This window comes from Narcine bancroftii, chromosome 3 (assembly GCF_036971445.1).
Source record: "Narcine bancroftii isolate sNarBan1 chromosome 3, sNarBan1.hap1, whole genome shotgun sequence".
Classification (NCBI taxonomy): Eukaryota; Metazoa; Chordata; class Chondrichthyes; order Torpediniformes; family Narcinidae; genus Narcine; species Narcine bancroftii.
This window is the reverse complement of record NC_091471.1, coordinates 210,583,726-210,727,904: the sequence shown is the minus strand read 5'-3', so window position 1 is coordinate 210,727,904 and position 144,179 is coordinate 210,583,726. Positions and strand designations below refer to the sequence as shown.

Here is a 144,179-nt window from a genome sequence, read left to right as displayed (position 1 = left end):
AATCTCTCAGCCAGTGCTTTGGCTGTTGTCTTGTAATCTGTATTTAATAGTAAGATGGGTCTGAAAGACACAGGTTTTAACAGATCTTTATTCTTCTTGAGTAACATTACAATTATTGCTGTTAAATCGGTGTCTTTGAGACTCTTGCCTACACTGCTTAATTAACCACACCCATCATAAGTGGCCTCAACAAATCTTTAAATTTTTTGTAAAACTTAGATGGAAAATTGTCCTCCCCCGGAAACGTATTAGCTTGTAACAGTCCAAAGCTTTTTTCAATTTCTTCCCTAGTGAGGGGGGCGTCTAATCTCATCTGGTCCTCTTGGCTCAATTTCGGCAGTCAATTCCATTCAGAAAGTCATCTATTTTTGTTTGATCCTGTGGTGATTCTGATTAATATAATTGTATAGAATTATTTAAAAGTATTGTTAATTATTTTTGGATCATGAGGTATTGTATCTGACTCCAGTTGAACTGCGTTGATTGTCCTCGAGGCTTCTTCTGCCTTTAGCTGCCAAGATAAAATTTTAATGCGCTCTTCCTCCCAATTCGTAATATTTTTGCTTCGATTTCATTTTCTTTTTCCATTTTGTATATTTGTATTGTAGTTAAGTTTTTTTTATTTGTTGAAGTTTGGTATTTGTTCTTTGAGTTAGATTTTTGATATTCCTTCTCTAATGCCATAATTTCTTTTTTCCAGATTGTTAATTTCCACCATATGTTTTTTCTTGACATTTTTAGTGTATGATATTATCTCTCCCCTCAAGTAGGCCTTTAGTGTGTCCATAATCAGGAAACTGTTGTTAGTAGATGGGCAGTTAGTTTCACAAAATATGTTAATTTGTTTCCGTATAAACGTGCAAATGTCCTCTCTTTTCAACAGCAGAGAATTTAGTTGCCACCTATACATTGCTGCCTGTTTTTCTGGTGGTATTATCATCAATGTCAAAGGTGCATGGTCTGATAATAATCTAGCTAAATACTCCAATTCAACCAATCTGCATTCCAACTGTGCAGACATTAGGAAATAGTCAATTTTGTTGAAAGAATCATGGAGTTTTGAGTAAAAGGAGTAGTCTCTAGCTTGGGGGGTAACCGTCTCCAGGAGCCTATTAGGTTTAGATGCTTCATATGTGCTAGTGTGGCTTTAGACACCTTAGTTTTTGTCACTGTCTGTGTGGATTTGTCCAATATAGGATCTAAACAAAAATTGAAATTTCCTCCAATTAAAACATCGTTTTATCCACCAGCTATTTTAAGAAAGACCCTTTGTATAAATAGCTCATCGTCTATGTTTGATGCATAAAGGTTCATAAGTGGCCAAGCCTCTACTACTTCTTTTAGCACCACTGGAACATTTTTATTTATTAAAATGGCTAACACCCTCACCTTGGAATTATACGAAGATGATATTACTTGTCCCACCTAATCTCTTTTTAATTTGGTATGCTCATACTCTGTGAGGTGTGTTTCCTGTACGAACGCTATATCTATCCATAATTTTTTGAGGTGTGCCAAAGCTTGCTTTCTTTTGATATTTCCGTTCAATCCATTTAAATTACAGGTAAACAATCCTTTATCCGGACATCTAAAATCCAGAAAGCTCCAAAATCTGGAAAGTGGAAAGAGAGATGGCTGTGCGAGTTGGGCAGATGAGGGGGAGAGACTGGCAGTGCGAGATGGGCGGGCAGACTGGCAGCGTGAGTCGGGCAAGGAGACTGGCAGCACGAGTCGAGTGGGAGATAGCAGCACGATTGGAAGGAGGTGGGGGTGGATACAGCAGCACAATTCAGGTGGGCTTAAATCTGGCTTTCCGAAATACGGAAAAATCTGAAATTCGGAACACACTGGATTGTGTACCTATAATACTCTCAAATTTTATGCTTATCTGTCAGACAGCCCACGTATGTTCTACAGCTGTGTGCATGCCTCACTTCAAGTATTTCTTTCCTTCACACTGGCGGTCCCACTGAAACAAAAACATAAAAAAAACAAGTCCCTTCTTTATATATACTAAATTTTCTCCCTTTTATTTTGGTGCCAATAGCTAATCCCTTGGTGCTATTGTTCCCCTTCAAGCCAGGTCCATCTGCTGCTCTCATTGTAGCTTTAAACCTTCTATTCAGTTCTCTTTCCCACTCCTCATTTTATATATATATATTTACATTATTTATATCAACTCTCCTTGTCTCCTATTATTAGTACATCCCTTAAATTATATATTGTTTTGTTATCCATCTTTGGATTATACAAAAACTGTCAAGAAAAAGGATATCTCATTATTTTCCTTATCCCTTATGCCCTTTATCCTTTAGTCTATTTTCCTTGCTCTTCCATCTCCCCATCAAGTTTTCCTTTCATTTTCCATGCCAGCTCCATTGCCTCTCAGGATCTTTTAAATATTTTATTTCACCTTCGATATGTCAATTTGTAATGTCACTAGGTACAATAGGGCATATCCTTCACATTTTTTGTAGGTAGGATTCTTTTATTGGTGTTGAATTCCTTCCTCTTCTTGACCAGCGCTGCATTCAAATCAGAGAAAAAACTGATCCTCACCCCTTCGTCTATCAATGGCCCATCATATTCCCAGGATTTTCAGGATCCATTTCCCAAAAAAAACACCGATTCTTGTCCCTCCTCCCCTTCCCTTGGCCCCACAATCTTTACATTCTGACACCTGTTATAATTTTCTAGTGAATCCAGTTTCTCCAGCTGTCTCTTTCAACTTTCCAGGAGTCTGTATTGTTTTCAATTTTCTCCAGTCTGTCTTCCATTTTGTCTTTGGTGGCTGCCATGCGGTTGGTTAGTGTGGTGAGTGCAATCTTCACTTTGTGCACTCCTTCCATTATCTTTTGGACCCTCCCATCTAGAGACTTAATTTTATTAGCCAGTGATTGCACAATGCCCATCATGTCATCAGTTGTTGACACTGGTCTGCTGCTTGCCAGCTCCAGGCCCTCCACCTTCATGTCGGGCTCTTCCTGCATCCTGTCTCTCATGTGGAGGCTCTAATGGCATTTGTCGCCACTGTCAGTCTCCTCTGTTTCCATGAGGGCTTCTCTATTCTTCTGACCCATACTGTGGTGATTTTTGGGCTTTTTCCAGCGTTTTTCAGTTGATTTACAGGATTGTGTTAAGCTCTTGTGGGGTCCATCTGTTCAACTCCTCCACATCACATGACACTATAAGATGTTTTTTTTTAAACACAACTTTTACTTAGTCACATTGTAAACATTCTTCACAGTCGTCCTCTTTGATATTAGCCTTTTCATGAACCTCACAGTAAGTCTTCCACTCGTTCTTAATCTTAAAAAAATCGTTGATGACCTTCTGCTACTTTGACCCTCAGAGTCATGGGGCTTATCATTGAATATTTCAAGTTTTTGGAATGCAATTGTCTTTTTACATCATCTAACTCCTTCCTTTACTTAATCAAAGCAGTACTAAAATCTTGAAAAAATAGCACTTTTTCACAGTTAATCTTGGGCATACTATTATCTTGCTTTGACAATTCAAATGCTGCTCCCAGAATTGTCTCCTGTTCTCGGTAACTCAAAATTCCAACCAAGACCATCGTTGTTGCTGACCGCCAGCTCTCTTGGGTCTGAGGGTCTGTCCGATGAGCCCTTTCAATATACAGTTTTTCTCTAAAGTTGTCCCAGCACTTGCGGGATCCATGATTCAAAGAAGTTCACCGGCTCTCTTCTCTCGTTCCCTTCTTTCAGTCTGATAATTCAGACATTATTTCATCTGCTTAAGTTCTCCATGTGGTCAATCTTGTCCAGTTGACCTTGTCTGCCTGACTTCCACTGCTTTGCATCTTTCTCCAAAGCTTTTAGCTTATTTTGTGTTTTTTACCAAGTCTGTTTCTGCTTGGGTCATTCTTTCCATTAAATCTTCAATGATTTCTTTAATTTCAGACATCCTTTCAGTCATGTCTCACATTTTCAATGCCAACAAATCAGTTTTCCATTTTCTCCAGGATAATATTTAGTTCTTGTCCCCGACTCCCCAGCTCTGCCAAGGTCTGCTGGTCCCGAGGCTACTTTTACGTTGCTCTCTTTCAGGCTTTTGCTCGATGTTCCTGGAGGAGTAGAAACTCCTTCATTTTTTGTTCACGGCTGCCTTGGTTTCTTCGTAGTTGTATTGTCCATTTTTTTTAGTTAAAAAAAATTCTTAATTTTAAAGTTTTAAGTCTTTTTAATACACTTCGCGGAGAGCTCAGTCAAAACATGTCTGTCTAAGTCCTTTTCATCGCCACACCCCCATCGTTTCTTAGTCTTGTCCAGGGAATCACCAGTAGACATCAATAATAACTCAGAGAACTGATAACAACTTTTTAGTATTAGGTTTAAGATTATAAATCTTCTCTATCATCTTCAATTCCAACTCTTGTGGGAGTTTTAATACCAAGGAATTTAAAAAGCTCCTAATCTGAAAATATCTAAAAAAAATGTTTAGTTATTTTAAATTTAGAAAAGGCCAATAAAGAGATCTTGGGAAAATTGCATTCCAAACTCTGACCATTGACAAAAAACAAAAAATAAAAGAGGGCTGATTAATAAAAATCTATAGCATCCAAAATGTTTTCTAAATTGAAACCAAATCCTCAACATATGGCATATTCTGATGGAATTGGGACAAACCCTGATAGGAAACCTCCGTATAGCCAGAACTTGAACATTTTCTTTACATTCTCCCTAACAGATGGAGACGGATGACCCATATCAGCATGGTATTATGGTTTTTCTTCTCTGCAATATGTCAATTATCCACATCTTCCTGAAAGTTCTATTGTGCTTTCCAAGGTTGATTGGTTTTTGTCCACAGTTAAGGGGGTGGTGATGGTGATGCATGCTGATCCCAGGAAGAAATTATTACAGTTGTGGGTTACTTGTGTAGAACCGTGGAATTGCAGCAATCTTTAATGAAGGGCATGTGTTGGCATTCAGTGACAAGCAACTGAGAGAGTCAGACTGTATGCTTTAATAACCAAGCCAAAGAGTTGATGGCCCAATTTGCCATTTTCAACAATGAAGCTTCTGAGTTACTCGTGGAAAACATCAGCAGTAGGAATGTGAAGACTTCCCTCAACAAGCCCAGGAATATTTTGACTGATCAAAATCTTCAAGGTCAAAAAGACAGAAGATTCTACTACTAGCAGATGTTAAAGGACTAAATATCACAGGTTTAAAACTGAGGAGCAAAAGTTGCAGAATTAATGCAAGGAAGCATTGTAGCATAATTATCAAGTGGATATAAGATAGATATTGCATGGAATTAAATTTACAAAACATGAGGAATGGTTCCGCCTAGATTGCTCTAGATTTAATCTGGAGTTAGCCAAAATATCTCTCTCTGATGATGCTAAAGTAATAACACCAACCAATGACCAAACTGAATTTTTTTTTTGGTGTACATGTCTTCTTTGGCTTGGCTTCGCGGACGAAGATTTATGGAGGGGTAAAAAAGTCCACGTCAGCTGCAGGCTCGTTTGTGGCTGACAAGTCCGATGCGGGACAGGCAGACACGATTGCAGCGGTTGCAAGGGAAAATTGGTTGGTTGGGGTTGGGTGTTGGGTTTTTCCTCCTTTGCCTTTTGTCAGTGAGGTGGGCTCTGCGGTCTTCTTCAAAGGAGGTTGCTGCCAGCCAAACTGTGAGGCGCCAAGATGAACGGTTTGAGGCGTTATCAGCCCACTGGCGGTGGTCAATGTGGCAGGCACCAAGAGATTTCTTTAGGCAGTCCTTGTACCTTTTCTTTGGTGCACCTCTGTCACGGTGGCCAGTGGAGAGCTCGCCATATAACACGATCTTGGGAAGGCGATGGTCCTCCATTCTGGAGACATGACCCATCCAGCGCAGCTGGATCTTCAGCAGCGTGGACTCGATGCTGTCGACCTCTGCCATCTCGAGTACTTCGACGTTAGGGGTGTAAGCGCTCCAATGGATGTTGAGGATGGAGCGGAGACAACGCTGGTGGAAGCGTTCTAGGAGCCGTAGGTGGTGCCGGTAGAGGACCCATGATTCGGAGCCGAACAGGAGTGTGGGAACAGGAACATGTATCAACTAGTTATTTATATATTAAGCCATAAGAAGACACCACAGCATTTTCAAATTATTTTGTGTGTGTCATGATCATTGGCGTGTTCACTTTCAATCAAAATGTTATATTTCTGATGTGCAACCACAGTGCGGGATTCTCTGTCTTGGAGTAAAGTAAGACTCCAATAATTCAACACTATGGAAGTGATCTAATTGCCTACTCCGCTTAAACTCATGCCAGACTATGTCAGACCCACGCCACTCCCTCCTGTGTCAGAAGCGTCTATGTTTATACACGCTAGCAACTCTTCACCTACCCCTCCCCCCCCACCAGCCATGCCATTAGTGCGCGTCAAACATCAGTATGGTCTAGTGACACGACGTGATTTAAAAAAAGCATCATCGTGCCCCACATTGAAGGGACGGATGGTGTTAATGACAGGAAGGCTCCTCCTAGCACACACACTTCCCCCCCCCCCCCAATTGACAGATAGGTCCCAGCTAGCAGCCCCCCTCTAAATCATTAATGCCCCCCCCCCCAACATGCATTCTGGCGCTGACCCTGGGATAATTGGAGTCTTCCTCCTCACCATCACCATGATCTACTGGGATCGTTGCCTGAAGGGAGCTCACAAAATTGTTAAGGACCTCTACCACCCTGCTCATAGCATCTTTAAGCTGCTCCTCTTGGGAAAGAGATTCATGAATATCAGAGCTAGTGCCCCCGAGCTTCTTCCCACACGCAGTGAGACTGGTGAATGACCAAAGGAACTGCTCACACTAACCATCTGAGAGACACTCATATGTATGAAACAATGTTTATTTCTTTATTTGTATATACGAATACTTGTCTTGAATATGTATTGTTTGTCTGCATGTGTGTTATGTCTGATTGTGTGTCTGCATGTTTTGTACCGAGGATCGGAGAACGCAGTTTTGTCGGGTTGCTCTTGTTCAATCAGATGATAATAAATTTGTTTAATGAGTGAGCCAGTTGCCAAATTATGAAGATTTCTGAGAATCATATACTGGATCATTGGAGTTTTGCTATACTTGATTGTGTGTGTACGTCAGTAAATCATCCACTTTGAAATGTTAGAACCTGGATATTTTCTGTTAACTGTGAAATATGGGTTTATTCAGCACCATTTAACCACTTTGAATATTGTTTTAAAAAGATCAAGAACAGCCAGCTTTAATGCCTATCAAAGAGAACATTTTGACAATGGTACTTAAGACATGGTTGGTGGCCTAATATGGGCTAAGATGAATCTCTTAAGATGTCTAGAACATAGATGTGTATAGCAGAGAACACAACGTTGTGCCAACTGATTAGATTGATCATGGAGTAGGTTTATAATCCTTCCCTCTCCAAATTTTTTTGTATCCATTTGTCTTTTAAATGTCCCTATCATTATCAGTCTCAACCACAGTACCTTCCGGGTACCCACCAATCTGTTTTTAAAAAAAAAAAATCAAAAAAAACTCCTCTTGCATCTTCCCTAAAATTTTCTCCACTCATCTTAAATATATGTCCTCTGGTATTGGCCATTGCCGCCCTGGGAAAAGGTGCTGCCAGTCCACCTTATCCATACCCCTCATCTCTATTAAGTCACCACTTTTCTCATAGACATGTTCTGTAATCCAGGCAGTATTCTCGTAAATCTCAAAGTGTAGTCTCACCAGAATGTTATAGAGCTGCAACATTACCTCCCAGATCTTGAATTCAATCCCCCCAATAATAAAGGCCAACATATAATATGCATATATCCATACCAAATTGCACAACAACTTTTAGGGATCTGTGGACTTGGACCCCAAAGTCCCTCTATTCCTACGCACTGCTAAGAATCCTGTCATTAACCTTGTACTCCACTTTCAGGGTCAATATTTCAAACTGTTCTGGATTGAATGCTATCTGCCATATCTCTACCCAAGTGCAACCTATCAACATACCGTGGTAGCCGACAACAACCCTATATACTATCTCAACACCTCCAAACTTTGTGTCATCTTCAAACTGACCAACCCACTTTTCCACTTCCTCATTCAAGACATTTATAAAGATCACAAAGAGCAGGGGGCCAAGAACAGAGATACAAATCACCGACCTCCATTCCGAATCTGCACCCTCTGCCTTCTGTAGGTAAGCCACTTTCTAATAAATGCAGCCATGTTTCAGTAGAACCCATGCCTCATGACTTTCTGGATAAGCTGCCATGGGGAACTTTGTCAAGCACCTTACTAAAATCCATATACACTACATCATTCATCAATCTGTTTTGTCACCCCCAAGTAAAACTCAATTAAGTTCATGAGGCATGACCTAACCCTCCCAAAGCCATGTTTACTGTCCCTAATAAGACTATGTTTCTCCAAAGCTTGTAACTTCTGTTTGCCTACCACTAATATAAGACTCGCTGGTCTATAATTCCTAGGATTTTCCTAATTACTTTTCTTCAACAATTGAACAACATTTGCCATACTCCAATCCTTTGGTTCCACTCCTGTGGCAAGGGAGAATACAAAGATATTAGTCAGCACCCGAGCAATCTCTTATCCTGCTTCCCATAGTAACTAGGGGAATATCCCAAGAGGCCCTGGGAACTTATTCTCATATTTATCAGAAGCTCAAACACTAACTCATTCTTAACCTTAACATGCTCCAGCACATTAGTCTGGTTAACAATTACCTCACATTCATCAAGGTCTCTCCATGGGGAACACAGAAGCAAAGTATTAATTTAAAATAGTGATTCCCAAAGTGGGCGCTGCCACCACACAATGGGCAATGGGAAGATCCAAGGAGGCAATGAGGGAAAAGGGGGCATCCAATCCTTCAGTCTTGTTATTGTTCAGTTTGCTGCAAAGTTTAATGAAGAATCCAGTGCAGTAATTTTCTGGCCAGAATCTGGGTGGCCATAGTGAGCAAAATAAATGGCGACAAGGCATTCTCTTGAGAACTGGTCTCAGTGGCCGCCATGTTGTATTAGTGTCACTACTGCCTTCTCAGCCCTGTCACTTCCCCCCCCCCCTCGGTCCCGCCACTATTCTCCCCCCCCCCACCCCAGTGCTGTTGTATGGGGGGGGGGGGCACTTAGGATGTGGCCTGGAGGCCAAGGGGTAGCAGCCTGAAAATGTTTGGGAACCACTGATTTAAGACTTATCGTGTAATAAGTAAAGAAAATTAAACACTACAGCACGGGCATTTAGCCCATGTGTCTGTGCCAAATATGAGGTGTAAATTAAACTAAAACTCTGCTCCTTGCACTTAATTTATCCTCTGTCTCCAGGTGCATTTTCCCCTTTGTTCCTGACCAGTCCTACCCTCACTGTAGTCAACCTCACTTTGGAATACCTGGGCTTTTTCTTTATCCTATTAGCTAAGGCCTCTTCATGTCTCCTTCTAACTCTCCTCAGTCATTCTTAAGTTCTTTCCTGGCTACCTTGTGATTCTCATGAAAGGGGTGGCATGGTTGCTGTAGCAGTTAACGCAATGCCGTAACAGCACCAGCGATCAGGACCGGGATTCGAATTGTGCCCTGTCTGTAAGAATTTGTACTCTCCCCGTGTTTGTGTAGGTTTTCCCCAGGGCTCCGGTTTCCTCCCATCGTTCGAAATGTACCGGGAATTGTAGGTTAATTGGGAGGCATAGACACGTGGGCCAAAGTGTCCTGTTACTGTGCTGTATGTCTGAATTTAAATTTAAAGTTGGCTGCATTTTTGTTTCCTAAACCTTGTGTTTGCTTCCCTTCTTCCTCTTTGTTCAAATTTATAAACTTAAATAGTTTTATCAATTTAAGTAGCTCCTTGGATTTGTAGATTTAGATTCAGAAGGAAAATTTCCTTGTCATCTAATGAAAAATTAAAAGATTTGAGACCAGGTTTGACATGCATGATGTAAGCAATTATTGCCACAGCTTTGACCTTCATTGCCATCTGTAGTTTTTAGTGCACAACTACAACTGATACAAGGATTAATTAGCAAGCAACATCCAAAGCAGATGTTCATATTTTTCTGGAAAAAAAAGTTGTGTATTTTTCATATCTCTGCAAACGCAAGGGAAACAGACAAACCTTTCTGTATGAGTGGCATTCATTGGGTGATGGAATATGACTAAGTGGCAGACAGGAGTAATATTCTATCAAATCGTACCCATGAACCTGTTGAGAACAGCTGATCTAACACAAAATGCTATGTGTCAATGTACAAGAGTTATTTGATTGAAGAATGTCATCAGAACACATTTTGTGAGTGTCAGATATGCCTACTTCCAATCAAAACTCATTTATTCTTTTCCAATTGTCTAGTAGATTCTGAAAAAAAAAATCACTGGATCTGTCAGACCAGGATAATGTAAGAACTATGTCTAATAATCAGTGCCTTTTTTCGAGTGCCAGAGACTAGATAGACTATAATCCTATTTTAATGTGGAAACACATAAGCAGAACACAATGGCTGCTTATGTAGAAAACTTCTTAATGAATAAGATACTTGAAGATCAAAACCTCTGGTGTAGCACAAAGCTCAAAATCTCTGGGCCGTAGTGATCCCTTCCCTCCTATATATTTCCGAGATCTGGACTACCTCAGCACTGGAGAAAGACAAGAAAGTCTAGCTTTTAAAAAAAAAAGATAAGCAACCCAATGTCACCATCCTTATCTAAGCCAATGTGCCCTGCACTGATACCCTAGTTGCACAGGTCTGACTCCTGAGACCAACACACTTGTGCCAGGACATTACTGGGCATCAGAAAAAATAGTTCAAGGATGTTCTCAAAGCTTTCAGAGAATCTCTAGCCCCTGGCGATTCAAAATGAAGGAGGAGCATTCAGGATGGTATGTAGAACCACAAGGCCATAAAAGGCAATTTTTCACCAACTACTATCTGCCTATCCTGTCAATCCACACCCACCCCCATAATGTCCCATTTGCATTAAAGTCTATGGTTCCTCATTGGCCACTCGCAAATTTAGAGTGGAAGCAAGTCATCCTCAATCCCAAGGGATTAAGGGGTCATCTGAAGAGGGCATACAAAATCATTGAGGACTCTTTCCACCCCACGCACTGCATCTTTCAGCTGCTCCCATCGGGAAAGAGATACAGGAGTATCAGAGCCAGCACCACCAGGCTGAGAAACAGCTCTTCCCATGGGCAGTGAGAATCCTGAACAACCAAAAGAACTGCTCACACTTACCATCCGAGACTTATTTGTAGAAAGCAATATTTATTTATTTATATAGGTGGAATACTTGTCCTGCATATGTATTGTTTGTCTGTATGTGTGTTATGTCTGGTTGTGTGTTTGCGTGTTTTCCATAAAGGACCAGAGAACACTGTTTCGTCCGGTTATACTGCAATCGGTTGTCAATAAACTTGACTTGATGAATCTATATTATAAATGGCACAAACTGCTACAGTATAGTAATGACAGATTTATCGAACAATTCCCTAGAAATTTAGCCAACCAGTGCCAGCCAGTCTAACATAACTCACTACAACAGGCACAAAGAGGCTTTAAGTTTTGAGTTGGAAATGTGCCACCTACCTGAATGGCTAAACTAAATGTGCAGGATCAGTCATCCATGCCATTAACATAATTAAATCAGGCTCACATAGTGCGATGTCCATACCTTGTAATAAGTGTATTAAATTTGACATGGTCCCATCCCTGGTCATGATATCTTCTCTAATTGTTTTCATCCTCCACTTAAATATCAGAGCCCAAGATTTTTCTGTTGGTGTACTTGTTTTGGTTGTTTGCAAGTTGTTTGTCTGCTGCACAGGGTGGACTGACAAGGCTGCCTTTAATATTGGAAGCCAAGCAGTAGTAAAATGGAAATAGGAACCAAAGGGATAAGGGAAGCTGTAAGTGACTGGGAAAGTGATAATATTCATAGCAGACATTCAGGGAGTAACCTTCTCCTATCTCAGCTTGGGAGTAATGTCTCAGGTGTCTTCATTGCCAGTAAAATTGTTTCCATAGACTAGTTTTTTCAAAGATCACATGAAAGACAAAGGGCAGAACATGCTCTCTGATCTAAATTGTTAGAAATTCTGTCTGAGGTAGATAGAGAACTGCAGGGCTTTTCAATCCATGGTGAACTGTGACAAGGAAGACACTTATTATCATCTGTTGCAATTTGAAGGGAATCCACAGACAAACTGAACATGTATAGACCATAAAATCATAAGGACATAGGAGCAGAAATAGGCTATTCAGCCCATTGTCTGCCCCATGACCTTATCCATTTCCCCACTCAGCCCCACTGCCCCCTTCACCCCATAATCTTTGAAGCCCTAGCCAATCAAGATTAAATACATACAATGACCTGGCCTCCACAAGTGTCTGTGACAACGAATTCCACAGATTCACCACCCTCTGGCTAAAGAAATTCTTCTCTATCTCTAAGTGGACCCCCTTCAATCCTGAAGTTGTGCTTCTTGCCTTAGACTCCCACATCTACTCTGTCCATGCCTTTCAACATTCTATATGTTTCATTAGATTCCCCTCCCCCTCCTCATTCTCCTAATTTCCAATGTATAGGCTAAGAGCTGTCAAACAGTCCTCATTTGACAACCTTTTCCCAAAATCATCCTTGTGAATCTCCTCTGAACACTCTCTACCATCAGCACATCTTTTTCTTTCAACTGAGGAATCCAGAACTGCTCACAATGCAGGAAGCTATCAAAATCATAGTGCAATACACAAATATACTGGAGATGCACAGGAGGTCACACAGCAACCATAGGAAATAAAGGGTAATCAACATTTTGGGTCTTGGCCCTTCGTCAAGTATTTCCTTTACTTCCTATTATACTGCATGATCTGCTGAGTTTCTCCAGCACATTTGTCTATTGCACTTGGCCTCAGCATCTGCAGATTTTCTTGTTTAACGACAATATTCCAGTTTTATTCGACCTTAATGCAGCATCTGCCAATTCACAGTACACTGAGGTATTAAGGCCAGTGAACCCCTCTTCACTCCTTACCCTGACGCTAAAGGAGTATTATGCAATAATTTGCACAAAAGGATGGCATTCACCATACTTCCATTCCTCTAATTTCCCGTTATCACCATAAATTTATTATCTTCAATTAATGTTCAATTTCCTTTGAAAATTATTACTGAACCTGCTTCATGCATTCCAAATGATGGCAATTGTCAGAATATTTTAAAAAAAGCAAAACCTCATGTTTTTGTTTTGCCAAGTATTTGTTTTTCCCAATCAATGATTAACAGATCCTCTTTTAACATAACCAGCTATTTTCCAGTTAGAAATATTTATGCTTGATAATTCCAATCATTCTAACCAGATATTATTGTTATTCCCAAATCCATCACTGTGATCCACTTGCGACCTTTTATTCACCTTAATTAGCTCCACGTTGCATCTTTCTACTCTATGCTAGAAATGCCCTGTTCATAAAATCCTTCGGGCCCACAACCCCACATTGCCCATGTGACCAATTGACCTTCCAACCCAGTACATCTTTGAAATGTGGGAAATGGAGAGAACATACAAACTCCTTACAGACTGGTGGATTCGAACCTTATGTTAACCACCATGCTAACCATGTGGCCCTATCTTTGTTCAAATTTTGAAAATTTTTCCTCTTATCTCGTTCCACTCTTTGTTCGGAGAATATTTGGAAGAAAACACCTTGTAGCAATAATATTAAGATCCTAATCTCTCCTCTTTGTTAATGTCATTACACCCGTTTAACAGGGCAACTTGTGCCAGCAGACGTCCAGACAACAGCTCTCTGTTTGCATCATTACATGTAGCCAAGATTCCTTTATTGTCATGTAATACAGAATATTTATTATTACATGAAATTGCCTCCTGCCTGTCGCAAAGAGTTACCATTAGTGATGCCCGGCTTCCCTTACAGTAAGAAAGAAAGAGAAGCAAAAGAAATTCTCTTCAGAAACACTGAGTCAGACTGCCTTGTATTTGCTTGCTGCCTGACCCTCTGTGATATAAACTATTCTCTAATCTCTAATTTGTCTTTCCCAGTCCTCTGTTCATCTTTGTCTCATCAAATATTTGATGCTATTACTCCTACTCCTCCTTCTTAAACTTTTTTTGAATATTTTATTTATGATTTTCCAAACTTAGTTATCAATTTTATCGATATTAATGTTGACAATATCAATATTGATTACAATGATCAATTCTATACAAGATTCTCTGTGGAGTTCAAATTTTTTCTATCCCCTTCCCTTTACCGTACCCCCCCCCCCCCCCCACATTTAACACTTAATATTTAATCAACTGCAGTGATCATACTAGCAGAGTGAATAATGAGACCAGCAGTCGACGGGTTTGTTCCAAAGCTCACTGCTTTATTACTTGGTTCGCCGAGGCTTTTTAAAGACGCAACCTGTTCCCGCCTTTGGGAACCGGAAGCTGTGTCGCTGACTAGCAGCTATTTCGATTTTGTGTATACGGGTTCTTTCCTTGTGGGAAAGGGGAAGATGCTTGATGCCATCTTTGGTGCAGGCTGCTACGAATGCCTGCACATTACAATCTGAGCCGGGTTGCCTGTACACCAACTGCATTGGTCGCCACATGACCATAGTTACAGACAACATTCAGGGCATTCATAACAAAGGTGTGAATCATAGATTTATGGGTTTGTCACGTCACGGCAGACAGTGCTCAGGCTGTTGTTTTTTTTTCTTGACATTTTCCTGGTTGGGATTTCCTCCCCCCCCCCCCTCCCAAACCCCGCAGGTTCAATGGTCCACACTAAAATTGTGCTCCAATGGAATTTAGATATAATGTCACCAAATTTTCAAAAAAGTGTTATACTTTTTCTTTAAGTTGTAAGTAATTTTCTCCAGGGGAACACAGCCTTGCGTTTCTGTGTTCCAGCGAGTAATGCTCAAGCAGGAGTCGGACTTCCAGGTAACTGCTATGTGATCGCTAAGAATTGGATTTGAAATCTGGACAGGTTCGTTGTAAGTCTTATGTCCATTATGTTTCCCAACAGGAACAACACTGGGTCCTGTGGGAATTCTTTACCTATAATTGATACATGTCCTCAAAGGTTCCTGTTGATGCCACACCTGAAGCATTGGTCTGATAATTCTGATTTAAACCTGTTCAATTTTTGCAGCATCAGGTACAGCTGGTGCAGAAAATTGTATTGAACCAGCCAGTACTGCAGATTAATAATTGCAGTCATGCTGGTCCAAGACAGGTCACACCAGCACCGCTCATCAATTGATATTCCTAAGTCAGACTCCCACCTCTGTCTTTATTTGTGAAGGCCTGATTTAGGTCATTCTGCTTGGAGCAAGAAATACATTGCCGAGATGAACTTCCGTGTTTCCCCTTCAAATCAAGGTCTCCATGTCACTGCATGCTGGCAGGGCTGTAGTTAGACTTAATTTGTCCTATTGAAAAGACCTTATCTGAAGGTAGCAGTGGAATGTCTTTTTTAATAAATCATACTTATTCCTAAGTAGTTCAAATGACATTAGCCGTCCCCACTCGTAACAGTCCTCTCTGCACCTGATTCCATTACGATGCTAGGTGTCCAGGATCTTGTTACCCACCATCAATGGTATTAATCTATTTGGAGTCAGAAGTGTTTTTAGGGACATCCCCACTTTAATTCCTATGATTTGATTAATTTTATTCCAAATGGAGATTATTTGTTTTAGTATAGGGCTGCCTGTTTTCCCAGATAACAATTTGGCATCCCACTTATAAATAAGGTAATCTGCTACCTTCTCACCTAACACTTGCAGGTCAATTTGTGCCCAGGAAGGTATACCTTGACTGAACTCCCCAATAATATTTCTTGAAGTCTAGCATTCATAATCGGCCCAGACTGTAATCCCAGGTCAATTTTTCCATGAAGACCCTGGCTACCTTTCTGTTCCATAGAAATGGCCTTATTCGTGAAAAAAAAAATTTGGAAGAATCCCCAGGGTAACACTACAGGCAATGTCTGGAAGAGGTATTGAAGTCTCGGCAACACATCGATTTTAACATAGTTGACCCTTCCCACTGCAGTTATGGGCAGGGACATCCACTAATTTAGGACCTCCTCAGTTCTCCCAAGCAAGGGGGTATAATTTAGTTTATATAAATTATTCAAGTTATTGTCTATTCTGACTCCTAGATATTTGATCCCATTTTGTAGCCACTTTAGATGACTATTTTCTTGATATTAACTATAATTCTCTTTAGTAAGGGGCATGGTTTTGGTCTTGTCCCAATTCACCTTATACCTAGAGATCTCCGCGTAGTCCTCCAGAGTAGAGTGGAGCTTGGACAATGAGTTTGTTGGGTCTGTCAGATATATCAGTATGTTGTTGGCAAATAAATTGGTTTTATGTTCTTCCTGGTCTATTCTAAAACCCTTGATGTATGGATCCTGGCAAATGGCTTCGGCCAGTGGCTCCATGGCTAGTATGAACTGGGCTGAAGATAGTGGGCACCCTTGTCTGCTTGATAATGTCAGTGGGAAACCTGGAGAAATTTGTCCATTGGTCACAACTTTAGCCTTGGGCAAGTGGTACAGCACCCTTATCCAATTTATAAAGGTGGCCCCCAGCCCCAACTTTTCCAGCATACTCCTAAAACTTCCCTGCCATGCCAGTTGACTGCCACCTGAGGATATTGCTCTGTGCTCTATAGAATTACCATCTGTCGAACTGGAAATGAGACTAATCCTTTCCCACCACTGATCCCAATACTCAGGATTATGAAGTTCATTGCCTGAACCTTTTAACATTTTTTTTTACTCCAGCTTTCAGATGTACGTCAGATTTTGCCATGGCACAATAAGCAGTGCCTATAGTATCTTGTGTTTTCTCCATTATCAGCCTGACGTCACACAGATTCTGCTTCCTCTATGTGCAGATGTTTGTGACTGCAGAGACTCCTACTGCGGGCCTATGCCTACCATTTCGACAGCATAAATAACCCATTCATCCTGAACCAGGCCTCTGTATCACATTAACTCTAATAAGCCTGCTAAATTATTTTCAAGGAATATTTTGTTCTTTGTACTAGGCCAGAGAGTTGTGTCACCTGTGCCTTATAAAGGATGCTTTGGGCTCAGGAGAATACAAAGAAAATTTACTGGAATAATACCTGGACCCAGGAGTTAAATTACAACAAGAGATTTTCATAATCTAGGGATGCATTGTTTGGAATTTAAAAGGGAAGTGCTCCTTGTGTCAAAATATTAAGAGGCCCTGATGAGGTAGATAAACAGCAATTATTACCATTAATAAAAACAGAAAGTGCAGGAAATATTGAACAGGCTAGGCAGTATCTGTGGAGAAACAGAGTTAATGCTTTATGACAATAATCTCTATTGGTTGAAAAGATTTAGGACGAAGAGGCATAGTCTCAAAATTAGAACCAAGGATTCTCGAAGTGAATTGTGAAAATTTTTCTACATGCAGTTCATGGGTCATTAATGGTTAATTTAAAATCTAAGAATGAATGATTTTTTTATATAATCAAAGGTACTAGGAGATATAGAGAAAAGATTAATATTTCCAGTTACTTTACATATCAGAATGGCAGAAGAGGCCACGAGCAGAACATTCCCTCATAGGAATCTTGTCTGTTGCAGTCCATTATAAACTGAATGTGTTCTCATGAGACCTAACCCAGTGCTGGGCAGCAACAAATGGAGGAGGAAGGATAGAACAGGCCTGTGGCCCTGCCTGTTGAAACTCAGAGACCAGGGCATCAAGGAGTTCTTGAACTAAATCATCTTTCTGGGCCAAAACAGTCCCACAATCATTACTGTCATGAGCTTAATCCATCCTAAGCTTATTTTCCTTAATTTCACAGATCAACATCAAATCCAGGACAAGAAAATAAAGTTAAGATGACTTTTTTATTTGGAACCGACCAGAAGTAATTAAAATTATTTTTAAACCAGGATTCTTGGAACTTCTGATCTGTTTTACATGCTCATTCACTATTCTGCTGCTCAAGAGGTGTTCCATTGGCACCCAGAATCAAGCGATGGAAGGATGGAAGTATTTAGACCATCATCTTTGTTTTCCTTGAAGGAATTACCCAAAAAGGAAAGAAGCTGTTATGCATATTTTGTCCAATTTTTTACCTTTATTCTGACTGATGTCCAGGATACATAATGGTGAGTTAAAAGGTTCTTTTTCAAGCAGCTGGGAAAAATAAAGGTGAACTGAATGACAAACATGGTCAGAGAATCGACCTTGGTTCTGAGGAATGTAGAGGATTATACTAGGAACATGGTTGTTGTAGAGGCATGACATTGTGTTAATTGAAAATAGAAGCCCCTTTCACACTTGCAAGTCATCCCAGGAATTAACCGCCAATCAGCCGTTAAAGTGTCTAGTGTGAAAGTAAAATCGGCACAATGCGTCAGATGACATCATCTCATACCAGGGATTGACGACCTCGACCCCTGGTACAATCCCTGGTGTCTGCAGATGCCGGCGTTGCAATCAGGCAAGTGTGAAACAGGTAATTGCATTGTGGGATTGAAATGACCCAAGTTTTTGTGTGAATGCAGGAACGTGAAGGAAGAAAAGATTAAAATTAAGGTATAAACTTTGCCATGGGAAAGTTGCAGTGGGATAGAGAGAAGAAATAAATAGCAATAGTGGACAATTTTTAAACAGCGTGGGAAAATTGGTAACACAATAGAGCACAATTTATAAAGACGGGGGGGGGGAGGATCAATGGCAGACCTGACTTCCCAGAATGCTGTGCAACAGAGAACCCTCTCTATGAATGCTCAATGCATGCAGCTGAGCATACATCCCTTTCTCTGCCGCATGGAATTCTGGGAGGGCAGGACAGCTATCGCTTTTTCCCACGGTGTTTATAAATTGTACACGATAGAGCTACCACCCTGTTTAAAAATTGCCTACTATTGCTATTACTTTCCCACAGTCCCTTATAAAGGTTTATATAGTCGGCACAACAGGGGCTGATGTGCTCATTCTGTGCTGTACATAGTTTAATATGTTATAATTAGGCATGATTAATTTTGTTCAAATAAAAGATCATAATACATTGATTAGGATTTGGGCAGGTCGATGTGACATTATATCACTGGTAGAAGGTAGAACAGTCCTAACCCCAGGGACAGCTCCTTGCAAGTGTGAAAGCGTTCAGTGTCGTTTAATATGTTATAATTAGGCATGATTAATTTTGTTCAAATATAAGATCATAATACATTGATTAGGATTTGGGCAGGTCGATGCGACGTTATATCACCGCTAGAAGGTAGAACAGTCCTAACCCCGGGTACAGCTCCTTGCAAGTGTGAAAGCATTCAGTGTCCCATTTAGGAGTGGTCAAGTGTGAAAAGCCAAACTGCCCCCCCATTCCTAGCCCGGGACACTGAATGGCCAATTTTAGTGGGATGCAAGTTGTGAAAGGGGCTACTGATGGATAGATTCCCTGAAGGAGTCAACGGATATTGAGATTGTGTTGGACAATAGCGTGGAGGTAGAAGATTTGAGATAGAAATGGCAGTGCAGAAATAGCACAACAAATATGTGAAAATGTGACATTAACTTGAAGAAACGACAGCACAAGACTGTGCTAAATGCTGAAAGCTGCAAGGCTGAAGACCAAAACCAGCAGAGCAGATCGAAACCCTACAATCCTGTCACATAAAAAATCTAACATTGAAATTCCATAAACATCCTTGTCTTCACAACAATGGAGCCCAACACATGACTGACTGCATAAATCATGGTTGAAATATTTGGACTTTCTTCAGCCTGAAGTGCTGCACAGATTAACCCACTGCAGCTCCTTGAGAGGCCATCAGCATTACAAAAGACAGACTTCAGTCAATTTCCTTCAACCATTGGGAGATGAAGAACCAGTTGGGCTGTGGTGAAGGCAGGGACCCCTACCTTAGCTTGAGTGCTCAAGAACCAGATCTTGATACATAAAACCCCTGGTATCTGGCACCTGTGGGGTTGGTAGATGCCGGATATATGAATCTTACAGTTGCTTGAAATTGCGTGTGGTGTGATTGGCAAACTAACAGTGAGGTGTGCCAATTTTAAACTTCCATTTTTTTTTTACCTATATAGACCCCCCCCCAGGCACATACAAAAATAAATAAATAGAATGTGTAGACCCCCACCCCCCCCCCACCAACCCAGCATGTACAAACTAAATAAATAAATAAGGGGGGGGTTTACATGGAAATAAAGCTAAGGTTTTACAAGCAAGCAATTACAATAATGGTTTTAAAAAAAACCTTTGCTTCTGGCTGGGAAGATGCCAAACAGAGCTGGGTCCAAAACTTCAGCATTGGAGATGGTGACTCCATTTTCTACATCGAAGAAGTCACCTCGGGCTCTCACGCTAGAGCAGGAACCTCTGGCTCCGGGGCTGGAGTGGGGACGTCAGGCTCTACAGTCCTTTCGAGCCCACAGTTTAATCAATGTTTATTGACCCCCTTGCATTTTTCAACCCCTTGGATAGACCCATCGATCCCCAGGAGTCGATATTGACCACTTTGGAAACTGAGATGTGGAGCTAAGGGGTACCCTTAGGCTGGCACAATAAGTGGAGCTTTCGGGCAACACTTGCTCCATTTCTTGAACCCAGATCCTATCGTCTCTTTCGTCACCTCCTTTTGGATGTGAAGAAGGCTACTGGCTCCCTCTTTCCTTAGTGCCACAAGCTCTCCACAATCCAGAAATTTCTCTCAGGTAAAATGGATCAGTGGTGCTGCTGGTCACTGATCTTGTCACTATCATAGCAGCACACAACAATATTGATATATTTTTAAAATCCAAGGAAATGTGTTTTACTCCATCTTGCTAACAAATCAGAGTTCTGTGGGTTGATACAGTGTTGGAGTGATGCACAGTGAGAGAAAGGATTAATTGCATGGAACTTATACATCCTTAACCTGTTAAAGATGCTTTGCTTGTTCAATGAGCATCAATAATTTCCAGTCTCATTACAGCCTAGCCAACTCATTCCCCAAAACCTATTCACCACTGGACACTATTCAGGAATGGGATGGAATATCCTCCAGTGGTTGGATGTTAACAATAACACAAACATTGACACAATACGCAATGTGCTGAGTTTCTCCAGCACATTTTTGATTTGTTTTTATCTGCAGACTTTCTTGTTTAACTAGAAAAGTTGACATCTTCTGTGCCTACCTGAATGAAACATGTCCACCCTCTTAAATATGTTCTCCCTCCACCACAGCTTATCAACACTGTTACAGCACCAGCAGCCAGGGTACGAATCCGGCACTGTCTGTAATGAGCTTGTATGTTCTCACCTTGTCTGTGTGGATTTCCTCCAGGTACCCCAGTTTCCTCCCACCATTCAAATTGTATGGGGGCTGTAGATTAATTGGGTAGCATGTGCTTATGGGCTGGAAGGCCTGTTATCGTACTGTATGTCTAAAACAATGCCACTAGAACTACTGTAAAAACTTGCCATATCATTGCTAAGTAGAATCTGTGGAGGAAATATCCTGAATGTTACCATATCCAATGGTTCACATTTGATTTAGTGAAACAATTTTGATCCTACAGCTTAGAGAATTGACATTTGTTGAACATTTCAAGACTAATTGATGCCAATAGTCTTTGTAAAACAATGGAATGGAAGTTTTAAAATATCAGGTTCCTGAAATTCTAACTAAGTCTATGGGTGGCAATGCTGAGCTTAAAGGAGAATTGTAGAGAGAATAAATTCCATTGCTGGGTAAATTGCTTGTTCTGTACTTTGAATTACAAGCACTAAATCTATTCATCTCACCTCAATATTCACAAGATGCAGAAATGTACCAGACCTGCACAATTGAATTTCTCCTGAACCACTTAGGATTCAGATTCAGGCCAATGCTTTTTAACTTTTAAATATAGGTATCCAGGTGTGCATTGTTTATAGATTTTTGAGAGATAACTGCAAAAGATTAATATTCCTCTTCTTCGTGTTAATACTAGTCCTCGTGCTACAAAAGGCTATTGTGATCAAAAATGAATGCAGCCACATGTTGCTATTTAATCATCTTGGAGCTAGGTGAGCTGTTTCTAAATTGTCTAATCCCCTATCTGCTACATAATACCTGCAGATATTATAGTGGTATTACAAGAAGCTTTTGTGACATCCTCTGCTCTCTAACCAGGTGTCCTCATGTTTTGTTGCAATTACTCTGGTTTTTCAAGCTGTTGTGTTCCCATACGATTTCCCTTCCAGTTGTTAAATTCTCTTCTCTGGTGATTTTTATTTTTTTGAGGGCCTTCAAGAAGGAGATAACTCAGGTAAAAGATAAGACGTCCATGAGCAGGAAAGAAATTCCAGACTTAATTGGTAAAAATGAAGTTTACAGAATGAAGGAGATAGTGAATCCTTGAGATAAAATTAACTAAGACAGAAAGCAACCCCAGACTGTCCAACCTTTCCTGATGAGACAATCTGCCTATTCGAGGTCATAGTCTCGTAAATCTCTGAACTGCATTCAATATATGAACATCCTTTCTAAAATAAACAATAGTAACAAAACACCAAATTTAACTGTACTCGGATGTAACCTCACTACTTCTGTATTCAATCCCTTAGCTTGGTACTCGCTCACAAAGAAAATCGGTACATTTTTGCCACATATGGTCAAACTGATATTTCCAATATTTTAGCATCCAACTCAGCAGGTGCTAATTCCCATGCTCTCTTTAGGTTTCTTCAGGTGCATTCTCCGCCAAGAATGCGCCTGCAGAAGCGGATTCAGACCTGTAGAATGGTCATTTAGGTGGCAGCGCTGATAGCATAGCCCTGGCCATCTGAAAGGGACAGCTTCACGGGAAGCGACTCGGAGCACATTCCAATTCCTGCCCCTTTGGGTTGCCAGGGTTGGGATGGCTGGCTGTCAGAGGTGGGACAGACGGCGTAGGCTGTCAGCGCCCTGCTCTCTCCATATCAGTCCCTACACCATGGGGCGGCCAATGCGGGCTGTCAGCGCGGGACGTCCCCACACTGATCCCGGTGCCCTGCTCTCTCCACGCAGCCCTATATCTATCCCCACACCGTGGGGCGGCCAGCGCGGGTTGTCAGTGTGGGGACGTCCTGCCCACAGCCCAATATTACTCCCCACACGTGGGACGGCTGGCGTGACAGCCCGCGCCGGCCGCCCCACGATGTGGGGATTGATGTAGGGCTGTTGGGAGGGAGCAGGGCAGCGGGATCAGTGTGGGGACAGGCAGCTGCATTTATGTGCTGGGGGAGGGGGGGGGGGGGAACCTCAGTGCTCCAGCGACTATCCCTCCCAGAGGAGGGTTACAAAGTTCGCCTCACATGTGCTTCCTGCTCTTTAAAGTGGCCTCCCGGCAGCTGCATGTGGGCATAATATGTGGCTTGACATCAGGGGATTTGGCCACCCGAAAGTGCCTTTTAATTCACTGAAGGCTTGATTCTAGTTCTCCCGTTAATTACCTGGTTCTGCTTCCTATCCTCCCTGGTAATTTTCTGTGCAATATCGAAAAAGAAAATGAATAAAAAGTATGTTGGAATACCAATCAAAGTAACATTCAGTTTCCATGAAAATTTGATGGTATGCACCTGCTTTCTGGGCTAATGGAGTGTATTACTATATTTTACATTTATTAGAGTAAAATCCCTGTTATCTTGAATTCAAGCAACTGGCAGCCTCAAGCAACCAGTAAAAAGACACCGGAAGTAAGGGTAAGATCCACCTGTCAGCTATACACGCCGCGCTGCTTCAAGCGGACGTCTTCGCTTGACGTACCCGTAGATGGTGTCCCCTCTTTCCGCAGCCTGAGCAGCTTGCAACCCTCGTGGGTGCTTTGCTTGCCCGCAGAAAAAGGACTTCGTTCAGTCACCATCATTGGGTCTGTCAGAAATAAAACTTCTCACACATGAGTCTCTTTAAAACTGATGACACGACAAGCTTTATTTACAAGTCCGCAGAGTTGGACTCAACTGGCTTCTCACCAGTTAAGCCCCGATACATACAGTGCATTGATTTTTATACCCTTATTGTTTGCCCTCCCCTTCTTATTAATACTGTTTTAATTGGTTAGTATTGCAAAAGCATCCTAAGTACAACTGCATTTTTAATTATCACGTTCGTTACGTACGCTGCGAACTCTACATACACTAAATTCTGTTTCTCACCCTTCTTATCAATCTTTTGTCTCCTGCATGTCTCTCACTATGATCATGAAAAGATATGTTTAAAAAAAACATATCCATCTGAACTTTTTGTCCTTGGCTGCTAGTAAGCTCCCTGTCCGTTCTGGCTTCCCTTTTTATGATTAATCATCACATTTTAACTTAAGCCATTTTAACCTAAATTCTCTATATATAACAATCCACCCCTTTCTCTCTTTAAAATGTGTATTATATATATATGAATGGGGATTTTAACTAGGGGAAGAGAAACGTCTCATGATAAATTAATCTCGTGCTGAAGTAAAATTCTAACGGGGTCTCCCAGTCCCCCTGGTTGCATAGCCTGTTGGACCATGGAAATCACCAGGCTACGTAGACAGGGAATAATACAGGGCAAAACAAGTAGGAGGAATAAAATACCTCCGATGACCCACAATAAGGTACGCCACCAGGTTCCTCCAAACCATTTGTCCATCCAATTTAATTTTGCAAAAGGATGCCAGGTTTGAACCGGTACATGGGACAAAGTACGAATATTATCAGCGATTTTTCGAATGGCTTGGCCATTATCATCAATCTGTAAGCAGCAGTTAGTCAAATTAAGCTTTCCACATACACCTCCTTCTGTGGCTAGGAGATAGTCTAGGGCCAGACGGTTCTGATATATAGCAGAGCGCATTTGACCTTGCTGGGATGCAAGTAACTGCTGTTTGATTTGTAACAATTTCAAGGACTGCTTGCAAGCGAATAATGCGATTTAACATATAAATAGGAGTACGATAACCCCAGGATCCATCTTGAGCCCATGTAGCGGGACCATAATATTGAATTATGCATTCTGGAGGCCAATCATCTCCCCATTGTCCCAAATGTACCGTGCTAGAGCGGGGCTGACGGTGTAATGTATCAAAAATCTTCACTCCTAATTTATGACCATGATCGTGGGGTAGGAGGAAAAATTCTGGGCGGATTATTCCTAGGAAACAAGTTCCACTCCACTGTAAGGGGAGACGAGTATAAGCTTTATTACCACATACCCAGAATAATCCATCTGGGGATACTCCATATCCCCTTTCCCAAACTCTTTTAAGAACGGGGTTTGATTGGTATGGTCCTGTGATGGTGGAACTGGTACAATTCCAAAGCTGAATACTGCTATTAGACAGGGGTAGGCAATTAGTTTTAAAAACAGTGGATAAGAACCAAGTCAGGGGTTTAGGAAACCAAGTGAAAATACCAGGCGAAATGCGAATCCATACAGCCTTGCAGGGACTTTTTCCTACTGGGTATTTGCCGGTTCGTGAGAGACAATAAAAACCAGAGGGGACGTTAGAGAGAGACCAAGTTTCTCTTGATCTCGTTCGGTTAGTTGTCCATATTCAGGAAATCATGGACAATGAATTGAGGGACTCCCCCCACCAAGGCCATTGCTCTGACATCCGTGGACCCCCGCAGACCCAACAATTGGTTACATTAAAAGTTCCTGCAATTCTAGTTGCAAGATCAACAAAAAGGTTATCTCCCCCAACTGCGTGACCAAAACTTTCATGGTTATTTGGATGGATTCGAACTAAGTCCGGCTGTCTTAAAGGGGCAGGCACTTTCGAGTGTGGAGTGGAACTTCTCATTGGAACAGTACGCTGGTGTATGCAAAACCAGAGTCCATCAGGGCATGGTGGGCCTGAGTCACCCTTCCAACCGTTAAGAGGGAAAGGAGTGGTATTAGGAATCTGTATATAATGACCCATATTATTTCCTTCTTTTTCCACACAAGGGGTATATGGATGTTGGGTGGTATTTTATGCCCAGCATTTCTCAGGAACTGAGGTATGGGAAATAAAATTACCCTCCTTTCTTCCCCAAATGTGGTCCTGAAACAGGACCACTGTGTCTCTGCATTTCTTACATTTCACACCTGATAAAGACATAGGCAAACTAAGAAAAATCAAAGAACATAACAATAACATTGTGAATCAAGTCTTTCTGCGAGATCGCAAGGTAAGAGGTTTTTCTCCAGGAACACAAGTCCAATCTGAGTTCGTATCAGGGTCCTGAGGCGCCTCTACAGGTCCCTTAAATCTGGATGCGTGTGTCCACCCCTTCTCTCTTGTTCGTGCTGCAGCCTCTGTAGTTAAGAGAACTTGGTATGGACCTTCCCACTGGGGCTGGAGTTTTTCAGTTTTCCAGGTCTTGATGAGAATCCAGTCTCCTGGTTCCACTTTGTGTAAAGAAAAGTCTAGAGGCGGTGTTTGTGCCAATAATCCTCTCTTTCGTAAATCTGTAAGAGAGCGTGACAGTGCCTGTAAATAGTTCCTAACAAATATATCCCCTTCCCCCAAGGTGGGACACCCCTCAACTGTACTCCAGAAGGGAAGCCCAAACATCATTTCATAAGGGGACAACCCTACATCTTTTCGTGGGGCAGTACGAATTCTCAATAAAGCCAGGGGCAGACACTTTATCCAAGGCATTTTAGTTTCCACCATTAATTTTGTCAATTGCATTTTTAGGGTTCCATTCATACGTTCAACCCTCCCTGAGCTTTGTGGATGCCAAGGGGTATGCAATTTCCAAGAGACCTGTAATGCATTACAAATCAATTGCTGGATTTTTGAACAAAAATGTGGACCCCTGTCTGAGTCTATAGAATCCATTATACCATATCTGGGGATTATCTGCTCTAGGAGGAGGCGAGCTACTGTAGAGGCTGTAGCATTTACTGTTGGGAAGGCTTCCACCCATCGGGTAAAGTGATCTATTACCACCAACAGATACTTCCATCTTTGGACTTGAGGTAACTCTGTGAAGTCGATCTGGATACTTTGAAAAGGGCGTATGGCTAATGGTTGACCTCCCATGGTCCCTGTCCTCATTATCTTCTTATTAATTTTTGTGCATAGGTGACAGTTCTGCACCTCCTGTTGGGCCAAGGTGTAGATTCCCTTACACACATATTCTCGAAGCACTGTGTCACATAAGGCTTGGGTGCCCCAGTGGCTCTGATGATGCAGGTGTTTTAAAATATTGCGAGTTATTTCTTTATTTAGAACCATTCTTCCATCTGGTGTCTTCCATGTTCCATCAGGCAGCTGGCTTGCGCCCAGCTGAGCCATGTCCTTTTCTTCCTTAGCAGTGAAAATGGGAGCCTTCTTTATGCCTTGTCTTATTGGGATTAAGGTCAGCAAACGGACTTCTTGTTGCATGGCTGCCCTTTTAGCTTCTTCATCAGCCAGTCTGTTTCCAATTGCTGTCGGGGTATCTCCCCTCTGATGGCCTGGTATATAGCCAAACAGGTTCGGAGATTCAGTGAACCATTGGGGCAATACAGTCCACCGAAGCTGTCTCCGTCTACCTGTCCATGGATTTTCCCATTCAAACGCGAACATATCTCTACTTTCCTCTTCTAATGGACACGTCCAGAAGGCATCCTTCAAGTCGATAACACTAAACCACTCATGGTCTGGGGGAATCCGACTCATAATAGTATAGGGATTAGGCACCACTGGGTGGCGGGTCTGAACAATAGCATTCAAACTTCTTAGATCCTGAACTAGGCGATAGGATCCATCTGACTTTTTCACTGGGAGTATAGGGGTGTTATAAGGTGACATGCATTCTTCTAATAGTCCGTCTCGTATTAGAGTCTCAATTACCGGCTGTAGCCCTTTTCTCCCTTCCAAAGAAATAGGATACTGACGTTTCCTTACCGGCTGATGACCTGGTATTAATGTGACATGTAAAGGTGGGATGTCCAGACCTCCTCGATTTCCCTCCTTATACCAGACTCTCTCGTCAATCTGCCGTTCATCCTCTTCCTTTAGAGCACAGAGGTGGACTCGCACTTCTCCGTCCACAGGGAGAGCACCCAAACCTAGGAGAGCCTGTAAGTCCCTTCCTAGGAGGTTAAATCCAGCCGACGGTAACAAGAGGTCTTGTACCCCTTCTCTTTCTTCCAGTTTCACTGTTACTTGGGGAATTATTGATACCATTCTGGGAGCCCCTTCTATCCCAGAAATTTTCAAATTACTTTTTACAGGTTCAGTCTCGATTGGCACAGTTATTACACTACTTCGTTCCGCTCCTGTGTCCACCATAAACACCACCTCTTCTCCCTTGGGACCAATTTTTAGTTTTACCAGGGGTTCCCTCTTATACTTGGTCCCCAACATTTGGAACCCCTGACCCCCCTAATCTTCTTCCATAAGTTCGAGGGCACGCAATTCCCTCTTGTATCGGGGGCATTCCCTCTTAAAGTGTCCTTCCTCATTGCAGTAATAGCACTTAACGAACCTCCGGGGTCGTCCCTCTCTTGGATATCTTGGATTGTTTAGAGGAAAGTTTTGTTTTCTTTCCCCTCTGGATTCGGCATTCATCTGTCGGATAGTCTGTACCATAACCTTTGTCGCCTTCTTTTGATCTTCTTCTTCTCTCTGCACATATACTTTTTGCGCCTTTTTTAACAGGTCGCTTAGGGGTTTTTCGCTCCAGTCCTCCTCCTTTTCTAGTTTCTTTCTAATGTCTTGCCATGATTTGGAAACAAATTCAATTCGAATAAGCTGTTCACCCATTGGTGTACTAGGGTCCATGCCCGCATACTGTTGGACATTCTTTCTCACCCTCTCCAAGAAATCAGTAGGGGACTCGTCTTTCCCCTGGTGGTTCCCAAATGCCTTGGTGAAATTGTGACCCTTTGGCACAGCCTCCCGTATCCCTTTAATTGTCCACTCTCTATATTGTCTCATAGTTGCCAATCCCTCGGGTGTTCGTTTGTCCCACCTGGGTTCATTTAAGGGATATTTTTGTTCATGGGGTCTGGGGTCCCCAGGTTGTTCATATTCCCACATGAGGAGGGCAGCCCGTCGAATCATCTGCCTCTCCTGGGGTGAGAATAATGTTCCCATTATTGCCTGCATCTCTTCCCACGTATATGTGTTTGGTCCCAGGAATTGGTCGAGCTGTTCGGCCAGTCCTATAGGATCTTCCAATAACTTTTTCATTTCTTTCTTAAATCCCCGCACCTCTGTACTAGTTAGGGGAACATTCACATATCCCGTTCCCCCTCCCGGTCCTCCCATAGGAACTTCCCTCAGGGGATTTAGGCTTACTGAAAACTTTGATGGTCCTGGACCAGTCTGGGATCTTGTCCAGGGTCGGTTTACCGGTGGAAGTTTAGGGTCCGACTCCCTTAATTCATTCTTTTTTTCCCGGCCCCTTTCGGGGCAATCAGATTCATCACCTTTCCCCTCCGGTAATGAGCTTTCCTCGGGCGCAGTAGGCACCAGGGGAATATAAGGAGGGGGAAGGTTGTCCAGAGGTTCCCACTTCTTTTCTCCCGCCTCCCTCAATTTAAAACATTTTGTTAAGGATCCTGGCCAGGGAACCCAACAAAATGCATATGCTGACTCTTCTTGATTCACCTTTGGTCTCGAATTTACATATATGTTTAATGCTTGTCTAACCCAATCCTCATCAGATCCAAATTTCGGCCACCAGACCGAGGAACCTTTAATAGGTTGTTTCGACCAAAGGAGACAATATTGAACCATCTTTTTCTTGTTTTTGTCTCGATATCTTTTACTATCCCAATTTTCAAACATTCTCCCCAAAGGGCTGTCAAGGGGAACTCCCAGGAATTGTCCTGAATTTTCAGACGAGCCCTTAGATTTTGATCCTCCCATTTTCCCACCTAGATCCGTTTATCGTTGCTGAGGACCCTCTCGTTCTGGACCCTACTCCCTTCTTCTCAGACGCCTCGTCGGAGGTACTGTCCCTCCTTCGGTTACCGCTGAGGTTTCCCTGGGGTCGACCCCTCTCTTCTCGGCACTTCGTCGGAGGTGCTGTCCCTCCTTCGGTTACCGCCGAGGTTTCCCTGGGGTCTATCCTAGAGTCCCACGACAGGGTCCTCACGCCACGACAAAAGCTCTATACCTGATCTATTACGTTAGGTTTTTTTTATCCAAACAGGTGTATCCCGTTACACCTGTTACCCAATCCCCACACCACAATTGTAAGTCGTCACTTACCGGTGTCTTCTCGGGGATTGAACCGTCACCCTTCTCCTCTCCGTCTTGTCGTGTCACCTTGTCCGGATACCACTCGCTCAAGCCGCCCGAAGCGACGAGCAAGGGACTAGGAGCCGCTGAACTCAGCGGGGTGCACCACCTCCGATGTCCCTCTTCTCGCCTCCCCTCACGGCTGGAGTGTAGATCCCGGACGAGCCCCCATTTGTCAGAAATAAAACTTCTCACACATGAGTCTCTTTAAAACTGATGACACGACAAGCTTTATTTACAAGTCCGCAGAGTTGGACTCAACTGGCTTCTCACCAGTTAAGCCCCGATACATACAGTGCATTGATTTTTATACCCTTATTGTTTGCCCTCCCCTTCTTATTAATACTGTTTTAATTGGTTAGTATTGCAAAAGCATCCTAAGTACAACTGCATTTTTAATTATCACGTTCGTTACGTACGCTGCGAACTCTACATACACTAAATTCTGTTTCTCACCCTTCTTATCAATCTTTTGTCTCCTGCATGTCTCTCACTATGACCATGAAAAGATATGTTTAAAAAAAACATATCCATCTGAACTTTTTGTCCTTGGCTGCTAGTAAGCTCCCTGTCCGTTCTGGCTTCCCTTTTTATGATTAATCATCACATTTTAACTTAAGCCATTTTAACCTAAATTCTCTATATATAACAGGGTCGGCCATCCCCGATGCCATCTCCCAAGATGGCAACATTTTTGGCACGCAAATGGAGGGCCCGCGTTTGATTCTGCATGGCGCTGGGCGGAGTCTAGAGTCCTGATGAACTGTATGGTTCACTTCAGTGACAACTCGTCTTCTTCCAGGAGACGCTGCCGAATGGAGTTGGATCTCAACCCTGACACGCAGACATCCTGGACCAGGTCTTCAACGCACTGGGCCACCGGCACAGGAACCATGGAACTACCCCCACAGTCTTTCCCCAGCATGAGCTGGGCACGAATGAATTCTTCGACCGACTCACCAGGTTGTTGCTTGCGGGAAGCCAGGAGATAACATGAGTAGACGTTGCTGATCCTCGGTTTATAGAGGGCCCAGATCTCAGCCACCGCCTCAGTGTATGTGGCACAGCCCCTGATAGCCTGGAACGCTGTCGGGCCAACTCTTGCTTTCAGTACCTTGAGCTTCTTTTTGTCAAAGTCCACCAGGTCGGCAATGGCCTCGAGGACATTACCAAAGCAGCTGATCCACTGCTCATAGAATTCAGACACTCCTGGGAGTTGGGGGTCCACTTTCAGTCGATCAGGGCTCCATTACTGGAGAGATAATTTGTGTGTATTAAATTGTAGGCCACTACCAGTAACCACAGAGACAAGATGAGGAAACGATAGGCTTGGTGGACCGGATCCCAGAATAGGAATAGCAGCAAGGAAAGGTGACTCGACCTTTATGGCCCAGGACTATGAGGGAGGAGTCATAGGGCATGAGTCATCCTTGGGCGGGCCAGCTCCATATATCCTTCTTTCTTTCTTCTTTGGCTTGGCTTCGCGGACGAAGATTTATGGAGGGGTATGTCCACGTCTGCTGCAGGCTCGTTGGTGACTGACAAGTCCGATGCGGGACAGGCAGGCGCGGTTGCAAGGGAAAATTGGTTGGTTGGGGTTGGGTGTTGGGTTTTTCCTCCTTTGTCTTTTGTCAGTGAGGTGGGCTCTGCAGTCTTCTTCAAAGGAGGTTGCTGCCTGCCGAACTGTGAGGCGCCAAGATGCACGGTTGGAGGCGATATCAGCCACTGGCGGTGGTCAATGTGGCAGGCACCAAGAGATTTCTTTAAGCAGACCTTGTACCATTTCTTTGGTGCACCTCTGTCTCGGTGGCCAGTGGAGAGCTCGCCATAGAACACGATCTTGGGAAGGCGATGGTCCTCCATTCTGGAGACGTGACCCACCCAGTGCAGTTGGGTCTGTTATGTGCAACAGACAATGATAACTATATACAATGGAGGAAACATATCACCACAGTGTGTTTAAAAAAAATAACATGCCAGTCCGACAATAAATTTACAATACCAACAGTGACGTGCTGGTCCGTTACCAAAACTACAATTATTCAAAGCCTTGGTCCAGCAATGAGTTATGACGCTTCTCATTCCCAATGAGAATGGAGTTCCCTCAGCATTCGATTAATCATCCCAACCATTTACTCTCCACTACTCTTGCCTGTTGGATTCGAACGTGCTGAGCAGCACAGAGGAGGAGAGGGACGTTGTTGATTGGCTAGAAGGAAATGCGTGCGTCATTACGCTCGAGAGCGTGCGGACATGGCGAGCTGGTGCTGGAGTGTGCGAGCACTGCGGAGAAGCGGCCCCTTGGTGTTGGCGGCCCGAGCGCGGGGTCCCGGGCCGGGCGGCAGGTGGGCGAGGGGACCCGGCGCTGGTGGAAGGGCCCTCTCCCATGCGGCCTTAGCAGCTCTGACCTCGGCGGACGCTCGGCCGCATTTCTACCCCCGTCCCGCGCGGTGGTTTGCTCTCTCTTGACTTTAGGTCTCACCGACCCCCGGGCCGCTGGTTTCCCCTCATCATTCTCGGAGTCTATCCAGTTCAGCCATCCTCCCTTCTCAGTTTCCACTTCCCCAGCCCAACCTTCGTTGGTTCCCTCGCCCCAGTCATCTCGCCCTTGCTCTCGCTGCTACCTTCTTCATTTCTGTGATCCTGTCATTTTTCATTCAATTTATGTTCCATACTCCTTTATTGAAAGTTAAGCTTTTGGAGTCAGTGGTCTGTTGAAGTTGTTTAATATTGCATCAGCCGAGCTGCTTCTTCATCGTCTCTTCCAATAGTCCACATTTTGCTATACTGATTCAGCATGGGTTTTTTTTAAAGCAAGATAATCGTCTACAAAGTTGGTGCCATCCCATCCGTGATTGTCTGCCATAGAACACTTTTTTTTCCCCGCTCATTGAATGTCTAGTCGTCTCCAATCTATTAAATTGGATTAAACGACCTATTGCAGTTATTTTGCACAAAATTCATTACAAGTTTTAAAACTGTAGACATACAACATGGTAACAGGCCCTTCTGGATCACGATCCTGCGCTGCCCAAATATCCCAATCAGTCGACAACCCTGAAACCAAGAGCATCAGGAAAAACCCATGTGATACGGGGAGACCATCCACTGTCCTTACAGACAGTGTCAGTTTGAACCATGGGCACTCTATCAAACATTGTGGTTACTCGAATGATAATTGCCTATCAGAATGAGTGTTTTTTTTTTAAACTGTTAATTAAATACTCATTTCATTCAATAATATTCAGACTTGCTCTTTTGAAAAGGATCAGGTTAAAATCCGTTCATTAAAGTAAGGTTTGCAAGTTTATGCCATATCTATTCACCAATCTCTGAACAACCCATTTCATGACTGTATGACTGAACAATACATTTTACAAAAATTATCTAAATGATTGTATTGTGATTTTTTTAATGAGTTTATAGAGGAAAAATGAATGTTCAAGTTTAAATTATGGATTAAAAGATATGCATGTTCTAATTTGAGTTGTATTTCATAAAGTGAAATTACTTGAATATGTTCTCCAGGTTATTCTGTACAGCTGCGCAGCAGAAAAATTCTGGACAAAGCTATGAAGATGATCAGAATCATCCTCAGAATGGAGGCAAAGGAGAACCTAGCTTAACGGAGAAAACATTTATAGAAGAAAAGGCAAAGCTCGAGGAACAACTTAAGGAGCTGACAGTAAGCATAAAATAACAGCACATTCAAACCTCTGGGTTTTTTTTAGCAATTCAGCATGGTAACAGGCCCTTCTGGCTGGTGTTGCCCAAATGTAGCCATGTAACCAATTAACCTACTGTATGTCTTTAGAACATGGGAGGAAACCTGAGCACCCAGAGGAAATTCACTCCAAGACAGACAAGGAGAGCATACAAACTCCTTACAGACAGCAACTTGCTTTAAAATCTGCTGCGGTCTGTACAGAGTTTGTACATTTCTAGTAGTGGTATGCAAAGTGGTCATTTTTCCCATGATACAAAACAGACCCCAATTCCTTTGATTATTTGTACCTAATGATAAAGATACAGATAGTATGCTGGGTGAAAAATAGAGAAAGGTGTGGTTTTGCTTGGTCTTTTACTTGCTGTTTCCTGATAAAAATTTAGATTTTTCATAGTAATACAGCATAGCTATAAAGCAGTTTGGCACATCCTGTCCTTGCTAATCATCAAATACCCATCAATATTATTTATGAGCACTTGGTTCATAGTTTTCTATGCATCCATGATTTAATTGTTTGTCTAGATATTTTAATGTGAGATTGCCTGCCTCCACTCCCCTCTCAAACAAAACATTCCAAATTCAACCACCCTCCGGTTGAAGAATATTTCTGAACCTCTTACTCCTTATCTTAAACCTTCTCCCTCTTGTTATACATGCTTCTATAATGGGGGAAAATTTGTGACTTTCTTATGTCTCTCAAAACTTTGTATCCTCATTTGGCCTGCTTTGCTCCAAACCCAGCCCATCAGTCTCCTCATGAGACATTTCATTTCAGGCAACAACCTGGTGAAACTCTTGACCCTCTCTGGAGTAATTATGCTTTCTATACTGAAAGAACCAGTGTTCCAACTGTAGCCTTCCAATGTTTTATCAAGCAGTATCGTTACTTACTAGCTTATTGTGTCCTGGCTTATGAAGCTAACTTCCCATATGATTTCTTTGTACACCATGATTCCTGAATAATACATTTGTCCCTATCATTATTGACTCCCACCCCAAATGCATTGCCTTGCAATTCACAATTCACAGAATTGAATTCCATTTGCCATTGTTCTGTTCAACTAACCAGGTAATCACTACGTTTCCGTTGCCTGAGACTAGCCACAAGAAAACAGGAGTTGTCCATCAGGCCCACCATTTAATGTAATCATGGCTAATCTATGTTGGCCTCAACCCCAGTTCTCAGTCTTTTCTTGATTCCCTTATATTGCTCAAATATTTATCCATCTCCACTGTAAAGGCCTCTAATAATCCATCTTCCATCACCTAATAAATTGGAGAATTCAAGGTATTCACCATCATTTGCGTGCAAAAATTAAGTTTCTTGGTTTTAAATGACCTGTCCTTTTTCTTTTAGTTTTGCCCCCTTGTTTGAGGGACTTAGAGTTATCAAAACATCCCAATATCAACCTGTCAAGTATCTTGATGTAATGTCACCCCCTCATTTTAAGCCAACAGAATATAAGACCAAACCTTTAAGTCTTGGTAGGACAATCCACCCTACCTGGTGAATCTCCTTTGCACTACCTCTGATGTTTCTTTTTTTTTAAACGTAAGGTGAACAAAGCTATACAGTATTCCAGTTGAGGCCTCGCTAACAACTTGTGCAATTATAATAGAACCTACTTATTTTTAAACTCTAATCTCTTTGCAATGAAGGCCAAATGCAATTTGTCTTTATAACCAGTTGATGGACCTGCTTTGTTATTCATGTAATAGAATGCCTTGATCCCTCTTCACTTATTTGCAATTATTTTCTATTGAGGTAATCTGCCTTCTACCAAGTGCATGACCTAGCATTTTCACATGTTAATCTCCATTTGCTAGTTTTATACCCCTGCAATCTATCTACATCCTGTTGCAGATTTGCAGAATATTTATTGTAATATGCCCTTTGAATTATTTTGATACAATCATTAAACTTGGAAATCTTGCATGCATTAATGATCTGGAGGATTAAACAGTAAATGGTGAAGATTTGTAAAACAATATGTAATCCCTGTGGTTCTCCACTAATTAATTTTTCTTTTTAATTTCCTGCTATTTCATTCAAAAATAGTTTCTAATGAGGCTTGTGTTCTTTATAAATGTTGCTAAATTGTGTTTTTTCTAAATTCCTTTTTTTTTACATGTTCACGTGCAACACATATGCATCTACAGAATATTGTCTGAAGTTTGAAAAATGAGTGGAAAGTGTTTTAAGGCTCAACTGTTTGCTGGAATATGTTTCCCCTCATATTTTTTTGTACTCCAGTAACTTGTCCAGCTGGCTCTTCTCCAGATGTCTGCTGTTATGGGCCCAGAGAACCCCAAAACACAGCAGCATTAGAAACCTAGACTTTTGGTTACTTAAACAAAAGTTGTTTTTAATTTTCGTTAAACATAAAAACAGGATCAAACTTTAACTTATTACTATTAACTTAACCCCCTTCTAATTCTAAGTGTACATTTGTGTAATGTGTATAAGTTCAGAAAAGTTCTTTGATTCACAGTCCAATCTCACTTCATTCTTCCAAGTTCACCAGTATCAGGCAATTCTTATACTGTGCACAGAATTTAACATTTTTGAATTTTCACCAAGCTCTGGTGTTTAAAGGTAATTGGTTACTGTCCTAGAAGGTTTTTGTTCGTTTCAGAGAGAGATTTGTTGCTCGTTGGACTCAAACTGATTCCCTCCAATTAGCCACTTCAGTGTCTTGCTGAAGAAACTTGCCCCATCAGAGCTTTTCAAATGATAACTTCCTCTGCAGGTCACCACAGAGCTCCTTTTGCTTCCCTTATTTCAGGTGAAGCACTCTAGCCAGCCATTTCCTCTTGTATGGTCCACAGAAGTTTTCAACAGGCTGAACTCAGAACTCACAACCCATCTTCAAAATGGGGTTTAAACAAGCTGCCAGCTTGTTGTTGCAGCCTCCAAAAGCCATTACAGAAACCAGTCTCTCTCTCTCTCTCTCTCTCTCTCTCTCTCTGCTTGCAAAATCACATGACCTTCTTGCAGTGCTCCAAACCCACTTTTTAAAAAAAATCTTTATTAGCATGTGGGCCCTTTTAAGTTCTTTCCCAAAGCAGTTTTTATTGTCTTTGCAAAGGCATTCAGAGCCTCGACTGTTTGGCTTGAGCAAAGCTCTTGCATTTTAAATGAGATCTGTTTTGTGAAGTGTTTGTTTGTGACCTACACTAAACCCCACCCCCCACTGCCCCCCCTCCCCCCATCTTATCTCCTTTAAAAACATATTTTTCAGCCAATTTGTTACCAGCCAAATCCAATTCTATTTGCATGTGTTCTTCAAACACCTATGGTCAGAACAGTAGTCAAGAACAGGAACTTTTCTCTTTTCCAACCCAAGCAGGTTGAAACCATATCATCTGTCTGATTGTAAAACATGAAAAAATGTAGACACAGTGGTTGAAGTAAAAACACAAAATGCTGAAGAAACTCAGCAGGTCAAACAGTAGGTAAAAATACATAAAAATACAAAGGTAAAAATACATAACCAATGATTGTCCAAATATTGTTCCAATTTAGACAATTGTTGACTTGAAAATTGTGCAATGGTAAATTTTTAGATTAAATATTATAGGAATTAGTTTTACTGATGTATAACAATTGCAAATGTGACTGAGGTTCAAAGTGTATGGAAACTTAATTTTTCAGGACAAATATAAAAGAGCACTAGCAGATACTGAAAACTTGCGTCAGAGAAGTCAAAAACTGGTTGAAGAAGCTAAGTTATATGGTAAGAGCACCCCAACCTTGGATATTTGCATGTGATACAACCTCTTAGCATTAACTACATAGTCATTTCACTTGTAGATTATTGATGTAAGAGGTTTGGGATGATCATCATTCCATCTATCCTATTGGTGGGCTAGTCAGGCAAGATGCTCAATCGCCTGTACTCCTATAGTGTGCATTAAGAAACCAGTATTTTATTTGCAACAGATGTTGGATATTCTTTTTAATCTCAGTACATGTAACATTGCTGACTATAGCTAATGTATGGAAGTACTGACTTGTCATTAGTAGATCTTCCAAAATTATGTTGCTAGTAAATATAATGCCAATCCAAAATGTGGAGGCAATGCACAGCAGAGGGACTTTGTAAAAAATAATATTGTCAAGGGGTAGGATCAAAACAAGTATCACCATGCTAAAAAGACACTTTGTCAATAATACCAAAAACAGAATGCTTGCTATTAAATTGTTAAGAAATAAATTGTATCCAAAAATTATTGTTGTAAATTTCACAAGTATAGTGTTAATCACTTGATTGAAAAAGTGTGCATTAATTTATACTTGGACTTCTTTCTTGCAGCCATTCTCCATTCAAGAGTATAGGCAGGGGCTGCTCGCAGATTCCCCATTGCAATTCAAGGGGAATTTAGTAAATTCAGATTCTGCTACTGGACTCTTTATGAATTAGTGGGAAGCTGCTTATATGGAGTTTGGCCAACAAGTTCAAGCTTTCACATTTCCTGACATAGGCTAGTGAAAAAAATCAGAAATTTTTAAGTAAAATTATTAAAGAAAATATAATAGATGAATTTGGAATTCAAATCTACATTCCCCTTACAAAGATAATTTAAACTGGAAAAAAAAACTTTTTAATGATCATCTTGAAAATTGCCATTCTTAAAGAATTAAATTTCTTTAAGATGATCAGGTGCAGCTAGCCCAATATTCATGGATTAAACTGATTATTTTAAATTGTGCAAATTGAGCTTTATCATTTGACCCAAGTCGGCATTTATTGCTGAGGTCAGCATTTGTTATTTATCCTACTAAGTTGCCCTTCAAGATATAATGGTGATGTGCCACCTTGAACTACTGTATTCCTGTGATTTGATTTTGAGTTGCAAGATTTTGAAATGGTATTAAGGAATAGCAAAAGGGTAGAATTGTTTTGGTACAGGATTTTGCCATTTGGCTTCTCAAGTCTTGGTAGTGGTAGTTGAAGAAGCTAGTTCTTGTGTGATCTTCATTCTTTTAGTTAGCTTGTACCTTCAAGCTTTGTTTGCTCTTATCATGTCAAATCCTCACCCACCAAGTAATAGAATAAATATTCATTCAGATATCATTGCTTTAGTCCTTCAGCATTATTTAACTTCATCCTTAATGATTTTGGTCTTCATCTGATGTAGTATGCTCACAGTTCATTGCCTTCTCTATCTCTATCTCAGGGGAGATGATCTGACCTGTGTTCATAGAATCTCTTTGGACTTTCTAGTGTTCATGTGATCTTGACTGCCATTTTCTTAAAACTCTGAGCCATATCTGATCACAGCCTCAGACTGCTCTCTTCCTGCTATTCTTCAATGTCCATTTTTTCTTTGGCTTGGCTTCGCGGACGAAGATTTATGGAGGGGGTAAAAAGTCCACGTCAGCTGCAGGCTCGTTTGTGGCTGACCAGTCCGATGCGGGACAGGCAGACACGATTGCAGCGGTTGCAAGGGAAAATTGGTTGGTTGGGGTTGGGTGTTGGGTTTTTCCTCCTTTGCCTTTTGTCAGTGAGGTGGGCTCTGCGGTCTTCTTCAAAGGAGGCTGCTGCCCGCCAAACTGTGAGGCGCCAAGATGCACGGTTTGAGGCGTTATCAGCCCACTGGCGGTGGTCAATGTGGCAGGCACCAAGAGATTTCTTTAGGCAGTCCTTGTACCTTTTCTTTGGTGCACCTCTGTCACGGTGGCCAGTGGAGAGCTCGCCATATAATACGATCTTGGGAAGGCGATGGTCCTCCATTCTGGAGACGTGACCCATCCAGCGCAGCTGGATCTTCAGCAGCGTGGACTCGATGCTGTCGACCTCTGCCATCTCGAGTACCTCGACGTTAGGGGTGTGAGCGCTCCAATGGATGTTGAGGATGGAGCGGAGACAACGCTGGTGGAAGCGTTCTAGGAGCCGTAGGTGGTGCCGGTAGAGGACCCATGATTCGGAGCCGAACAGGAGTGTGGGTATGACAACGGCTCTGTATACGCTTATCTTTGTGAGGTTTTTCAGTTGGTTGTTTTTCCAGACTCTTTTGTGTAGTCTTCCAAAGGCGCTATTTGCCTTGGCGAGTCTGTTGTCTATCTCATTGTCGATCCTTGCATCTGATGAAATGGTGCAGCCGAGATAGGTAAACTGGTTGACCGTTTTGAGTTTTGTGTGCCCGATGGAGATGTGGGGGGGCTAGTAGTCATGGTGGGGAGCTGGCTGATGGAGGACCTCAGTTTTCTTCAGGCTGACTTCCAGGCCAAACATTTTGGCAGTTTCCGCAAAGCAGGACGTCAAGCGCTGAAGAGCTGGCTCTGAATGGGCATTCTAACAATTAAAAACCCTTTCCCAATTCATTTACTTTCACACTTCAGTTCATAATTTCAATCATTCTGCCTTTGTATTTCCTGTCATTATACCTCTGTCCAGCCACGTCCATTTGGTCTCCAATTTTAATTATTCCTAATTTTTAAGTGACAGCATTAAGTGTAAAGGTTGTTTTCTTATTTGACCCAAGTCGGCACTTATTGCTGAGGTCAGCATTTGTTGTTTATCCTACTAAGTTGCCCTTCAAGATACAATGCTGATGTGCCACTTTGAACCACTGTATTCCTATGATTTGATTTTGAGTTGCAAGATTTTTTAAAACCTCCAATCTTATATTAAATTACTATATGGAAATCAACAATAAATACAAAAGATAATAATTAGTTTCTTTTTGTAGTGCAGGAGCAGTTATTAGAGTAAAAATAGGAGATTCAATACCCTGCTAGCCATTTGAGGGGGTGGGAAGGGGGGGGTGGAATCTATACTTGATCCTAGAGGTGTCGGACTTGAAACTTCTGTATCTTCCACCAGGGTGATGGGAGTCCTATTTGATTGCTGAGGCAGTGCCTTGCATAGATATCATTTTGATTTCAGTATGAAATGTCAAGGAATCAACATTTTTTAAAACTGAACATTTTACTCAGCAAGTAAAAATGAAACTGCTGAAAATAATGAATCTCTTGATTTAGACACCAACACCTTTAAAGAATATAAAATGTTACCTTTGTTACTGGCCAGAGTAAACCCAAATAGGATTATTTTAACAATATTCTTAATAGTGTTTTATTGCTTCTATATTTTGACAAGGATATAGTCACGGATTTTATATATTTTTTCCCATTTAAGGTATTCAAGGGTTCTGCAAGGACCTTTTGGAAGTGGCAGATATTCTTGAAAAAGCAACAGAGAGTGTACCAAAGGAGGAGATCACTGAGGCAAACCATCACCTTAAGAATCTCTATGAAGGTCTTATCATGACAGAAGGCCATCTTCAGAAAGTGTTTTCCAAGCATGGTCTTGTTAAACTGAATCCCATTGGGGCCAAGTTTGATCCCTATGAGCATGAAGCTCTTTTCCACAGTCCTGTGGAAGGGAAGGAGCCAGGCTCTGTGTCACTTGTCTCCAAGATTGGCTACAAACTCCATGGACGTACTCTTCGACCAGCATTAGTTGGAGTTGTCAAAGGAGCAGAATAATGATTAGGACTAATTCAGAATAGTTCAAGAAAAACAATAATAGTTCACATTCTGTGGCAAGTGGAATTTGTCTTGCTGTTTATGAAATATTGAAGATATTACTTACGTTTGCAACAAATAATGGTCTGCATAATGGAAAATTTCCCTATTAAAAATTTGACTGTTTAAACAAGCTTTATTTTTTTGGTCACCAATAAATATTCAGATTTTCAGCCTCCCACTGAGACTTTTTCCTGAATTTAAAATGTTTCTTTTCTTTTTACTTTTTAAAATATTTTTATTGAGTTTAACATAATAAATATAAATATTATGTAATGAATCAATTGTATATAAGCAAATATATTCCAAAGGGAGAGAGAAAAAATAAGTAATAAAATCTGGATATCTATATTAATAGTTACTTGTAATAACTCAATCTTGTTTGGGCTACTTTTGTGATTGTAATTGTATGACGACACGTGGCTAATACTCTTCCCAGCCAATTCCAGATAGACAATTGATTGTTCTAACGACCAAATTGTTCTTTAGTTCAAAATGGGAAGAAAAATAATCCATTCTTTAAAGTATCCACTCGTTTTATTTTACATCAGTGTCAGTTTCTTGGATTTCAATATTAAATTTGACCAATTAAAAGTTTGAAATTATTCTAAATTGTGGGTTAAATTAGCATTGCAAGGTTGAAGTAATAACTTGAAAAGAATATCTGTGCATGAAAATTTTTTATGCTAGTTTTCATTTTTAATGCACTAACATTTTCCTTATCGAGTTTCTAAGACTATCAGTCTCCAAGTCTGACTTTTTAAAATTTTCAATGAAAACTAATAGATCTTAGATGTGGAGATTTGTACAATTCCTAATTACATATCACCAAAAAACAAAATTGCAGATGATGGAATCTAAGATAAGGATGGTTCAGCAGCCTGAGAACTGGTAAATTGATATCTGAAATCAATGCATATAAGTGACTAGCTCTTTTCATGGTTGACTGATCTTTCCTCCCATCCCCCCAGCACTCTCCTTGTGGTAATTATGCTATTTCCATAGTTCCCATGAGCTAATCACCAGAAAACTGGTGAGTCCTTCAACAGCAAGTTACCTGCAGACTGTGAGTTCTTCATCCGCTGAGCCCCTCTCTGATTCGCTGCGGTGGTCAGCTTCCTGAAGGTCATCAACCATTTCTGGTGCCTTGCGCTGATCAAATTCTCCCCCCACCCCCCACCCCTCCTGTGGCCTGCTATCCCAGAGGGGCACTGCCTCTGTGATTACAGGATATTTTTTAAAAATACTATTGGCTCCTCACAGGCTGTCGGCATTAGGATCAGGAAGTGGTACGCTGCAGAGTATCACTGCATCTGGTCTCCCAAATGTCATTACAACAGCTCTGGCAACACCACCTTTTCGATTTGCAATCCTTGTAGTTCATACCCTTCTAATCCAGGCAGCATCCTGATCATGTATGCTAAATATAATTTTAAGTATGGATTGTTTTCAGAATTTCATTTCGGTGAACTCTGGCACCGCATAACTTGTAATGGTCTTGGTTGTAAACAACCTGTTATGTCCATGAAAGAAAGGACAAATTGTAGAAATGCTTGAAGCAAGGTCATAATTTTGAATTTAAAATATCACAGGTTTTCACATCTAATTACACAGTCGGCAAAGTGGTTGGCGCAACACCTTTATAGTGCCAGCAATTGGGTCCAGACCTGGGTTCGAATCTCACACTAAGGAGTTTGTACGTTCTCCCAGTGTCTGCATGGATTTTCTCCAGTTTCCTCCACCCTTCAAAAACGTACCAGGGTGTAGGTTGATAGGGTGTAAATTGAGCAGCAGCCTCTAACTGGCCTGTTAGTGCTGTATGTATATTTTTTTTTAAAATAAGCCTTTGAAGTGTATTTCAAGGCCAATACACCAATATATGAAAAATCAATAGCAACAACAATAAGCTAGTAAGTAGTCTTGGTCAGAACACCAGAAAATGTTTGGTCTTTGCTGGACCATCTTGTCCACAGCAGGATACAACTTTATTTTGAGGCTAAAAATGGATATCCTCAACCACCAGAAACCAAAATCAGATGTTGGTTCTGCTGTACAAATCACACATGCATTAGAGATTAAAGTCTAGAATTTTGTTGTAGCAATGAGCCCTCTAACAATGGAGTATTCCTATTCCCATGGTTGCTGTTGGAGATTCCAATATTCTCTGGTGTTTCCTGTGAATTTCTCCTTCTCAAGGCTGGTAATTTCCAGTTGTTGAAATTTGGCATCAATTTTTCAATTGCCAGTACAGTTGATGCTTTTGCCATACTGCTATTTGCTTCATTAAGTTTACTGTTCTTCCCATTGGATATCAAACTGCTATCCAGTTTAATAGGTTGTCAGAATCAGAATTATTGTCAATGTGTAGGGTTGGTTCAAGTTAAAAGCAGCAACTGTCCTTGTTTTATTTTATTTTAATCAAGAAAATCATCCTGCACCCGGTCCTTTGAAAACATAATTCAAAACAATCCATTCCATGTAATGAAAGTCCAGTCTTACTTTATAGTGTCACCTTGTTTGTTTCACTGACAGCCATATCAAAACCTAAATCCCTGTCCTGCCAACAATACTGACAAATTGCTGCATCTCCATGTCCTCTTTTGCAAAATTAAATGGTATCAAGCATTTTGTCATTTTACATTGAATTTGAAGTAGATGGCAATATTTGTTGAAAGGAAAAATTAAGAGTTGTGGGAAAAAAGTTTGATGTTACACAACCTGAACAAAATTAACTCAGTAATTTCGAGCTCTGGCCAGGGACTCTTACTTGATGGCTTGTGTGAACCATTGGACCAAGAATGGCTTGTACTGTAATATTTTCCCCCCCCCTCCTCAGTTGCACCCATAAAATGGGGCTACTTTTAAATTTATAAGTCACTATGCAACTCTCATTACCTTGTAGCTTTTAATGCAAAGCAAAAGGACAGGAGATGAGCCCTAAAGCAGTATAACACACACAGCAGTACATCTTGGTTTTATTTTTCTAAAGACAAATTTAATCCTTTCAAGTAGGCAGCCAGGTGTTTCATAAATTCATTCCGACCCTCTACAACTGTTGCTGTATGTACTTTGCCAGGGAGAAGAATATAAACAAGGACAAATATTTGGTTACAACCAATTCAATGATAAATGAAATTTAACAATTTGTACAGGTGTAGAAAATAAAAATTATTTAGATTAAAGTAGTTCCTTTAAAATTAAATACAGAATAATAGAAATCTGAGTAAGCCATCTAATGGCATGCATACTAAGGTTAAAAAAAGCAGACATGGTATCTCCATGTCATATTACCTTAATATCCAAAAATCTTATTCTCAGAATACATTTGATGTCAAATGGACTTCTATATTGGCTGAACAATTTCCCCTCTAAGCCAGAAATACCACCCTGCCCGAACATACTAGTAATCATTTACAGTAGCTGATTAACCTACCAACATTTTTGAAGCACTTTAATTAAATCCTTGCATTCTTTGAAACTTGACGGTATAGTGCATGTCCATTTAATCTCAGGATAATTCCCACACCATCTCTCCATGCAAGAAATTGGTTTGACAAAAATCAAATACTATCAACAAAATCCCTTTGTTAGTTTCTCCTTTAAATGATTAAGATGCTGTATAATTCTAGTAGTCAAAAGATGCAAGGGCTTCAGATGATATAATCTATTTCATTGTATGATGGCAGATTTTAGGTAACAGCTTCCAATAAACAAAGGTTCTTTTTTATATATAATATATATATATATTAAAAAAAAGTAATTTGACATCATAAGATTTTTGTTGCAGATGGGGTATTGATATGGAAAAAAATAACAAAACTTTTTTTTATATTTAAAAGCATTGGAATGCTGTCCTGAAACATTAAATTCCAGTAGAACTACTAACTCATCTCCTGTGGCCTAATCTAGAACTCCAGTACTATCTGTAATTTACACATTCTCCCTGTGATCATTTGGGTTTCCTCTGGATGGTTCAGTTTCATAAATCCCATTGGTGGGTTGAATGGCCACTAAATTTATCCACTCCAAGTGGCACAATCTAGAGGGATTGATGGGAAAATTAAAAGAATAAATTCGAGTGCAACCAGGTGACAAATAGCCTGCATTCATGCTATTTCACCCTTTCACTGCCTTTTGATGATTCTTAGTTTTTAATGAGCTATACTGTCACCACCATTTCCTTTTCCCCCCTCTCACCAGATCGAACTCAACATCACTTCTTCTGCAGTAAAGATATTCAGTAAGTTTTATGTAGTTCTTTACCAGGAAAACATGCTATTGGCAATAATAAACAAAATCACAGGGTCAGGAAGACCTAGGAGTGATAAAGAAGACCCAATGCAGTCTTGTTAGAAAGAGTCAACACATTAGGTTTGCATAATACAAGCAAAATATGCAATTTATGTTTAGAATGCATTCACGAGCTTATATTTTAATAGTAGTCATGAACAAGGTGAACAGAAGCAAGGAGCAATACTAAACAAGATGAAAGTATTATAAACATCAAGCAACCAGTTTTGATTTGTAATGTCTTACTCTAGACATTATTTTTCAAATTGCTGTTACCATATATTAATTCACTCCAAATATATCAACCACTACGGGAAGTATGTTTCAAAATTTAAAAATTATGAACATACTCAAACCAATGAACGCAAGCATCCTGCAATATTATGCAAGTGTCTAATCTATCGTTTGAATGTCTAGAAATATAAACTTTACAAAAATAATCAATTTTTCTAAATGTTGCATGGACAATTTTGAAAGTCGTTTTCAATCAACCTAAGAACTTAAAAATCTTCCCTCTATTCCCAACTACATCAGAATTTTTCAACTTTCAGAATTAAGCACAAAAATTGCTGCTCACCACCAAAATTCCAGAAGGTCACAACAACCTATTTAATATTGATTTCTTGCTTGTATTTACAAAATATATAAATAGCAAAACAAATAAAGATTGGGAATAAAAAACATTATTTGCTCGTGTATAAAGGATTATCCTTGCATTGTGCCCTGCTGAAGAATACCACAGATCTGCATTTGCTTCAAAAAGTAAATGAAATTGTACAAAATGAGAAATATATGCAAAATTCTGAATAATGTTTCTTTGTCACTATACATCTGAACATCACATCTTCACCCTAAATTTAGGGTATTGACTCTCCTAATGAAGCCAGTTACATCCTAAAATATTTTCCCCATCAACAATTAAATCTGAAAGCCATCATTTAAAACAAGCAAAAATTTAGTTAAAAATACTGATGTACAAAATACTGACAAATAGAAAAAGATGGATAAAAATATTTACATCTGAAACATGTTTACATGATTTTAGTTGGGCTTATTTTGTCCTGTTGGAACATTTAATGGCACAAGATTTATTTCATTTTCTCAAAGTTCTTCCCTCCCTCTGATGGTACTCTGTTGAGTGTTTCATGGTACTTAATATTCATGAAGTCCAAGCCAGCAGAAAAGTGACTACCTTTCAAGTAATAAAAAAGCTACATCTGAGATGTATAAGCACCAAATTAGGTGCTTTGCCACTTGTCCAGACACTTGGAATTTCAGTACATGAATAAACACGTACAATTATTCATTTATAATAGTCATTCACAGCCAACTTTCCAAAAAAATCTTAAAACATGATGCACATCTCTAAAGTCAACATCATTACAATCTTTCATCCAAACTAAGCTATCTGCTACTACGAAAAATCAATTGCACTACAGCAGTGGTTCTCAACCTTTTTTAATCATCCTCTCAAGACCTCATGTAGTCTTCGACACTGCAAACTACCTGTAATAATCTCATTGACTGCCTGTGTGGGGGTGGGGGCTAGTGAGCATGAGCCCCTTTCCTGAACAAGTTTTGGTGGTAAAGTTTGAGAATTTTAATTTTATTGTCAAATTTATAACTTTGTTTTACATATTCATTATATCAATGATTATTGGGGCAGCATGGTTAGCATAGGGGCAGCAACAGATAGCATAAAGATGTTACAGTGCCAGCGATTAGGATCGGGGTTCAAATCCCACATTCTCCCCATTTCTGTGTGGATTTTCACCGGGCCCCCAGTTTCCTCCCACTGTTCAAAACATAGCGGGGATGTAGGTCAATTATGTGTAAATTGGGCAGCATGGGCTCGTGAGCCAAAAGGGCATGTTACTGTGCTAAGTTTAAAATTTGTCTTTGTTGCATTGCCACAAACCACATGTTGTGAGTAAAAAGGCAATAATTTCCCAGAACTTTAACTGTGGAATCAAAGAATTAAGAGCTATCAACTGAAGTAACCAGGTTGCAGTTTAAAGATCCCTTCTGCATCAGTATTATTTCAAAAATACCCTCTCCATAATTGGGTAGCGTGGGCTCGTAGACTGAAATGGCCTGTTATCGTGCTGTATGTCTAAATATATAATCTACAGTGAGCAGGGTCAGCATAATAAATTCAAGTGTCATATATGCAATCCAAATCTTGTCATTATGGAGATAAATGAAAAGGATTGGACATTCCAGAAATATTCAAATAACTTGCAAACAATTTCATTATCTCTATTAGTCTTTGCCTCACACTTGTTAAAAGTGAACGGTTGATGTTTATGGAAGGAGATATTCAATCAAATGTGATTTTTAACAAATGTAGTAAATGAAACATATTAAACCCAGAACTTGTTTAGTGGTCAGGCATATTGCATGGTTCTATCAAAAAGATTCATCAATTGTAAGTGTACATGGCACCTCCCCATTCCAATGTTAGATCGCTTCGATTATTGCCAACCATGCTCAATTGTGGATAATTTACTGCAGAGAGAGATAAGGCACAAAAAGTGGGAAGTAGGTGAATCTCTATCTTATTTTGAATTGACAGCAGACACATGTTCCATCAATTTAAATTACAATTCAAGAAAGAATGCAAGTGAAAAGTAACCTGTAACTTGTTCTGCAATAGTAAATGTACAAGTACAGTATAAAGAAGCAATTACTCAATGCATCCAGTGGCCCACTACATGAGACATTCCTATTATTAAATATGCTTCCTAATTATATATAATCTACACACACAATGCCTATTCAGTGTGGATCATGGAATAAAGATCAGGAAATGTGGCCAACATTCCCCTAACAGGACATGAAAAGTCAACTGTGCCACAAACCACCTTGTACCCAAGCCAAGATCAGAAAATTCAGTACAAATGTGGAATTCATCTTGACCTCTAGGTTGGGTATTGTAGGCACTTACATTTTATACAAAAATAACAGCTAGTCAGAAAAGAACTGTAATAAATAACTCCTTGCTGGTTATGAGCTTTGAGTGTACCATTGGCATCAAGTGTGCACAAATCACAAATTGGTTTGTCATTTTGGACTATATTATTAAAAGCCCAGAATTATCAAAGGGGTCAACAAATACGCTCATACATTGAATTAATTTAAAATATTACAGAAGACCCTCTGTCCGATAAACATCAACTGCATGAGTATCTTTCCCTCATCTCAAAGTTCTATAACTCAAATTGTAAAAATATTTAATTTTCTTGCAGAATCCAAGTTTTCAACATTCTCTTGCCACAAACATTTTCTTTTGTTAGTTTCCACCAATAATGGCAATTGTTAAAATATCAACCGATAACTCACAAATACACGAAATGAAAAAATCCACTAAACTATCTTTAAGAAATCTTGTCACATTTTGCCTGCATTAATTCACATTCAAATGGAAATGTTTAAATAATACAATAAAAAATGTTTCTATTTGTTCGCCTGATGGAAGTCAGAAGCCACCTTACACAAATCTGCTGATTGTGCAAGTTCTGATTTTGCGCATTTTAGTCAAATGGTACATTTGCTTCCAGTTCATTTGAATGACAAAAAAAAAATCAGCTCCATGATCAAGATACTAATGGAAGTCTAACAGTTAAGTCATCTTCAAAAGAACTGAAAACTTTCAGAGGAAAGTAAAAATATTGCAATTCAGACTTCTAGTTTAAAAACAGAGGGATATCAATGGTATTGCTCCTTTTTAAAAAAAAAGTTCACGCCAACACCATAGTCCCCTTTCACACAATTTGAAAAGAATGCAACACTGAAGCAGGCAGTAATCAGAAGCATCACTTCAAAATTCTATTCAGATTCTAGTTACAGCTCTTCAATGTTACATGAACATTTTTTGAATAAATGGAATTAAAGTGAACTGAATAATACCAGAAATTCTAAAGCAAGTTAATCATGGTTGAAGTGCAACTTTTAAAAATCTTTTGATAATCATTGCAAAAAAAAGTTTTGTTTTGCTATTTCTAATGTCTTTTACTTAGAGGGAATTGTTAACCTATCTTTCTGAATTCAGAAGTGTAATCTTCAATTTAGTAAAACCCCAGGTATCTGGAATTCAAGCAACCAGCAAAAAAAAGGAAAATATCGCAAGAATAAAATAATAGGTTAAAAAAATGCAGGTTTAAAATTGTAAATCTTCTCTGGAATAACAAACCTTTGCTGAAGATGGGAGCAAATATTCAGCCAGCAGAGTGCATTGGTTGTGCTTTGCTCATATCAGCTGTTTGAATAATGTGTAACGCAATGGCGTCACCTAGGATGAAGAGCTGGTTGATGCCGCTTGCCATTGGAGGGGATGAAATCTGCAGATGCAACGATGGGTAAATATTTTCAAAGAATGTGACTAAAAATAAAGTAAAATGCTTTAAGGCTTATAATATTCATTCAAGTAAAAGTTTGTTCAGTATCATATTTTTGTCTTTTAAACTGTTTACTCTTAATGCAGGTGTATTAGTTGGGATTGTATGTATTAGTTGGGATTGTAAGTTGAGTGTCAAGCAACCGAAAAATACACTTATACAACATTTTCAAATACTTAGATTGCCAGATACCAGGAGTTTTACTGCATATGACAGAAATCATCTAGAAATAATTAGGCTACACTGAGCAATTTTCACAACAGTTTGTGCTTTTTCCACATACTTACCAATGGACATTTTGTACTCAAGACTTACAATGTCCTGCAGTTTCACAAACCAAGGCTAATATTAGCTTTTTTTTAAAAATAATTTTCCCATTATTTTAAGTAACAAATGCTGCAGTTTTCTCATTCTCATTCCAGTAAAGTTTTAAATTATGATTATAGCAATAACACTGAGTTATTACAAGATTGAACTTGGCGATAATAGTAGGTTCCCAACTTCAGTCAGCCCTGCAGAGGATCAAAACAGGGAACAGGTAATTTGCATGGTCATTAAGGAAAGAGGTAATAAACAAAGCTTTTGGGAGGGCAATTATTTAATAAGGCAAAGCAAAAGAAAAATTGATACCCAAAATATCAATTTTGAAAGTGGATTCATAATTATACATAGCAAATGATTAGTTACAAACTGAAATAAAAGCCTCATAAAATGTTAACTTAAAAACAATTTTATACAAATACTTTGTGGCAAAAAATAGGGACAGTGGAAATTTGGAAAAGAAAAATGGAAAAACATTAGCCATTAAAGGCATTTTATAAGAAACTTTTAGCAAGTAGCTGATGAACCAAGTGCATAATATAAAGGACAAGCACAATCGTGTCTCCATCATGCAATTACATCACAGCTAATTATGAATCCCCTTCCATCCAAACTTCTGAAATTCCCACTGAATCTTTTCATGCCTTTCTCTCCATGGATACTTCCTAACCTGTTGGGTTCATCCAGTTTTTCTTTGTTCAATATTCCCGGCAAAAGGCAGTTCTTGTTTATATAATGTAATTTAAGAGTAATTTTATTAATTTCAAAATTCAACAGCCATTCCTGTTGTGAATTGTATAATGCTGTATCTCTGGTAGGTTTTGTCAAACCTTTATAGAGTTCTAGCGTCTCCAGCAGGCAAAACAAAATCAAATAAAAATGCAAACACTTTTGATGAACTCTTATTGAAGTTTGAATAAAGTTTAGAAATGCCCATTAGGTAGTTACTTGCTTACCCTTTACAAGAGCTAACTGGACCTGCTGCTAACCTGCATCACAGGCAACTCTCATCCTCCACAAATGCAATAGAAACAGTTGATCAGAATTCCCTCAGTATATCCATTAAATACAATATACATTCCTGAATCACATACAACCTCAGATCCTTCAGCAGAATAGTTTTGCTGCTCTACAAATGAATTTTTTTTAAATAATTCTGAAAATCGTGAAGTTTCTGATCTGGTCAATTAATAAATAGAAAAAAGAAATTAAGCCATTTTAAATGACACAGTTAATTCATTAGTTAAGTTGCTGAATTAACTGGAGGCCCAAAGGTGGCACCCAGTCATCAATATGCCCATTTTGTCTGGCACCAGCTTTCGTGATTGTAGTGTCCGCTATCGTTTAACGGTTATTTTAAAATCGGATTTATTCAGTATTTCCTATCCCCACCGCAGATGCTTTTTAAAAGCAACCTGTGCGGTTCAATTCCACTTCATGGAAACCTGGCGCTGCCTTCCTGCGAGAGGAAGCTGGCAACTAGACGTTAAACCTTTAAAAACCCCTGCAGACAAACCATTCTTGCATCAAGAAGTATCTCTGGCAATCCATCCACTTTCCGTCAAGAAGTTCAATATCCTCTTCTTCAGGACCTTGTCCAGGTAGCTGGGCAGCCGGCTCTTGGAAGGGATGCCCTGTCTCTTCTGCAGGTAGTCCTTGATGATGATGGTCTTGACGGTGAGGTAGCGGCCAGGGCTCAGGTTCAGCGAGCCGCACAGCACTTTCTCCCGCTCGGACAGCAGGTCGAAGCCGGCCAGGTTCTCCATGGCGCTGCTGAACTCGGCGGGGCCCGTCTCGTCCTTGGGCCGCTTGGCCGCCGCGGAGTTGGCGGCGTTGCCTCCGGCGTTGGCCGTCGCCCCGGCGCCGCCGTTCCCGCGCACCTCCTTGCGCCGCTCGCGCCGGTGACGCGCCGCCTCGTACTCGGCCGACTCCTCCGTCTTGGCGATGCCGTTGCGCCGGTAACGCTGGAGCTCGCGGATCTTGGCGCGCAGCGCGCGCTCCTTGTGCAGGTTGTCAAAGCAGTCATCGAACTCGCGTGCCGACAGGAACTGGCAAATGGGCCTCAGCTTGGCGCGCAGCTCCCGCTCCTCCTTGGTCACCTTGCGCCGCGGCGCGCGCTCCTTTCGCTCGCGACCCAGGAAAGCGGGCACCAGGCTGTAGTCGCGCGCCATGTTCTTACGCCGCTGCCGCTCGCGCAGTTGCCTGACGTACATGTCGACGTGCGCGCGCTTCAGCTCGATGTCCACTTCCTCGTCGTCGTAGTTGAGCGCAAGGCCGCTGATGAGCGTCTCGGCGTCCTGCAGGTATTCGATCTCGTAGTCGTCGCGCAGCGGCATGTAACCCAGCTGTTGCTGCTCGGCCGCGCTGATGTCCAGCGGCGGCAGCGGCGTGGTCAGGCTAGGCGACAGGGGCGCGCCGCTCGGGCACGTGTGGTCAGTGACGCGGTTCGGGATGGAATCCGGGATGCAGGCGCGCCCCAGATTGCCGTGGATGTACATGCTGACGTAATGTTCCATCACTTCCGGCGGCGCGCGCGCTCCCACGTGCGCGGCCATGTCCTCCCAGTTGCCAAAGCCGTATTGCTCGATGGCGTCTAGGAGCAGCTGCTCCTCACGGCTCGTCCAGCCGCCCTCGGCCTCAGGTCCCCACAGCGTGAACCTGCCGCCGTCCACCAGCTGGTAACCGTGCCATCGCCGGTGGTTGCCGATCTCCGCGCCTGCCGAGAAACATTCGGGGCACAACTCGATGTCCTGGCATTCGGTGCAGCGGAGCCGCAAACTGGTCACGTCGGCCAAGCAGTAGACGCAGTACTTCTTGCCCAGTTCCGCCATTGTGTGTCGAGCTTGCGCAGTGCACGCCCGGCCGCGCGCTTGCTCGCTCCTCTCCGCAATGGTTCGAGCATGCGCAGGACAGCGCCGCCTATGGACACTGCAGTGGGCTGTCCGCCAATAAGACGACCTAATTACAAAGTTTTATTTATTAAGTGCAGAATCATTTTACATGCTTGCATTTGAGTTAAGTATAAGAACAAAAAAATAGAAGCGGTAGTAAAACAGGAAAGACTACAGACAGGTTGAAGTAAAAACACAATGCTGGAGAAACTCAGCAGGTTAAACAGTGTCTTCTGTAGCAAACAGAACTAACGTTTCAGGCTTCAGCCCTTCATTAAAGTATGAGCAAAACGTAGACTGGTGCCTGAACAAAATGGGACAAAATAGGAGCAGTAGTTGGCTATTTACATTGCAGAAATTGCTTTATCAATTTGAGTCGATTGTGATTGATCTTCCATTTAATTTCCCTGAAGAATTCACATCCCTGAATCCCTCTAATAAAGAGATCTGTCGATCCCAATTTTTAATGCAATCAATGGCTAAGTCATTGCACCCCTCTGCAGTAGAAAAAAAAACAAGATTTATTATTTTTGTCAAATTTTTCCTTATTTCTGACCAGGGTCAATACCAAGGGGGGCATCTGTGGGCATTGTCTTCCCCCCCCCCCCCAAACTAGGTGCTGAGCCCCCTCCCAAATACAGTCACGGCCATGTCTGGCCGTCAGACCCGCCCAACTCTCTCCTACGTCAGTAGCGTCTAGGTTGACACAAGCTAGTGACTCGCCACCTGCCCTTGGCTGCATCACTAGCTAGTGTGCATCAAGTGTCAGCAGCATCTGGAGGTGCTTGACGCAATAAAAATAGCGTCTTCATGCCCCATGTCGGAGGGGTGGAAGGTGTTATCAATAGGTAGGTCTCTGCTTGCAAACCCCCCGGCTGAATGAGCCCCCCTCAAAATTGCTAATGCCCCTCTCTAACATATATTCTGGCGCTGACCTTGTTTCTGACTAAAATGGCATAGTTTGAGATCATAAACACTTGTTCATGTCTCAGTCAGGGAAAAGCTCCCCGTATTTATCATATTCAAGCCCCATGAGCATTATATTTTTATTAGGTTGCCACTAATGAATACACGTCTATCTATTTTACTTCGTATTTATAGACCAGCAAACAGTCTGATGGATCTTTGCTGCACTTCCTTAATGGAAAGTGTATTTGTTTTTTAGAATGACGATCAAAACTGCATAAGTTCTCGAGAGAGAATCTCATTGAAGCCCTATATATACAACTTTATACTGATGCAGCCACGTTTTCAGCAACTTGTGTACCATGTACTTGTGCTTATCAACAGTTACTAATCCCTAACCACATTGTACTCCACATTTCTATTGTTCCTTCTGAAGTAAATACTTTACAGATTGTATTTTACTTACTATGCACTTGTTCACTTACCAGCACGTATCAAGATGACAATCTCTCAAACAAAGCCAATGAGGCAAAGGAGCTGCCAAAGACTCTGGGGGGTGGGGTGAGGGGGTTGGGGGAAAGGCTAGATCCTACACCCCTCTGCACATCAAAATTGGAAATGTTATGTTTGTTCCCCTCAGCTAAATCATTGACAAATATTATGAATAGTTAAGGCCAAAGCGATTATCCCTATTGATCACAACTAGTCATAGCCTGTCGGTCTGAGAAGGACCTGTTTATTTCTAATTTTTACCTGCTGTCTGATTTTCAACTTTAAATCCATGCTGCAAAGCACAAAAGTGCTAGAGAAACTCAGCAGGTCATGCAGCATCCATAGTGGGTAAATGGTAACCAACATTTTTGGCCTGTGTGGTGCGCTATCAGACAGAAGCAAACACACAAAACATAAAGTCTGTACAACAGGCTGTATTCAATATAAACTTCCACAGAGCCAGCTGTGAGGAGAGCTGCTGTAAACTCTGAGAGTTTCTTCGAAGGGCCGGCTCTGGCTTATATCTCGGAGGGTGATTGACACCCGACTGGATGGGGCTTGGTCCATTCAGGTCGGCTAATTGACAGCCAGCCAGATGTTGTCTTATCCCCATGCTCTTTTGCAGGTACAAAGGTTGCCTCCTGCTGTAGGCCAGTGGTGTATGACCACATTCACCCCCTTCTTTAAAATTGTCCCAGGGAGGGGGGAGGTTGCATTCTGTGGTCGACTCAGAGCCCCAAAACATATATACACAGTATTTACAGATTGAGATGGTCCAGCGGCCTCGGAGTCTCTGCAACCATCGCAAGACTGGCTCCTGGTCACTGATCAGTGAAGGTATGCAGGGGCTGGGGGTGGGGGCCGGAGCGGGTGGCATGATGGTGCAGCACGGAGGAGTGGCCGGGGGGGCCAGGGTTGAGGTGCGTGTGTGTGTCGCGTCAGATGGGCAGGGGACAGGTTCGTCTCTCAAAGTTGTAGTGAGTCCTTGAATGTCCAAGGAGGTTTTGAGTGCCCCATAGCTGTCCGGGGTCAGGGGTGTGTGTCAGGGCAGCGTGGTCCAGTGCTGGAGGATGCTGTGCTGTGGTGGGTGCTCCTGCTGCTGCCAGGTCCATGGTTGAGACGGTGTCCTCCCTGCCACTGCTGAACCTAATGTAGGCGTAGCTGTGTTTCATGTGTAGGAGGAAAACCTGCTCGACCAGAGGTTCAGCCTTGTGGGCCCACACATGTCTTTGCAGGAGCACCGGTCCCGGGGACGCAAGCCACGCTGGGAGACTTTCCCGTTGTTGATTTCCTGAGGAACGAAAACAGGCGTTCATGAGGGGTCTCGTTGGTAGCCGTGCACAGGAGTGACCTAATGACATGGAGTGCCTCGGGAAGAGCATCCTGCCATTATTCTACGGACCACCCCTTTGACTTAAGAGCCAGGAGAACTGCCTTCCAGATCACCCCATTTTTGCATTCCACTTGCCCATTACCTCTCAGGTTGTAACTAGTCGTGCGACTAGTCACAATGCCCCTTGCTGTCAGGTACTGGCGCAGTTCCTCTCTCATGAAGCTAAATCCCTGGTCGCTGTGGATAAATGCGGCGTATCCAAACATGGTGAAGATCTGTGTCAGTGCCCTGATGACAGTGACCGTGGAGGAGTCTGGGCAAGGGATAGCGAAAGGGAAGCGGGAGTACTCGTCTATGACCATGAGGAAATAAACTTTGCGATTTATGGAAAGCAGGGGCCCCTTGAAGTCTATGCTGAGGCGCTCAAAGGGCTAAGTGGCCTTTATGACATGAGCCTGGGGTGCGCGGAAGAAGCGAGGTTTGCATTCCGCGCAGACCCAGCACACTAATAATGGTCCTGACATCCCTGACTGTGTACGGAAGGTTCCAGGATTCGATGAAATGATATAAGCGGGTGACGCCCAGGTGGCAGAAAGACTCGTGCAGTGCCTGCAGCTGGTCATCGTGAAGCGACGCACAGGTCTGGGCGAGGGCATCGGGGGAGTAGTTAAGCTTTCCCGGGCCATACTGTTGTAGCTGTATGTCGCCAGCTTGACTCTCCAGTGGAATATCTTGTCGTTCTTGATCTTGTGAGTGGTGTTGAACATGAATGGCATGGCCCGCTGGTCAGTGAGGAGGGTGAACCTCCTGCCGGCTAGGTAGTGGCGCAAGTGGTGGACCACTTCCATGATCGTCTGGGCCTCCTTTTCAATGGCTGAGTGCCTAGCTCGGAGCCTTGAAGGGTCCTGGAGAAGAAGGTGACCGCCCCCACCCATGCACGGTTGAGGGTAGCAGCAAGGGGTACATCGGAGGCATCGCTCTTCACCTGGAAAGGGGAGTCCTCATCCACATCATGCATTGTGGCATCTGCAATATCGTGCCTGATGCGCGTGAAGGCTGCCTGCACCTCGGGTGGGAGCATGAAAGTTGTGGCTTGGGCCACTGGGCGGACCTTGTCCGAGAAGCGGGGAACGCACTGTGAATAGTAAGAGAATAAGCCAAGGCACCTGCGGAGGGCAGCTCCATTAATGGGCACATCTGTTCTGGATCTGGGCTGATGACACCATGTCACAATATACCCCAGGATGGCAAGGCGGGTGGTGCTGAACATGCACTTCTATTTGTTGTTAGTGAGGTTCAGCTCCTCGGCTATCTGGAGAAATTTCTCCAGGTTGGCATCGTGGTCCTGCTGGTCATGGCCACAGATGGTGACATTATCCAGGTACAGGAAAGTTGCCTTTAGCTTGTGCCGATCTACCATACGATCTATCTCCTGCTGGAAGACGGAGACCCCATTTGTGATCCCAAATGGAACTCAGCAGAACTGGTAGAGACACACGTCTGCCTTGAAGGTCATTTAGGGTGGATGGGGAGTTGGTGATAGGTCAACTTCAGGTCAATTGTGGAGAAGACCTGGTAGTGGGCTATCTTGTTGACCATGTCATCTATCCTCGTTAAGGTATAGGCATCCGGTTGATGGTCTGGCTGTAATCCATGACCATCCTCGGCTTGCTTCCCCCTTTGACCACGAGGACTTGGGCTCTCCACGGGCTGTTTCTGGGTTCTATGACACCTTCTGCCAGAAACCGCTGTACCTCTGCCCTGATGAAGCCTCTATCCATGGCACAATAGTGCCTACTTCTGATGGCTTTCAGTTTGCAGTCTGGCATGAGGTGTGAGAAGAACGCGGGGGGGGTGATGCGCAGCGTGGAGAGGCGGCAGGTTGGCTGGGGCTGGTTGGACGGTGCGCTGTGGAGCATGAGTGGAAGGCGAGGGTGACGCTCTGCAGGTGGCATTGGAAGTCTAAGCCCAGGAGAACTGGGGAGCAGAGTTTGGGCATGACCAGGAGCCTGAACCCAGCGTATGTCTCCCTCCCCACATTCAGATTGGCCGAGCAGCGCCCGAGGGTATTGCTAGTCTGGTCCTTGGGGGCGAAGGCAATAGAGAAGGTGGTGGGGTGGATTTTTAGCTTTAGGAAGTGGACAACGCTCGGGTGAATGAAACTCTCAGTGCTGCCACTGTCGATTAGGCACTTTGTTGCCTGCCCGTTGATTTTTACGTCCATCATGGAGCGCCCGAGGTCGTGGGGAACATTCTTGGTCAGGGTGGTGGCTGCTAGGATCATCTCGGTGTCCAAGTTGTCATTCCCTGACGGTGGAGACAAGTTGTAGTCGTCGGTATCCTCTGCCGACATCGGGAGAGGTGAGTGTCGACTGGTGGTGCTCTCCATAGTTGTGGAGTGCGGTGTGCGGTGGTTAGCGGCGTCCGGAGGCGAGGGGTATGTCAGTGGGTGGCCTGGTCAGCGCCCATGTTGACCACGTTTTCATCATTGGAGGCCTGGGAGGGCCTCAGTGATGGTGGCACCCGCGCCTGACCAGCCCATGGCTGGCCTTCTTCCCCGGCTGTGCTAGTTGCAGCGGGGAAGTGACATCACGCCATCGGCTGTCGATGAGGGTGACATCATTGCAGGCGGCAGAAGTGATGTCATTTTGTAGACCAGAGGTTGCATCGTTGTAGTCTTTGGGAGGCGGCACTGGTGAGAGTGAGGGCTGGTCTGGGCGCATGGCGCACACTTGGCAATCGTTGCCGGCGAGGCCGGAAGTTGGGACGCCAGGGATGGGGAGGCCAGAAGTGGCTGCGGGGGCAATGGCGTCACCCAGCAATCATGCGTGATGGGGGGGGGGGGGGCGGGGAAGGTTATAGAGGGCTGCTGAGCTGCCGGCTGGCTTTGAGAGGCATACTTTGGCGAAGTGGCCTTCCTTGCCACATCTCGAACAGTACTTGTTTTTGCCCAGGCAGTTTTGGTGTGATCGACAATCAGATCCACTCCGGGACCCACAGTACTTAGAAGGGCGCTGAATGCCCACAGCAGACATGTTAATGCCCACAGCAGACATGTTTTCTCCCCCAGCTTGATCTATGGCCACAGCAGCCGAATGTGCTGACCACGCAGAGGCCTAAGGAAGCCTCGAGTCAAAGGCTTCAGTGTACAGGGCTGCTGCCTCCAGGGTTCAGATGACCTCCACTGTTTTGGCCAGGGAGTAGATATTGTCCTCGCGTGTAGCCTTCAGATGTTGGCGTCTCTGATCAGCCTCTCGACCTCCCTTTCATTTACCCCGGGTTCAGCCAGACAAGGTCGGGCTAACTCACACAGGGCTCCCAGGTAGGACTTGACCATCTCCCGGGCAGCTGGGCATGGATACTCAGGAGGTACCTTGCAAAGACCACATTCATGGGAGGTTTATACATGGTCTCGAGGGTGTTCATCGCTTCCGAGTACCCGGTGCAGTCTTTAAGTGCCTGGAAAGCTCATGGGCCCAGCTTTGATCGGAGTAAGACGAGCCTATTTCGATCGGAGTCCAGGATGTCGTCAGCGTGTGCCTCGAAGATTACTTTGACCGTGTGCTTCCAGATCTCGAAGCATGTTTGTGCTTCCGGGTGGCGTGGGTCAATCTCGAGGCTCCCGACGCTCAGGAGCTTTTCCATAGCAGCTTTAAGATTTTATGTCGAATAAATTGTGGTGCACTATCGGACAGAAGCAAACACACAAAACATAAAGTCTGTACAACAGGCTTTATTCGAAGTAAACTTCCACAGAGCCAGCTATGAGACTGTGCTGCTGTAAACCCTGAGATTGTCTTCGAAGGGCCGGCTCAGACTTATAACCCAGAGGGTGATTGACACCCAACCGGGTGGGGCTTGGTCTATTCAGGTCAGCTGATTGACAGCCGGCCAGGTGTTGTCTTGTCCCCATGCTCTTCTGCAGGTACAGAGGTTGCCCCCTGCAGCAGGCCAATAATGTACCACCACAGCTTGGGCTGAATTTTTCCAGCAAATAAAATTCACGAGCAAAAGAGACAAAGATGACCAGATTTTAGAAGCACCATGAGTATCAGGGCACTTTACCTGAATACCCATAGTATTCAAAACATGGTCAGTGAACGTGACACAAATCAGTACAAAGGGGAATGATTTAGTGGCCATTACAGAGTGAAGAGGACTGGGAAATAAATATCCAAGGATATCAGGTAATAAGGAAGGGCAGACAGGAAGGTAAGGGAGGTGGAGTACCACTCTTAGTTGAGATCAGGGTAATAATGATATATGATGGAAGCACTAAGGAGCAAAATGTTGAATCCATCAAGGTAGAGATTAGAATTAATAAAAGGGAAAAAAAATCACTAGTGGGAGTTTTCTATAGGCCACCCAATAATAACATTACAGTGACACAGGCAATAAACCAAGCAATATTGAAGGCCTGTAAGGATGGAGCAGCAGTTATCAGGGCAACTGTATCACCCACATCAAATAGGTGAATCAGGTAGGTCAAGGCAATCTTGAAGAGGATTTCATAGAGTACATCTGTGACAGCTTTCTTGAACAATTTGTTACTGAACCTCCATGGGAACATGTTATCTTAGCACATATCCTGTGCAATGAGACAGGTAAAATTAATGATCTTGTAATTAGGGATCATTTTGGAAAGAGTGATCATATTATCATTGATTTTCTCATTCAAATGGAGGGTACAATAGTTGTTCCAAAGTCAGTGGATTATGTCTAAACAAGGGAAACTACAAGGAGATGAGGTTGGAGTTGGTCAGTGTGGACTGGGAACACAGACTGTATGGAGGGATGGATGAGAAACAGCAGAGGACTTTCGAAGAGATTTTTCACAATGTTCAACAAAAGTATATTCCAGTTAAAAGCAAGGACAGTAAAGGTGGGGACAGCTTAGTGGATAACTAAGGGAATAAAGGAAGGTGTCAAACTAAAAGCTTGTACGTACAAAGTCACCAAGAGCAGTGGGAAACTAGAAGATTGGGAAAACTTTAAAAAGCAGCAAAGAATCATGAAGCGAGAAATAAAGAGAGAGAAGGTAGATTATGAATATAAAGGTTAGCACAAGTATACGGATAGTAATTTTTTTATAATTATATAAAGTGGAAAAGGGTGGCTAAAGTGAAGGTTGGTCCCTTGGAGGATGAGAAGGGGGAATTGCTATTAGATAATGAGGAAATGGCTGAGGTTTTGAATGACTGTTTTGTGTCGGTATTCACAATAGAGGTCACGTTAAACATGCCAAAGACAAATGTTATGGATATGATGGGAGATGAGGGCCTGGATGTAATAGCTATCACTAAAAAAATACTCAGAAAACTTGAGGGTTTAAAGATAGATAAGTCCCCTGGTCCTAATGGAATGCATCCCAGGGTACGGAAAGAAATGGCAGAAGTTATAGTTGAGGCTTTAATGATAAGTTACCACAATTCCCTGGACTCTGGGCAAGTCCTGGTGGATTGGAAGATGGTGATTGTCACATCAATATTTCAAGAAGGATGTAGGCAAAAGACAGGGAACGATAGGCCAGTTTAACATCTGTAGTTGGGAAAATGCTTGAAGTTAACCCTAAAGAAGATATAGTGAGGCATCTGGCGCAAAATGGATCCACCAGGCAGACACAGCATGGATTTAGCAAAGGCAGGTCCTATTTGATGAACTTACTGGAGTTCCTTGAAGATATAATAAGCATGGTAGATAGAGGGGAGCAGATGGACATTGTTTACCTGGATTTCCAGAAGATGTTCAATAAGGTGCTGGATAAAGATAAAGATGCAAAGGTTTGGAGGTAAAGATAAAGGTTTCCTTATTGTCATGTAATACATTTAGAATATAATATACACGAAATTCTTTAACTTTTATCAACTGTAAGACAGACAGAAAGTTGCCACTTTGTCCAGCGCCCTCACAAGTACCGACCAGTCCTGTGCCTGCTTAGCTTCTGAGATCAGACAATCCCAGGCGTATTCAGGCTATTGGGTGCTGTAGTGATGTATTAGCATGGATCGGTTATCCAATAGAAAGCAGACAATTGGGATATTGGGGTGTTTTTCTGATTGGCAATTCATGGTGAGTGGGGTGCTGCAGGGGTGGGTGCTGGGCCCACAACTATTCACAATATATATGAATGATTTGGAAGAGGAGAGGAGTATCCAAGTTTGCTGTTGAGTGGAAAAGCAAACTGCAGAGGATAATGAGAGACTGCAGAGAGAGAGAGATAGGTTAAATGAGTGGGCAAGGGACTGGCAGATGGAGTAAAATGTTGATAAATGTGAGGTTATCCACTTTAGAAGGAAAATTGAAAGATCAGATTATTATTTAAATGCAAAGTGATTGCAGCATGTTGCCATGCAGAAATGAGGACTTGGGGGGTGTTTGTGCATGAATCACAAAAGGTTAATTTGCAGGTTCAGCAGGCTATCAAAAGAGAAATGGAATGTTGGCCTTCATTGCTAGAAAGATTTAGTTTAGGAGCAGAGAAGTGATGCTGCAACTGTACAAGGTACAAGTGAGGCCGCATCTGGAGTAATGCGTGCATTTCTGGCCTTCTTGAGGAAGGATGTACTGGCTTTGGAGGTAGTACAGAGAAGGTTCACCAGGTTGATCCCAGATTTGAGGGGGTTGGCCTATGAGGAGAGATTGAGTCATCTGGAACATACTCGCTGGAATTTAGAAGAATGAGAGGGGATTTTATTGAAATATAAAATTATGAAAGGCATAGATAAGTGAGAGGTAGCTAGGTTGTTCCCATTAGTGGGGGAGAGTAGAACTAGGAGGCATAGCCTCAAGATTCAGGGTAGTAGATTTAGGTGGAGATGAGGAGAAACTGCTTTTCCCAGGAAGTGGTAAATTGTGGGAATTCTTTGCCCATTGAAGGAGTGGAGGCTATCTCAGTAAATATATTGATGACAAGGTTGGATAGATTTTTACATTGTTGGAGATTTAAGGGATATGGGAAAAGGAAGATAGATGGAGATGAGCCAATCATCAGATCAGCCATGATTGAGGGCTCAGTAGTGGAGAAGGTCAAGAACTTCAAATTCCTGGATCTCTACATCTCCGAGGATCTGTCCTGGAGCCTCCTTGTCGATGCAATCATGAAGAAGGCTCGCCAGCAGCTATACTTTGAGAGGAATTTGAGGAGATTTGGTATGTCAATGAAGACTCTCTTCCAGATCATTAATGCATATCATAAACATTTGCGAGCCCAGCACCAATCCCTGTGGCACACCGCTCACCACTGATTGCCAACCAGAAAAACACCCCTGTACCCTCACTCTCTGCTTTCTGTTGGTTAACCAATACTTGCTAAGACATCATCCCCAACTCTGTGCATCCTTATGTGTTTTATGTGGCACCAAATTTAACGCTTTCTGGAAATCCAGGTAAATAATAATGCCCACCTGCTCCCCTCTATCTACGGTGCTAGTTATGTCTTCAAAGAACTCCAGTAAGTTTGTCAGACAGGACCTGCCTTTGCTGTATCCACGCTGTGTCTGTCTGATGGATCCATTTTGCTCCAGATGCCTCGCTATTTCTTCTTTACTGATAACTTCAAGTATTTTCCCAACTACAAATGCTAAACTAACTGGCCTATAGTTCTCTGACTTTTGCTTACATCCTTTTTTAAATAGTGGGGTGACAATATGCCAGGACCTGCCCAGAAATTTAGTAAATAATCATCAAAGCCTCGACTAACTTCTGCCTTTTCTTTCATTACCCTGAGATGCATTGTTAAAGTCAAACACCTGTCAAGATACAAAAAGTACAACCAAGCCACACAGTACAATTTAAACAGACTTTATTCTAATAATGCTAGCAGGAATGAGCAGTCTGTAGTGTTGGGTAGACAAGGACACCTCACTAAGACTGGTTTCATTCAAAGAACACAGTCGCAGGGTACAATATTTAAGGCATTTTCCTGCATACAAATTGGATAACATTTCTTTGAAGGTATTGCTTCAACTTATGTTTTACATTTTGCATATCCTCTTCCAAAAGATATGTAAATGATTTGTTGTTGGTCATTTAATCTCATGTGCATGAGATTTAATTAAGAACATCCTTCTGGTATACAAAAATGCAACAGAGGTCTGGAAGGGTTGCTCACAGTACATATCAGTATCTATTCTCTGCCTGCCTGATTTCTGGTCTCCAATTTACACATGTAAATGGATAGTTTCATAGTAATCTTAGATTCTTGAAGTTGGCGAGATGGCGTAGGAAGAAGATGTGCAATTCCACCTCTCCCCAGTTGAACTATTTAATGCCTGAATTGAAAAGTCTGAAAAGTTTTTAAAAAGTTTTTGAAGGTGTCTGAAAACTGAAGATAGACAATGGCTACAAATGTGAAGAAACCAAAAGCTCAATTGCAAAAGAAATTACCTTATAAAAGTGCTGAAGAATTGAGGCATACTTACCAGAGTGAAGCAATGGAGTCGACTGATCCAGCTTCTAAAACTCAACGAACACCTGGAAGGATAAGTAACATGCATCCTGCAACCGCAAGACGGCGCCAGCACTGTTACCCACCCAGCTGACTCTGAAATGCGCGGCCAGTGAGGCAGCAGAATGGTGTCTCCTGCTATTATGCCCAGCGGCCCTGAGACACGCAGTGGTGTGTCGGAAGATGCACCTGCACGGTCGATGGCACAGCCGGGCTTGCACGGAGGGATGCGGGTGCGCGAACTGTTGGAGAGGGTCTGGGCAGCAGGGGGACCCGACCGACACCGAACTGAAGAAGTTGGCCCAGTCGAGCGACCCAACCTGCAGCAAGTGCAGGTGAAGAGGAGGAAGGAAGGAAGGAAGCCCTGCCTTGTTAGAGACACAGAAATATGAAGAAGGACATGCCTGTTGTTAAGATTGATGTTAATAAATGTCTGAAAGCAGTGGATACAGTACAAGATAATTTTTTTAAAATTGAAGAGGCATTTCATGAATGTAGAGATCAAGTGGAGCAGAATAGAGAAAAATAGAAAAAGTGGAAGATTCATTTGTTGGATGGGAGATTCAGAAGAAAGAGTTGTTGAAAAAGATTGATTCTTTGGAAAATCAAGGTCGACGGAATAATGTGAAAATAGTAGGACTTCCGAAAGACATTGAAGGCTCAGATCCGGTGAAGTTTTTCAAAAATGGATTCCAGATGTGTTGAGTATTGAATACTTTCCAGATGCCTTGGAATTGGACAGAGCACATAGGACGTTGAGGAGGAAACCTTACCCGGGTTAGCCGCCTCGAGCAGTTTTAATTCAGTGTTTGAGATATCAGGACAGAGAGATGATTCTGCGGATTACTGTCCAGAAAGCTCAACAAAATCAAACTCCAATGATGGTTTAGATTAGTAGGGTGTTCTTTTATGCTGACCTGAGTCAGGAGATTATCAAGAGGTGTAAGATAAAGAGTTGTTGTGGAGAAAGGGGTATAAGTTTACTTTTTGATATCCTGCCATGTTGAAAGTTTTCTCTGGGAATTATCAATCTGAGTTTTTTGAGAGTAATCATGATGCATTAATTTTTGCTAATTCTTTGCCAGACATGTGGGGATCTGATTGACCACAGTCACCCAAGAGGAGACCATTTGATAAGAGGAATGGGATTGGGAATGGAAAGAAGGGAGAACTCATATGAAGTTTGCTTGATATTGAGGATCTGAAACAATCTTTTGGACTGGAATCAGAGGGATGATTTGATTGAGATGAATAATTGTTGAGAAGTTCAACTGGGGGGGTAATGGATGACTCTGAAACTTTCAAAATTCATCTGCCACTAGAGGGTTTATCTACACCCAGTTAATCGGGGAATTACTACATTGGTGTAGTTTTGGGGGAATTTTTTTTGTGTATTTTTTGAAGAGTTTTTTTTTAATTTTATCTAAGGGAATATTTTTATTGTTTAAGCAAGGGGAGTTTTTTTTATATATAATTGTTAACTGTGTGGGTAGTAGAAGATTTTTTTTGGTAAAGTATGACTAATTTGAATTTTGCGAATTTTAATATACAGGGTTTGAATAATCCGATCAAGCGTAAACATGTATTAGCTTATATTAAAAAGATGAAGGTTGATATTGTTTTTTTTTACAAGAAACACATTTAACTGAAAAAGAACATTTAAAATTGAAAAGAGATTGGGTAGGTCATTGTGATAGTACAGATCTATCACCGATGTACATAGTGTATATAGTTACTGTATCTAGACTGTGCTTACAGCGATTGGCTGAGAGCTAAGCCACACCTATTGTCTGGGCCTTAAAGGGTTGTGTCCCTAGCCAGGTCGGATCATTCCGGACTGGTCGGCCACCTGTGAAGAGCTCCGGTCTTTTGCTAATAAAAGCCTTGATTTGGATCAACAAGTCTTTGGTTCTTTCGACGAGCTCTACAGTCATGTCATTGCTTCTTCTTTTAATTCAAAGGTGCGAGGAGTGGCGATTCTGGTTCACAAGAAGATACCATTTGAATTGGAATCATTCTCTGAAACAGCTGATAGAGTTTTAATGGTGAATTGTAAGATCTTGCAGAATTATGGACATTGTTGAATTTTTATGCACCTAATGTAGATGATGAGCGATTTATATCTGAGGCTTTTCTAACATTAAACCAGGCTAATGAAAATATTTTAATTGGAGGGGATTTTAACTGTGTTTTAGACCCATTATTGGATAAATCTCCGAAAAATATAAAGAAATCCAAGATGGCTGTGCAGCCATCATTGATGAAAGATCTGAATTTGGTAGAAATTTGGAGAAGATTAAAGCCAACAGAAAAACATTTTTCTTTTTATTCATTCAGACATGACTCATTTTCTAGAATAGATTTGTTTTTAGTATTGGCACATCTCCAAGCTTGAATTGTTCTGGCTGAATATAAGAGTAGGATTGTGTCCAATCATTCTATGTTATTTATATCCTGTGTTGGTTCTGAAGTTAAGCAATCAACTTACCAGTGGAGATTTAATGCAGTGTTATTGAAAAAAGCTGAGTTCATTAGTTATATTAAGGAACAAATTGCTTTTTCTTAAAGTATAGATACTAATTCAGTACAGAGTAATTTTATTTTGTGAGATGCTTTAAAAGCATATTTACGGGGTCAAATTATTAGCTACTCAGTAAAAGTTAAAAAAAAACAATATTTGGCAGAAAGTTTAACATTGGAGAAACCAATAACTGAGCTGGAAAAAGTATTTCAAAAGAATACTACTGAGGATAAAAAAGCAGAATTGACTAAGTTGAAACTTTGTTATAATACATTGCAAACATATCAATATGAGCGGTTAATTCAAAGATCTAAAAGGCGTTATTATGAATTAGGAGATAGAGATCATAAGGTATTAACTTGGCAATTGAAGACTGAAAAACTTTGAGAACTATTAATGCTGTTAAAAAGAATTCAATAGTTACAAACCTCAGGAAATTAATGATCAATTTTGTTCATTTTATCAGAAATTATATACCTTTGAAGGGGTTCAGGATAATGGTTCTATTGAATCCTTTTTATCTGCGTTGGATTTGCCAGGTTTAGGAGAAGATGAAGTGAAAGAATTGGAGTCTCCATTTACAGATTTTGAAATTAAGGAAGCTATACAGGCAGTGCCAAATGGAAAGCCTCCAGGAGATGATGGATTTACGATAGTTTTATAAGGTGTTTTATGAAGATTTGTCTCCTATATTTATGGATGTGCTTCAACAAATAACAGATGAACAATCATTACCAGAATCTTTTTCAAGAGTGATAATTACAGTAATTACAAAGAAAGATAGAGACCCGTTGAATGTGGCTTCATATCGGCCAATTTCTTTATTAAATGTAGATTATAAAATAATAGCTAAAATATTGGTGAATAGATTTGCTAAGAGGTACAAGGACTGCCTAAAGAAATCTCTTGGTGCCTGCCACATTGACCACCACCAGTGGGCTGATATCGCCTCAAACCGTGCATCTTGGCGCCTCACAGTTCAGCGGGCAGCAACCTCCTTTGAAGAAGACCGCAGAGCCCACCTCACTGACAAAAGACAAAGGAGGAAAAACCCAACACTCAACCCCAACCAACCAATTTTCCCTTGCAACTGCTGCAACCGTGTCTGCCTGTCCCGCATCGGACTTGTCAGCCACAAACGAGCCTGCAGCTGACGTGGACGTTACCCCTCCATAAATCTTCGTCCGCGAAGCCAAGCCAAAGAAGAAAACCTCATTTGGAACATGCTGATCAAGCAGGTTTTATTAAAAATAGGTATGCTTCAGATAATATTCTTAGATTGATTATGCTGATCAATGCATCAAGGCAGCAACCCAACCAACCAATGGTTGTCACACTTGATGCAGAAAAAGCATTTCATTGGGTTGAATGGAATTTTCTATTTAAAGTGTTGGAAAAATTTAATTTTAGGCCATTTTTTACTGGTTGGATTGAGGCATTACATAAAAATCCAGTTGCTAGGGTGGTGATGAATGGCCAAACTTCTTCGTCATTTAAGTTAGCACGATCAATGCATCAAGGCAGTCCATTGTCACCAGCCTTATTTGCATTGGTCATAGACCATTAGCTCAAGCAATTAGACAAAATTACAATATTAAAGGGATAAAAATTGCAGAAGATGAATACAAGATTAATTTATTTGCTGATGATGTATTAATTTATTTAACACATCCAGAACAATCTTTGAAACATTTGCAAGAATGTTTGGAGCAATTTGGAGTATTATCTGGGTATAAAGTAAATTGGGATAAGAGTGAAATATTACCAATTTCAGATGGGGATTACAGTGAGTGTAAACAGATTACAAGATTGCAATGGTCTGATAAAATTAAATATTTAGGGGTAATTGTTGATGTGGATATAAATTAAATTATGTAATATTTAATTATATAAATTAAATTATGTACCATTATTTAATTATGTAATTATGTATTTTAATTATATTTCTAATTATTTAATTATGTGGTTTTATATTTTATTTTTAATTATATATTAATTAAATCATAATTATATGATTGTGTAATTTAAATATTTAATTGTGTAATATTTAATTATATAAATTAAATTATGTACCATTATTGAAAAAGATTAAAGTGGATTTGAATAAATGGAAAGATCTTCCATTAACATTAAAAGGTCTGGCAAATTGTATTAAGATGAATATCTTTCCACGTATTCAATACCTTTTTCAATCGATCCCTTGTTTACTTCTGAAAGTATTTTTTCAAGATTTGAATACAGCGGTGTGGAAATTTTTATGGAAGGGAAAGTTAGCTAGAGTAGCATTACAGAAATTGACATGGAAATATGCTTTAGGGGGATTCCAATTGCCTCATTTTCAAAATTATTATGAGGCTGCACAATTAAAATTTGTTAATAAATTTCTTAGTTGGGCCAAAGTTAGCCTGTATTTCTGAGTCTCAGGTTCATCAATTTATATATAAGTGGAATTATTGTTTATTACAGGGATATAATAAGCCTGTTATAAAACATTTATTAGGGATTTGGAATAAAAGGAATTCTATTATATGTTCAAGGGGTAAGATATCGTCTCAAACTCCATTATATCAAAATAGTGATATTCCCTTTTCAATGAATAATATGTATTTAAAGATTTGGGATTCTGCAGGTATAAAGGTGCTGGAGGATTGTTTTGAAGAAGGAAAGTTTCTTTCCTTTAACTGACTTAGGGAAAAATTTGGAATACCTTTTAATTCTTTATCTGTGTATTATCAAGTTTGTGCTTTGGTAAGAGATAATTTTGGAAGAGATAGGAAGCTACCTGAATTAACAAAGTTTGAGTTTTTGATTTCGCATACACTCAAAAAGGGATTTATTTCTGATATGTATGTTCTGTTACAAGATAGTATGAATAAACCAAATTTAAATAAATGGGAAGATGATTTATCTTATGATATATCTCAGGAGGATTGGGAAGTTATGTGTCAAGATGGGGTGACTAAATTACTAAAGACAGGGAAATGATTTGTTGTTGGTCATTTAATCTCATGGTCATGCACCAGTATAATTAAGAACATCCTTCTGGTATACAAAAAATCAACAGAAGTATGGAAGGATTGCTCACAGTATCTATCCTCTGCCTCCCTGATTCCTGGTCTCCAATTTACACATGTAAATGGATAGTTTCCATAGTAATCTTAGATTCTTGAAGTTGACAATGGTGACCAAAACTTCAGCACTGAAGCAATGCCATTCAGGATCTGAGTGATGCTGGCTGCTTATTGCAGCCTTCAGATCACATCTACAGGTAGTCAGTTTGCACTATTGTGTTGAAGAGATTAGGCAGGCATTAGGATTTGGCTCAGGAGAAGAGGTGAGAATTAATTTCTGTCTAGAATGTCCTTGGTTACTCTCTCTCTCTCTCTCTCTCTCTCTCTCTCCCAGCTTACTGGCAAAGTCTGTGTGATGGTTTCTTCATCATAATTCCCATAACTAAATATTCTATACCTGATATTTTACAACATTCCATCAGGACTAGGGGACATTTCTATCTTTGGACCCACAAGTTTGCTCAGTCTTGTACAACTTTACCATAGCACCCCAACTCCTATACTCAATATCAATGCTTTGATTTATGCAGGCCAATATGCGAAAAGCTCTCTTTACATCCCTAACTGTGACACTGCTTTCATGGAATTATGTATCTGTATTCCCAAATCCCTCTGTTTTACTGCACTCCTCAGTGCCCTACAATTTACTGTGTACAGTACATTTCCCAATATCTGAAAAGCTTGGGACCGGACAGTTTTCGGTTATTGGTTTTTTTTCGGTTAACGGAACAAAACTGAAAAAAATTCCAAAGAAACAGCACAGTAGCATAAGCCACCGGCAATCCCCAACACCTCTTCACTGCCGTCGCCATTCCACGACACCTACCCACCACCACTACAGATCTTTGACACCTCCCCACCACTATCGCCGGTCCACAACACCTCCCTACTGCCACCGCCAATCCCGACACCTCCTCACTGCTGTCATCGGTGCCTGAAACCTCCCCACTGCTGCCGCCAGTCCCTGACACCTCCCCACCACTGTCGCTGGTCCACGACACCTCCCCACTACACTGCCAATCTTTGACACTTCCCCACACCCGTTGCCAGTCCCTGACACCTCCCCACTGCGGCCGCCGATCCCAGTCACCTCCTCACAGTCATCGCCAGACCCTGACACTTCCCCGTCACCACTGCCAGTCCTTGACACCTCCCCACCGCCGCCAGTCCTGACCACGGTTCCCTCTCCTCCAAGGTCCCCACTCCTGGCCGGGAGGCTGCACTCTTTGCTGACACCGGGACAAAGGATTCTTCCAACTGCTTGAGGCTGGGAGACAGCGGCATGCAGTTTATAAACTAAGTACAGCAGAAGGTAAAGAAGAAATGGAAAGAGAGAGGGGAGGGAGTTACCTGAAATGAGGACAATCAGCATTCTAATTTCTCTTAATTTCTCCCCATGTGCTGCCTGAGCTGCCAACTTTATCCCGTCGTTCACTGATGGCTCAAGATTTCAGCCTGTTCCTCTGAGCCGCATCCAGCTGTTGAGCTTTCCAGCTGGTTCTAAGCTCTATTGTTATCAAACTGATGCCAACAGAGCATCACAGCCCCACATGGGGCAAGTTGGGTGATAATTTTTTTCAATTTTTGACGTCAAGTTGTCACTAAAAAAAAAATTTGGTTAATGGAACATTTCGTTTAATGGAATTTTGGATAAGGGGAAATGTACTACATAAACTGGGCAGTAACATAAATTATTAATTTCATAGTAAGATAATATGCAATTTTTATTTTGTTTTGCATAGTTATTTGCTAAGCAAGTGAACCTATTTTAATGCATTAATAATTCTGAAAACTATTTAAGATTGTGAATCTATTTTTGACAGTCAAAATATCTGTGTTCTGTCTTAAGTGTTAGTTTTCCTAATTATTAATCCAAGTGACATGTGCACGTGACCAGGTCGTGCAGCCATGTTCTTTTCCATCATTCATTCTTTCCCCCATTTCAGGGTTTTATTTATTTCATGTTTTTTTTTTTCTCTACACTAACAAAAAGAGTGGCCGAGTCTCTTTCCTGTGAATGAAGTTCTAGAGCCCAGAGATTAGACAGCTGAATGCTTGGCTGCCAGAAGCAGATTAACAGAAAGCAGGAAATCAGGCGTGCAAGATATTGAAGAGTTGTAAGGTTAGAAAAGGAAATATAGAGAAGGATAAGTCTAGTAAGATTTTTGAAACTGAGTAATTCACAGACCGAGTTCGATATACCTTATATACTCATGTAATCATTGATTCCATGTAATAATTGACCCCCTTTTTTGGCAAAAAATTGGGTGTTTTTGTATGACTCCCCCTATTTTGGCCCAAGCCACCTGCCCACTAGAGCTTTCCATGCTCCGGCCACCCCTGCCAACGGAGGTCCTGACACCCCCACACCTGCCTACCAGAGCTCCTGATACCCTGACCATCTGCCCATCCAAGCTCTTGACTGCAGATCCTTGCCCTGGCCACCCACCCACTGGAGCTCCTGACACCACAGCCGCCCACCTTCCAGTGGTCCCAATGCCCCGGCCATGTACCGTCACCCCAGCCACCCACCCATCCAAGCTCCTGACCACGGATCCTCAACCTGGCCGTCCATCCATCCAAACCCCCTACACCCCGGCCACCAGTCCATCCAAACTCCCAATGCCCCAGCCATCTACCCATCTGAGCTCCTGACCGTGGATCCTCCCCCCGACTGCCCACTCATCCGAGCCCCTGACACCCTGGCTACCCAGCCATCCAAACTGTCTACGCTCCAAACGCGGACTTACCACCTGGTCCCAGACATCTGAGCTTCTGATGCTCTGAATGGTGCAGGTACTTATGAGATCAAAAGTTTGACCCCCCCCCCCCACACCATTTTTGTCTCAAAAAAGGGGTCCAAAATAAATCCGAAGCTTACATGAGTATCTTCAGTATTTCTGCTAACTCAGGGGGGTGAATATGGCCTGATGAAAGTTAGGAAGTGAGGAAGCAAGCATATGAGTTCACATTTGCTGATAGGGTGTAATTCCCTGATGGAATCTACACATAATGGGCCAGGGCAAAATTTAATCCCCATCCCCAATTACTCTTTCTTTTTTTTAAATTTTTTTTTATTTTTCACACTATGAACCATATTGACCAAAATATGCTTAAACATTTCCCTCTTGAATATACACAGTGTCATTTTCTCCCCTTTTCCCCCCTTCCTTCCCTCCATCCTTCCCACCCCCTCCCTTCCCTCCCTCCTTCGCACCCCCCTCCCCACCCACTCAACGTTCAACATATACGATACATTAAACCCATTAAACAATGTCATCACACAATGAAAATAATCAAGAAATTTGTGTCTTCTACTTTTACATACTGGGTCAGTTCATTTCGTCTTCTTCTCATTCTGTCATTTTAGGTGGTGGAGGTCCGCGGTAGGACTTCTCTGTTGTGTTCCATGTACGGTTCCCAAATTTGTTTGAGTACTGTGATGTTATTTCTTAAATTATATGTTTTTTTTTCCCAATGGAATACATTTATTCATTTCTATGTACCATTGCTGTATTCTCAGGCTATCTTCTGATTTCCAGGTTGACATAATACATTATTTTGCTGCAGCTAAGGCTATCATTTGTGCTCCATCCAAATCGAGGCCAAGTTCTTTACTTTTTACTTACTTAGAAGAAAGATCTCTGGATTTTTTTAGTATGTTGCTTTTTGTGATTTATTTTAATACCTGATTTAGATCTTCCCAAAACTTTTCCACTTTCTCACATGCCCAAATTGCATATACTGTTGTTCCCGTTTCCTCCTTACAGCAAAAACATCTATCTGATACTGTTGGGTCCCATTTATTTAACTTTTGGGGTGTGGTGTATAGCCTGTGTAACCAATTATATTGTATCATGCATAACCTCGTGTTTATTGTATTTCTCATAGTTCCGGAGCAGAGCTTTTCACATGTTTCATTCTTTATCTTTATGTTTAGATCTTGTTCCATTTCTTTTGTTTGGGTTTATTTCCTCATTCTCTTTCTCTTGAAGTTTGATGTACATGTTTGTTATAAATATTTTAATTATCATTGTGTCTGTAATCAGATATTCAAAACTGCTTCCTTCTGGTAACCTCAGCCTGCTTCCCAATTTGTCCTTCAAGTAGGTTTTCAGTTGGTGGTATGCAAACATTGTACTATGAGTTATATCATATTTGTACTCCATTTGTTCAAAAGATAATAATTTATTTCCTGAAAAACAATTTTCTATTCTTTTGATCCCTTTTCTCTCCCATTCTCTAAAGGAAAGGTTATCTACTGTGAAAGGGATTAGTGGGTTTTGCGTCAATATTAAATTTGGTAGTTGATAATTTGTTTCCCAATTACTCTTTCAATGGGGATGGTGAGCAGACCTCTTAAAGTGCTGCAGTTCACATGATGAAAGTATCTCCATATACATTATATAAGGAACCCCAAGATTTTGATCTGGGGACAATTAAGGAATGGGGGCATAAATTTGTCAGGTTGGTCCTGGGGTTGTGCTGATAGTTACAATTGCTTCTTTGTTTTCCCAGGTTTTGTCATTTTAAGTGATGATGGAAATCTTAAATAAAAATTGAAAATGCCTTCCATCTATGGATGTTAACTCTGTTTGTCTCTCCATAGATGCTGCTTGATACTGGGTACCTACAACATTTTCTGTTTCTCCCCCCTTGAGAAAAATGGGTGCTGTACTCATTATGGCCATAGGGTGTCCCCATTGTGACAAGGAAAGGCCCCTCATGGAGCTGGAGAGTCCCTTTTCTGGAAGGGCAATGTGGGGAAGGAATTCCATCTTCACCGAGTAGGATTCTGCATCAAATCAAACTCGTCTGGAGTCCCCTTTTGATAAATACATTTCTTAGGACACTCTAATATGGAACCAGCTCATCAGCACATATGCCCCATCTCTGGAAGGCCAAGAAAAACTTCTACAACCTTGAAAAATCCTGACCCATTTTCCAAGGGAGACACTGAAACTCCTGGGCAACTCAGAAAAGTTGCAGTCCACTGGGAAAGTGTTATTGCCAAAGAGGGAGCAAAATGTAAGCACTTAAGAGATAGGAGTAGGAGTAGGCTCATCAACCCCTCGAGTTTGCTCCACCATTCAATAAGCCCTGATTGATCTAACCTTGCACCTCCTCACAATGTTCTAATCCATCAGAGAGACATGCACAAAACTTCATGGCAATATCCCACTAGAACCTGTGGGAGTGTGTCATCATCTGATTGAGATATCCGATTCAGCCATGTAATGGCAGGTATGGGTGATTGTTACACTGATCAATTCTGTTACTTCCTGGCCTCAAAAAGATGGAGGAATGGAAATGTTAGCCAGGAAAATCATGGCGGAGGGGCTTTCAAAAGCCCTGAAAATAGCATTGTTCAGAAAGTAACTCAGTGACATGCTGATGACCTTCAACTAATAGACTACCGGCCAGGAGCATTAACTTCTACATAATAAAATGCTTTGAGAGGTTGGTCATGGCCAGAATTAACATGATCTAAGTAAAGATCGTGACCCTTTGCAACTCACCTATTGTCACAATTGCTCCAAGCTCTGGATCACCTCGAAAAGAATAATTTATACGTACGGTTGCTCTTCATCGACTACAGCTCGGCCTTCAATACCATTATTCCCTTAGTGTTGGTCGAGAAGCTACAAACTCTAGGCCTCTGTATCTCCCTCTGCAACTTGATTCTTGACTTCCTCATCTGAAGACCACAGTCAGTATGAATTGGAAACAACATCTCATCCTCTCTGATTATCAACACAGGTGCACCCCCACTCCTCTATTCGTTATACACCTATGACTGTGTGCCAAGGCACAATTACAGGTTTGCTGAAGACACCACAGTTGTCGGCAGAATCACAAACGGCAATGAGGAAGCGTACAGGAGGGAGATAAATCAGCTCATTGAAAGTTGCAATGATAACAACTTCGTGCTCAACGTCAGCAAAACCAAGGAAATGATTATGGACTTCAGGAGGAAATCAGGGCAACACAACCCAGTCCTCATTGAGGGCTCGGTAGTTGAGAGGATCAAGAGCTTCAAATTTCTGAGTGTCAACATCTCCAAAGATCTGTCCTGTTGATGCAATCACAAAGGAGGCACGCTAGTGGCTATACTTTGTTAGGCGTCTGAGGAGATCCAGTATGTCACCAGAGACTCTTGTAAACTTCTATAGGTGTATCATGGAGAGTATTCTGACTGGTTGCATCACAGCCTGGTATGAAGAGCCAACTCTCAGGACAAGAATAAATTCCAGAGGGTTGTTAACTCGGCCTGCCACTTCACAGGCACCAGACTTCACTCCATCGAGGACATCTACATGAGGAAGTGTCTTACAAAAGCATTCTCTATCCTCAAAGACTCCCACTACCCAGGCAATGCCCTCTTCAATTTGCTACCATCGGGAAAAAGGTATAAGAGCCTAAAGGCGAGCACTCCCCACTGCCAACAGATTCCTGAATGATCAATAGTTTTATGAACTCAAAGACACCGTCTTACTTCTCTCACAAGGCTATTTATTTATTTTCCTTACAGATGGTATAAAATGAATGTACAATTATGACGCTGCTACAAAACACCAAATTTCATGACTTGTTAATGACAATAAATTCTGATTCTGAGTATCCATGAATTTGGAGTGCTCTGACTTTGATCACAATTGGCACATGTGGAGAAACTCGTTACTTCTTAACTGGATACCCAGGTCTCACTTATTCTCTGATCTTAAGGGAATTTCCCATAGTTCTGGTCTTACCTACAAGTGAAAACATCTTTCCTGTCTCTATCTTATCTATTGCATTCATTATTTTACATTTTCATAAGATCTACTCTCATTCTTCTGAATTCCAGCGAGTACAGTCCCAGGTGACTCAATTTTTCTTCTTCTGCTAACCTCTCATCCCTGGAATCAACCTGGTGAACTTCTTGTGCACCACCTCCAAAGCTAGTATATCCTTCCTCAAATAAGGAGACCAGAAGTGCACAGAGTACTCCAGGTGCATCACTGTTATCCTGTACAGTTGCAGGTCTTCCCAACTCTTAAATTCAATCCCTTTACTATGAAGGCCAAAATTCCATTTGTCTGCTCAATGACTTGTTGTACCTAAAAACCAACCTTATGCTATTTCTTCAAGAAAGAAGACAAATCTGGTTGTGGTAATTATAGAGAGCAGTGCTTGGTATCCACTATAGGGAAATTCAATGCCAGATCCCTCTCGAACTGCTTTTTTAAGACACCGCTTCATGTATACGTCCTCGATGGAGTGAAGTCTGATGCCTGTGATGTTGAAGGCCAAGTTAACAACCTTCTGTAGTTTATTCTTGTCTTGCTTCCTGAATCACAGTGTGAATTTCATTCATCTGGTGACACAACCAGTATTACCATTATTGTTAATGCAAGAAGCAGCATTAACCACAAAATCATCAGGGCATGGGGTCATATAAAGCACAGAAATAAGCACTTTGACCCATCACATTCTTCAAATATCCATCTACACTAATCCCATTTCCCAGCATTTGGCCCATAGCTTTCTATGGTTTAGTGACTCAAGTGTTTGTGTTTGTGTGGATACTCCTTAAATGTGAGAATCTCAGTCTTCTCCAACTCAAGCAGCACATTCCAGATTCCAAGAATCCTCTTGGTGAAAGTATTCTTCATTTAAATGGATCGGAGGTCAATCCACAGGACCATAAGAGTGGCAAAGAGGATCACTGGAGCCTCCTTCCTCCTATCGACATGATCAACCGGGATCATTGTCTGAAGAGAGCGCATAAAATTATTGAGAGTTCCTTCCACCCTGCACACAGCATCTTTCAGCTGCTCCCCTTGGGGAAGAGATGCAGGAATATCAGCCAGCACCACCAGATTGAGGAACAGCTTCTTCCCACGGGCAGTGAAAATGCTGAATGACCAAAGGAACGGCTCACCCTAACCCTCCGAGACTCTTATATTCATGAAATAATATATATTTATTTCTTTTGTGACAGATTATATCATATTTTATATTGTATATAGATATGTTTTAAAGGAGATAAATTGTGGGGGGTTTTAGTGTAGGTCACAAACAAACACAAACACTTCACAAAACAGATCTCGTAAAATGCCACAGGTCTGCTCAAACCAGACAGTCCAGGCTCCCAGGGCCTTTGTAGAGACAATGGAAACTGCTTTGTTGAAGTTCTTCACAAGTAGGTGTTAATTGGACATGATGTAGAGTAATGGATTATTGTTTTGAAAGCAATGGATGAAAGGTGCTTCAGTCTGTCTGAATGCAGTTTGCTATCTAAGAAGGTCATGTGGTTTTGCCAACAGAGAGAGAGAGAGAGAGAGGTGGGGGTGGTGGTGGGGGGGGGGGGGGGGGAGTCCAAACAGGCTTTCTCAGAGAGAATTGGTTTCTGCAGCATGGCAAGCTGGTAGCTTTTTTAAAACCCTTGTGGTCCTTACAAGAGGAAATGGTGGCTAGAGTGTTTCACCTGAAATAAGGGAAACAAGAGGAACCTGCAGAAGAGGTTATCATTTGGAAAAATCTAATGGGGCAAGTTTCTTTGGCAAATTTACTTTGGAAGTAAATCAGTTTGTGTGTGTCCAATGAGCAACGAATCTCTCTCTGAAAACCGTCAAGAACCTGAGCAGTAACCATTTAACTATTTCCACCAGAGCCCAGTGAAAATTCATAAATATTAAATTCTGTATCAGTGTAAGGATTACCTGATACCAGTGAACTTGGAGGAGTGAAAGTGAGATTCGACTGCGAATCAAACAACTTTTCTGAACTTACACACACATTACATACACATGTGCTTAGAATCAGAAGGGGGTTAAGTTAATAGTAATAAGAAAGTTTGATCCTGTTTTTATGTTTAAAGAAAACTAAAAACTACTTTTGTTTAAGTAACCATTAGTCTTGGTGAATTTCTATTGCTGCTGGGTTTTGGGGTCCACTGGGCCCATAACAATTTGTATATATGATGTACTTATCCTGAATATGTATTGCTTGTCTGTGTGTTATGTTTGGTTGTGTGTATCTGCATATTTTACGCCAAGGACCAAGGAACGCTGTTTCTTCAGGTTGTACTTGTGCAATCAGATTACAATAAACTTGATTTGACCTCAGATTTTCATCAAACTTCATATATCTTATTTTAAACTTTAGGCACTTCTGCTATAGGGAAAATAGTTTCTTGCTCTGCCTTATCTATGCTCCTCAACATTTTGTGTACTTTAATCAAGTGCCCTCTCAGTCTTCACCAATCCAAGGAAATAAACCCAGCCTACCTAGTCTCTCCTCAGAACTGAAATGTTCCATCCCAGGAGATACCCTGGTAAAACTTCTCTGTACCTTCTCTTTCTGCAACCAAATTTTTCCTGTAGTAGTCTGGCAGTTAGAACTCTACATAATACTCCAGCTGTGGTCTAACCAATGTTTTATATAGTGGTAGCATAACACCCCACCCCCAACTCTTATATTCTATGCCTCGGTTAGTGTATCCCTTTGCCTCTTAGCTTTATGCTGCCACTTACAGGGATCCATGCACGAACTTGCATACCAAAGCCCTTAAATATTCCCTCAGATCTTGCTATTTATTGTGTCCAATCCTGCAAGACTGCATTGTCACACCAACACTCTCCTCCATTTTTCTCACCAAATTGTTGCAGATTACTTCTAATAACTTCCTACTGAAGTGGGGGTGGGGGGTGGCTATAGAGAAACTGTACAACCTGCATCTCCTAAAACACAGGTCATCCCAATATTTGTGCATAAGCATGTTCAGGAGCTGAGCTATATATTATTGTCAACGATCACTGATGCATATCCACCAAGTAAATATCCTCAACCAACTTGTGCCACCTGTAAAACTCAACTCTCTGCTAACAAAAGTCCATGATGAAACCCTGGAAAAGGTCAACCACTTCCCATATCAGAGGAAGCTGGCTGTCAGCAGAAGCAGGTATCACAAATAAAATTCCCCGTTGTCTTCATTGTGCCAGCACAGCTATGACTATCTGAGGCAAAGAAATTAACTTTCACAATTTCAATATAATTTTATTGTAATATAATAAAAACAGAAAATATAATATTATACAAATTTTACTATAGTCTACTGTAAAGCAGTTAAAGATTTGGTATCAGGAAAAAATTGCCTGGCGTCTCTTACATCCAGAGAAAGAGAAGCAAAAGATAGTCCTCCCAGGGACACTGAATGTCCTTGGATTCGCCTCCAGTGTTCCTGCACCCACATAGTCTTCAGTCTAAACCATCAGTAACGTGAGCTCCAGATGCGCACCTCTGACACAAGCAGGAAACCCTCACCTCCCTGAGCACCCTCTCGCATCCTGGTTCCGGTACCTGGTACGCCCTTCAGCCAATCTCGAGCCACCCTCCAGCAGTCCCTCACCTCAAGTCACTGCCTGTATGTTCTTCAGCCTCACAGCCCCTCACCATCCTGTGGGTCATCTCTGCTTCTCCTTCTCAAACAAGGTAGTGATCTCCCTGTTCTCTTGAGCCAGTCCTCTGCTTCCTTGGAGTCTGCACCCTGTCAAGGCTGCAGCTGATCAGAGGTATAGTCATCTTGGGCTAGACCCCACGGTCATGTGATTTTAAAATAAACCACTTTCGGCTCCTTTAACGGGCCATTTAAAGCCTGAACAAAGCTGCCAGCAGTCAGACTGGCCAGTTGAACGACGCTGGGGAGCACTGAGACTTCACTCCCCGATCCTTGTGGGTTGGCACCAGCAGCACCGCTGCCATTATAGCAGATTCAGCAGCGCCATTATTTTTTCAAGAACTTGACCAATCACAATTATGAGCTAAGATATAGACTGCCTACAACAGTCTTCAGAATCTGTTGGTTCAGCCACCTCCTCCTATCCTACTAATAAACCCTCTCCTTGTACCATTAACAGTATTGATTTGCTTAAATTACTTCTTCTCCCTTCCCCACTGCTCCAATATCTTCTGGCCACAGTAAAGCTTGCTTGCAAAGGGGGTGGTGGAGGTGCAAGTCTCCCATTGCAATGTTAATAGATGACATGACTGTGGAGTAACCATGAGCAGAAAGGTTGATGGTTCTACTCCCTAGCCTTGAGCTACAGAAGACCTATAAATATGACTGTGGAAAAGCTCCTTTCTGCAGATTGTTTGTTCGAAAACAGGTCTAACAGGAACATGCTGTTAAGTTAGTAATGATTTATTTATATTGGCCCTTGGCCAGGAGTTTTTATGCAGATGACCAGGATGTAAATGTTAAAGCAAAGGAGCATTTCTTAGGGATGGGCAAATATTTTGAATGAAATTGCCCTGCCTGAGATTAGTTTAATCAGGAAACACCTATAAATAAAACTTTACTTGTGACAATCATCATGTTGGTTTTCTTATCTAAAGTCAGAGTATAGAAAATTATTGAAGAGTTAATTACTCAGGGTTGGGCTCACTCTTCAGGATTTCATTGCTAAGTCATAAGTCCAAATATATCCGAGTTCCTGCTGTTGAACTCTCTGGATTGGAAGGTGAATGTTACTAAATGTAATGTTTCAAATCCTTATTGCTGTTGTTTATTTAAATGTAATAATACAAACGGACCGTGAGTCTGTCAAAGCTCTTGATTTCCTCAACAGCTGTCAGAGAGTTTGCTTCTCCCAACCTCTGCATCCTTGGTGTACGGATGGGAATAATGAGTCAGCGATCGCTAGACTACATTAAAAAAAAATCAAGGAAATAAAAAACAGCTCCATTTTACCTGTAAGTACATCTGAGAGGGATAAAAGTGAGCATGTGTTTTCTTAAAATTTGAAAAATAAGTCACGACGCTTTGAAAAGTTATATTAACGATGAAACGCAAGTATAGTGCTTGAAATATGTAGGAGGAGTGGAATGTAACTTCTTATTGTGCCTTATAAATGATGCAGTGTTGTAGACAGATGCATGCAGTGAGTTAATTTTCTTTCCCTTTGGTACTGACTGACCAGCATACAGTTGTAAATGATTTCTGTCAAAATATACCACAAACTAGAGATTTCATTCTTTGATTATTCATTACCTAATCCAAATACACCTCTTTTTTTAAAACTCACATTTGAAAAGGTTATTATGAGCATTTGACAGCTCTTGGTCTGCATTCGATGGAATTTAAGAGAGGGAAGGGGAATCTCATTGAAATGTTTTGAATGTTGAAAGGCATGGACAGAGTAGATGCAGATTTTTTTTCCATGTCGGAGGAATCGAGGACAAGAGGGCACAACTTCAGGATTAAAGGGCATCCACTTTGAATAGAGAAGCATAGGAATTTCTTCAGCCAGTGTGTGGTAAATCTGTGGAATTTGTTGCCACAGGCAGTTGTGAAGGCCAGAGAGTGTATTTGAGGCAGAGAATGACAAAATAATCAACCGCTGGAGCTCTCTTTATTGAGGTCACCGAATGTTGTTCTTATGACTGGCAACATTGTCAAATGAAAACTTGTTTAGCCCGGGCATCAAAGGTGAAGGGGAGAAGTCTGGCCTGTGGAGCTGAGTGGGGAAAATGGATCAGCTCATGATTGAATGATGGGGCTGGCTCGATGCGCTGATTTCTTCTCCTATGTCTTATGTTTGATACATTGTGATTCAAAAAAATCATTAACCACTGGAGCTATCTCTAGAAAATATTGTCCTTATAATTGTCTTTAATGTCAAATTAAAACTTGGCAAAATAAATGAAAAACTAGTTGTGGACTTGCCCCGGGCAATACACAAATATGCTGGAGAAACTCAGCAGGTTACGCATCCTGGTGAAGGGCTCAGGCCCAAAACGTTGGTTACGTTTTCCTTTATGGATGCTGCATGACCTGCTGAGTTTCTCCAGCACTTTTGTGTATTGCACTGGAAAGTGCCAGTTGATGAAGTGGACAAAGACAATGTGGTCAAACAATAATCATGGCTTTTATTAGCAGAAACTCAGTACAATAATGAAAGACAATAAATGCATATACGGTTATATCCAAGGGGAGTGTCCTTAACAGTAGAGATAATGCACAGCCAATGTTAGTACAGCAAGGCTCGCCAGAAGGGAAACAGGCAGCTTGGCAGACATTCACCACACACTGGAAACCAGCATCTGCAGACTTTCTGTCCTGGTTCTCTTTAATAATGCAAAAATAGTTGTGTCCAATATTTGACAGATCCTTGTTTCATGTATGTGTTTATGTAATGCAGTGGTTCTCAACCTTTTTCTTTCCACTCACATACCACTTTAAGTAATCCCTATGCCATTGGTGCTCTGTGATTAGTAAGGGATTGCTTAAGATGGTATGTGAGTGCGAATGGAAGGTTGAGAAATATTTTGCTTGAAAAAAATTGTCATTGGCCCATTTCCTTTGGAGTTATGAAACCATGCACATAAATGAGTCAATTAGGTACAATTGGAACTCTAACACTTCATTAAATTCTTTGATGATTTGGATGATTTCAGCAAAATTCCAATAATTGTCTATGAATTTGTTCAGACATCTCAATGGTTCAACATCAGGCTAACTGCACGATATTTCCCATACTCCTTGTAAACTAACCTGGCCCTTGTTTCCCACACTCTCTTTAAACTAATTGGGCCTTGGTTCCAATTCTCCTTTTAAACTCTCCCGAGCCTGCTGTGAGTCCCCCATTTTACATATTCTTTTGAAACTAATCAGATTCTCATTTCCAACAGTCTTCTGAAACTCACGGGACCCAATTTTCCACGCTTCTTCAAACTCGTTGGGGACCTGATTCCCAAAATCCCTCTAAATATAACAGGTTCATCAGAAAAGTTATTATTTTAAATGTAAATTTAAAATTTATAACAAGTTCACTAAAAAGGTGATTATACCATGTGGAAACATCTAAAAAGTGAATTAAAAGTTTGTTGCAGTAATTAGAGGACAACATACAATAGTTTGGAAAATCTTGGCAGTCCAGCGCTACCAAAGGTACAAGGGTTCTACAGTGTTAAGTTTGTAAATGATACAAAAATTGGTGCTCTTGTTAATAGTGAGGAGAGGATAATATTTGACAATATGGGCAGAGGAATTACAAATGAATGTAATCCTAATACATGTAAGGTGATGCATTTTGGGAGAACTAGTAAGGTTAGGGCATACACAATGAATGAAGCGTCCTTCAGGAATTTGGGGAGAAATGTGGTGTACAAGTACAAGGATTACCAAAGGTACAGCACAGGCAGATGAATTTTATTTATTTTTTAAAATTTAGACATACAGCATGGCAACTGGCCCACATGCCCATGCCCCCCAAATACACCAATTAACCTACAATCCATTTACATTTTTGAAGAAACCAAAGCACCCAGAGTAAAGCCACTCAGACACAAGTATAAAGTACAAATAATAAACATACAGACAGTGCCTAATTCAGTGGTTCTCAACCTTTTTTTTTCCACTCACATACCACATTAAATATTCCCTATGCCATAGGTGCTCTGTGATTAGTAAGGGATTGCTTAAGGTGGTTTGTGGGTGGAAAGAAGAAATTTGAAAACCACTGTTTTAATCATTTCTAATTGACTCATTATGTGCACGGTTTCATAACTCCAAAGGAAATGGGCCAATGACAAATTTTCACAAGCAAAATATTTCAGTAACAATTGGGTCTTGAGTAGTGACTCTCAACCTTCCCTTCCCACTCACATACCACCTTAAGCAATCCCTTACTAATCACAGAGCACTAATGGCATAGTGATTACTTAAAGTGGTATGTGAGTGGAAAGAAAAAGGTTGAGAACCATTGGCCTAATTGGATCCTGGGTCACTGGTGCTTTAATAGCATTGAGCTAAGAAGAGTCATTGCCTACATTAGCTGGGGTGCAGAATATAAAAGAAGGAAGGTTATGATACATCTATAAAAAAAAACTGCATTGTGCCGTTCTGTTAGTCACACTGAAGGAAGGACGAGATTAAATTTGAAAGGCTGCAGAGAAGATTCATTAGGATTTGACCAAGATGGTGCACATTAGTCAAGAGGAGAGAAAGGTTTGTTTTGCTTGGAGCAGAGGAGGAATCTGAGAGAGGTGTACACAATTATGAAGGGTTATAGATAAGGTCAATTCGGCTCCGAATCATGGGTCCTCTACCGGCATCACCTACGGCTCCTAGAACGCTTCCACCAGCGTTGTCTCCACTCCATCCTCAACATTCATTGGAGCACTTTCATCCCTAACGTCGAAGTACTCGAGATGGCAGAGGTCGACAGCATCGAGTCCACGCTGCTGAAGATCCAGCTGCGCTGGGTGGGTCACGTCTCCAGAATGGAGGACCATCGCCTTCCCAAGATCGTGTTATATGGCGAGCTCTCCACTGGCCACCGTGACAGAGGTGCACCAAAGAAAAGGTACAAGGACTGCCTAAAGAAATCTCTTGGTGCCTGCCACATTGACCACCGCCAGTGGGCTGATATCGCCTCAAACCGTGCATCTTGGCGCCTCACAGTTCGGCAGGCAGCAACCTCCTTTGAAGAAGACCGCAGAGCCCACCTCACTGACAAAAGGTAAAGGAGGAAAAACCCAACACCCAACCCCAACCAACCAATTTTCCCCTGCAACCACTGCAACCGTGTCTGCCTGTCCCGCATCGGACTTGTCAGCCACAAACGAGCCTGCAGCTGACGTGGACATTTACCCCCTCCATAAATCTTCATCCGCGAAGCCAAGCCAAAGAAGAATAGATAAGGTCAATGGTAAAAAATATTTTTTCCAAAGCAGAGGAATGCTTTAGAATAAGGGGAAGATGTATAGAGTGGATCTGAGGAAGTATTTCCTTCCACCATAAAAGGTCATTGAAATCTAGAACTTATAGCCTAAGTACACGGTGAATGCAGAGGCCTTTAAAAAATTTAAGAATTATTTAGATGAGTTCTTTTTTTTTTGAAATTTCAAAATTCATTTCAAATTGACTTAGTATAATATTACATAATAGATACTAAATAATTTTCAAATTTTCACCCCCCCCCCACCTCCCCTAACCCCTTAGGAAACCACCTTGTGGTGGTTAATTCCCAAAAACCCAAATGGGTGTGGTATAAACCACAAGTGGCATATGACTTTCGGGAGCAGAAGTACCACCCCCTCCCCCCCCCCCCCCCCCCAGGCAGACAAAATACACGTATAAACCGAAAAATCATCATTTCTTATATCCATAAAACCCCGGTCCATCAATTTAACCAATCTTATTCATAAACTCTTTTTTTTGAAAATCCAAACTTGATATTAAATTTTGCACCCTTTCCACCCTCCCAACACTGAGTTAAACATTGTTTACAATCAATAAAAGCTTTTTTTTTATTTTTTTTCAAGTCTTCCTGAATTTCATCCACTGAATTAAAACACCTCTGAACACCGAATCTTCCATTCTTCTCAGTCTCAAGTTGAATTTGTAGCTTACTTTCAAAATAAGTTTTTTCAAATCTTTTAAAATTTTCTTGAACATAATTCCTTCGGTCTTGATCTTCTAAAGCATCAATGCTATTCATAAGTTCTTTCTTCTATGTTTCCCAATTTAATATCAAATTTTCCACTTTGTCAATCTTCTCAATGTTAAGTTGAAATTATTGTTTATTTTCAAGAAAAACTTATTCAAAATTTTTAACTCTTCTTGGACATTGCTCCTTCGACTTTAATTTTATAAATCATCAATCTTGTTCATAGTTTCTTTCTACTGAGTTTCCAAATTTAATAAAGTTTCTGTTTTTTCCAATTTTCTCAATATTAAACTGATCTTGTTGTTTAGTTTAAAAAGTTTATCTTCAGAAAATATTTCAAATATTTCAAATCAACATTCGTCGCCATCTTTCAAAAAGGAGTCCGAAATCAACTTTAATAAGTTCTGTTCTTGAGAAAATTCCAGCACCAACTCCGGCTCTGTCTGGGCAAATAGGTCAAATTTCTTCCAAAGTCAAAGAATGCAATTTTGTTCTGTATTTATAGATAATAAGTTCATCCTTCCGATATTCCATCCAAAAAAAATCACTAATAAACTTTAATGTTATCTGGATTTTTAAAACTCACGGGCAACCAATGCCAATTACTGCAATTTATCTTCATAAAACATTTCAAATCAATATTCATCACCATCTTTCAGAGGGGTGTCCAAGGCCAGCTTATCCGACAGTCCAATTAATGAGCTCCGTTCTTAAGAAGATTCCAGCCTTGACTCCGTGGTTCTGTCTGGGCAAGTAGGCCGAGTTTCTTCCAAAGTCGGAGAGTGTAGTTTTGTTCTGTATTTGAACTCTATTTTCCTTAATCTTTGTTGCCATTTTAAACTAAAAACAATTGATAAACAAAACAAAGACTTTTAACAGAAAAGAAATATTCTTAAAACGGGTATTTATATAACTGCCTGGGGGAGACCAGGAAGGCACGTCCGCTCCCTACACCATCTTGCCACGCCCGCCATTTAGATGAGTTCTTAAATCACAAATGCATAAAAGGCTAAAGGTTAAATGCCACTAATTTTTGTGTCACCTGCAAGTGTTTTGACAACGTCCCATATTAAATTTAAAATTTAAAAATAATTATTTACTACATGGTAAAAGCCAATTCTGACAATTGAGACTTGTGCCACCCAATTAACCTATAACCCGGTATGTTTTGGCAGGTGGGAGGAAACTGGAACACCTGGGGAAAACACGCAGACACAGGGAAGACGTACAAACTCCTTACGGACAGCAGTAGATTTGAACACACGTCACTAGTGCTGCAGTAGCATCAGGCTAACCACTACACTAAATATTCTGGTACATGATAGGCTAGTCCAGTAGATCAGATCGCATGGGATCCAGTCTGAGCGGGCCAATTGTATAAAAAATTGGCTGATCGTAGGAATCAGTGGGTATGATGGAGGATTGTTAATTCAGATTATCATCAATGGTGTCCCATAGGGATTGGTCCTAAGTCCATTGTTGTTTATCCACTATATTAAAAGTTTGGATGAAAATGTAACTGATATTAAATTTTAATTTAGATGCACAGTACAGCATGTTAACAGGTCCTTCCAGCCCCCCCAAGATTATGACCCCCAAATACACCAGTTAACTTACAACCTGGTATGTTTTGAAGGGTGGGAGGAAACTAGAGCACCTGGAGGGAACCCATGCAGACATGGGAAAACGTATGAATTCATTACAGTCAGCATCCGATTTGAACTTGGCCGCTGGTTCTGTAACAGCATTGCACTAACCCAGTGGTTCCCAAAATTTTTACACACACACACTCACTCACACACACACACACACACACACACACACACACACACACACACACACACACACGCACACACGCACACGCACACACGCACGCACTCACACCCTTTCTTAATATTAGGGCTACCACAAATTTCAAACAACAACTAATCTAATACCATATACAAGCGTATGTATTTCACAAATAATACTTTACGTAAACCTATTTATTTAGCAATATGAAAGGGTACATTTACATTTAAACTGTAACTAAATTGTCTTCGGGCCATCGGGAGCTTGATGGGCGGATGACTGGGGCGAAGAACCATGATTGGGCCGTCAGGTGCTTGATGGGCAGGTGGTCGGAGCAAGAATCAGCCATCGGCAGCTTGAGGGTAGGCGGGCAGAGCGAGGATCAGCCATTGGGAGCTCAATGGGCAGGGAGCCGGAGTGAGGAGGTCCAAGATTGGGCCATTGGGAGCTTGATGGCCGGGCTGTTGGGGCCAAAAATAGGGGTGTGTGGAGTCAGTATATTTATACATAATTTAAATGTACATTACTGCCTGAAGATAATTTGAAATTCTTACAAACCTGGAGCCTTGGTCCTTGCAGATGTGAATGTGGCGCATGCCCTGTCCAGAGCATGTCATCAAGAAACAACATTCACCTCCCCCTTTTCCTTCACCACCCCCTGACCACCCCTTTTCTCCTCACCACCCCCTTGGATCTTTCCACCACCCCCAAGGGGGCGGCAGCATCCACTTTGGGAACCACTACTCTAACTGCTATTCTAACTGTGTTGCCCTGCTATTATTTGTAATTTTGCAGTTGACACCAACATTTTGTGGTTCAATAACTAGTGAAACTGGTTATCTAAAGATACAAACGGATCTAGATCAATTGGGAAAGTGGTTCAAGCAATGGCAGATGGAATTTAACTCTGACATCTGTGAACAATTTGTGAAGTTAAACCAGGGTTGGACTCAGACAGTAAATGGTAAGGTCCTTGAGAGGGCTGTAGAACGGAGAATACAGCTACAAAGTTCCCTGACACAGATATAAATGGAAGTGAAGAAGGTGTTTGGCATGCCTCCCTTCACCTATCAGGGCATTGAGTACAGGAGTTGGGATCTCATATTAAAGCAGAATAAGGCATCGCTAAGTTCACACTTGGAATATTGTGTGCAGTTCGAGTTACCATACTATTGCAAGAATGTCTTCTTCTTTGGCTTGGCTTCGCGGACGAAGATTTATGGAGGGGTAATGTCCACGTTAGCTGCAGGCTCGTTTGTGGCTGACAAGTCCGATGCGGACAGGCAGACACGGTTGCAGCGGTTGCAAGGGGAAATTGGTTGGTTGGGGTTGGGTGTTGGGTTTTTCCTCCTTTGTCTTTTGTCAGTGAGGTGGGCTCACAAGAATGTAATTAAGCCAGAAAGGACACAGAAAAGATTCACAAGGATGTTGCCAGGGCTGGGAGCCACAGTTATAAAGAAAGACTGAATTTCCTGGCTCTATTTTCACCAGAGCATAGGAGGCTGAGGGGTGACCTAATGGAATTTTATAAAATCAAGAAGAGCATAGATTAGGTGAATGATCACAGTATTTTTCCAAGGTAAGAAAATCTAAAACTAGAGGATTAGATAAGGTGAAGAAGGCAAAGATAAGGAGCAAAAAGATTGAATATTCAAAATTCCTTTATTGTCTTGTAATGATACAAAAACGTAAAATGATGAAACTACACAAAAAGATGAGTGGATATATAAGATGAACAACTGGGGAAGAGGGAGAGGCAGGTATAATTATAATGTTAAAGAGACGTTTAGATAGGCATGTAGCCAACTGCTACAAAGAAACGCACACACTCGCGGTGGGGTAGGTTAAGCTCTGAGATTTATTGAGGCTGGAAAGGCTCCTTTTATATAGTTGGAGTTCCCGCTGTTCATTTGATTGGCTGAACATCAGCCGCATGAATAACAATAGCGACCGGGAACATTCTTGCATGTGAATACCCTTCTTCCCCAGCCTGTTATTGATCTGTTAGCTGTTAAAATGGCCAGTGCCACTTTAGGGCTGCTGGTCTTGTACTGCTCCAGCTTTCAACCATGCTGGATCACTTTGTTAAGGAACGTGTTACAGTGTGTTATGCTGCTGTTTACTTCTGTATGATGTGCCAGCACTACCTCCATGGTGGCGGACTGCCACATGACCACACCCCCCCCCCCCCCCCACCAAGAACCAGCACTACAGTTCATAGTGTCCTTGGATGCAGAGACCAATGTCTTTGGTGGTCTGCCTCTGCATCAAGGTGCTGGCATCTCCACGGGTTGTGTCAGGTCCGTTTGTCCCGGCTTCAGCCTGTCTGCGGTGAAGACCTCTGGTTTGACACCATTGTCCAGTTCACAGGTGGCCCCGTTGTTCCGGATGACTCAGAAGGGGCCTTTGTTTGGCTTCTGTAGCAGTGGACGGTGTGGCCCTCTGCACACGAACATATACTCACAGTCTTGGAGTTCTTTCGGGATGTTGAACGTGGCTTGTCCGTGTCTGGAGGGTGGGATCGGAGCCAGGTTACCGACCTTTCGCTGCAGCCTGTCCAGGAAGGTGGCTGTATCCTCCTGTTGACCTCTGGCTGGTGGGATGAAATCCCTGGGGACCATGAGTGGAGTTCCGTAGACGAGCTCGGCGGAGGATGTGAGTAGGTCCTCCTTCAGGGCTGTTTGAATCCCCAGCAGTGCCCATGGCAGTTCGTTCACCCAGTTGGGGCCCTTGAGTCTGGTCATAAGGGCAGCCTTGAACTGCCTGTGGAAGCGCTCAACCAGCCCATTAGACTGTAGGTGGTATGCTGTCATGTGGTGCAGCCGAGCGGCCCACAAATTGGCAATGTCAGTCCACAGGCTGGTGGTAAATTGTGTGCTTCTGTCGAAGGTTATGTGGCATGGTAGCCCGAACCTTGCTACCCAGGATGAGACGAGTGCCTTAGTGCAAGACCTGGTAGATGTGTCGGCCAGGGGGATTGCTTCTGGCCAGTGGGTGAAACGATCGATTACCATGAACAGGTAGCGGAAATCCTGTGAGACTGGTAAGGGTCCCACTATGTCCACATGAATGTGGTCAAACCTTTGTTCCGTTGGCTCGAAAGGCTGCGCAGGGACCTTGGTGTGCCACTGTACCTTGGCTGTTTGGCACTGCATGCACGTTTTGGCCCATCTGCTGACTTGTTTCCACAACCCATGCCACGAGTACTTGCTGGCCACCAACCGGACCATGGTCCTGATTGATGGATGTGCCAGTCCATAGATGAAGTTGAAAACTCATCGCCTCCATGCTGTTCAGACTATAGGTCGAACCTGCCAGGTGGCCATGTCGCACAAGGGGGTAGTGTTACCTGTGCCGACTGGGATGTCCTAAAGCTGCAGCACTGTAACGGCGGTCCTGTACTGAGGTATCTCATCGTCCAGCTGCTGTGCCTCCGCCAGTGCCACAAAATCCAGTCCAGAGTGGATGCTCTGACTTGACAAGATGTTAGCGATCACGTTGTCTTTTCCCGAGATGTGCCTTATGTTGGTGGTGTACTCCGAGACATAAGACAAGTGTCTCTGTTGGTGGGCTGACCAGGGGTCGTAGATCTTGACCAGGGCGAACATCATGGCTTGTGGTTTGTGGGTCTGTGAAAGCCCTTCCTTCTTGGAAGTACCGGAAGTGGTGGATGGCTAAGTACAGCGCCAGTAGCTCTCTGTCGAAAGCACTGTACTTTAGCTCAGGAGGCCGCAGATGTTTGCTGAAGAAAGCTAGTGGATGCCAACTTCCTTCTATCTGCTGCTCCAGAACTCCACCAATCACCGTTTCTGAAGCATCGACCATGAGGGCTATGAGTGCGTCTGACCTGGGATGAGCCAGGAGTGCAGCATTAGCCAGAGCTTCCTTCGCTTCCACGAATGCTCGTGCGGAGTTGTCATCCCAAGTTAAGTCCTTCATTTTGCTGGTCATCAGGTTGAAGAAGTGGGCGCATAGTTTGAGCCATTGCAGGGATGAATCTGCGATAAAAGTTGACTATCCCCATGAACTCCTGCAGTCCTTTGGTCGTACTGGGCCTTGGGAAGTTGCAGATAGCCTCCACCTTGCTGGGTAGCGGTGTAGCCCTGCAATGTGGTAATCCTGTGGCTCAGGCAGTCAATTGTGCTCAGCTCAAACTGGCATTTAGCTAGGTTGATAGTAAGGCCAAACTCACGTAGGCGACTGTAGAGGCTTTGGAGGTGTTGAAGGTGTTTCTGCCAGGTTCTGCTTGCCACCAGGATATCATCGTAGAAGACGAAGGTGCCGTCCAGGTCTCGGTCCACCACACCCATCAGTTGCTGGAAGATTTGTGCCGCGTTCTGGAGCCCAAATGGCATCCTCAGGAATTCGAACAGCCCAAATGTAGTGATGATGGTCGACTTGGGGATGTCGTCAGGGTGCACCACAATTTGGTGGTACCATTGCACCAAGTCCACTTTGGAGAAGTTCGTCACTCCGTGCACGTTTGCCACAAAGTCCTAGATATGCGGCACGGGGTAACGATCTGGAGTGGCGGCCTCGTTAAGCCAACGGTAGTCACTGCATGGTCTCCAGCCCCCATATGCTTTAGGCACCATGTGCAGGGGAGAAGCTCAAGGAGTAAGAGGGCAAAACTTTAGGAGAAATATTAGAGGTGGCTTTTTCACTCAGTGAGTGGTGGCAGAATGGAATGAGCTTCTGAATGAGATAGTTGCGGCAGGGTCCCTTCTGTCATTTAAGAAAAGGTTGGATGTGTACATGGAGGTGAGGGGGTTGGAGGGCTATTGGCAGAGAGTGGGAGGTTTGAGCTAGTGGAGCTGTTCTAGTGAACCGGTGTGGACTCGAAAGGCCAACATGGCCTGTTTCCGCTCCGTAAATGGTTATATGGACTGTCCAACCACCGAACAATGCCTAACTCCTCAAGCTTGTGGAACTCCTCCTTGGCCAGTTGGAGCTTCTCTGGGAGAAGTCGTCTTGCCCTTGCAAGGAGAGGTGGACCCTTGGTGACTAACACCATGTCAGGGCACCTCCATCATGAACTGAGGGGAAAGGATCATCGGGACCTCAGCCAGCACCTTGGAGAACTCATCATCTGAGCTGTAGACGGAGTCCAGGAACAGTGCTGGGAGCCCGGTGTTCCTCAGTGCGAAGATTTGGAACATCTCCACGTGCATAAATCTCTTGTCCTTGAGGTCTACTAGGAGGCTGTGGTCCAGCAGGAAGTCCACTCCGAGGAGTGGCTGTTCCACTGCGGATAGCATGAACTCCCATGAGAAGTGACTACCTCTGAACTATAGCTCAGCTCTATGCATGGCATAGGCCCAAATCCTGGTGTTGTTGGCAGTCCTCAACGCAGGACCCACTTGCCTGCATCTAATGGCCAAGCCTATCAGGGCATCACGCTGACCTCCGCTCCTGTATCTACCAAGAATCATCTACTGGAAAGGTGGACTCATATGTTCAGGAGGCTCTCTCGATGGCCAGCTGCCATGGCCATTAGCGATGGCTAGCCTTGTCGTTTCCCTGGTACTCGCAGGGCGACTGGCATCAGCGGACCTTGGAGCCCCATCTTTGGTGGTAGAAGTACCATCTCTCCTAGGATTTATCCTTGCTGCTCCTTTCCAGGGAATGCCTTGATCTGGTTGCAAGACTTCATGACGAGCCCCACAGTAGTCGAGCACTTCTGCTTCTGCTTCCACAGAATATCTGCCAGTGCTGCGACTTTCCAAGGGTCACTGAAATCCGTGTCAGCCAGGTGCAGTTAGATGTCCTCGGCCAGCTGCTCCAAGAACGCCTGCTCGAACATGATGCAGGGCTCGTGGTCTCCCAGGAGGGACAGCTTCTCGTTCATAAGTGCTGACGGGATCTGTCCCTGAGCCCATCCAGGTGAAGCAGCTGTGTCCCTTCTTTCACCATGAGAGTCCGAAGGTCTCGGATAATAGCTCTTTGAAGACAGTGTAAGTGCCTTCTGATGGTGGCCTGTGGATGAAGTTGGCTACTCTGTCTGCTGTCTCTGGATCCAGGGCACTGACCACGTGGTAGTACCGTGTGGACTCAGATGTGATTCCCTGAATCTGGAACTGAGCCTTAGCCTGGTCGAACCACACGCTGGGTCGAACTGTCCAGAAGGTCGGGAGCTTGAGGCTGACTGCGCTAATTGATGCTTTGCTATCCATCACTGGGTTTAGTTGCTATCTAAACCATCGGGATCACCAATTGTAGCCGACTGCTACACGCAGCCGAATGAATAACTATAGCGGCCAGGAATATTCTTGCATGTGAATACCCTTCTTCCCCAGCCTGATATTGAGCTATTAGCTGGGCAGCTTGGCCAGCGCCATTTTAGGGCTGCTGGTCTTGTACTGCTCCAGCTTTCAACTGCACCGGTTCGCTGTGTTAAGGGATGTGTTACAGTGCGTTTATGCTGTTGATTACTACCACACACGCCACGCTGTTCCGGCTCAATCTCCACGGTGGCAGGCTGCCACAGGCATATGAATATGAATGAGGCCTAATGGCTAAACACTGTCAACTAGACTCATTCAGAGGCAAACTTGCTCGGCTGAATGAGTTACATCGCAGGACCAATTTCCTTGCTGCATAATTCTTTTTTGGCTCCAAGTGCAGAAATGGGGTTAGACTTCACAGTTATGTGAGCATTGGAACTGTTAAATCTGGGAAAGGAGTCCGAAATGAACAGGACAAGCATAAGGTTGGAACCTTAACTCAGGATGCTGGGTAATGGTCTAGACACTGGCGCAAATGAGTGGGCAATTGAATATGTAAAAAATTCAAGTACGGAAGCATGATATAAGTTTGAATCAAATGCATTGCAGATGTGTTCAGAATATATAAAAAAAGAGAAAATCTAGTTTTAAATTTGGAAGATCCTTGGTAGAAGAGGGTTGATGTTGAAACTTGGGAGCCATTAACTAATGTCTTAATCTGGAGAGAGAAGTAGAGTGATTGCATCCTTAAACTGTTCATAGGGTGGAATATCAATTGATACACAGTTAGGAATGTATCAGTGAGAAAAGAAGAGCTGAGAAGGAATAGATGAAAAGCTTGATTTAGGGTTCAGTGGACATTTACAGGGATTTTGCCAATTGGTAATACATTTCAGAGATCAGGACCAGGACTCCAGTGGAAGGATGAATGGAATCAGCAACAATAAGAAGTGAATATGCAACAGAATAAATGTTGTTTGCCTCCTCATTCGGCTAGAATTAGCAGCGTGAGCAGGCAAATTAAATTCCACATATGAAAACATGATAATGAAATAAATTAGTGAGGACACAAAAACAGATAAAAGCCTAGAACTGAAGTAATTATACATCAAATAAAAAATGGGAAGAACATTAACGTCATAACTTATGCCAGGAGAATACCATCAACAAGTAAAAGTGAGAAACTGTGGTCAGGAAGCAGAGTCAGGAATTGAGTTGGTAGCATTAACAGGTGAGGACTTGAAAATGTTACCTGCACAAAAAAATGACCTTGTCATGTTCATTTCTGACTCGTCTCCAGATTCAAAAGTTCCAATGTTCACTTAACTGTAGAGTCATAAGGTCCTTTGGCTAACCATGTATTCCCAACCATCAAGTATCTATGTATACTAATCCCATTTCTGCACTTGGAGTCAAAGAGCCAACAAGGAAGCTGGCTTTTCAACACAACTCATTCAGCTGAGCAAATTTGCCTCTCTGAGATTGGCCTAGTTGACTGTGTTTAGCCATTAGGCCACATACTTGTCTAAATGTCTCTGTAGCATTGTACTTTGGATACCTGAAGTGACTGACCTGCAGTCATAGTGGAGTTTTGTGGTACAATTTGTTTATTCTGACCTCTACCATGCAAAGAGATAACTCGGTAGAAAGAAGATCCAAGGATGTGCTCAAATCTCATTGACTGCTGGAAGTTCCAGCCCCATAATGTTCAAAATGCAGAGGGAACATTTGGGACAGCAGTGAGAACCTCCAGTCCATGTGCTGTGAGCACACATAAGTTCAGAGTAAATGGTGGAGGAAATACACCACCTCACAAACTACCCACCCACTCATTCTGCCAGGTCCTACCCATCAGTAGTTAGGTGTACTTGTCCCATATTGGCCTCTTCAGTCGACACAAAAGCTACAGAGCAGAAGCAAATCATCCTTGATCTCAAGGATGTGCCTGAAAAGATATTCTGTAAATAAAGCAAAGACTGCAGATGTTGGAGATCTGAAATAAAATCAGAAAATGTGAGAAACACTCAGTCGGTCAGGCAGCATCTGAAGGAAGAGAAACAGAATTAAGTTCTGATAAAAGGACTTGGACCTGAAACACAGCACATGAACAGGCCCTTTAGATGCTCCACTACCCCACCAATATTCATGCCCACTTTGATGCCAATCTAGTTAATCCCATTCTTAATTGTGATTCTCCTGAGAGACTCCCTGTCTTGTTTACTATGCCCAACATTTTCTGATTTTAAGATATTCTGAAAAATGTGCAGTTTGAGCAGAATTTAAAAGTTTAGGATTGGCCAATATCTTCTGCAGAACTTAACAACTGTGGAATGGGATTAAGTTCACCTACAATCAGAGCAGAGCATGGTGGAAGAAAGGAGATCAAGAATAAACAGGCCAAAGGATGGCCAAGGTCTAGGCTTAATTTGTTGATTTTAATTCTCTGAACTGGATGATTGTCCTGCTAAGTGTTTCTAAGATTGTCTATCAGGTTTCTTGTGATCTCTTGTTCATGCATTTTGTTCCCAAGAACGATGACTAGTTAGCAAAAAAAAAATCAGAGGATATCAAGTTCATAGTCTATCATTCACAGCAGGCATATCCAATAGTCGATTAACCATTAGGCTGACTATGCTGAAGTGTAAATTTGACATCTTGTAACTGTGCCAGTTTATTAAAAGAATGTCCATTAACCCCAGGCAGACTACAGCGCCAATGATCGGGACAGGGGTTCGAATCCCACACTGTCTGTAAGGAGTTTGTATGTTCTCCCTGTGTCTGGATGAGTTTTCTGCGAGGGCTCCACCAGGATTTCTTCCATATTTATGTGTTAATCCTGCCAGATTGCGAGAGACCTCCAAACTGCACTTGAGCTAGCGGCGGCGCTGTTACTGGCCTGTCTTTGTCTCATTGCACTGGGTGTTTAAGATTTTTAGAAACACCTTTGCAGTTGTATCTGTAGACCCAAACACAAGTGGCAACTTGCACTCCCTGCCTCCTACACCCATGACTTCTGGGTGAAACCACGCACAATCTATAAGCTACAGCTGTGCTTGGGCCCAGACCTAGACCCAGTCAGATTCCCCTTTCCCTGTGGCCGCATTGCATTCAGCCTGGTAGGGGTGTAACTGCAGGGGAGCCCCCCCCCCTGCCTTTTCAGCTCAACAGCACCCCCAACCCCATGACCCTCTCCCACACTGCATGTTTTTGAACTATGAGACCACAGTATCTGCCACAGATGCCGTGGTCTAAGTTCAAAAACAGGCACCACAGAATCCCTCAGCTCGAGCTCCCGACACCTACTGCGTGTGCAGTAGGCTGAAGGGAGAGTTGTTCAGAGTCAGTATCAGGAGCTCCGGTGTAGGCCGAGGGTAAGGTTCAGACTGAGGGCCTCTGGGCAGTGGAACCTCTCTTTGCCCAGCATGATGATGTAGCCATCAGAGAGTTCGTACTCTGACAGATGCTCAATTTCATCTAGGCCAAGATCCTCCTTGAAGTTGACCAAGGTGAGCATCATTTCATGATGTGGAGCCCGCTCTCAGTGAACCGGTGGTCTGCCTCATTGAGCAGCTTCAGGAGGTAGTCCTTGAGGTTGGCGCCGTTGTTGTTGGCCCTGCCTGTCACTGGTCACATGTAGCATAATGTAGCCTTCGTACATGGCCACCATGTAGGTGCCTCTGTGGCTGCACTCCACCATACAGCCAGTAGTGTGACAGTAGGAGTAGAGCGAGAGGATTGATTGGTAGGCAATGTGCATGGTTAGGTTGCTGAAAGTCTCGAAGAGGATCTCAGTTATCTTCTCTCTGCTGCTGGCTGGGCTGAGGGGAGGGCAGCCACCATCACGGTGTGCTCCTCAGGAAGGATCCTCATGGCCCTGTGGAAGATACAAGTCAAGAGAGCTACCAAATCCACCATAATGCCATGTTTCAGCAGGCTGACCAGCTTAAGTGTGGGCTCTGGCATGGCTAGGTCTTTGCCCATGAAGTTCTCCTGGTGGTTGTTGCCTGATTTGGTGCTCATATGCACAGGACTGTCCATCACTGAGGGGAGCAGCACCATGGGCAGGGGAAGCCCAGTGTAGTGTAGCTGGCCTTGCCATAAACCGTGCCCAAGTCGATTATCACTGACCCGATTTTCTTTATCAGCCTGCCTTCACGTCCATGGACTCGCCACTCTGCGACATCCTGGGGTTGGATTTTTGGGCTTTGGAGGCTGGTGGTGGGGTGCCCTCCTTCCTGGGCGTGTATGCTGTTGTTTAGATCTCCATCCTGTGTGCTTCTCCATTGTCCAAAGCCCTGTTAAGTCTATTTATCATAATTATTTAAGGTAACTTAACATCACTTTATTCAATTCAACAAAGGTGGAGCAAAGGAACAAGGTCGGGGGGGCCTTACTAAAGCTCAGCCTAGCGGCCTGGGTGTTAGTTTATCTGCCACTGGCCCTGTCAACATCTGTGAAAAAGAGACAAAAAATTGACCATATTCTTCCCCTAACAACCATGGAAGTGATTAGCAACTGAATTATTCCATCTGCAATGAAATGGTTGTTTCATTTTAGGTTTGTTTTGTTGAACCAGTTTTCTTCCACGTCACTTGGTAGTGTAGCAGACAATATCTAATTCCTTGCCACTGTTTCACTCACAGGCTCAGTAACTCCTCCCAGTTATTTTCCAGGCAAGTTTTAGTTTTTAATGGATGTGGCTGTTATGGTGATATAAACTCAGCTTTGGATGCCTTTAATTCATCCACACACGTTCAAAAAAGGAAGCTGGTAGGAACCAAGTGTTGTGTAGTTTACAACGTGACCTAACCCCTGAGAATTAGGTACAGTAACTATTTTTATCTTTTCACATTGCATTGAACTGGAAATGTAAAATGAAGCAAAAAGTTTTCTTTCCCATTTTTCTTTTTTTTTGTCTTGGGTGTTGTTGCTTTGAGGAAAGGATAATGGGCAATGCATCAGACATTGTATTTTTTAGTATGTACTTCATGTTGCATTTTTTAATCTAGTTACACAAGTTCGGTTCTTCTGCCAGCTCAGTCAGTAAATGTTCTGAGTAACTCAACCAAGCAAGTGAACAAATCCCAGGTCTGCCTAGTACAGTGTTAGGTTCTGTATTGTCAGTCATTTGGTGTCCTCACATACAATCACTCTGCAAAGTTCACTTGAAGAAGAGCCAGGTGGGAATCCAAACAAAGTATAGTAAAACCCTCAGTATCCGGCACAAATGGGGATGGTAGATGCTGAATAAATTAATTTTCTGGTTGCTTGAGATTGCATGTTGAATGATTGGCAAACTGACCACTCGGGGTGCCAGTTTTAAACTTCCAGATTTTTTACCTATTTATTTTCCACAATTTCTTTGCTGGTTGTTTGCCATTTTGTAGGGATGACTGTTCATAATGCTTGTTTAGAGACAATATAGAGTAAAATCCTCGTTATCTGGAATTCAAACAGCTATAGTATCAGAACTCGACAACCAACATCCAGAGATGTTTTGAATGAAGGCATTGGCATGTATGCACATCTGGTGGTCCTCAATAGGCCTGGACATTGAACAAACCACAAGAAGATGTGGCGTTTTAGACTTAATGGCATCAGTGAAACTGCTGGTCCTGTGTCCAGCTCCTTTCGAAGAGGCTTGTTGATTTTCACTTTGATATAGAATTCTGATTTTCTATCATTAAATCCATGAATATACATGACTATGGGATGGTAATGATGTAAGAAACAGAAGAGGGAGAAAATAGGGAGGGTTGAGGATCAGCGAGAGGAGGAGCAGGAGGCTACATCTTCATCCTACAGAACAGACTGAATTCTTTTTGCAGATTTGATCAATGGAGAATTATTTTATGGGATTTTTAGTTTTTAAGCATAATTTTCTAAATGATAACTTGATAATGAGTTTATTGTTATGTCCATTGTACAATGTACACATGCACTGAAATTCTTTCTTTTTGCATCCGAACAGGTAATTTACAAAAATAAACAACTACATTAGTATGCAATAAGTGAAATTGGAAAGGAGATAATAAATTCAAAAGCTGGATAGCTAATAAATATTCATAGTTACCATAATGCAAGAAAAAATGTGGACTGACAATAGTACAGTCAGTCTTCTTGTAGTGTTGGGTTAATGTAACAAAGGGAGGTTCAAGAGTCAAATAGCTGTTGGAACGAAACTGTTCCCAAACTTAGAGGTGTTAGTTTGCAGGCTTCTGTACCTTTGCCCCAAAGGGAGCAGTGAGAAGTTGTGACTAGGGTGATAAGGTCCTTCATGATGTTGGCTGTCTTCTTAAGATAGCGTCTCACTTTGATGCCTTCAATAGATAGGAAGTCAGAGCCTGCAAACTATGTTTGTTACCATTTGTATCCTCAGTGTTCCTGGGTACATGAATTATCAAACCAGGCTGTGATGCAACAAGTCAGTATACTTTGCACAGTGCCCCTGTAGATGTTTGATCAAGTATTCAACAACATACCAAATCTCCTTAGACTTCTAAAAAATTATACGTTTGTATGCCTTTTTCGTGGTTGCTTTGATGTGCTGGCTGCAGGAGAAGTCTTCTGATGTACAGAACCTCAGAACCTTGAAGAAACTAATCTTTTCCACCTCCACCATCGATGCTGACTAATGCAGTCCCTTCACCTTTACTTCTTAAAACCAATTTCAAAGTTTTGTTGTTCATTTGATTCAAAAATGAATTCAGCCTCCTCAACAACAAATTCAATCAAGGACTCATTTAAGGACTCCCACTTTTGCACTTTATTGATTTTCTTTCTCTCTATATTCCACAGTTAGTGTGTTTACATTTATTTATTTGTTTATTTGAAGGTTGCGTACAGCTTTTTTTTGTACTACCAATAAGTGGTAATTCTACAGGTTGTATGCAATGTCATGTATGTGCTCTGACAATCAATCTGAAATCTCATTAGACAGGGCGGCATGGTTGGTGTAAGGGACACATTTAGTGTAAGGGCGGCACGGTTGGTGTAGCGGTTAGCACAATGCCTTTATAGTGCCAGCAATCAGGACCAGGATTCAAGTCCTGAACTGTCTGTAAGGAGTTGTACATTCTCCCTGTGTCTGCATGGGTTTTCCCTGAGGGCTCTGGTTTCCTCCCATCATTCGAAACGTACCGTGGGTGTAGATTAATTGGGTGTAAATTGGGCAGCACGGACTCGTGGGCTAAAATGGCCTGTTACTATGCTGTATGTCTAAATTAAATTAAAAAAAAACAGTTTAATTCCTGCTGCTTGAAATATTAGAGTATACTCATTGAGCCTACACTGAGAGCATCTTAGAGCAGGCCAATGCAGCATTGGGGGCATTTTTCTGGTCAACATTCCCTTCTGCTGAGAGAGAAATCGCATGAATATACTCATTATTTGTTTTTGGGGATATGGGGGCTGTTTGCAAGGATTGCACTTATTGGTATTTTCTAATTGTCCATGACAAGGTTGACATAAGTCATTTTCTTGAAGCGCTGCCATCTTTCTGATGAAGATACTCTCACTGTTCAGATGTGGAGGGAATTCCAGGATTTAGATCCTTTAATTGTGAAAGACCAATGAAATATTTCAAAACAGGATGCAGACTTCCTTTTAATAGAAATGAATTGTTTATATTTTGACAGCAATTCTTTACATTCTCAGAGTGTATTAAAGTGTTTTACAGCCAATAAAATACTTATGAAGTGTTGTCACAATCGTGATATAAGCCAAATTGACAATTAATTAGTACATAAACATAAGAAAATTGGGTCATGAATTGGGCCCCTCACTTCATTCTTGTCATCCAATATGCAGCTGATCTGCTGCAGAACTCATCTGTTCTCCACCAGTTCCACATCACCCTAAATTCCCCAATCTTTCAAAAATGCAAACATTTCATCATTAAATGCCCCCAGTGATCCATCAACACCCACCAGGGTAAAAGATTCTAGAGATTCACTCCCCCTCTGTGAAAAGGAGTTTTAAGTGAATACCTCTTAATCTTGTAACTATGTTCCCTCCCATTAGTGGAAATATTTTGCCATCTACCCTTGTTTCAGAATCATATATCAGTCCTCATTCTAAACATTGAATTGAATAAATCTAATTTCTTTAACCATTGGTGAAAGGATAACTCTCTCATCTCAGGAATGGAGAAAGGTATTGATAATACCATTAAGACTTCTATAAAGATAATGGAAAGAATCCACCTTTTTTTAAGTATGTAAAAAGTATTGTCTTCTGATAGGGAAGCCAGATGGATCTCACATTAATATTTCTTTCAAAGATGCGACCTATGGTGCTACATTGAAGTACCAACTAAATTGATTTTTCTTTCGAATAGTGCGATTGAAATCAGATAGGTGGTGTCCTTCATGTTTCATCATGATAGATATATACCGATATTTGGGGAGAATCAGTAACATCTCAAGTCCACAAATCTGTTTAAGGTCAAGACCCATCAGTACAATGAATCTGGGATTAAAAGACTTAATGTTATTCAGAGCCTTTCATGTCCTTACTAAATTTGCAGATTATAAAAGAGTTCATGCCATTGCAGATAGTGAGGAAAAGTATCTACAGCTACAACAGGATATGGAAAATGGGATGGAGCATTAGCCAATAGAATTTAATCCTGTCAAGTTGAGCTCATCTATTTTGGGAAACCAAATAGGGATAGGACATCTTCATAAGTGCTAGGGACTAAGGTTGAGACCTTGGGGTTCATCTATATTTCCCTTAAAGTGGCAACATAGGTAGACAGGGTGATGATGAATTCATATGGAATGCTTGCCTTTATAGGTGATGGCATAGAATATAAAAGTTGGTTGATCTGTTTCACTTGACAAAACAGGCTGCATTTGGGAAAGTGTGTGCCATTCTAGAGGGGGGTGCAGTGGCGATTAACCAAATGTTGCCTACATTGGAGGACTTCAGTTAGGGGAAGAGATTGGATAGATTGGGGTTATCTTTCCTGGAGCAAAGAAATCTGTAAGGTAACCTGGTTGAGGAACATAAAATTATGAGCTGCCAAGAAAGGGTAGGTAGTCAGATTTTATTTTCAAGAACAGAACAGCAGAATTTTAAGGTGAGAAGATGGGGTTCTAAAGGGGATCTGAGGGTAAAGTTTTATTGTACAGAAAGGTTTTGCTTTTTGGAATGTTTTGCCAGAGCAGGTGGTGGAATTAGATGCATTTACACTGTTGAAGAGGCAATTAAACAGGCGAGAAATCAGACTGCTCAAACTACAGGGGAATCACGTTGCTCTCCATTGCAGGCAAAATCTTCGCTAGGATTCTACTAAATAGAATAATACCTAGTGTCGCCGAGAATATTCTCCCAGAATCACAGTGCGGCTTTCGCGCAAACAGAGGAACTACTGACATGGTCTTTGCCCTCAGACAGCTCCAAGAAAAGTGCAGAGAACAAAACAAAGGACTCTACATCACCTTTGTTGACCTCACCAAAGCCTTCGACACCGTGAGCAGGAAAGGGCTTTGGCAAATACTAGAGCGCATCGGATGTCCCCCAAAGTTCCTCAACGTGATTATCCAACTGCACGAAAACCAACAAGGTCGGGTCAGATACAGCAATGAGCTCTCTGAACCCTTCTCCATTAACAATGGCGTGAAGCAAGGCTGTGTTCTCGCACCAACCCTCTTTTCAATCTTCTTCAGCATGATGCTGAACCAAGCCATGAAAAACCCCAACAATGAAGACGCTGTTTACATCCGGTACCGCATGGATGGCAGTCTCTTCAATCTGAGGTGCCTGCAAGCTCACACCAAGACACAAGAGAAACTTGTCCGTGAACTACTCTTTGCAGACGATGCCGCTTTAGTTGCCCATTCAGAGCCAGCTCTTCAGCGCTTGACGTCCTGCTTTGCGGAAACTGCCAAAATGTTTGGCCTGGAAGTCAGCCTGAAGAAAACTGAGGTCCTCCATCAGCCAGCTCCCCACCATGACTACCAGCCCCTCCACATCTCCATCGGGCACACAAAACTCAAAACAGTCAACCAGTTTACCTATCTCGGCTGCACCATTTCATCAGATGCAAGGATCGACAATGAGATAGACAACAGACTCGCCAAGGCAAATAGCGCCTTTGGAAGACTACACAAAAGAGTCTGGAAAAACAACCAACTGAAAAACCTCACAAAGATAAGCGTATACAGAGCCGTTGTCATACCCACACTCCTGTTCGGCTCCGAATCATGGGTCCTCTACCAGCACCACCTACGGCTCCTAGAACGCTTCCACCAGCGTTGTCTCCGCTCCATCCTCAACATCCATTGGAGCGCTTTCATCCCTAACGTCGAAGTACTCGAGATGGCAGAGGTCGACAGCATCGAGTCCACGCTGCTGAAGATCCAGCTGCGCTGGATGGGTCACGTCTCCAGAATGGAGGAGCATCGCCTTCCCAAGATCGTGTTATATGGCGAGCTCTCCACTGGCCATCGAGACAGAGGTGCACCAAAGAAAAGGTACAAGGACTGCCTAAAGAAATCTCTTGGTGCCTGCCACATTGACCACCGCCAGTGGGCTGATAACGCCTCAAACCGTGCATCTTGGCGCCTCACAGTTTGGCTGGCAGCAACCTCCTTTGAAGAAGACCACAGAGCCCACCTCACTGACAAAAGGCAAAGGAGGAAAAACCCAACACCCAACCCCAACCAACCAATTTTCCCCTGCAACCGCTGCAACCGTGTCTGCCTGTCCCGCATCGGACTTGTCAGCCACAAACGAGCCTGCAGCTGACGTGGACTTTTTACCCCCTCCATAAATCTTCGTCCGCGAAGCCAAGCCAAAGAAAAGAACAAAGGCAAGGCTCTAAAAGGTTATGATCCTAATGTTGGCAAATGGAATTAATAAAGATGGTCAAAATGGTTAGCATGGATCCAATGGGCATACTCTACTGCTCAATGACTGTAACTACTGAGAGGGTGCACTGAAATACTTCAACTAAAAAAATGTAGATGCCCAATTAGGCCATTTAGCCTATCAAGTCTGCTCCACTTTTTGAATCATGGCAGATATATTTTTTCTTTCAATCCCATTCACCTTCCTTCTCCCCCAAATCCTCAATCACTCTTACTAATCAAGAAACAGTCAATCTCTGCTTTAAATGCAACGCACCCAATTACTTGGCTTCTACAGCAATGAATTGCACAGAATCACCACCCTCTGGCTCAACATTTTTTTTCATCTCTGCTCTTAAGGGACATCCTTTTATTCTGAAGCTGCGCTATATTCTCCCATTGCAGGAAACATTTTTTCCACATCTACCCTACTAAACCCATTCAGTAGATTTCAATGAGATCCTGCAAGAAATTTTTAGATACATAAAGAAATACCCTCCCCACCCTCCCAGCCCTTCAGCCAGCTCCCTTAAGGGGAGCCAAATACAAAAACAAAACAGAATATATAGAATATTTCAAAGTATTTTCAAATTCATATATTCCAAATAAGACCACATTTTAACAAAAAAGGAATAATTATCATGTAAGTTACATGTAATTTTTTTCCAATGGAATACAAGCTCTTAATTCATTAGGCCAACGTACTATATTATCTTTCCAAGTACTAGCTACTCATTTTTGTGCTACAGATAACGCTAAACATAAAAATGCAATTTGAAATTTATCCAACCCCAATCCCTTCAAAAATACCATATAGCCCAACAAAAAAATCGATGGGTCTAGTGGTAGTTTAATCTTAAATAATTTTTCCAAGACCAATCTAATTCAGTCCCAAAATAGTTGTACTTTAACACAAGACCAAACAGCATGTATAAAAGTTCCATGACATAATCCATATCAAAAACAAGAGTCCGAATTGCTAAACCCATATTTTTTCAATTTCTCTGGAGTCAAATATAACTGATGTAAAAAATTATAATTAACCATTCCATATCTTACATTCATCAATTTAGTTACACTGTCATGACACATAATCTTCCAATTGTCTTCAGGAAAAATATAAGTTAAATCACTTTCCTATTTAAGCCTAGATTTCTCCCATTCTGGTTTATTGATACTATCTTGTAACAATTGATACATATCCAAAATATAACCTTTCTTTGGTATAGAGGAAATCAAAGATTCAAATTTCATCAACATAGGTAAATTCATCTCTTTACATAATTCTCTTTTATCAAAGCTCTGAGTTGATAGTACACAAATAAAGAATTTACAGATATATCAAATTTCTCCCTCAATTGATTAAAGGAAAGAAACTGTCCTTCTTTAAAACAATCCTGAACTATCTTTATACCCTTAAAATTCCATCTCTTTAAATAATTATTAAACATTGAAAAGGGAATAAGTTGATTATGGTATAACGGAGTTTGAATTGATACTTTACCCTTCGACCCTAAAACCATATTTCTTTTACCCCATATCTTTAACAAGTGTTTTAATACCAGCACATTATATTCCCACAATAAATTCATATTTCATTTAAGTATAAACTGATGTACCTCAACTTCAGAATTATAAGCCATTTCCATCTTCGCCCAACTCGGAGGTTGGTCCATATCCATCAATCTACTAACAAATTTCAACTGAGTTGCTTCATAATAATTTTGAAAATTAGGTAATTGAAGACCACCCAATGCATATTTCCATGTAAGTTTATGTAAAGCTACTCGTGCTAATTTCCCCTTCCATAAAAATGCCTGTACCACTCTATTCAAATCCTGAAAGAAATTCTTTGAAAGTAAACAAGGTATTGACTGAAACAAATATTGGATTCGAGGAAAAATATTCATTTTAATACAATTTACTCGACCAATTAACGTTAATGGAAGATCTTTCCATTTATTCAAATCCATTTTAATACTTTTTAATAAAGGAACATAATTTAATTTATATAAAGATCGGTAATCTACATTTACTATTACTCCCAAATATTTAATTCTATCTGACCATTTCAATTTTTTATTTTTATTTTCTGAATAGTCTCCTTCCCCTTATCTTCACTCTTATCCCAATTTACCTTATATCCAGATAACTCCCCAAATTTCAGCAAGCAATCTTGCAAATATTTCAAAGACTGCTCCGGTTCTGTCAAATAGACCAACACATCATCCGCAAATAAGTTAATCTTATATTCATCATCTGCAACTTTCATCCCTTTAATCTTATCATTCTGTCGTATTGTCTGAGCTAACAGTTCGATAGCCAATGCAAACAAGGGTGGTGATAATGGACAACCTTGCTGAGTCGATCACATTAATTTAAATGGTGAAGAAGTTTGACCATTTGTCACCACCCTAGCAATTGGGTTTTTATATAAAGCTTTAACCCAACCAATAAAATAAGGGCCAAAATTAAACTTCTATAACACCTTAAATAAAAAATTCCATTCATCCCTATCAAAAGCTTTTTCCGCATCCAGTGCAACCATTGGTGGTTGGGTTGCTGTCTAGATGCATTGACCAATGTGATCAATCTAAGAATGTTATCAGACGCATTTCTATTCTTAATAAAACTTGTTTGATTTACATGTATCAACTGAAGAAAATATTTAGCAAGTCTATTTGCTAAGGCTTTCATCATAATTTTATAATCTACATTTAGTAAAGCAATAGGCCTATACAAAGATACTTTCAATGGATCCCTATCTTTCTTTAAAATCACAGTAATTATAGAACTCGAACAAGATTCCGGCAACACCTGATCCTCAGTTATTTGCCATAGAACATCTCCAAATACCAGGATAAATCTTCATAAAATACTTTATAAAATTCAGCTGAAAATCCATCATCCCCCAGTGACTTCCCATTCAGCATCTCTTGTATAGCTTCTTTAATCTCGAAATCTGTAAATGGAGCTTCTAATTCCCTAACCTCCTCCTCCCCTAAAACAGGTAAATTTAATTTAGATAAATAAAAATCAATAGAACCATCTTCCTGCTTTCCCTCAGAAGTATATAATTGTTGATAAAATGAATAAAACTGGTCATCAATTTCCTGAGATTTATAGGTAACTATTGAATTCTTTTTAACAGCATTAATAATTTGCGATGTTTTTAATTGCCATGCTAACACCTTATGAGCCTTCTCACCTAATTCATAATAACGTTGCTTAGATTGATGGATTAAACGCTCATATTGATAGGTTTGTAATGTATTTAACGTAGTTTCAGCTTCACTAAAGCTGCCTTTTTATCTTCTGTAACATCTTTCTGAAATTCCTTTTCCAACTCAGTAATTTGTTTCTCCAATGTTAAGCTTTGCGCCATGTATTGTTCTTTAACTTTCGTAGTATAACTAATAATTTGCCCATGCAAATATGCTTTCAAAGCGTCCCATAATACAAAAGTACTACTTACTGTATTAATATTCTCAACCAGAAATAAAGCAATCTGTTCCTTAACAAAAGTAACAAATTTTGGTTTCTTTAATAGCATTGCATTAAGCCGCCATCTATAAGACAATTGCTCCACTTCCAGACGTTAACAAGTGAAAAAACAACATAGAATGATCCGATATGACCTGGCTTTTATATTCAGCTTGGAGTACTCTACCTTGTAAATGTGCCAATACCAAAAAAAAAATCTATTCTAGAAAATGAATCAAGTCTAAATGAATCAAAGGAGAAATTTTTCAATGTAGGATTTACTCTCCTCCAAATATCAATTAAATTCAAATCTTTCATCAAAGCCCCTATTTGTACTGCCAGCTTTGATTTCCTTATACTTTTCAGAGACCTATCCAACAAAGGATCTAAAACACAGTTAAAATCTCCCCCAACCAAAATATTTTCCTCGGCGTGATTTAACAAGAAAAAAGCCTCCGACATAAACCTTTCATCATCCACATTAGGTGCATAGATATTTAACAAAGTCCATGATTCAGCAAAAGTTTTACAATTCAACCTCAAAACCCTCCCTGCATTACCTTCAAAGGATTCTAATTCAAACGGTAATTTCTTATGAATTAAGATCACTACACCTCTCGCCTTGGAATTAAATGAAGAAAATACATGACCAACCCAATTTCATATGTTCTTTTTCAGTCAAATGTGTCTCTTGCAAAAAAGCAATATCGACTTTCATTTTTTTTTATATAAACCAATACCCATTTACACTTAATAGGATTATTCAATCCTTGGTCATTAAAAGTTGCAAAGTTCAAATTAGACATTTCAGTAAAAACTCTACTATAAAATATTACTCCTCTTTCTAATTCCCTAAATATTCTAAACCCTCCCCCATATAAAAATAAAACAAAAGCAAAAAAATATATAAACTTCCCCTCAGTAAACTACTAAAAAGTAGTAACTCCTTAAAAATCTGGGTGTGGTAGAACCCACTAGTGGCAGACGACTATCAGGTCTCAGTGTCATCCACCCCCCCAATCAGACTTTCACAAAGTAATTATTCAGACATATTCAACCCAGTGATTCCAATCCCAATGATTGTTCCGGGTCTTCAATATCAAGAAGACTTTGCGTCAATTCAACCTTCTTTCCTTCTTTCTGTGTTTCCCATTCTTTCCACTCCCATTTCCATTTACCCTCCTTTTAGGCGACGATAATGGCGGCCTACCATTTCCTCGCAAATCTGGCAACGAATTAGCAAAAATTAATGCATCATGATCATTTTCAAAAAATTGAGACTGAAAATTTCCATAAAACACTTAAGTACAGCCATGTAATGAAAGGCAAACTTGTAACCTTTTCGTCACAACACTTCTTTAGCTGAATTAAATTCTCGGCACCTTCTAATAATTTCTTGACACAAATCCGCATAGAAAAACACTGTTATTTTGAACCATCATTGGAGTCTGATTTAGCCATGCATTCTGCACCACAATTCGTAGTATCATTTCTCTATCCTGATATTTCAAACAACGAATCAAAACTGCTCTTGGTGGTTGACCTGGAAATGGTTTTTTCCTCAACGCTCTATGTGCCTGGTCTTGCTCCAGACCATCCAGAAAAAATTCATTGCCCAGTACCTGTTAGGTCTGCTTTGTTCATGAATGAGTGAGACAAACACCAGGCTGAGTCGAAATCAGGGTTCTTTGTTCTTTATTACCGGATTGTAACACTTGCGACTAACCATGTTAGTCGGAGAATGCATTCTGCCGTTATCAGCAAAATGGTGATTTTTTATACCCTTGGATACATGCTTAGAACATCATCATATCATTACTTGTCCAATGACTAAAACTGTTGCTATCCTTTCCCTGCTAGCTTCCTGCCTCTCAATCCATCAATGTCTCTCTTATCTTGTAAGTACAAGGATGCATTCACATCTTGTTACAGCCCTGCCCAGGGTAACTCCTTACACATTCCCATCTCATGATGTTTTACCTTACATACCTCAGGAATCCATTTCTTAAAGAGCTTTACTGGATCTGAACCTTCCATATCTTCTGGGAGACCTACTATTTTTACATTATTTTTTCGACCTTGATTCTCTAATGAATCAATCTTCTTCAATAATTCCTTCTTCTGAATCCCCCAGTCCACGAAAGAGTCCTCCACTTTTTCCATTTTTTCTCTATTACGCTCTACCTAATTCTTACATTCAAACAAAGCTTCAATTTTTAAAAAATGATCCTGTCCAGTATCTAGTGTTTTTATACATCTACTAACATCACTTTTAACTCAAGTCATATCTTTCTTCATAAAAGTCATCTCTTCACACATATTATTCATTTTAGTTTTCACTTCCATAAATCCTTGGTTTATTTGAGCAGACATCTGCATTGACATGTTTTCCAATTTATGAGCAATCCCTTCCAATATTGTAAACACAGAATCCAGTCCAGGTTCCATCACTTCCTCTTGAGCCCTACCTTCTCTGGTCTCAGTCCCCATTTCTTCCTGTGTTAATTCCAGTAACGTTGAGCTCTTTTCCTCTCCTAACGCAGTGGCTCCTCTTCCAGTACAGCTGCAGGTCTGGACACCCGTCGACAGTGCGCCGACCTCGTCAGCCCACCGTCTTTTAGGCTCCCACACAGCCCACACCTTTTCCAATAACTCACGGACCTGCGACGCACCGCACATGCCCGGCAAAGTCACCAATCGCGTAGGTGCGTCTTCCGACGCAATACTGCGCACCCCCAGACCACCAGGCAATACTGCAGGCTTGTGAGTCTGTCCTCGCTTGGCCAATCCGCCTGCACGCCCAGGTTCACGGGCACGCCAGTCAGGGCCAGACGAGCTCGTCACTGAACCGGCGCCATCTTGCGAATGTGCGATCGACGCCGGTGTAATACTTAGTCGAGCAGGAGTCCTCTGAGGCTTGGGAGCTCCAATCGACGACTCCGTGGCTTCAACTTGGTAGGTAGGCCTCAATTTTTCAACACTTTTATAAAGTAATTTCTTTTGCAATTGAGCTTTTGATTTCTTCATGTTTGTAGCCATTTCAATCCTCCACTATTCCAAAGTCTGTAAATACTATTTTTAACCACTTTTATAAGTTTTAAAATCGGGTATTTATAAGTCTAACTGGGGGAAGGTGGAACTACACGTCTTCCCTCTATGTCATCTTGCCATGGTCCCCCGATTTCAATGAGATCCTCTCTCATTCCTTTTAAACTTCCTGCTGAAGTGCAGGCCCATCCAATGCCTCTCATATGTTAACCCACTCAACCCCAGGATCATTCTCATAAACCTCCTCTGAACCCTCTCTAACACCAGCCCATCCTTCCAGAGATATGTGGCCCATAACTGCTCATGATACTCCAACACTATATATAGCCTCAGCATTATATCCTTGCTCTTATATTCTAGTTATCTCAAAATGAATTATTAGGCTACATTTGCCTTCCTTATTACTGCTTAACTTGCAAAAGATTATGCAAGTTAATCTTTTGGGAATCCTGCACTAGGACTCTCAAGTTCCTTTCAATCTCTGATTTCTGAATTTTATCCTCATTTACAAAATAATCTATGGCTTTATTCATTCTACCAAAGTTCATGACCAGACTATCCCATCTGTCATGTTTTTGCCCATTTTCCCAACATGCAGACAGCCTACTTCTTCAACACTACCTGCCGCTCCACCTATTTTTGTATTATCCGCAATCTTGGCCACAAAACCACCAGTTTTCGTCATCCAAATCATTATCATTTAATATGAAAAGTAGAAGACCCAACACTGACCCCCATGGAACACCACAGTCAACTTGAAAAAGCCGCCTTTATTCCCAATCTTTGATCCACACGTGCCTTTCCTATAATAATATGAGCTATCTTGTTTAGCAGCTTTATGTGCAGCACCTTGTTGAAGTCTTTCTTAAAATTCAAGAAAACAACACCCACTCTCTCTCTCCTTTATCTGTCCTACTTGTTATTTCCTCAAAGATTTCCAACAGATTAGTCAGGCAGGATCTCTCCTGAAGGAAACCATGCTGACGTAGGCCTACTTTACCATATGATTTCAAGTACCCCAAAACCTCATCCTTGAAAATGGACTCTAGAATTTTGCCATCCACTGAATTTAGGCTAACCAATCTATAACTTCTTGTCTTGCCTCTCTCTATTCTTAGAGTGGAGTGACATTTACAATTTTACACTCCTCTAGAACCATTCCTGACTCTAGTAATTCTTGAAAGATCACTACTAAAGTGTCCACAATCTCTTCAGCTACCTCTTTCAGACCCTTGGGTGTAGTCCATTTGGTCCAGGTGACCTATCCACCTTCAGCACCTTCTCCTTAAATGCACTCACTTCTGCCCTCAATTCTCTAAACTTCTAGGTTGTCACTGGTTTCTTCCTCAGTGAAGACTGACGCAAAATACTCATTCAGTTCATCCGCCAATTCTTTGATTTCCTTTACTACGTCTCCTGCCCCCTCTTCTAATTATCCAATGACCACGCTTGCCTCTCTTTTGCTCTTTATACATCTGAAAAACCTTTGGCATCCTTTTTTTTATATTATTCGCCAGCTCATGATTTCTCTCTTTACTGCTCTATTAGTTACTTTCTGTCAGGTGGGTGCTGCGCAATTGCTCAGCAAAAGGAGGGTGTAAGGCACTCCTTCCATCCAATAGCTGACAGGTCACCCTTTTGCAAGGTGTAGTACCTGTTTATTCTCCCAAGCCATGGATTCCAGGTGGTGGATGGTTTTTTACAAGCAGATTCTACAAATTGGAATTTATGGTTGCAAAACTAAAAATGCTGGGCAGATGAATCTGTGGATTAATGGCCAGGGTTACCCGTCCAGTATGAATCCGGCATATGAAGAAGGTAACAGAAAACCACTTTAGTATTTTTCCCTTATATAATCATGAACCCAACATCGAATATCGTCTCAGCTCAAAGATGGAGCCTTCACCGAAGGAGAACTACATTCAGAGGGTCAGAGATCATGATAGATGGAGAGACATGATCACCTATGCTAAACAGCAAAGCACATGAATGAATGAGTTGCTTTCTCTTGGTTTTTGAAAGCTACCCAATCTTCTATTTTTTAGCAATATTGTATTCTCTCTCTTTAGATTTTATTTTGTCTTTGACTTTCCTTGTCAGCCACTGCAGACTCATTCTCTCATTAGAATGCTTGTTATTCTTTGGGATGAAGTGATCCTGTATCTTCTGAATTACCACCTGATACTCCTGCCATTTCTGTTCCATCATAATCTCTATTAGGGTCCCCTTCCGATCAACTTAGGCCAGCTCCTCTACCATGCCTCCGTGGTTAACTTTACTCAGCTATAATAATAATGTCCAATTTTAGCTTATTCCTCTCGTATTGTGATCACTGCCTCTGAAGGGTTCCTTCACCTTAAACTCCCAAATAAAATCCAGTTCATTGCATAGCACCAAATCAGAATTGCCATTTCCCCTGTGGGCTCAACCAGAAGCTGCTCTCAAAAGAAACCTCATTGGCATTCCACAATTTCTTTCTCTTGGGATCCAGCAGCAACCTGATTTTCCCAGTCTACCTACAGATTGAAGCCCCCTTGACAATTGTAACATTGCCTCTCTTACATGCCTTTTCTAACTCTTGCTGTTTGTATCCCACATCCTAGCTGCTATTTGGAGGCCTATAAACAACTCCCAACATGATCTTTTACCCTTCCAGTTTCTAAAAACCTACCTAAAATGATTCGATGTCTTCTGATCATATGTCCCTCCTTGCTAAGGATTTATTTATTTTAATCAATTGAGCCACCCACCCCTCTCTGCCCACCTGTTTGTTTTTCCAGTGGGATGTGTACCCTTGGAAGTTCAGCTCCCAGCTGCAATCCTCCTTCACCCATAGCTCTCTTATGTCATACCTGCACTTTAAGTTCATATACCTTGCTTTGTTCAGTGTGTGCATTTAAATACAACACTGTAGCAGACCGCTACAAAGAAGCACACACACACACACAGTGTGGCAGGTCAAGCTCACTCCTTTATTAGGGCTTGAAGGACTGCTTTTATACTGTTCAAGTTCCCGCCGTTTTTGCTGATTGACTGAGTCACCCATATGAATAACAATAGCGGGTGGGAACATCCAATCATATGAATGTCCTTCTTCCCCAGTCTGTTTCTGCTGAGTTAGCTGGGCAGCTTGACCAACGCCATTTTAGGGTTGTTGGTCTGATGCTGCTCCAGTTTCTACCCCTGCCAGTTCATTGTCCTGGGAGTCGCTTTTGTGATCTCTGTCCATGTCTGCTGCCGCGCGATGTGCCGGCCCGATCTCTGCAATTGTGGGCCGCCACAACACTTTCATTTCTGTATTCACTACCCTTCTTTTCATATTTGTCTCCATGTTTCCTGAGGTTAAATTCTTCTACAGTTACTTTAATAATGTGGAAAAAACTGCAGCCAACTGTTGGAATCTAGGGGTTAAAACATTATGAAAGAAATGATTAATTAATAAGTGTATATTTACCGCATGGTTCAGGGGAAAAGAGGAATGTGATTAAGTGGCAATCACAGCATGGAGCAAAGTTGGCTGAGCAAAATTGTCCGCTCCCAAAATACAGGGAGAGGAAATGCATAAAACGATTTAGGAGGAATGCTCCAACTGAAGGAGGTGGGGAGTAGCACAGGAGACACAGGCCAGACCAGAACAAAGAATGGCCTACAAGAAACAAAGGGAATGGAAAACCAGTCTAGGAGGAAGATTAAGGCAGGAGGAGGTGTTAAAGAGAACAGCAGAAATTGGCCAGACAGGAACAGAACGATGATTAGAAATATCTGGGGATGAATTAATTTCTGATCAACACAACACAACTTACACAACAATCTTACATTGGTTGAGGGGTAAATACTGCCCAGGAGATAACGCCTGATGTCTCCCTGTGACTAGTGTCCTGGCGTTTCTTTTCTTGACTGAAAGAGCAGGCAGTATTTACGTCTATCTAGTTTGTTTGCATTTTATTCTCATGTGTGCTGAGATAATGATAATGAGTTTATTGTTATGCACCATGTACAATGTACATCTGCACTGAAATTCTTACTTGCTGCACCAAAAAAAACCCAACTAAAATAGTATACGTTAAATTGAATTGGAAAAAGAGATAATAAATACAAAAGATAGAATAAATATGCACACTTAGTATAGTGCAAGAAAAAAAGTGCAGGCAGTCTTCTTGTGGATATTGGAGTAGTTCATGGTTAGTGCAACAAGAGCCTGATAGCTGTTGGAAAGAAATTGTTCTTGAGTCTAGAGGTGCTGGTCTTCAGGCAGTGAGAAGAAGTTGTGACTCGGGTGATGGAGATCCTTCATGATATTGGCTGCCTTCTTGAGGCAGTGCATTGCATAGATATCTTCAGTGAATGGGAGGTCAGAGCCTGCGATGTTTTCTACCTTCTGCATCAGTTTTAACAGTGTGGGGGCAATATTATTTTACTTGTGTGAAGTTCATTAAGCTTGATAGTAGTGAGAAAGATACTCTCCTTGAATCTGGTGATGTATGATTTCCCACTCTTTAGTCTTCTTCTTGATGGGAGAAGAGAGTGTGGTTGGGATGAGATGTATCCTTTTGTATGTTGACAGCTTTTCTGAGGCACCAGGAGGTGTCGATGGAGGGAAGTGAGGTTTGTGTGATTGTTTGAGCTATGTTCACAACTCTGCAGTTTCTTGTAGTCTCAAGTGGAGAAGCCCTCTCACCATGCAGTGATGCATCCTGACAGGATATCCTCCATGGTGCATCTATAGAAGTTGCTGAGGGATGTCGAGAACATTCCAAATTTTCTCAGGATGTAGAGACATTGGTGGGCCTTCTTGGCCCTTGCACTTGGCCCTTGTGTCGTTGTTGGCCCAGCTCAGGTCGCTAGAGATGTTTGTTCAAGAGATCGACTTCCAATAATACAGTACTCCACAGAGCAGCAACTTTCTCCCCTGGTGGGGTCAGGTGTGATGATAGTCTTCATTGACCACTCCATATAATATAGTAAATACCCTATTTCCTACAAAAAAAAAGGTTGTGGCTTCAGTCACAGGAGACAAAGGAGAGAACTCTTTGTTTCTTTTGAAATTAATATATTTAATCATGCAGGTTAAGGTAGCCACAGCCTAAAATAAACTTCTAATCCATTTTCAGAGCTTTCTTTGCATAATTTAGAGTGTCGTTCCCTACAGCAAAAGGGAGTTCACAAGTTCTAATGATCGTAGAATATATTAATAATTTTGATTTATTGAAATAAAATACTAAGCAATGTCTGGCTGCTTTGTGAAACCAGACTGAATTGAATTGTTTATTGTCCAGTGCACTGAAATACAAGAAAAAGTTTTGTTTTACATGCTATGCATATAAATCAACTTAGAGAGTAGGTAGCTCAATAATAACAAGTCAACAAATAAACAAATAAATAAATAAGACATGGGTATAGAGAGTAGTGTCACAGTAGTCAAATATTACAGGATATAAAGTAAAAAGTATGAAAACATCATGCGAGGAGTACAATTATAAAAGTCTGTGCAAGGCAACTTCTTTTGTCAGTGAGAGATACATTCAGGATACATGTGCTTGAGAGCTGGAATCTCATTGGTTGTGTTCTCAAGCACATGTATCTTCTGTCCAGTGCAAGTGGATGTAGCAGCCAAGTTTACTGCCAATAAAGAAACAAGACAAGAAGTACATTTTTATCTGTACAGTATTGTGTTCCTACCCACACTCTGGGATCTAGGTAAAGCATCAAGTTTGAGCTTGGAGAATTGACAAAGGCTTCCTTGGTCAACTAGGTAAGTACTTCTTCTGTTACCAGTTTCTCTAGGAAGTGTGCTAAGAGAGTCACTTCACTCACTGTTGGGTTTACCAACTCCCAAGAAACCTGTGCTACATTATAATTATTCTGCAGAGCTCTGGAAAGATCTTACACTACAATGGCAGATGTTGGAAATCAAAGAAGCGAATAAAACAATTTTGAAAATGTTCAGCCTATCAGGCAACAATTGAGGAGAATGAAACAGTTGTAGAAGGTCAGAAACAACTTTGTCCATCTATCCTGGGTTGATTAATATTGTATTTCAAAAATAAAATAAGGAGCAGGTCATAGGTTGTTGTTGTTTCTGCCATTCCTCTGCCTCTCAGCATTTCCTTCCCTCTTCTCCTCCTACCTCCCCCACCTCTCCTCTTGCTGTAACACCAGCACAGTTAATTGGCAGCTTTAACAACTGGCTATGTCAGCATTGTGATTATCTGAATATTAATGCATTTTTGTGGGTTATGCATATTCTGCCTAGTTGGTAAGGTCTCCTCCCAAGTGTTCCTGGAAACCGCTCATGGAAAAAAAAATTGTTCAATGTAAAGTTTAAGATGATCTTGGAAGTCAATGGTAAGATAGCAGTACTGTCAGAGAAAACAAAAATCTTTATTTCTGTCCAGAACCTCTGGGACAAAAATGATCTTGGAACCATTCAATTCAGTACCAACCTGACCTACTCTTCACAGAGTACATTTAATTTTTGACTCCCTTGGAAAAATTAGTTTGATAATAGTTTAATATGACATTGAACACATTAATTGTCTTCAAAATTACCCATCCCAGGTAATGTCAGTACAATAACTCCATTGCCATGAAATTTTCTGACCTACTCTTCACAGAGTATTTCATGGCAATGGAGTTATTGTACTGATATTACCTGGGATAGGTAATTTTGAAGACAATTAATGTGTTCAATGTCATATTAAACTATTATCAAACTAATTTTTCCAAGGGAGTCAAAAATTAAATATAGGCAATTTGATCACAACATTGCCATTTTGATGGTAGTGGATTATTAGGCTGTGTGAGAGTCCTGCTGGAGGTGTGCATATTTATTATTATTTTTAAAACATCAAATCTTGTAGAACAATTAGGAGCCTAATCTGAAATGAAATTGTGTACCAAAAATTCTTGGGAGTTGATAGACAAAAATAAGCAGTGAAACTGAGATCAGGTAGTTCCGTGAGTGAAATTATGCTATAAGCACTTCTTGGGAATGTGGACAGGGAGCAAATCCCAGTTTAGAAGGGAACATTTGCCTTCCACTAGTCCTGAAACCCAGCCAACACCACTAATCCTCAAGTGCGTTGCCCAACTCTTCTATCCTCCAAAGCTTCCTTACCAGTGTTGGCCTACTTCTAGACCTTCCCATTGGTGATCAGCTCATCTTCCATTTCCTCATAAAAAGCAATATTCAATTATGCCGAGAAATAGGAATAAGTACAAAAAAGAACAATAAAAGAATCCCTTCAAAGAAAGATGGGGTATCCTTTCATAAAATTTATGAAGAGAAATGACAATGAAGTAAACACTGAAGCAAAACTAAAATAATATGGACATTGCATATTTGTTCTGAGAATTGCTCATTGACTTAAAACATTATCTCTAATTTTCTTGTGATTCCCGAAACGAATATCCTTGATTTACTTTTTGATTTAAAATTTTCTCATGGTGGATTGATAGCAATTATTTATGATAATTGGATCCCTGGATCAGGGATGGTAATTAAGAATGAATGGGAATGAGATTTGAATATATCAATTCCAGATGAATACTAGAGTATCACGCTTGATCTGATTAATAATACTTCATTCTGTGCATGACATTGTTTAATACAATTTAAAGTGCAACATAGAATACATATGTCTAAAGTTAAACTATCTCATTTTTATTCTGATGTTGATCCACTATGTGATAAATGTAAAATCTTTGAGGCCTCTCTGATTCATATGTTTTGGGAATGTCCAAAACTAAAAGTATTTTGGGAAAAATTTTTTCCAAACTTTATCAAAGATTCTTAGGATTAAATTGGAACCTTGCCCTTTTATTGCTTTGTTTAGTTATTCTCTAAAGGAAAATATTTCCATGAACTTAATTCATAAAAAGAATAGTAGCTTTTACTTGACAGCCAGATGAGCAATTTTGATGAAATGGAAATATAGTCTACCTCCAACTCATATGCAACGGGTACAGAATATTATGACTTGCTTGAATTTGGAAAAAGTTAGATACAACCTTAAAGAGATCAAGGTTGAATTTGACAAGATATGGGGCCCATTCATGGGCTATTTTCATAATTTGAATATATAGCCAGGGGTGCTCTGGGGGTTTCCTGTTTGATGTCCGAGAGCCGAGATTCAATCCTTTATATATTATTTGCTGGTGACCATGATAAGTGGGGGGGGGGAGGATTAGAATGTTTTTTTTCTTATTTTTCTTTTTTTAAATTTTCCATTATAAATAGAAGAGATTAGTCCAATGAGATGACCAACAATGAAAATGCCGTAATATTAGAACATGAGGTGAAGTTTTTAATAAGGGAATTTCTACTTTATTCGAACATTGTGTACAAGTCAATGCATAAGTCTCTTAGGATTTATATTCTGTATTGCATTATATAAAAGTTATGTAACTAATATGTAGACAATATATAACATGTAATATTTCTCTCTTCCAAATAAAATATTTCAGAAAGAAAACATTATTTCTGTGTTTCTCTCTTCACAGAGGCTGCCTAACCTATTGAATATTTTATAGCCAACATTTTAGATCATTGCTTTTCTCTTCTCCGATGGATTCATAGGTAAGTGCACTTTATAAATGCATGTACAGTGCAAGTTATTTAGTCTCATACCTGTTTAGGCTATTAACTCCAGCTCTCCTCTCATGATGAGAACAATAACTATTGTACTCCTGAATGAATGAATTACTCCTGAATGAATCCCACAGCAGTGCTATCATTGCTGTCCTTGTTTGGAACTAATTGATCCTTCTTTTCTATTGGTGATGATCTTTACATGGCTATATGAATGTTAGAGATACCCGTTAGATTGCTAGTCAAAGAATCTTCTTGCTATACTAGATATCATGTGACAAACAAACTTTGAACATCTAAACTGATACACAGCACTTTAATTGAAATCACTATAGGTACTTTGCCCTTCTGGGTACTTCACAGGTACATTATCATATGATATTTTATGCCAACTTAAATATGACTTTTGCACAGACGGTTAGGAAGATAGACGGCTCAAGAAGGAGAGGAATACAGCAAATCACAGATGTGTAGAAATACAGCACAGAAACAGTTTTGACCCACCAAGTATGGATCATTCAATACAAAAACCATTTTAAACTAATCCTACCCCTCACATGTTTAATCAGCCCAAATTCACATCATTCCTCAGGTTTTTAACCACTTACCAACATACAGGAGCTGCTTACAGTGGACAATTAACTCACCAATGTGATATGGGAAGCCACTGGAGCACTTGGAGAAAACCTATATTGTCATAGGGAGAGTGTGCACATTCCAGACGAACAGAAACGGAGGTTAGTTGCTGGAGCTGTGGGGCACTGTGCCATTCTTAAATTGAGTACAGAAACCCCAAGCAGCTGACTGATGGAGCAATAAACATTAGAAAAGCTAGGATCAGAAGAGGGCAGAGATATTGGAAGGCTGTAGAAAAAGACAATGCCTTAGAGAGATTTGAAAAAAAATAGAATTTTGAAAATAATGCAGCGTTGATCTTAGTGGGTGAATGCATAACATTAGTGAAGAAACTGGCAGCAGAATTTTGTATTGAATCTTAATGTAAAATTATGGCAGAGAAGGAAACCATTCAGCCCATCATAAATGTACTGGCCAGAAAAGAATTATCAGGCCTAATGTCACTTTATCAGCGTCAGCTACTAACTAGCAGGCAAGAACACTTCAAGTACACAACTAAGTAGTTTTTAAATGCAAAAAAAAAACCTCTGTATCTACCACTTTTTCACGCAGTGGATTCCAGAGACTCCCTATCTACTGTGAGAAGAAAAATCACAGTCAAATTGACCCAGAGATCACTGGCTGTCTGCCCCCACATCAGACTGTTAATTCTTCTGTGATCATCAACACTGTCTTCTGCTTGGAGTCTCATTCCCTTTAATTTGGCATGGCCCAGTGTCAGAAAACCACCCCAAACACAGCACAAGATAACAAAGAGGGAGTGCAATGATGAATGAGGAAAGTCTGAATCAATTATATCAACATTGAATGTTAGGGGGGGCGTGGCAAGATGGCGTAGAGTCTAGACGTGTAATCTCGACCTCTCTGGCCAGACTTTTAAGAACCCATTTTTAACTCTTTGTTTTCAGGTTTAAATTTTTTTTTAAACTTAGTTTAAAGTATCAAGGAATTGTTATGGCTATTAATGGTAAAATGATTAAACCTCAAGTACAGAAGAAACTACATTTTCGGAATGTTGAAGATTTAGGGCCTAAACAGTCTGCTACAACTTCAAGTTTGCTTTCTTTCAAGCCTAAGCCACAGAGATTGCCTGTGGGAGCTGAAAAAATGACTACTACTCACCAGGAGAAGGACATCGCTGGAATTACCCGTTCTCAGAAGGAAGGTGGGTGTGTCCCTGATGTGGATCCTGATCCTGGCAGCCTGCCGACTTTAACGGAGGGGTCATGCAAGAAGATGACTCCATTGCTTGAAATACCCCAGAAAAAGTGTTGGAGGTGGAAAAATCCATTAAAGAATTGCGAGAATGTGAGAGGGAGTTAGAGAGGAAAGTAGATTATTTGGAGAATCAAAGTAGAAGGAATAATGTGAAGATTGTTGGTTTGCCAGAAGGTATGGAAGATCCTCTTCATTTTTTTACCGAATGGATTCCACAAATACTGGGGCAGGAATTTTTCTCTGGAGGTCTGGTATTGGAAAGAGCTCATCGAGCCTTAAGAAAAAGACCTCTGCCTGGTCAACCACTGAGACCCGTGATAATTCGATGTTTGAATTCTTTGGACAGAGAAACGATACTTCGTTTAGCAGTGCAAAACTCGAGACAAGGACAAACCCCGTTAATGATTCAGAATAGTAGTTTTTTTCTAGAGTTGAGTCAAGAGGTTATTCAGCGTCGATGTCGATTTAATCCAGTTAAAGAAGTTTTGTGGCATAAAGGTTATAAGTCTACTTTTCGCTATCCGGCAGTGTTGAAGGTGTTTTGTGGAGACTTTCAATCTCGGTTTTTGGAGAATGAACGTGAAGCAATGAGTTTTGCTGACTCGTTGCCAGATGAAAGAGGACAAAGACGTAGCCCACCATTGTCTCCTAAAGAAAAATCTGGTTGTTCTGGAAATGGAAGAAACGGCAGAAATGGGAGAAATGGGAAAAATGGGAATGGAAAGAGTCTGTTTCCTTGAAATGGGGTTGCTGAGTCTGGAATCTCTTGGATGAATAGAAGAACTTTTTTATTTTTACTTTCTTTTTATGTCATTATGATATCTTGTTGTTATTCTTTGTTTGGCTGGGGAAGGAGAAATTTGCTCTATGTTCTACTAGTCATCAGCCACTGCTGGGTGATCCACACCCAACTTTTGTTTAAGGATTACTACCTTTTGGTAGTTTTTTTGGGTTTTTTTTTTCTTTTTATTTTTTTTATTTTCATTTTATTTAGACTTTAATTTGTGGTTTCTTTTTCTCCTATTGGAGGGCCTATTTATGTTGATCTGAGTCTTTATATATTGATATTATTAGTTTTTAGTAATATTAGTAGATATGTCAAAGTTGAAGTTTGCTACTTTTATTGTTCGGGGTTTAAACAGTCCGATTAAGTGTAAGCATATTTTTATCAAGTTTGATCATTGGTAAAACATGTTCGGTAGAGATATGATTTTACCTGAAATGATTAAATTTGAGACTGTTTTCATGAGGGTACCAGAGAAGGGTTATATTTTAGTTATGTATCAAATATTACAGGATGGTATGGATAAAAAGGGTTGGGATAAATTTAAAGGTAAATGGGAAGTCGATATTGGTTTTATTTTTTCCGAGGATGATTAGTCAGATATTTGTTATGATAGTGTAACTAGACTGATAAATGCACATTATGCAATGATTAATTATAATTTTTTACATCTATTATATTTAACACGTGAAAAATTGAAAAAATATGGTCTTTAGGAATCAGATTTGTGTTTTAGATGTGGTAACGCTTTTGGAATTTTTTTTTCATGCGGTTTGGGACTAGATAAACTTCAATTTGTTTTTGTGTATTTAGCGCTATCTGTAGCGAAAAAATGTATTGCTAGTACGTAGAAAGATACGAATATGATTGATATTAATAGATGGCATAATGAGATGAAATATTGTTTAATAATGGAAAAAATTACATATGTTTCATGGATAACTATCGTTTTTTTTATTAATAGGTGGTTGTTATATTCAGAATATTTACATTTTGATTTATATTGACTAGATTTTATTATGTATGCTTTAATTTTCTTTATTTTTTTCTTTTTTCTTAATGGCTCTCCTTAGGAGAGTTGGCTGAAAGAGGGGGGGTGTTTCTTTCCTTTTTTTTCTTTCTTTTTTTTAATATATATAAAATATAATGTTCATGCTTTGTTTATTGTTATATATGTTATTTATTATCTGTATTTTGAACGAATAAATAAAGTTTAAAAAAAAACATTGAATGTTAAAAGAATGAGAAGGGATTTCATAGAAATCTATAAAATTCTAACAGGACAGAACAGGGATGCAGGGAGGATATTCCCAATGGCAGCAAAACCTTCGAATAGGAGGTATGTTATTTTGAAACAAAATCAGTAGCATCTTAACAAGAACACAAGGGAAAAGGAGCAGGAGCATGCATTAGGCACTTCAAACTGATCTGTGCTGGCCTCAAGTACTCTTCTGTGCTATTTCTCCATACCCCTCTATTTCATCTCCATTTTAAATACTTCTAATAATCTACTGTAGCTTCCACCACCCACTAGGGCAGAGAATTCCAGAAGGATGTGGGGACATGGAAACAGATGAATATGCCTTGATTCACAAAAACAAATTTCAGTAAGCCTTTTCAGAAGGTTAATATGGAACAGATCAGTAAGCCTGAAATTAAGTCTGGGGAGAATATAAAGATAAAAGATGAAGGTAAAGTAGGAATGTACAGAATTGCAGGATTTGTCTGTCATTATTGTAAGAAACCTGGCCATGTTCTTGCAAATTGTTTAATGTTGAAAAGATAAGAGAAAAGGAGATATTACCAGAAGCTTGTATTCAGACAATTAAATTTAATGAGAACAGAGGTTCCATATCTGGTAAGGATGTTATGGATGTATTCAAACCTTTTGTATTAGAGGGCTTGATTTCAGTTAAGGAAGAAACTTCCCAGGTGCCAGTTGAAATTCTCAGACACATTGGGGCTGCCCAGTCACTGATGTTAGAGAATGTTTTAACACTTGATCAAAAGACAGACCACAGGAGAGATGACTTTGATGTGTTGGAGGAAAGGTAGAATCAATAGCTTTGCACAAAATAGTGTTGAATTCAGAGTTAGTTAAAGGACCAGTTGTAGTGGGAGTTATTTCAAACTTACCCATTCAGGAGTTTCATTCTTACTAGGGAATGATTTGGCAGAGGATAAAGTTGGGTCAGTTTTGAGATTAACAAATAAGCCTAGTACGGATGAGGTTGACGAAGATTGTGAGATGCATCCTGCATGTGCTGTGTCTTTTTCTAAGAAAATGATGAGAGCAGAGGAAGATCCAGTTGATTGAGATTTGCCCTGTACTTCTGAAATAGTCCAGAAGGAGCAGGTTAAACTTGAGAGTCAGGATTTATCTTTGTCAAGGAAAGAGTTAATTGAGCAGTAAAAAACAGATTCTGATATTGCAGACTTGAAGGAAAAGGCTGTAGATGAGGATGAGATTAAGGAAATGTCCTGTGGACATTAATGGAATAGTGAATTGTTAATGAAAAAATGGAGACCTCATGATGTTCCTGCAAATGAAGAGTGGGCATTGATTCATCAGGTGGTTATTCCTAAAGCTTACCGGAATGAAATTTTAAATTTTGCCCATAGTACACCTTTGGGAGGTCATCTCGGTGTAGAAAAGGCCATGAATAAAATTTTGAAACAATTTGTCTGGCCTGTTTTGAGGAAGGATATTGTAAATTGTTGCTGGACATGTCACCTTTGTCAGGTTGTGGGGAACCTAACCAGGGTCATCCAGTAGCTCCCTTACAACCTTTTCCTGTTTTTGGGGAACCTTTCACTAGGGTTATTGTGGATTCTGTGGGTCCCGTACCTAAAACAAAAGCTGGGAATCAGTATTTGCTAACAATTATGTGTACAGCATTGAAATTTCCAGAATACCATTGAGGAATATCAAAGCAAAAACAGTGGTAAAGGCTTTGAAAAAGTTTTTCAGTTTTTGGGTTACCTCAAGAGATCCAGAATGATCAAGGAAGTAATGTCAGGGTTGTTTCAGCAGTTGATTTATGAGATGGGAATTAAACAGATCACTTCATCTGCATACCATCCATAAACTCAGGGAGCTTTGGAAAGATTTCATTCTATTCTTAAAAATATGATGAGGATTTATTGTCTGGAGAATGGAAAGGAGTGGAACAAAGGTATTAATTTACTGTTATTTGCCATAAGAGAGTCTGTGCAGGATTCATTAGGTTTCAGCCCTTTTAAAATTGTGTTTGAACATCAAGTAAGAGAACCTTTAATGATGTTAAAAGAACAGTTTAAAGATCAATTTTAAAAAGTGTGGACTTTGGCTCAAGAGAATTTAGAAATGGCTCAGGGTAAAATGAAGCAAATATTTGGCAGGAAGACTCAAGTGAGAAATTTTAAGCCAAGAAATGAAGTGTTAATTTTGTTCCCATCACTTGACAATCCTCTTAGAGCGAAATTTTCTGGACCATACGAAGTGAAATCAAAATTGAACGATGTTGTAAACACTCCAGATCATGGGAATAAAACTCAGGTTTGTCACATAAATATGTTGAAACCTTATGAGGATAAGGGTAGTGGAGAACTATCTGTATCAAAGGTGATAGTTGTTGACAGGGTTGAGGAAGTTATGGATCATAAGATCATGGAAACAGAATCTTGTGAGGGTAATGTTAAAGAAACCATAGTTCTTGTGTGCCTGTCTAACTCAGCAATTTTGGAAAATATGAAGGAAAAGTTAGGCCATCTTATATTACCAGAACAGAACCAGTTGAAGCAGTTGCTTTTGTAATATGCAAATTTGTTTCCTGATGCGCCAAAAGAACATCAGTGATTTGTCATGATGTGGATGTGGGAGAAGCAAGTCCCATAAAACAACATCCCTATCGAATACATATTGAAAAGAGTAAAATCATGGATCAGGAGGGGAATATATGTTGAAAAATAATATTATTAGACCTTCAAACTCAAATTAGAGTTCTTTTTGTTTTCTGGAACCTAAACCAGATGGAACTTTTAGGTTTTGTACAGATTACAGGAAGGTTAATTCAGTAACTAAAACAGATGTAATCATATTCCAAGAATAGATGACAGTATTAATAAAATTGGGAAAGCTAAATTTCTTACTAAGGTGTATTTCTGCATTTGTGACACTATCAGACTTGTACAAATACAATGTGCTACTTTTTGGTATAAAAATTCCCTTGCATCGTTCCAAAGGATGATAAATTCAGTAATCCAAGGTTCAAAACATACAGATGCTTATATTGATGACTTGGTCACAAAAAGTGACATATGGGAAGAACATCTGATGGAATTGGAAAAAATTGTTTGCAAGATTATCCAAGGCAACTTAACAGTGAATTTAGCTAAAATTGAATACAGATATGCTACTGTGACACATTTAGGACATGTAGTTGGTCAGGGCAATGTTGCGCTATTCAAGTGAAAGTGCATGCGATTTCTGAATTCCCTATTCCCAATGGCAAGAAAGCAGTGAGAAAGTTTTTAGGAATGGCAGGATATTATAGGAAGCTTTGCAAGAATTTTGCTGAAATTGTTCTTCCTTTAACCAATCTTTTGAAGAAAGGGGAGAAATTTCTGTGGACGAAAGATTGTCAGGTAGCTTTAGAAAATTTAAAGAAGTTGCTATGCCATTGCCCTGTGTTAAAATCTCCTGATTCTGATAGGCCATTTTCTGTAGCAGTGGATGCCAGTGAGGGAGCAGCAGGTGCAGGTTTATTGCAAAAACAATGAAATTGACCATCCAGTTGCCTACTTTTCAAAAAAATTCAATGTTCATCAAAGGAACTATTTCACTATTGAAAAAGAACTGTAATCTATAATATTTGCTCTGCAGAATTGTGACGTGTATCTGGGTACCTCTCATGAACCAGTAATGATATTTACTGACCACAATCCTTTTGAATAAAATGAAGAATAAAAACAGAAGATTGTTAAAATGGAGTTTGATTTTGCAAGAATATAATCTACAGGGTGGTGGCGAAGTCTTAGCTGTGGGACATGTGGTATCTGTCAGGTGTGGTGGCTTCATTGAAGCAGTGGTAGTCGCCACATGGCCTCCATCCCCCCTGCTGTTTTCAACACCATGTGGAGGGGGGAGGCCCAGGGACTGTCGGAGCACCGCACTATCCCTAGCTCCTCCATTTTCTTGAACTCCTCCTTAGTGAGGCTGAGCTTTACAGAAGGGAGCTGATGTGCACTGGAGCAGGGGCCCCTCAGTCAGAATGAGGTGCCTTACCCTGTGCTTTGGCTTAGCTGTGGAGAACTGTGGTGCCACTACTGAGAGGAACGCCACCAGGATACGGGAAAACTCATTTTCGGAAAGTGTTATAGAGTCCAGGTTGGGGGGGTGGGGGTGTGTGTAGTTTGGTTTCCCTCAGAGGTAGAGTGGGAAATGTTCTGGTATGCACCGTGGCATCCCTTGAACTCCATGAGCAGGCAGAGGGCACGAAGGAAGTCAGCCCACAAGAGCAGTTGTGTCACTGCCGTGAGAGTCAAGGTTCGTGTAAACTGGCTGTTGCCGAACCAAAAGGGGATGGTGCGAGTACCAAAAGTTCAGATGAAGGAGTTGTTGGCTGCCCTCAGTGCTGGGCCCTGTTTGCCGTTGCAGGTGTCGAGGCCTGAGGGGGGCAGGACGCTTATCTCAGTTCTGGTGTCAAAAAGCAGACTGAGGTTACCAGAAGGAAGCAATTTTGAATATGTGATTACAGACACAATGATAATTAAAAGATTTATAACAAACATGTACATCAAACTGCAAGAGAAAGAGAACAAGGAAACAAACTGTAAACCCAAACAAAAATGGGAACAAGATCTAAACATAAAGATAAAGAAAGAAACATGGGAAAAGCTATGCTACGCAACTATGAGAAATACAATAAACACGAGGTTACGCATGATACAATATAATTGGTTACACAGGCTATACACCACGCCCCAAAAGTTAAATAAATGGGACCCAACAGTATCAGACAGATGTTTTCATTGTAAGAAGGAAACGGGAACAACAGTACATGCAATTTGGGCATGTGAGAAAGTGGAAAAGTTTTGGGAAGATCTAAACCAGGTATTAAATAAAATCACAAAAAGCAACATACCAAAAAATCCAGAGATCTTTCTTCGAAGTAATATAAGAAGTAAAGAACTTGGACTCGTTTTGGATGGAGCACAAAAAAGATTTATTATGAGCAAAAAAATGTATTATGACAACCTGGAAATTAGAAGATAGCCTGAGAATACAGCAATGGTACATAGAAATGAATAAATGTATTTCATTGGAAAAAATAACATATAATTTAAGAAATAACATCACAGTATTCGAACAAATTTGGGAACCGTACATGGAACACAATAGAGAAGTCCTACCGCGGACCTCCACCACCTAAAATAACAGAAGGAGAAGACGAAATGAACTGACGAGTATGTAAAAGTAGAAGACACAAATTTCTTGTTTATTTTCATCATGTGATGACATTGTTTAATGGGTTTAATGTATCATATAGGTTGAACGTTGAGTGGGTGGGGAGGGAGGTGAAGGAGGGAGGGAAGGGAGGGGGGAAAAGGGGAGAAAATGACACTGTGTATATTCAAGAGGGAAATGTTTGTGTGTATTTTGGTTAGTATGGTTCATAGTGTGAATTTTTTTTTTAATTTAAAAAAAATTAGGAAATGGCTGCCTGACAAGGAGTCCCAAATGTAGAGGAGGCTATTCACTACAGCCATCAATGACAGTTGGCCAGGGCATTTCCAGGAAACTGCAGGGTGGGTGGTATGAACAGGCTTCCACACCCCATCGCTGATGATAGTAGCAGAATTGTCCTTGGGTATTAACTTGCCTTTCCAAAGGTCTTAGCTCAGCAGACAGCTGTGCGTGGGGCTTGTCAGCCTGGTCTACAATGGCGCTGGTATCCCTCTTTGCTCTCCAGATCATGTCCACCCAGGCCTTGACCTTCTGGGGGTCGCTGAAGTACTCATCCATGACAAGGGTCAGATATCCTTGGGCAGTTGCTCCAGAAAGACCTGCTCAAAGAGCAGGCAAGGCTAATGGCCTTTGGTCAAAGCAAGCATTTCGCTCATTAGGGAGGACAGGGCCCTGTCCCCCAATCCGTCCATATGCAGCAACCGGGTGGCGCACTCACGCTTTGAGGGCTGCATATTTACCTTTGTCCCGAAGCTGCCGTAGGAAGTCTACAACACTTTCTACTGTGTCTTGATCGAGGGCATTCATGACATAAAAGTTGTGGGTATTGGTGGCTGCGATATGCCAAAGCTGGAAATGAGCCTCGGCCTGCTGGAACCACACGTGTGGCTGCAACATCCAAAACAGTGGGAGCCTGAGTGAGACCACGTAGATGGCCGATGGCTCTGCTTGATCCATCATCTTCGGGTTCAACTGCCAGATGGACCTGCCAGGGTCACCAATGTAGCGATTGCGCTATGTGAGCATGGAGAAGAATGACATACACACCAAAGCCTTGAAGTCAAGACTGGTTTATTGCACTGGCCGTCACGTTTATATGGGCCCCAGGCACTAACGTCAGGGCACAGCGTCATTGGAGCGCTTAATGGGATTGGGTGATGTTCCTGCCATAGCTTGCTGTCTTCCTGCTGAGCAGGAGGTCACCTGGGACAATGGCCTGTGTCACCCCCAGGTCTGCGCAGTCGCCTCTTTCGTTGGCCATTTTGGGGGCTGGTCCACGTCTCTTGTGCGCAGGCCGCTACAATTTAGAGAAAAACTCTCATTGATTGGTATACATTGTTGTACATGTTATATATTGTGTTATCACTGTAGTCCACATCGGACTTGTCAGCCACAAACGAGCCTGCAGCTGACGTGGACTTTTTACCCCCTCCATAAATCTTCGTCCGCGAAGCCAAGCCAAAGAAGAAGACTGTAGTGATTGTAAAGTTAGAAATCAATTTAGCTATAAAAGAATTTTAATTGTTGTGGAAATGAAATGGATTATTGTCTTTAAAGGGACAGATGTTTAGGCTCAGAAACTGATTAATCTTTTGCTGGTGCCAGTGATCCAAGTCTGGTTGAAGTTTGCTGTTCTAAGAGGGTTCATGTGGTTTTGCAAATAGAGAGAGAAAAAAAACATGCTATTCTCTTTGGAGAGAGAGAGAGAGAGAGAGAGAGAGGCAGTTAGTTTACTGCAGCAGGTTCGTGGTGAAGGCTGCAAAATCGGAAGACTTGCTATAAGACCCCATTTGAAGAGGGGTTTTGAATTCTGAGTTCAGCCTATTCTAAGCCCTTGTAGTCAATTACAAGAGGATGTGACTAGTTAATGTGTTTCTCCTGAAATAAGGGAAAAAGAAGAACACTTTGTGGAAGAAGAGGTTATCTTTTGGAAAAACCTATGATGGAGCAAGTTTCTTCAGCAAGACATTGAAGTGGCTGATTGAAGGAGATCAGTTTGCCCAAACTGCAATAAGCAACAAATATTTTGCTGAAACCAACAAGAACCTTTCTGATAACAATTTAAGTTAAAGCACCAGAGCCTGGAGAAGATCATAAATGTTTAATTCTATGCACAGTATGGAAATGGCCTGATACCAGTGAACTTGGAGAAGTGAATGATTGGAGAGTGAAACAAAGAACTTGAACACATAAACACTACATATACATGTGCTTAGAATTAGAAGGGGGTTAAGTTAGGTTAATTTTCTTTCTTTGGCTTGGCTTCGCGGATGAAGATTTATGGAGGGGTAATGTCCACATCAGCTGCAGGCTCGTTGGTGGCTGACAAGTCCGATGCGGGACAGGCAGACACGGTTGCAGCAGTTGCAGGGGAAAATTGGTGGGTTGGGGTTGGGTGTTGGGTTTTTCCTCCTTTGTCTTTTGTCAGTGAGGTGGGCTCTGCGGTTTTCTTTAAAGGAGGTTGCTGCCCGCCGAACTGTGAGGCGCCAAGATGCACGGTTGGAGGTCAATGGCGGTGGTCAATGTGGCAGGCACCAAGAGATTTCTTTAGGCAGTCCTTGTACCTCTCCTTTGATGCACCTCTGTCACAGTGGCCAGTGGAAAGCTCGCCATATAGCACATTAATAGGTTAATAGCAACAAGTTAAATATTGTTATTATTATGTATGAAGAAAATGAAAAGCATTTTTGTTTAAGTAACCATTGTCCTGGTGAATTTCTGTTGTTGGTTTTTGGAGTCCTCTGAGCTTGAAACAATGTGCTTTCACTTTCTTCCTCTATATTTTTTTTTCCTTTTGATCCCTTGTCCTCTTCCCAGTTCTTTCCCACTCTATTCTGCACTCCTCTCATCAATCATCTATTCCTTTCTTGCTCAAAATTGGGTTGGCTCAACAGTTGAGGATGTGCTTTCATGAACCAGGGTCTTTTCTGAGGATATTGTTTGCCTGGTTACACTATATCTTAGGAGTGAGATGACCCCTGGAAAACAGATCTAGTGGTTACACTAACTTAAGAATGTGTAAACAATATTCTTTAATATTGTCTCTCAGTATCAGTTCACTTCTCCTTTTTAAACTATCTGGGATAATTAAAAGTATGTGGGCAGGCTCTGTGGTTACTTTTTTAAGAGCAAACCATTCCTCCTCTCTATGTGGTAAGCTATGTTAATATTGTGTGTACAGAGCAAAACTTGCAGGTCATAAGTACATCCTTTGGTCCTGAGACCAAAGTCAACTTCATCTGTTAGTCAGTTTATATCTTTGGGTGATAAGGGAGGGAGAACTTAGCCCATTTAAATTATGCTACTGTGAGTAAGAATTGTTACAAAGTTCACTTAATGATATCATTAAAACTTGTCTGATGATAGTATGGCATATGTTGAGATAAATTCATATTCACCTGAACAATGAAAAATAAAAATTGCTGGGATCAATTCTCAATATTTTCAAACATGTATTAAAAAAAGAGGTAACAAATCACGAGCCCCCTTTCACACTGGCACCTTATCCTAGTAATTAATGACCAATATATTGGTCAAAGGGCCAGTGTGAACATTCGTGAATTGGCACGATGGAGTCAAATCACCCCAGGGATGAACCGCCTAGGTAGGTTGTATCATCCTGAGTCATCTGACACCTGCATGCTGATTAGCCCAGTGTGAAAGGGACATGGACTATCCAGGGACAAAATAGTGATGCATTGATGATGTTTTGGCATGAGCGCAGGAACTAAATCCTGATCAATGTAGTATGATCTTGTATTTAAACAAAATTGATCATGCCTAATTATAACATAATTAAGTGTTATGTACAGCACAGTATGAGCCCTTTACTCCCTGTTGTTGTGCTGATCTATATAAACCTTTATAAATTTATAAAGGACTGTGGAGAAATGGTAGCGACAATAAAATACATAGGTGCACAATTTATACAGACCTTGGGAAAGTCGCAGAGAGAGAGAGAGAGAGAGAGAGAGAGAGAGAGAGAGAGAGAATGAGAAATGGTGGACCTGCCCTCCCAGAATTCCATGTAGCAGAGAAAGGGCTGAATGCAAGGAGCACTCATGGAGGGGTTTCTCTGCTGCATGGAATTCTGGGAGGACAGGTCCACCATCACTCGATGTGTCACTCAGACATCGCCGATGGAGGATAGGCACCCCTCTCCCCAGGGATGCCTGGTGATAAGTGTGAACAGCAAAATGGCTTCTTTAACCAGTTCACTGAATGGCCAATTTACAGGTTAGCCAGTGAGAAAAGGACTACAGTTAGACTTTCCTGACTTCTTCTGTGTTAATTGATCTCAAGCCTCCCATGGCTAGAAGACTAAAGTCCCTACTACTGATCATTGATCTTTGATGCTGGGTGAGATGGCCCTAGGCTAGAGTTTTACTGCCTCTGTGGTTGTGCACTGAGTTCTCACTGGCATAGGGTACATGTCTCAACTGACCAGTGTAAATGTTTCCATTTTACAACCACTTCTGATCACTGTGTCTTCTGATAACTGAAATTTTTAATTGTTTGTTTATTTTTCATTTACCAATGTACAGTGAGAAATTTTTTGGTATGTTATCCAGGCAAATCAACCTACCCTTGACTTCAACAGGGCAAAATAGAACAAAAGTGCAGAGTATTGTGTTACAAAGGAAAACTTCAGTTAGCACAGTGTAGGGGCAGCATCATTTTACTGATGAGATGTTCGTTCAGTAGTCTGATAACTGTGCCTTTGATTAGAGGGAGTGGGTAGATTAGATTTAGTTTTTAGGGGTTTTTTTTTCTTTTTACTAATTTTACTTGGATTAATTTGGCAAATATGGGTTTAACATGGTTATCATAGATTAATTCAATTATTTTTAGATTAAGGAACTGTCATTGTTAGTTCCAGCAATTTTTTTTCTTTTGTTTTGTACTTGTCTGTATATGAGATGACTTGTCGTGTGTTTTCCTTAAAATTTTGGATGTAAATTTACATGTTAAACTCAATGAAAATATTTAAAAAGTAGTCTGATAACTGCAGGAAAGAAGCTGTCCTTGAATCTGGCAGTGACTGTTTTCAAATGTGTACCTGTTTGCCTCACAGGAGGGGGGAATGAAGAAAGCGTGATTGAGTGGTTTGGGTCTTTTAATATAATAATGTAGTCAACATAGAGTCTTACAGCATGGAAACAAATCCAGCTTGTCCATGCCGCACAACAGACCCTCCTGCTTTAGTCCCTCTAGTCTGCATTAGGCACAGACTCCTTCAAGCTCCTCTCATTCATGTCATTATCCTTTCTTAAAGGAAGATCGTGTACCTACTTCCCCCATGTCATCTGGCAGCTCCTTCCATGTGCCAAACACCCCCTGGAATGAAGAACTGTCCCCTCATGTCCCTTTTAAATCCCAACCCTTTTAAATTTCAACCCCCCCCCCCCAACCTTATCAAAGACTTATCAAAGGTTATGAGAAGGCAGGAGAATAGGGTAAAGAGGAAAAATCCATCAGCAATCCATGATTCAAACAGAGGAGCAGATTTGATGGGTTGAATGCTTGATTCTCTTCCTATGTTTATGATCTTATAGTTATGCCTTCTTATTTTAGATTCTCCTACTCTATGAAACAGACTGTGAGTATTCAACTTACCTCTGTCCCTCATGAGTTTATAAAATCAATAAGATCTTCTCTTAACCTTATATGGTGGAAGGAAAAGAGGGCTAATTTTTCCAATCTCTCATGATAACTCAACTTCCTTAATCATACAGAAGGGTACTTTTCTGTACCCTTCCCAACTTTATACGTCTTCCTATTGCTAGGTGACCAAATCTGCACACATATTTTGCACACAGTATTTCAACTGTGGCCTCATCAACATCTTATATAATTTCAATATGATGTCCTGACACTTGTATTCAATGCCATGACCGATGAAGGCAAGCATCCCATATGCTCTCTTCATTGCCCTGTCTACCTGTACTGCCGTCTTTAAAGAGCTATGCACCTGAATCCCCAGTTCCTTCTCCTCTATAACACTCTTCTGGGCACTGCTGTTAAGAGTGTACATCCTGTCCTGGTTGGATTTACCCAAATGTGGCACCTCGTGCTTCTCTGAGTTGAAGTGCATCTGCTATTCCTTAGCCCTGTTCCTTATCTAGTCAAGATTCCATTGCAATACAAAGTAATCTTCTTTACTGTTCACTGCAGCACATATTTTCATGTCATTTGCACCTTAAGCAAACATCCTTGTCCAAATCATTTGTGTATATTACAAAAACCAAGTGTTCTAGTACTAAACCCCAAGGCACTCCACTGGTCATGATCCTCCAGTCTGAAAAACTGCCCTCCACAAACTCTCTCTGACTTGTATCACTCAACTGATTTCTTTTATCCAGTTGGCTAATTGATCTCCTACCCTGAGTGCCCTGATCTTCCATAGAAACCTATATGTGGGAGCTTGTCAATCGCTTTACTAAAATCCATATAAATAATGATGTGGTGAAACCACTATTGTACATATTCGTTATATGTAAATTACATGACCTTTCCTAGTTGACCCTGCTCTCACTGGATGGCTCGTGACTCTTCCCCTTTCTTCCCCATAAAGGCTGTCATGTCACAAGCCTGCTCCCAGTTCGAGTCTGGGTCAGTGTGAGCGACCAACACAGGGATGCTGTCCATCTCTTGTAAATAAAAGCCTTTAGTTTCAGCAACTTCTTTCTGCAATTGATTGTGCATCAAACATAAACTGCCTTGCCCTTTGTCATCTCTTGGAAAATGTTATCAAGTTCATGAGCCATGATTTCCCATGCAGAAATCAGTGCTGGCTTTCCTTAATTTTCACCTGACCATCCAAACGTTGTTAGATTCTACCTCTCAGATTCCTCTCCTGCTGTTTTCTTATCACTGTCACAGGCTAATAGGTGTGTCATTATCCAGAATGTACTTACAGCCTCTTTTGAATAATGGCACCACCATCCTCTAGTCCGCTGTAATTTCTCCTGTTCACAGGGATGAATTTAAGATGTCTGTAAAGGCCTGTACAATTTAATTCCTGCCTTCCCACAATGTTCTGGGATGCCCCAGGTCTGGACTCTAAGATTTATCCATCTTGATATGATCTGAGACTACCAACACCTCTTTGTTACTGATGCTCAGCTACTCTTCACTCCCTCACTCCCTCCTCTCCACTCCTGTTTATCCTGGTGCATTGTAAATACTCACAAAATGTCCATTTAAGATCTTCCCCATTACATTAAAATATACGCAATGTTTACCAGGGTACCTCGATGCTTGTCTTCCATCATCCTGTTGTATTTCAAAGCTCTTCCTTTACCTTCCACAGTATCCTTAACATTTTCAGTTCCTCTATCTTTCTCTCCATCTTGGATCCCCACGCCTTGCTAGACTAGTTTAATACCTCCTGGGTGAATCTTGCAAAACTCCCGATGAGATTATTGATCTCCCTCTGGTTCATGCGTAACTCATCTCTCTAGTACAGATCACCTGCCCCAGAAGAGATCCTAATTGTTTATGAGTCTGAAACCCTCTGCACCAGCTGCTCATCTCCATACTCATGTGTTCTCTCTTCTCATTCCTACTCTCATTGGCATTGCACAGGAAGTATTCCAGAGATTACCTATTTTTAAAAATGTATCTTTTATCTTTTCCATCTTTTTTTCTCTCCTTTTCATTTATTTAAGTGTATTATTGTGAGTTAAACAGGAAGTCTGCAGATGCTGTGATTGTAGTTCAATACATAAAAGAGATGGAGAAACTCAACAGGTCACGCAGCACCTTTTTATGTAGTAAAGATATGTAACCAATGTTTCGGGTCTTTGCCCTTCATCAAGGTAAGATACTTTGACACAGAGCTCAGCCCTGAAATGATGGTTACATATTTTTGCTACATAAAGAATGATGTGTGACCTGGTGAGTTTCTCCAATACTTCCACCAGCGTTGTCTCCGCTCCATCCTCAACATCCATTGGAGCGCTCACACCCCTAACGTCGAGGTACTCGAGATGGCAGAGGTCGACAGCATCGAGTCCACGCTGCTGAAGATCCAGCTGCGCTGGATGGGTCACGTCTCCAGAATGGAGGACCATCGCCTTCCCAAGATCGTATTATATGGCGAGCTCTCCACTGGCCACCGTGACAGAGGTGCACCAAAGAAAAGGTACAAGGACTGCCTAAAGAAATCTCTTGGTGCCTGCCACATTGACCACCGCCAGTGGGCTGATAACGCCTCAAACCGTGCATCTTGGCGCCTCACAGTTTGGCGGGCAGCAGCCTCCTTTGAAGAAGACCGCAGAGCCCACCTCACTGACAAAAGGCAAAGGAGGAAAAACCCAACACCCAACCCCAACCAACCAATTTTCCCTTGCAACCGCTGCAATCGTGTCTGCCTGTCCCGCATCGGACTGGTCAGCCACAAACGAGCCTGCAGCTGACGTGGACTTTTTACCCCCTCCATAAATCTTCGTCCGCGAAGCCAAGCCAAAGATTGCAGTTGTTGTTTTTGTTGTTTGGTATGACATCGGAAACCCTGGCAAATTTCTACAGATGTGTGGTGGAAAGTGTGCTGACTGGCTGCATCACAGTCTGGTATGGGGGCATTAATACCCAAGTGTAAAACCCTCTGAAAGGTAGTGGACGCAGCCCAGGACATGTCAGGCAAAACCCTCCCTACTATCGAGAATATCTACAGGGAACACTGCCATCGGAGAGCAGCAGCAATCAGCAAAGATCCACACTACCCAGCACATGCTCTGTCTCACTGCTGCCTTCAGGACTCACACCACCAGGTTCAGGACCAGCTTCTATCCCTCCACCATCAGACTCCTCAACAACAAACTCAATCAAGGACTCATTTAAGGACTCTTACTTGTGCACTTTATTGATTTTTAAAATTTTCTCTGTATTGCAAGTCAGTTTGTTTACATATATACTCTGTGTACAGTCTTTTTGCACTAGTAATAAGTGGTAATTCTGCCTCACCTTCAGGAAAAAGAATCTCGGGGTTGTATGTGATGTCATGTATGTTCTCTGATAATGAATCTGAAGTCTGTATAGCAATTGGAATTTAAGTCTGACAAGTGTAATGTGTTGCACTTTGATCAGTGATAGTAGTGCAGGACTTGCACACTAGATGGCAGAGCCCTGGAAAGTGTTGCAGAAAGGAGAGAAGGGAGGGATGACAGGTGTATAGTTCCCTGAAAGTGGTTACTCAGGTGGACAGGGGGAGGGAGAATGCATTTGGCATGTTTGCCTTCATTTTGGCAGGGTCTTTCATACAAATGTTGGGACCTCATGATACCCCTGTACAAGGTGTTGATGAGAACACACCATGTGCAGTTCTGGTCATCCAGCTATAGGAAGGGTGTCATTATGTTGGAAAGGTTGCAAAAGATATTCACTCAGATATTACTGAGACGAGAGTGTTTCACTTATTTTCCTAGAACATATGAGGCTGAGGGGTGACATTTTGGAGATACAGTATATTGAATCATGAAGACAAAGTTAAAATTCGCAGTCTTTTTCCCATGATAAATGGAAGAGTTTGAAGGCATAGGTTTAAGGTGAGAAGAAAGAGATTTGAAGAGGGACCTGAGAGGCAGCCTTTTTACTCAGATGGTGGTCCATCTCTGAACAAGCTACCAGAGGAACCTTTAGAAGCGGGTACAATTATGGTGTTAAAAAGAAATTTGGACTGAGAAATGGATGAGAGATAGAAGAATATGGACCAGATGGGACTAACCCAGAATGCCACATTGGTCAGCATGAACAAATGGGCCAAATGGCCTGTTCTTATGCAGTATGATTCCATTACTCTAAATCCTTGCATTAGTTTTGTATTCAAAATTACAGGGATAGTATTTCATTCCAACAAAGAAATGCAGTCTATTGACATGTTGCATGACAAGGTTCTTGCTTCACTCCCTCAGGGCAAAGAGGTAAAAGCAGAAAAACAAGTTTATTCACTGAAACAATATCACCTTCTTTTATCTTGAGGCAGCAATTGATATTATTCATTGCTTCTTTCATTCAAAACTACAATTTTCTGGTCTTTATTTTATATAATATTGTGCAATTTTTAAACTCCATATAGACTCCTGGAGACAATTATCACATGGAGCTGCCTTTCACGAACCTTGAAGTGGCTTTCATCTTGTTGGCCTTTGTGATTTTCTCGCTCTTCACTTTACTGTCAATCTATAGTAACCCAGAAGCGGAAATGACAGGTACTTTTGCTTATTTTTATAATGTTATACATTAAGCTGTTGTATGTCAATATTTCAGAGTCCGGGAGTTGAATGTTTATATAAGTTGCCATCTAATGAGAAACTAATACAAGGATAATCAGCTCATTATGAATTTTTTAAAAGCTGAGTGTTAATCTTATGCAAAAATGATTTATTTTTCCTCTAATGAAGCACTGTATTTTCCTGGACCGCTATTGACTGGAACAACTTTGGAAACTAAGAGAAAAAATGATACAGGTTCCTAATTTCTTACATAACACATTGCCAAAAATGCAAGTGTGTGTATATTAGATAATAATAGATGCTGGTTTAGTTAAATAACCTGGCAACATTTCCGACTGATTTTTGAATGAACTTTGCATTGTGTGACAGGCCACCAATAAGAACTGCAGGTGTGTTCCGTTTTAAATTATCTGACTTATCTAGCAATTCATGTACAACTTTTTTGCCTGGACACGCTTTACCCTCTTATAAGATCATAGGAACATACAGCATGGAAACAGGCCCTTAGGACCAGCTGATCCATGCCAACCGTGGTTCAGTAACATCCCTGGTGTCTGACACCTGAAGTATGGGGATTGGTAGATGCCTGATAAGTGTATCTTCCAGTTGCTTGAGACTCACTCTGACAATGTCTAACTAATACACTTGCATTAAGAATAAACAGTTTAAAAGACAAAGGACAAAAAATACTGTACTTACACTGAACAAACTTCACTTGCATGAACATAAAAAAAACTAAAACATTTTACTTTATTTTCATTCACATTCTTCGAAACATTTAACCTGCACTGCATCTACAGGTTGCTCCGCCTCCACGGACCCACCTTGAAGATGAACAACGACATTATACAGTAAAATCCCTATTATCTGGCATTCTTTTTTGTGAGGTTTTTTCAGTTGGTTGTTTTTCCAGACTCTTTTGTGTAGTCTTCCAAAGGCGCTATTTGCCTTGGCGAGTCTGTTGTCTATCTCATTGTCGATCCTTGCATCTGATGAAATGGTGCAGCCGAGATAGGTAAACTGGTTGACCGTTTTGAGTTTTGTGTGCCCGATGGAGATGTGGGGGGGCTGGTAATCATGGTGGGGAGCTGGCTGATGGAGGACCTCAGTTTTCTTCAGGCTGACTTCCAGGCCAAACATTTTGGCAGTTTCCGCAAAGCAGGACGTCAAGCGCTGAAGAGCTGGCTCTGAATGGGCAACTAAAGCGGCATCGTCTGCAAAGATAAGCGTATACAGAGCCGTTGTCATACCCACACTCCTGTTCGGCTCCGAATCATGGGTCCTCTACCGGCACCACCTACGGCTCCTAGAACGCTTCCACCAGCGTTGTCTCCGCTCCATCCTCAACATCCATTGGAGCGCTTACATCCCTAACGTCGAAGTACTCGAGATGGCAGAGGTCGACAGCATCGAGTCCACGCTGCTGAAGATCCAGCTGCGCTGGATGGGTCACGTCTCCAGAATGGAGGACCATCGCCTTCCCAAGATCGTGTTATATGGCGAGCTCTCCACTGGCCACCGTGACAGAGGTGCACCAAAGAAAAGGTACAAGGACTGCCTAAAGAAATCTCTTGGTGCCTGCCACATTGACCACCGCCAGTGGGCTGATATCGCCTTAAACCGTGCATCTTGGCGCCTCACAGTTTGGCGGGCAGCAACCTCCTTTGAAGAAGACCGCAGAGCCTACCTCACTGACAAAAGGCAAAGGAGGAAAAACCCAACACCCAACCCCAACCAACCAATTTTCCCCTGCAACCGCTGCAATCGTGTCTGCCTGTACCGCATCGGACTTGTCAGCCACAAACGAGTCTGCAGCTGACGTGGACTTTTTACCCCCTCCATAAATCTTCGTCCGCGAAGCCAAGCCAAAGAAAAAAAAAATCTGGCATTCAATCCACCAGAAACTCAAACAACTGGCAAAAAAACACCCCCCAAGGAAATAAATAAATAAATAAATAGGATGAATTATAAATAAAATTTTAAATAGAAGTTTAAAATTGTAAATGTTCTCCATACAACACACAACCCCTTGCGATCAAACATTCAGCTAGCACAGCATCACGATCATTCCCCATCCACAGCAGCTGCTTGAATAAAGTGTCAATAAAGTTGTGTTTCAATGAAATGGCTGGGCCCAGGATGAAGAGCCAGCCAATGCCATTCACCTCTGGGGCAACTCTCCCCGTGTCTCCCTATCCCTGATTGGTAAGAATCTTTATTTTGATTCGTATATTATTAAGTATATTAGTATCTGTAAACTTGGGGGAAAGGGATTAATTATGATGGTGGCACAGTTTGCGTAGCGGCTAGCACATCGTAGATACAGTGCTCATGAAACAGGTTTGAATTTAAATGAAGGTTGGTCGAAGCCTGTAGGTATAGGTAAATTGGGTTGCACTGAAGCCCTGACCGGGACACCTGAGTGGAAGTGAGTCAGGTTGTACTGAGGGCCTGAGCACAATACTTGCATGGAGTTGAGTCAGGTTGCGCCGAGGGTCTGACCGGGACACCAGGATGAAGAGCCGGTCAATGCTGCTCACCCAGTGTCTCCCTAGTAAGAGTCTATATTTTTATTAATATTAGGTATATTAGTAAGGCTTTATCTGTAAACTTGAAGGAGGGGGTTAATTATGATGGCAGTGTAGCAGGCCGAGCAACCGCGCAGTTAGATGGGCCAAATCATTGCACCAGTTGTCCGAAACAAGATGGACTGGGGCCCCCTTCCCTTCCGAGGAGAAGCCTGCAGTTGGTGACATGCATTGCCCGGGGACGGCGCCACTTCCTTGTTGCACGCTGCTGGACAGGAAGTGACGCTGCGACACAATGACATCATTTCCTAAGGCCAGCGGGCCCCTCACAGGAAGTGGGCAGTCCCCTTGAGCAGTGCAGAGGAATTCAAAAATAAAGTTCAGTTACTGGTTCACTTCATGCTGTGTGGACGTCTCTCATTTCGGTAGCGCTGCCATTAGCAGATCTTTACAAAGTCTTTGAAACCCACCTCGGCCGTGACAAAATGCAGGATGCTACTACTGCTACGGTTGCAAAGGCTGCGACCAACACTGTGCGTGTGCAGCATTTGCCGCCCTTCTGGGCAAATCAGCCCAGGCATTGGTTACAATTGGTCGAGTCACAGTTCCAGATCAGACGCATTGTCTCAGAGGATACTAAGTTCTGGCACATTGTTAGCACCATGGACGCCGCTACCGCAGCAAAAGTAAGCTCCTTCGTGGAAAGTCTTCCTATAGAGAGTAAGTATGAATATTTCCGGTGTTTCCTCCTCGATTCCTTGGAACTCAGCCAACACGAGTGCATCATCCACATCCTGAATATGCAAGGCCTGGGTGATTTGGAATCCCTCTGAGCTCATGCACAAAATGGTGGCCTTAGCAGATGGATACACAAACTGTTTCTTGTTCGAGGCCCTGTTCCTCTCCAAGCTACCGCTGCACATTTCTTCGGGCATATCCGACATAGATTTCAGCGCCACACACCTGGTAACCAAAGAAGCAAACAGACATTTCCGCACCTGGCAAAAGAGCTCCATACATGTGCAACCAATCTACGCCGTCAGCGCTGCCAGTTCAACCCCCCCCCCAAACCCGCTAGGCCCCCCAGCAGTAGCTGTGGTCCAACCACAATGTAATAAATGCTAAAGCAGAGCGATTACTGTTTCTACCACCACAGATGGGGCCATAACACCTCCATGTTCATACACCAATGCTAAGTCAAGTGCGGTGACGGGAAATGGAGAGACCACCAATGCTAAGTCAAGTGCGGCAACGGGAAATAGAGAGGCTGGTCGCCGATAGTAGCCTTGGCCTACTCTACCTCAGGGACCAGTGAACAGAGGGATTTCCTGGTCAACATTGATGCAGAGATAAGCCTCATTCCGCTAACGTATATTGAACTCAAACACAATCCCAACAGGTAGCCATTGGTTCTTCCATTCTGAGTTTCAGCACTTGCCTGGTCACAATCCACACCATGGACATAGTTTTCCATTGTAAGTGTATGATTGCGTCCGTGGGACAAGCCCTAATCGGAGCAGATTTCCTCTGGGCCACAAGCTTCTGGTGGAAGTGAACAGATACCATTTGGTCAATGCTTCCATGTTCCAGTCATACCCCCTTACTCTACAGCAATGTTCCTTTCTACTGTTAGGAATCCATGCTCTGGACCATAACAAATATGCCCTCCCACTGGTCAAGTACCTGTCACTATTGGCTCCCAACTTCCATGACACTAAACCA

General features: G+C 41.5%; 2 protein-coding genes and 1 long non-coding RNA gene across 6 annotated transcripts; 2 read left to right on the top strand and 1 right to left on the bottom strand.

Moving 5' to 3' along the window:
* Positions 1 to 32,473: 32,473 nt before the first annotated feature.
* On the top strand, positions 32,474 to 41,693 carry grpel1 (GrpE-like 1, mitochondrial). The gene is made up of 4 exons (XM_069926518.1): positions 32,474 to 32,599; positions 33,783 to 33,939; positions 37,637 to 37,718; positions 41,127 to 41,693. The coding sequence occupies exons 1-4, from the start codon at positions 32,508 to 32,510 to the stop codon at positions 41,474 to 41,476; spliced, it is 681 nt and encodes a 226-aa protein (XP_069782619.1). The 5' UTR covers positions 32,474 to 32,507; the 3' UTR covers positions 41,477 to 41,693.
* Positions 41,694 to 43,457: 1,764 nt separating this feature from the next.
* tada2b (transcriptional adaptor 2B) lies at positions 43,458 to 53,416 on the bottom strand. The gene has a single exon (XM_069926517.1). It carries the CDS (start codon positions 53,352 to 53,354, stop codon positions 52,050 to 52,052), a length of 1,305 nt encoding a protein of 434 aa, XP_069782618.1. The 5' UTR covers positions 53,355 to 53,416; the 3' UTR covers positions 43,458 to 52,049.
* A 28,122-nt stretch (positions 53,417 to 81,538) lies between these two features.
* LOC138758093 (uncharacterized) lies at positions 81,539 to 139,795 on the top strand. 4 transcript variants are annotated; one of them, XR_011354136.1, is made up of 5 exons: positions 81,539 to 81,687; positions 81,796 to 81,919; positions 117,887 to 118,007; positions 120,521 to 120,596; positions 139,773 to 139,795. It is a non-coding gene; the product is annotated as an uncharacterized lncRNA (long non-coding RNA). The 4 variants fall into 4 exon arrangements; XR_011354137.1 differs by having other exon boundaries at positions 81,539 to 81,703; XR_011354134.1 differs by lacking the exon at positions 81,539 to 81,687 and having other exon boundaries at positions 81,715 to 81,919.
* Positions 139,796 to 144,179: the final 4,384 nt, after the last annotated feature.

What these genes read in the sequence shown, in the direction of transcription:
- grpel1 (XM_069926518.1), top strand. Translation starts at nt 32,508, where the DNA reads ATGGCGAGCTGGTGCTGGAGTGTGCGAGCACTGCGGAGAAGCGGCCCC. An exon ending in AACAACTTAAGGAGCTGACA is followed by an intron (nt 33,940 to 37,636) that starts GTAAGCATAAAA and finishes TTAATTTTTCAG; the next exon opens with GACAAATATAAAAGAGCACT. An exon ending in TGAAGAAGCTAAGTTATATG is followed by an intron (nt 37,719 to 41,126) that starts GTAAGAGCACCC and finishes TTCCCATTTAAG; the next exon opens with GTATTCAAGGGTTCTGCAAG.
- tada2b (XM_069926517.1), bottom strand. Translation starts at nt 53,354, where the DNA reads ATGGCGGAACTGGGCAAGAAGTACTGCGTCTACTGCTTGGCCGACGTG.